Raw genomic sequence first — 112369 nt, 5'->3', positions numbered from 1 at the left:
CACGATCTTAGTGGGTAAGAAAACGACAATGTGTCTGTACTGAAGGGACAACCTGTCATGTATGGAAAGCATTGATAAGCTGTTTGCATAGGCAGTCCCCTTTCTGAGGTCACTGCTGTCCTCTCAGTAACAGCAGATCAGTTTTTCAACAGCATACAGAGATTAATTTGCAGTTTTCCTTGGGAGAGAAAGGAATATTCAGTGTGGATGAAAGGAGCAGAGTTCTGTAAGTGGGGTGATATAAGCAGGAGTGTTGTGTTAATGAGGGTGTTCCTACAGTGAGATATGGCTATGCCTCTTAGACATTCAATGATCTCTTTGAGAAAAAAATGCAGCTAGGTTAGGAGCATGTACATTTGGTGCCACTGACCGCTATGATTTTGGTGGTGCTCAGTAAAAATAATGTATTTGCTAAAAGCCATGTGACTTTGAGAGTACAACTGGCTTTTAGGTTACCTGGTAAGGTTTTATTTGGCTTTGGTGTCCCCATCCCCACCCATGTGTTCTTGTTCTTTTTAAAGTAAGAGGCTGAATTATTGCAGGAGTTATTTATGGGCCGGAGAAAATGAGCCCTCTTGTTACACTGGGATTAACGCTGCTAATCTCTGTCTTGGCATCCTGGAGAACACAGAGGTCTCCTCCTGGGCATAGCTGGCAAATGAGTGTGTCAGCAGTACACACTGAGCTGCACTGCTGAGCCTGTAGTGGCTGCAGGGCTGGCTGGTCTCCTGGCAGGAATCTCCAGGAATCTCTGCTGCCTCACAGTGTTCCACAGCACCTTTCGCCTCAGCCTTAGCACCAAATGGGTTTTTCCTGTGAGATGCCAGCATGTCTTCATGTTAAGGGGTCCCTTTTATTTAAGTATAGAGCAAGGAAGTTCAATAATAGGGAGGATTTTGACAACTCACTTAAAAATACAGGCCCTTAAAGCAGGTAACTGAGTGATAATTTTACATATGTGAATAGGCCCCCTCTCTTTTGTTTAAATCCTCACCTGAGCAGAGCAACATGGTGACATTTCTAGAAGCTATATTAATGTCCAGCAAGGAGGAGTTGTGAGTTGTCTTTCACTGAAGGTATGAAACCCAAAGTAAACTTTGCTCCCTCTGTACTGAGGTGAAACCTCTCCTTTGGTTCAGTCACAGCAGGGATGCTTTGGCCTCCTGCATCTGCAAAGTGTGCAGCAAACCCCACCTATTTCAAGCAACACGTTTGGCAGTATGACAAACAGATCAGAAAGGTGTTTGCACTACTTAAAAAACAAACAAAACAAGTTTTAATACCTTGAAAGCACTCACAAGCAGATATTTTCTGGTTGGTGTAAAACAGTAGATGGTCTGAAGAAAAATCTGCTGATAAAGAACAAAAATCAGAAATACAAATCCTGAATTAGGAGAGATCATTTGGGGGGTGGGGGCAGGGGATGATGGCCTGTGTAATTTTTTTTTTTTCTTAAACTGTCAACTTGATGAATCGTGAAATTGTAGGAGGTACTCAGATTTCATTAAAAAAACCCCAAAACAATATGACAGTGGAGCCAATACTGAACTTTCACTGTAAGAAAACAAAGTGCTGGTCACCTGCTGTGTATGCCTCCACCACAATATTGGAAAGTTTTGCTTCTTCCTTCCTTTTACTGCTTGGGGTCTAAAATGTAGATACATTCCTTCACTTTCAGTAGTTGTGTAGTGGCAGATCTGTGTGGCATATAAATGACTCACTTCCTGGCCCTGTTTGGCACAAAGGTTCTGTCCCACTTAGTGACACAGGAGCAGGTCTGGAGGGGATTTTAGTACAGCAGTAACTGCTCTCCATGTGCAGACTGCGAGAGGCACTGCTTGTGTCAGAGAGCATATCCATAACTTTATTTATTTCCCGGCTCTGGAAACCTCAGTTCCGCAGCCTTCGGCACCTGCCTCGCCTCAGAGCTCGGGCAGCTGTCCTGTCCCTGGGAGCACGGTGAGGCAGCTTGGAGCAGAGGGACTCGCCTCTATGTGTGAGCACTTTGCCATCTATAAAACAGTGCTGTGTTTAGCTAGACCGCTGTAAAACCTTTAAGGGTTTGTGGAGGAAAGCTCTAGCTGAGAACACTGTGTGAACATGAAACACCAGATATTTCACGTGCGCTTGGAGTGTGAAACGTGATGGTTTAATCCTCTTTAAACTGAATAGTTCAAATGCTGGCACCTTGACTACTGTTTATCGAGCATTTCTTTCCTCATATCTCTCCCTTCTCATAACTCTTTCCTCTGTACAGTACATGAATTTGTTTTAAATCAATCCCATGAGGATAAAACAACTTCCTGCAAAAATATTGAAAATCCATTACAGAAAGCATTTATTAAGGCAAAAGAGAAGTAGAAAACTTCCTTTGTGTGGGTGTTGTTTTGGAAATGTCTCTTGCTGCTTCTGGATAAACTATTTTCATTCTAATTACCCAAACTGAGTGTCAGAAACAAATGGAAAAAAAAATCTAATTTTATAGAAATATGTCCTTTATATATTAAAACTTTGAAAGAAATCGGTAATAGAGGATCTCAAGTGTTCAGCAATTACTGCAGCAAATTGGCTTTTTGTCTTATGTGGGTATGTGAGGGTTGTTTTCTATTTTGTAATAACTCAGTCAGTGCAAGCAAAACACTGTCAGAGAGTGGGTTTGCCCAATAAGCTCTTCTAATTCATTTTCCTCTCTTTCTGCTTCATTGTTCTGCTGTTTTGCTTCTGGTCCCCTGACAGCCGTGAGAAACATCATTTTACACATTTAAGTAGCTGTGCAAACTTTATCTCAGTAAATCCTGTGTCTTAGTTTTGTACTGCTGACCCTCATGCAATCTGGTTTAGGCACAGTTACTGAAACCACACAAAATGTTTATGATGAGCTAAAAGCTAAGAAAACCCCAGGAGACAACTGGTTTGGGTTTGGGTTAGCATTTTTTCTAGGATGAAGTCATATCCCAGCTCCACATCTTAAAGCCAGGAGTAGTAATGAAAGGCTCTTTTGCTTTATTATATTTATAAAATTATATATACAAAATTGCAGAAGGAGTTTGGCACGTTGTGAAATATCTTGGCATGGAAAATATGGATGTGGGGGGGAATAAAAAGCAAAGAAAAGGAGCAGAATCACTTGGAGCAGAGGGGTGGCACAAATCAGTCAGAAAGCAAGTGCATCGTCTGAAGGCAGCTTTGGTTCAGAAGGTCTGAGCAGCCCTGGAGGCTTTGCGGTGACCTTGTGAAGAGAGACAAATTTTCATTCCTTTCAGTTTCTATCATCTCTTCTAATCAGGACAGAAACAAATGGAGCTGTGGAAAAAACTAAGCTGCTGATTTCCGTCTTTAAAATGGAAACAAACTGAGGAGCCAGCTGGTGAAAATATTCAAGGTGCAAATAGCTGACATCAGCTGTGGTGAGTGACACCCAGCACAGCTCTCATTGACACTGAGGTCAAGAGTCTTTTATTGCAACATGAGATTCAGTCATCTGTACTGCAGCCAGCGTTGGTACCAAACAAAATATAAATTCCTTGTTGAGATGACAACCCCTGGCCCATTCACTGAGGCAAAGTGGGGAAAACAAAGGCAAATGTGCTGGTAAGAGTCTTTGGTAGAAATCTGAAGGGAAGGAATTGCAAAGAGCTTCTGAGGAGCTCAGAATGTTTGCATCTGACCTGGTAAATTGCTTTACATTAATAATAGTCTGTTTCCTTTCTGGAACAGAGCAGTCTCCTGTGTTTGTGCTGATGACCAGGCCTCTGGCTTCATTTGATAGGGTAACATGTTCCTGCTCACTGTGTGAGAGCCTTCTGAGATCCCTGGATTTGGCCTCCTGCAGTTGAGCTCTTTGCCTTCTATTGTCCAGGTTCCTGGTCATTCCCAGCTCACCATCAGCCTCGTTACTTTCATTCTTACTTAGAAGCAAGACCTGATCTTCCCCTTGTTGTGACTACTTACTTTTGCAGTCCTTAAAATGTCTAAGGAGTTTATTTTATAGAAATGCAGTGTGGCCTGTGCAGCCTTTTTAAGGAAGGCTGCCATCCCAGCTTATTTAATGAGTAAGTCTTACAAAGTTGTTCTCTTCCTTGAAAAAGTTACTCACGTGACTAAAACACGTGGCCTTTCTCAGCAGTTTCTAATCGTGGTATACACTTCATACAAGGCCTGCTGACAGTACTCAGAGATCTGGGGGGGGGGGGCAGAGTGTTCCCTTCCTGAAAACTAAACTTCGTTACAAGAAAACTAAAGTGCCCAAATTCCAGCACTAATACTGCTTTGCTGCTTCTACAACTGCTTTTGAGATAAAAAGGACAAAAGGTGAAGGTCAAGCACAAGTGATTAGCCTGAATGGTATCCTACTTCCAGCAGCATACAAATTTCACTGTAGCATCCTTTGTCTAAGTACTTTTGAGAACTAAATGCATTATTTCCTAAAAAGTATACAAGTGTCACTGAAAACCCCCAGAGGCATTGATACATCCCAGAATTACTTGTAGCAGTGAAAAGTCTTGGAAGAGCCACGGGCATTGAGGTTCAAGAAATAATTTTATTTCAAATCCTTTTACTGTTTGCAGAGGTAGATTTTACTGTTGAGAATTGTTCTATAAAATGAACAATGGTCTTTTCCCTCCCTCCCTCCATGTATTTTTTGAGTTGTAGAGAACTGCAGTAATATCTCTGGTCATTAGTCCTTATGCTAAAAATTCTTAGTTCTTGATGTAGTCTTACAAGCTACCAGAAAGGGGAAAAAGCTCGCTGGAACTGAGAGCCTGGGAAGAAAGAATGGCTTTTGGGTCACAAGTGAACACTGTGTGCTGCTGCGCGTGAAACCACACTGACTACAGATGTCACTGCTGGCTGACTCCTACCTTTAAAGTCCCATTTATTAATACAGTTATAAATACTTGGGCCCAAGTGCACATTAAATGGCACGAGGGAGTCTCGGGCACAAGATGGAAGTAATTTTCTGTCCTGGATAGGAGAGATGGTCCTGAGGGGAAGAACTGTGTTGGATGTCCATTTCCTTTGATGTAAGGGCTGTCACATAGGAGAAATTGGTCAGTGTTTGTCAGTGTTTACTACTAGGAAGACAGGAATAATTAGTCTTAATCTATAGGAGAGAAAATTTAAACTAGACAGTGAGAAAACCTTTCCTGTAATTAGAGTGTAAGGAATCAATAGAAGAGAACTCATTAAATGCAGTATCCCCATCAAAAAGGTGGTGAAAGCTTTAAATTTTTCCGTGTTCTATTGATTCTCTTTAAAGGCTTAATAGATAAGTGTTTGTTCAGAGAAGGTTGAAGTTGAAGTGTAGGTACACATAGTGGAGCTGAGTATCTTCATCTGAACTCAGTATTTATACATATGCATTCATGACAAGGAAATGCTGTGACTCAGTGGAACTTGATGTGACCTGTAACAGACATGTTATGAGCTTTAGACTTAATGGTTCCACCATGTGCTGGCTGCTTTCTTTTACTCTCCTGTTCATCTGTGCTTGATTGGAATGGGCCTTCAAGCTGCTATAATATGGAATTTACTGTAGACATTATTTTGAGTTTTGTTGCAAAGTCAATAAAACAGTATAGGTTAGCTTACAAAGCACACGAAAACTAGATTTAACAGTAAAAGAAAAAACTACTTGTGTGGCAAGTACCTGCATAGGGCCATTAATCTGTATTTGTGACAGGATATATTTGGGAAAAGGGACTGTGAGCTAAACCCAGCAAGATTGTAAAATGTTTTTCAAGTTCACTTTTTAAGTAGACTGGGAAGTTGAAAGATGATTGAAACAATCTGACAAGCCTTCAAGACATACTTTTTTTTCAGAGCATGCATTGGCTTTCCAACTGTATTGGTTTTGCCTATAAAATTGTGTAATCAGTTTTAAAAAGATCCTTTCTGCATTTTTCCTGGTTTTTTTCTTAGTTTGCAATTGCAGTAACAATTTCCCTGCAGAACTCTGGCTTATCACTTCCTTCTAGCCTCTGATTAGTCTCTAGGAAATCCCTATACCTAGTCACTATTGTTTAAACAGAGCTGTCACAAACCATAGTAATGCTCATAATCTTTACGAATTCAGACTTGCAGTGTCCTTGAGAGGAGATGAGTAAAAGCAAACCAGTGAGCCTTGAACAAAACCTGGGCACTGCCCCTGTAAATGCAGTTGCTGCTGACAAGGCAGGAGCACTTGATGCTGCATGCAGCAGGCCTGGCTGTCCAGGGTGAGGGATTCATCATTCATGAGTGATTCCTACAGACTCCCAATCCATGTGCACCACCAGAGGGACATCAGCACAGACAGAAGGGATGGAGAGAGTCGGTGGAGGTTTGGTAGAACTGATTGTCCTGTGGGAGCAAGGGCACGGTTTGAGGGACAGCCCAGCTGTGCACCGTGCCAAGTCCAGGTTTGGCAGTGAGATCCAGCCCAGCTGTGCACCGTGCCAAGGTTTGGCAATGAGATCTGGCAGAGATGAGAACACGGTACACATCAGCTGATGCCTCAGACATTTGCCACTGCCTGTAGTGATTAAACTCTGGGGGCTCACATTCACTCCAGCGTAGCAGGACCGGTTCAGATGTAGCTTAATTAAATCACTGCTGTGTGCACACAGCTTAAGCAGTTTCTAAACTGATGTAATTAAATCCATCAGGGCAGAGTCTTCATTCAAACTGTTGCTCAAGTGCTTCATCTGTGATCAAAGAGATCATTTCTCCCTGCTGCCTGTGTGCCCTGGGTATCCCTGGAGTGTAGCAGGGCATTCATGTTTATTTGTTACTCTCCTGCCCTGTATCAGACTTGCCTGTTTAGAAAATAAATCAGCCAAGTCCCACTTACAGATCTAAGGCAGCCTTATCTGTTAAGCTACTCTCTGTTAGCATTGCTATATGAAACCCCAGTAAAAGGCTGGAGGAGGAAATCTGGTAAAGATTGGACTGGACAATGTTGATAGGCCATGACCCTGATATTGACATGTAAAACGTAAATAAGATAAAATTATTTATTTAGTCTGCTCTGTATTTTTATTAAAAAAAAAGATGGCTAATTAAACCCAAAAGACAATTTGAACTGCCTCTGGGAAAAAGATATAACTATACAACAGCAGATAGACATAAATATACATAGGAACAGTTTTATCTATGTATGTAATACTAGACTAACCTGTAGAACCCTTTTCCACTAAGGTCATGGAGCTTAATAGCTCAGGTAGATGCAAAGGAGACATCTACTTTGATAACAACAAGACTCACAATTACCTCAAGCAGGCTGATTAATTATTCAGTCATTAAAGCGCAGTATTAACTTTAGTGCTTCATTCCAGGTGATGGAAAAGGTATCCTTATTATTTCAATATCTGCTGTATACTTTTTCCTTTTTGGCATCTGGTGTGATGCACGTTCAAAGCCTGGATGAGTCAGTGTCAGTTACCAAATTATACTTCACATGGCAGTATAGTCTGATATTGTTATGTAAATCCTGTGGTTTACCTAAGAGCTCATCTGTCTGCAGAACACATATCCGTGTGTGCTAGAATTTTTAAGCAGTATTAAGATGTAAACATTAAAAAAAAAAAACCAGTCCATTTATTTAAAAGCAAAACCTGTTGTCATCTGTTGAGGGAAATAATGTTGTTTTTTTCTTAGCTTTCTCATGTTTGATACACTTTGGGAAATGAGAAAAAATGTCTCAGTTGTGCTTCATTTAGTTTGAATTTGTTGATTCAGTAAATGTCATTTCCAAAAGCGTTTTCAAGCCTCACTGTCATAATGAAGCCAGACACTTTGCAGTTAATAACTCTCTGCTTTGCACATAAAATGCTTTAAGACATGGGAGAATACAGAGCCTAGATTATCTTAATGTAGGTTTGCTATAGAAGGCACCTCTGTCTACCAGAAAATGTCTACTACATTATAATGCACTTGCTTTAACAACTGTGTGGCTAAAGTCACAGCTTCCTGGGGAAAAAGAAAATTAGAGGTCATGCTTCTAACTCCTGATGCTGGCCAGAAGGCCTGCTTGTACCACAGAATAGCAGAACTATGTTTAAGTGTGGCTTGAAAACACAAATAGAGGATCCAAGAGATGTGAGGTAACCCTTCCATTCCATACCCAAAGGAGTGCTGTGTTTGAGGGGCACACTGCCCTTCAAAATGAGGTGGTATCAGTGAGAACCAGATGTCTGGAAACCGCATGGCCTGTGAGTGAACATGAAGTGGGTGGGAGGAGTTGTTTGTCCCAGAAAAGAGTCAGCCTATTAGTGACAAAAAATAGCAAATGGGAAGTCTGCCAGTCACCTTCCCTTTAACCAGGGCAGAGATAGGGGTACCTGAATCATTCCAAATGAAATTTAGGTTAAACATCATGGACAAATTGTGTAGCTGTAAGGGCAATTAAGCATTGAATGAGTGGCCAGGGCAGATGGTGGTGTTTCCTGCACAATGAGCAACAGCCTAGACAAAAGGTGCTCAAGAGCAAGCGTATTAGTTTTTAGTTATTCTCCAACTGCTTTGTCAGCACCCCACCTACGCTAGCTACCTTCAGAGGGCCTGACAGGTTACATATCCTTCTGGGCAACTTGCTTGGGTTTGGAATTCGCTGCTTCTGTGTAGGACTGGAACACAACCTTTTGTGCCTTACCACTGAAATATTACCTGTCCACTGATACTAGTTCACCTAATAAAGGTGCAGCTTGCTCCACATCACGTGGCTTGCCTAGAACCTAGACCAGCAACACTGGCGCTGTCCTCCCGCTCCCACCTGATTTGATCAGGACAAGTGCACGCAGCATTCTTCAAGGGCTGAAAACCAGACTAGAATCCCAGCTCGCCAGCCAGAGCCTGAGTACACAGCCTTGCCCAAGGACAGCTTCCTCTTTGCTAAGTGAGTAGTGCTGACAGTCTGTTGGTGGTTTTCAGTGTGTCTGTTTCCTGCCCTGGAAGCTGCCCCTTTTTAGTGTTCTGTGGTCCGGCTGTGTCCAGTGCCTGATGATGGCTTTACTGACAGCTGCTACCAAACGCAGTGGGAAGCACAAAAGAAAAAATGGGTGCATGTTCCAACAGCTGCTATCCAAAAAGCCTACTGGAGCTTAATGCACAGCAAGCACTTTGTACCCAGCTAGAGACAGTCTTTTTTCAACCACGTTGCCTGACAAAACAAAAATCATCCCCTCTCCACGTAGTCCAACTGTTTCATAACAGCGGATGTTTCAGCAAAACCCCCATCCCTCCAATTGGTAACAGACCCTTGTTAGTAATGCAAGGTGTAACACTGCTGCTCAGCTCCTGGGGCCTGTTTGACCAAGGCCTTCTGACCCATTCCAGGATGGGTGAGAAGCTAACCAGTTGCAGTCCTCTCCACTCACCAAGACAGGGAGAGCCAGATTAGCCATGATTCCTTACTGACATGGCATTTCTGTTCATGCTTCCATTCACACACGGAGGATTATGATAATTTATAGCTAAAGCTCATGCCAGGTCTGCCTGGCTCTGCCCCCAGAATATATGGAAGTTTTTCTTGAAGCTAATGTTGGTGATGGATTATCAGTGACTGACCATTCAAATAGCCCAGTCCCACAGGGTTCTTCTACTTCCTCTAGTCTCTCATTTGTCATTTGTTTCTCCTGAAGGTCCCATGTACCTCGAGCTCTAATCCTCTAGGAAAATCTATTTAAGTTGTCCCTGTAATCAGGTGTACAATAGTGTATAATCTTTAAGGCAGACAGCATACTCCCCATGCAAAGAAAGCACTTGCATTTACTATGTGAAGCCTGCAAGACCTGATAAGTAGAGAGCTTTAGCACGGCTGTCAGAATTCCCTAAAGCAGAGGCTATAAAGAAGTAGTATTTGGCAAGAGCTGCTGTCATCTGCGAGACTGCCTCTTTGATCCTCTTTGATCCTCCTTACACTTGTGTAATCGTGCCAACATCTCTGCAAAACAGAGCAACAGAGCTGTTGCGTAAAGGTGATCTCTCTCACTTGCTTTTTTCCTCTGATGGAATTTTTGCTTGGTGACTTCTATTTCAGTACAGTGAGAAAAGCCCTGCACCTCCTTCTCTACAGTCTCTACCTTTGTATTGCAGCAATTACCCATGTTACAGGTATTTCCTTGATTTCTCACTAAATTTCCAGTACCGTATTGTACTGTTCAATAACTGAAAAATAATTAATGAAGTCAGGTAGGAAATCTGGTCCTGAGGAGTCATCCATTGCCAAGAGCTGACTTGGCAATGCCAAAAGCTGTGGCAAAACTCCAGGCTGTCTCTTCCAGGGACTGGTATTAATGTACTGCCAGTACATTCATGTACCTTTTGGAACATTATCATTGAAGACATTGGTCAGACAACATTAATCAAAATTCTGGAGTGTTTCCTATGTGTCACGATTAACAGTATAAAAGTACAGGTGGAATACAGAATCGAACAAAAATTACTGTTTTACTTGAGACCCTCTGTACATCGGATGAAAGCTGAGGGAGATAAAAATATAGGTACAGCTAGCATGCAAGCTTTTGCTTCCAATTATGATCAAACTACCAAAGCATTTTGCTGTTTATGCTTCACTAGACTGCCTCTGTTTCTGAAAGGAACAAGCTGTGTCCAAGCTGCTGAACTGAACTTATCTAGAAAGCATGAAATCAGAGCTTCCTGACATGTGCCTTTACAGTTAACATCCACCACAAAATTAGTACTTTCTTTAAGAACATGTGTTTTAAAGTGGGAGCATTTTTGGAACCTTTGATTAGGTATTTATAGAACCAAAACCAAACAGAAATTGGACACTCAAAGCACTGCCTGTATTCCGTGTTAGTGTAGCAGCCGGTAGAACAGGTCTTGGTTGACAACCAGAGCTCCTGTAAACTGACATGATGTTTGTCTTTTAAAGAAAACCAACTCCTGCGCTGTCATCTACTGCTGTGGGAATTATTCTGCAGAGGATCCTGCATTTTACACAACTCTGGATTATGTCCTTTTTAGGGGCAGATGGAACCCTTGCATTACCAGTACTTTAGATAAAAGGTGCCATTTAGAAAAGACCCATTGCTGGGCTCCCTTTCCTTTGGGACCTGCAACACAGCTCCATGTTTCTATGAAGCAGTTGCTGGAGTATTCTGGAAGAGAATTGGAATGTGGGAGCAAGTCCAGTGTTAATTGTAAACATGGCATGAATTCAGTGGCCAGGGGCAGCAGACCAGGTCAAAAAGTTATCGGTTTGCATTTGACCTTAAATATTGGGCTTCCACAAGTATGTCTATTTAACAGGTTTGTCCCCTAGTGGTGTATCTTATTCTTTGTACAGTCATTTGTCCCAGCGCACAGAGACAAGAAGGTTTATCCAGATCAAAGTGGTAACATGCACTCACTTAACCCTTCTGTCCTACATAGTCATCAGTCCTTTTCCTTCTCTTGTTCTCAGTTTACATCTAAGATGATATTTCAGACAAGAGAGCTGAAGAAAAGATCATTATTCTCTGCAGCACAAGGGCCAGATTTTCCATTGCTTTCCACCATGCCAGGGAAAGACAGTTGTCTTCACTGTGGCTCAAGAGGAGCACAGAGCAGCCCAAGTGCTTTGTGCCCCCTCTTTGAGCCAGCTACAAGGACAGCAGGAGATGGGGTGGCAGGTCAGATGTATGTAACCTAAACAAATGCCATCAGCTCTGGGCTGTATCATGTACGTGTGCCCTCTGAATGCCAAAAATCAGTAAACACACAGAAATTTTCTCAGGACACCTGAGCTGTAGGATAGTTTTCCCTCAGCCATTCACAGAAAGGGACACAGCCTTAAGTTGATCTGTTTGGTTCAGCAGCATTAGCAGGCTCCCACACTACACAAGAGCTCATCTCATTTTCCAAGAGCTCATCTCTCTCAGAACCAACAAGAAAATTCCTTGAATGCCAGAAAAACTAACTCTTGCTCTTTCTTGCCCAAGCAGTGCCTAACAGTGTCTTTGGATCCAAATACAGTTTTAGCAAAGTAATTGAAGTGATAAATCAGGTAAACTCTACAGCAGAGTGACATGGGGATCATATTGGTTGTTACTGAACTGCATTGCAGCAAACAGGAAAGCAGCAAGCAGACCTGCTCTTTCACCCCACGCTGCAGGTAAAGAACAGCCCAAGCCATATTTGACTAGCAGGAACCTCTACAGCAAAATTTAAAACTTAATGTAATTGTATTGTTGGGATGCTCTTCACACCAGTGTTGCAGTGCCAGAGGGAGGAAAAGAGAAGTTTTCCATTTGTTTTTGAAACTATGGAAAACCTCCACCAACATTAAGGGTGAGATTTGAAGTGTTTAAAGAATATAGGCTTTGTATGCAGTGCTGCTTCCCAGTGATGTTTGACATCCCAGATGGAAGTCCTAAGGCTTAGGCAGGATCAGTCAAGTTGCTTCTCCTGACAAAACAGGTCCAAAACTCTGTTTCCATTTTTCTGGCGTGTTCTCATGTAATGATAATTTGCAAGCTGTGGATATTCAGCTTTACTGAAGGGACAAACAAAAATCTTTCTGCTGCAAAACAGTTAAAGCAGTTGGGAGGGAGAGCTCAGGCCTCATCTCTTCTCTGCAGACCACAGCCTTACTAATAATACTTTTTATTTAGAGCCATTTCAGCATCAGTATATGCTTTGGTTTTGACCTATTAAGGGAGGATAATACACATGGTCTGTGCACTCAACATATTTCACCACTTTAATGAGCTAATACACATTGTTATCAACAGCATATTTCTTGTTTTAATACCTTGATCCTGACAGTCTGAAGTATGTCTTTAATAGCACAGAAACAGTCCTGCTGTGAGGGGAATGAGGCAGTGCAAAGCAAGCCTGAAACACTAAAGCCTGCTCCAGCTCACCAGCACCTTGTGCCAGCAGAGGACTGCAAGCTGAGTGACACACAGGGCTTGGTTTCAGACAGGTGGTAGAGCTGGGAAGGCAGAAATCTTCCCGGCAAAACTCCCATTAACCTCTGTACCCGTTTCCAAAGGGAACTGTCATTTCCCTGTTGGTAAGTTTTCATCTGGGCTGTTGCTGACAAGCCATCAAAGCATTTAGCCAATCCTGCTCACACAACCAGTTGTACAGTCACAGGGGCGAGGACAGGAGCTAGACCTGAGAAGGCTTTTGGCCTCCTGCTGTGCTTAGATTATGATTTAATGATAAAAAGTTGGCATGGCAACTAAATGCTTGGCAACAAAAGGCCAAGGAATGGGTCCAGAAGAGGGCCAAGCAAAAAGAACTGCCCAGCTCTTCCACGGGCAGATCTGTGCCCTGCATACCCATCTTGTCAGCGCTTCTGTAGCAGCCAGGGTTACAGCAGAAGAAGGCATTATTAATAAGCTAGGCAGGTCTGCAATAAGTGAATAGCAAATTTCTCCAAAACACTTGAAATGGACCCTGGCGCCTCATTCAGGCTCCTTTTGCTCCATCCACCAATTGCCACACGTTGCCAGGAGACAGTATTGCTCCACAGGAGGACTCGCCACTGGCTGCCATTGTGCTGTCTCTTTGTGTCCCCCTCCTCCCCTGTCCTGCTCTTGCTCTCTCCAATAACAGAAGCCTGGCAGTGCTCTGTTTCTCAGTTCTGACACAATAACTTATTTTAATTTGAAAGTTTTCAAAAGCTTTTTGGTTTCTCTGCAGTGATTAACTGAGCAAAATCCCCAGTCTGCACAACTCCAGGCTTGTGACACGCAGGCTGGAAAAGGGACATGACTGCCTTAGAGGGTAGGGCTGATCTAAAGGGGGATTTGCATGGTGAAGACCACTTGTTTGCTGCATGAGCACCTTGGTATTAAGTCCAGGGTATTAAGTTTGGGTGCCTGGTTAGGGTACACAAGTTCTGTTTAGTCTCACTTGTGCTGGGAACTTTCTGTAGTCCATTAAAGCATGCCCTTGGCTATTTAAATGTTCCCAGACTGTTTTTGGTCATATAGGGCCTCAGAAACCTCTCTTGCCTTTGGATACTGGCAACCTTAGTCCCATGCACATCAGAAAAGAAGCCATTCATTCTTCAGCCTTCCTGAGGCACTTCCCTTACACCCCTAAGGAAACCTTTTGAGTATAGACTCAGTAAGGGCCAATACAGCGTCACCTTCCCAAGTCTGCTGCTGCCAGTGCCAGTCTCTTGCTTCAGAGAGCCGGGCTGCTAAGCAGATAAGTGAAGTTAAAGGTTAATCAGTTCCAGGGTTGGTTTGCCAAATACTGTGAGCCAAGGATCAGTTTATGCTGCCATTTGGCATCATCTTCCATGGTCAGAACAAACTGAAAGGTGGCAGCTGAGGAGGAGACTGCTGCTCTGACAGAGACCTCGGCACTGAAAGGCTCCAACACAGCAGTGTGGCCAGGGTGTAACTAGAGAATGCAGTATTTCAGCTTCCTTGAGGACCTTGGAAAGCAGACAGAAAATGAGCAGGGATTTTAATGTGCTCTTTGCGAGGACTTAATGACACAGCCTGTCCCTGTGCCTGTGGGGAGGGCAATTCCTTTGCCTGGTATTCTCAGTGCTGCATCCAGACTGAAGCATCATCCTTTCTCTACGTGGATGAGAAATCCTTCACTGTCTGCAAGTAAATTAAACTGAGTGTCCAATCCCTATCAATCCAATACTTTTTCTAATTCCAGCATTCCTTTTCTCTGTCTGATACTTCACCATCCCACCTCTTTTCCCTTCTAATGTCAGAGATTTCCAGATGCTCTTAAACAGACACACATTAGCTCTCCCCCTCCATATCATTTAACACAGACAAACTGACACAAAGAAAATAATTTTAATTAAGTGGACTGGCTAATTAGACTAATGTATTTCATTTCACCAGAATTTTGCTGTTCCATTTCCAATTCACTCTGGCACCATGGGACACATTCCCCTCATTTTTCCTTCCCATCGCTAGGAGCAGTGACAAATGAGTTACATCTTGTTGCTCTTCTGAGACTCCACAGTTGAAAAGGACATTGGAAAATAAAGCATCAACCTCACTGTTTCCAGCTTTCACAATCTGAACAGAGGAGCTGTCTTGTGATCCAAGAGCACAGGAGTGGATTGCCTATCAGCAATCCCAGCTCCATGCCTTGCTAGCTGAAGATAAATAGTTGAGAGGTTCCCTTGTACAAAATGGAAGGGGAATTTCAGAGTACTGGGGCAGCAGGGTGACTCTCCAGGGTGCCAGGTGACACAGTGCAGCTGACCAGTGTTGCAGTGCACTTAAGCTGCGTGGGGAGCACCAAGCTGCTCATTTCACCCTCTCTTAGCAAGCAGTCCTAATGACCATATTAGTAAACCAAATTAGCTGTGCTTATAAGCCTCACTTGTAGATGTTTTGTTTGGAGAGCTCCATGAAGTAATTGTAGCTTGTCCTGGTTGATGTGAACTTGCTTTCCAACTCTGCTTTTGTGAACATGTGGAACTACAGGCTGAGACCTTTCAGATACACCAGAGACAGACCATAGGCCTGGCACAAACAAACTGCAGATCCCTCGGTGTATGGAAGGGTTATGTTTTCCTGTCGCTGCCTGCCCATCCCTCTCCTTTTGTCCTTGATTAAAGGTACAAGCCACACACTGACTGACCAGCACGTGGACAGCCAGCAAAGTAAGTGCAAAGAGGTTAACAAGCACACACACATACAGCTGAGGCTTTGTTCCGGTCCTGTTTACTCACAGGACGAACAGTTGAGCATTGTTTCTGTTTGACAAATTGTAACTGTCCAGCTGGGAGAGATCTAGTTCCAGCTGGTTAGAGCTGTTTGCATGTCTTACCTCCTCCCCCTCCCTCTCCCATAACTCACAAATCCATCTTACCTAGGGACAGAAAGAACAAGTGCTAAGCTCCTTGTTAGATTCCTTCCCACTTTGAATTGACACTGGCCTCCTCAGGGTTCCTTCTCCGACTGGCAGCAGAGGTAAGGTCCTTATGAAACATGGCTCAAAAGGTGAACTCACACCTCCAGGTGTCCCAAAGACCTTAGGTCCTGCACTTGTGTTACAGTTAAGAGCAGTGAAGAGTGACCCTTTCACCCAAGCACCGAGTGCTCTCAGCTTGCCAGACACTGGAGAACAGCAGACACTTGATAGTGTTGGAGCACAGCCACAGGAATCTCAAAGCTATTTACTACCTAATTACTTTTTTGCCTTGTGTAGCACCTGAGGCAGCAGAGACTGATTGTCCACTGCACAACAGCAATGCTATGTACAACTCTTGATCCCAGAAAATGAGTATCAGAGCACTCTATTGCCAGAACAAAGCCACTCATTTTCTGTTAGACAGACAAAGTGAGGCCAGAATGCCACTAAGTGCTGGATTTAAATCCTCTTTCCATCAAGTAAATTATGTTACCTTTTTCAAGACAACTTATACTACTACTTTAGAAGGACATTGAGGCTCTAGCACAGCAGAAGAAACAGCTGTCTCAAGGACTGTCATCTCAAGTCTTCACAGGGTAGCAGAATCAGTTTGCTGCTTTGACATAAGATAGATTAAAGATCTGCAAAGAGAACACAGTGATTCTAGAAATACAGAACCAAACTGAAATTCCTGGCTTAGTGAGGCCTAAAGTCTTACTCCTAAAGACATCAGTGTCATATGAACTCCACATGAACAGGTGCTTGCTAGCTTCACTGTTCAGTCAGAAAAGTGGATTCAGAAACTCTCTAATCCATTTTCCAATTTATCCTACTTATGTAGCATTTCAAAACTGGTTTCCATTTCAGTTTTTTCCTTTCTGAGGGAAGGGAAAAAGGCCAGTGTTCTTTACCTAGTGCTGAAATGCCTCTGAATAGACACACACACAGAGGAAAGTCTTTGAGAGCATAATTTAAAGCTAAATTTGTCCCATCATGCAGAACCCTGATCTTTGACTCCTGACCAAAGAGTGGGCCTGGATACTGAGTGCACAGTTTATGTGTATGTAGTTTGTATATGTAGTTAAAGTAATGCAGTTCAAGTACAATACAATGTGTCACAAAATTCAAATGTAATAAGCAGAACATAAGCCCCAAAGTTCTTTATTTGTTTATCCCACCATCAGAACACAAGCCAAGGCTGAGTGCCCTGTTAACATTTGTGCTGTATTGCATTTAATGCGCTGCTTTAAGCTCCTTTGCATGCCAGCCTTGTGTGCTAGGACACTGATTTGCCATTCAGAAGGGGAAATTGTTCTTGTGGGCCCTGTGAAGGAAGGCATGCTCAGCTTCCTATCAGCGGATCTCATGATTGCCCCTCTGCTTGTTCCTCCAGTTGCTAAGAATTCTGTAGATAAACTTCACATTATCTGAAGAGAGGAAGTTGCTGCTGGATGCAGTCAGGAAGGCCAGCAGCCTGTTGCACACAGCAATAGCTTTAGAGGAACAGTCGTTTTCCCCTGCAGATGGGAAAACAAGTCAGTTAACCACCCATGTGCCAGGCCACCCATTCGGCCTGTACCGCTCCAGCGAACTGGAAGGAAAGGCCTTTTCCCTTATCATTTAAAGGGGTGAAATTAAATTAGTGAAGCTCATTGGTAGCCTGAGCTGACAGAAATCTTGAAAGTAGAGGCTGTGAGGCAGGGACTCCGTACCTTGCACTGCAACAGGAATCGAGCCTTTCCCTCTGCTCTCAGCTCCCCATATAACCATAACTGGTTGGGCTTAGTGATTTGCCAAGAACACAGTGCCCAGGAGAACTGATAGCTGCCAGTCCAGTTCAGCTGCCAAGGGTCAAGGAAGCTGGAGAAAGCACTGTATACTCTCAGGACTTGATCACACAGCTGTTTTAAGAGTCACTTGGGCTATCTTTGCAGGGCACTTGGAAGATTAAGGTGATCTGAAAGAATGCAGACAACCAGGACATTCTCTTTTCACATGTGCTCTGCTCAGTCATCCTTTCTTTTCCTCAAGTAGGCAGTCTGAGAGCAAGTGATAGCACCTTGCACATGAGGCTGCCAAACCCTCAATATTTGTCAATATTATACTTTTGGCAGATGGCTTCTGTGGCAGTAAATCTCACAATGCCCATCTCTGGGCTCAGATTAAGTGGCAACATCTCCAAGCTACAAAGGTAGATAGTACCTCCTCGTTTCAGCTGCTAAGCAGATAATTTAGAGGGAATGAAAAAAATAGAGTAAAGCCTTCAAGCCTTCCAGTGGTTATCTCCCCATTAAACACTTCTTCCTGGGAGGGCTGAAACAAGCAAATAGATGCAAGGGCTCATGCCTCCTGACACCACAAGACAAGACTCCCTGTACTGCAAAAGTGCTTTGCTGAATTCCAGCATAGTATAATGCAGGCAAGCAGCCCCAGAGCTGGCTCTCCCATAGGAACTGAAGCAAGTGGATCAGGATCTTGTTTGCAAAGAGCAGCCACTTGAGTTTGGAAACAGTGACATTGAACCTCAGAAGCTGGGAGGACTTGAAATATCCCCAAGGATGCAACATGTGTGTATCCCAAGCCTTGGTCCCCTCTGCTTGTGTCAGCTGCTTTATGGGGGAGTTCGTTAAGAGTTCATCGTTTGAAATGTCATTTTAATTTTTTATTGCTATAGGATTAAAGTCCTCCAGGACTTGCTCACCTTAAGGAACCAATACCCATCGACTCAGTGTTTACACAACCAAAAATTTACCACTTGGCCAGCCTCTCAGAGGCCTTATATCTGCATATCCTGATAAGATAAGGATACATCAAAGGTGTGATTAACTCTCCAAAATTGCCTCTCTGAGCTCCTTTAGCTTTGTCCCTGAAGCATTGTTACTCTGAAGTGCTAGTCATTTGCTCCCCACTTACATAAGTCCTTCAGGGAAATCTCTACCTCATGTGTTAGGTGCAGTCTGGCTGTCCCTCTGCCTGAGAAAAGTTACAGCTAAATCCTGCCTGGAGCCTGGAGGGAACAGCATGCCATAATCTCTTCTAAGCATGAACAGCCACCCTGCTGGGAAGTACAAGTCACCCAGCCCATGGCTGGGGTGTCACCTCACTAGTCTCGAGGGGCAGTGCTCCCCCAAATGAGTTCTTCTCTGGAGAATAGCATTCTTTTTAATGATTTAGAACAGATCTGAACTTATCACATCACTGAGCCCCCCTAGTGCAACACACTTGTATAACTGGTAGTCCCAGCTGCTCTCATTCCTGGAGCTCTTGGCTCTCAGTACAAAATCCTTATCTTTCATCCCTCCATAACAGTTTGTTGGATGTCCCAAGTGCTGTTGTGTAGAGGTTACTGGGTGTAGGGTGCTTGGACTAAAGAACAGGCATCTGTAGCCAAAGTTAAGTGATTCCTCCCCAGAACTGGGGCTCCATCCCATAGGGAGCCACCTTTCTTGAGCCATAGCGTGGATTGGAGCAGCAAAGCTTTCTTTGTAACTGTGATACAATCTTCACTTCTAAGGTCTTGATATGTTTTCTGGACAGGACATGGCTAAACAAAGTGTCTAGCACAACCTCACTGGCAGTCTTCTGGTTACACAGGTTAGCATGTTATGTCTCATCCAGTGGTGTTTTAACTTACTCTGAAAGCAGAGTTTCCCAGTTAAGCATGGGTGAAGGATGTTTCATGCTTTCTGAACTCAGAGTCTCTCTGTACACGTGCACTGAGAGACACAAACATCTGCTTATCTCAGTAAATCCTCTTCATATTGATACATAATCTAATTAAATATCTGGGAAAAATGGCTTGACAACAAAATCTTAAAATCTGCTGGAAGCTACAGAAAATTTTTATTTTCATCCTTTGAAACCACCTTGATATTTAACCATGCAGAGAATTCAGTGTTTAAGAGAGGCTTTTTTTGGGGGATGACAGAGAGGAAGTTGCATTTCCCTTCATGCACTGAGCACATGGGCACCAGAGGTGCAAAAAGCAAGATCCATTCCAGACAGGGAAGGGAAAGCAGGGGACAGTGAGAAGCATGGAGACAGACCATGTAGGCAAAACAGGAAGTTCCTGCTGAAGAGGAAATGCTTCAATGCTATCTTAAAAACATTTTGCTATGAACCTCCATGCAGCTGTAGAGAGGTGAAAGAAAAGCAGCTTTCTGCAGATTCAGCAGTCTGAAGCTCACACGCTGCCACACACAGGCTGTTGTCCCTGTCCCTATACGAGCAGTTGGAGAGAGGAACCAGGCTCCCAAGGAGCAGCCTGAACACAGACACTTCCATTTCATGTGTGCAGGCTGCTTGTGTCCTTTCAGGTGGTTTCTAGAAGTAGATGAGGCATGCTCATAATCCTTCAGTAGCACGTGCTCTTCTACTTTAGAAGCAGCTTATCTGGTGACCAGACAGCTACATCATGCAGCATCATTCCCAGTCTGGTTTTGGCTGTCAGGATCCCATACAAGGGAATGTGGTTCAGCAGCAGCCTCAAAAGCCTCAGCAACACTTCACTTCATTAGCATGTTAGTTTCCCCAGGACTCTCAGAAAGTCTTCTGATGTATAGGTTTTAAGAGAAAACGGATCAATGGGATCACATGAACCTCTCTGAACAGTCCCAATTAGAAGTAATGTACTGCTCATCTGCTTTACCTCATTTTAGAGCCTGTGAAACTAGAGAGGAAGCAGACTCCTTTTTAAGGGCTAGGAGATGGAAAGTGTGAGCAGTAAGAAAAGGCCAAAAGTGGAAAGTGTCTAGAGACAAAACAATGCTTGTGTATCAGGTTGTGGTGTCAGGTAAGTCACAGATACCACTAATGCCCTGCATGGTGGCAGCCACACAGCTCCTTCCTTCTGTGAATAACAATCTTTATGCCCTCAGACAGCCTTTTTCCGACCATTTGAGGGTACTCCCCAGGAATGACAGGATGAGAATCAATGAGCACTCTTCCTCCTAATTCTGACATCTCAAGAAATAATTGAAACCTCATGGACCTCAGTTGTAACTTCCCACTTAGTTTGTTAAATGCCAGGACGCCTCTTGTGCAAAAGCAAGTCAGCCTCTTAAAGCCAATTTAGATAATCCCATGATCCATGGCACAACAAACAGGCAGAATTTCTGAGTACAAAGATAGCCCTGTAGTCAACATCTCTGCAGCTGAAAGACTCTTTGTGTTGTGCACCCAGCATCATCTCTGAGTTGTCTCAGAAGCCAGTGTAAAGAGGCTCCCTCCAGCCTCCGTTCTGTAGAGGGTAAAGCTTTCTTCCCTCCTGTGCAGGCTCCTCCAGCACAGAGGGCAGATGCTGCAAGGCTCACACATGCCCAGACACACACGTACACACACACATCATCTACCCAAACTGCTTTTGTTGCTCTGGGGCTTCAGCAAAGCCTGTTATCCATTTTGCTGAGTAGTCTTCTTTTTCTTTCTAATAATGGTGAAAGGCAGTTTTCAGTTCGCTGTCAGTGGTGATCTCAAAATGACAGGCCAGCGAAACATTGCGTAGACCACAAAGGAGTGTTTTCCTTGGCAGAATGCCCAACTCTGTCATATTAATGCTCAGCCAAGAGCTATTGTCCTTGACAAGTGACTCTGCACTGGCAGAACAGGATCCACTGCTAAAGGGTTCTTCCCATGTGCTACACTGCTGGTGACTTCCGAGCTTTTAGCAAGGCTGAAATATCTGACAGTGCTGGAAAGCTCACATCCCCTAAACCCAGTTTTTATTTCCCACAGCTACGGGCAACGATTTGGTATTGGAGAAGAGAACCACTGCCACAAGTTAGCTACAGAATGGCACTAAAGGCACCCAGTAAGACACCCAGGCCAAACAGAACCAAGCAGGCTGGGGGTCAGTGAGGAAAGGGCATTCACACTGTGCAAAAGTAGACAGCCAAGGGAGCAGGGCAGGCAGTGCACAGCTGGCTCCTTTAGCAGCTGGCTTAGGGCAGGGGGTAGAAAGCACTTTGAAGACTTCTAAAACCCCATGTTTTATCAACACTGAAATATCCTGACCACACTCTGCTTTTTTAATACCCTCTCATTTGTGAAAAAAGAAAGTGCAGGTTCCCAAATACAAGATGGAAACATTTTCTTCTGGTGATGAACAAATCCTTCTTGTCACAGAAACTCTCCCGCACAAAATTTTCCTTCCATTAATCTGTGACTTCCAATTAATAAATGCTTTGTTGTAAAGTTGTCAGCCCTCCTGAGTGGAGCAGAGTGCTATCAAACTGCTTAAACACTGACAGTAAGGATTTCCTTTAGAAAAAAGGAAATGAAAGAACACGATGTGAGTCATAGAAAACTTCCCCTGTGTAAGAACAGATCTGAAGGGGATTCTGGGGAGCCAGTGAGACCCAAGAGCACAGCACTGGCACGCTGGGCACTTCAGATAGCTTATATCTTCTGTCCAGGGCCTGCATGTCAGCAAGGCCTAGAGGAACTCTATGCACACTAACTTTCACCTAGGAACAGAACTACCTGAGTGTGCCCAGCTTGTGTGTAAGAGAGATGATTTTCCCCAGCAAAAGGTACAGCTGCTGTCTAAGCCCAAAAGGGAGGTGCAGCCAGCATGGTGCACAGAACCCCACTCACCTTGGGTGGCCTTGTAGGCAGTTTCTGGAGCCACCTGGAAGGTGTTCCCATGCTCAAGGAGATATTTGTGTTCCCTATTACTGAGAATGTGGTTAGCTTGAGGTCATGGCATGTTCTAGTCAGATAAATGCAGGAGCTAAAAGGACATCCATCCCTGCATGTTGGCTGCTTCTGAGGAGAGAGATCTCAGGGCCTGAAAAGTGAAATGATTCCAGCTTCCACTTATTTATCTTTCTGGTGCCTTGTCTCATTCACAGGGGAATCTCACCCCTGTCACTTTCATTTTGCTTTTAAGACAGAAGAGGAAAGGACACACTCTTTTCATCCTTTTTCATTCTGTAAATCTTGGAACAGAACACTGAGTGTCTGTTTTATTTAATTGTTGATGTTATTATCACTTTCTTATTTGGGATATTAGGCAAACCTTCCTTTCCCTGGTGAAAAAGCAAGAACACCCACTGCATGTCTAAAGCAAGAATATAAAAGAGCAGCTCCATAACTGGTTTTGCTCTGGTTTTGAGACGGAATCTGAAGAGGAGGTTCATGAATGAAGTCTGAGCTGTATGGAAATGCATTACACTTGTGGATTTTAAAGAGAAATCTGTGATTGCTGTGCTCTGCCACTTGTAGCTTTTTGGTGTTCTTTACATAGACCTTTTCTCTTTTCATACTTAGACAAGGTTGTGCTTCCTTTCTCATCCCAGGGGATTGCTGGTGAGGTTTGAATAGAGTAATTTCTTTTCCTAAATTCAGAAAGTGTTACATTTCTTTAGCTGAGTCACCTATGCATGATCGGAGCTTTAAAGACACAATTTTGAAAGGTGGCTGGGGATTTGACTACTCAATTAAACCAAGAGAAACTGAATCTCCCAATTCTCTGAGGTGCTTTGGGAAAATCTCTTGCTAAATGTAGCAGCTTAATGATGATATAAAGATACATAAAGACGTTTTCATCTCTTTTTAGTGAAAAATCAAGGGCTACTTCCACACAGTGAAAACTTGACAGGCATTAAAGAACATCACAAACTCCACAGAGGCAAATATTACTCCATTCTTCTGGACTGCTGCTCAGTAGCCCTGTTGTTTCTTTCCTGAAGCATGGCTAAATTATGGGGCTAGGGCAGTATATCTGCTGTACTTTGGGGCTGCCTTCCCACAGGAAGCATGGAGAATGGCACATCAGAGTTCTGCAGCACACTGTTAGGGTACAGGAAGCGTTTGTCTGGGTCAGGTGCTTTGATTCAAGTTCACATCTCTGTATTTCCATTGCTATTCATAAGTAAAATAACAATTGGCATTAGAACACTGACATGAAAGCTCTCAGAGCACTGAGGGCACCAGGTACCCCTGGTTCCCTAACCACCCTCTGCCCATAGGCCCAGCAGTCCTACTTTAGTTCAGGCATTGGCTTTTCCTGTAGGTGCTGTGCAGTCGGTTCAGTGTTTTTAGTCCTTGTCCTGGCTGTACCTCAGGGTCTGTCTGACTGCTGTGGAATGGCCTGGCGCAGTTTGAGTGCCACAGCTGCCTTCACAAGGCTGCTGTGCCCTGGGCCCAGGGCTCTCTGGCACCTTGTGGGCTGTGCCCATGCCTGGGGTACGGCCATGCCTGCGGATGGGGAGCTGGACATCCCAGCTCCCCTGCTGCTGCTGCTCCTTTGGGCAGGCGTGCTGAGTGCTGACCTGCCACCCTCCCTGGAAGGGCTAACAGCAGAGGGCTTCAGTAAAACCCTGAGAGCCAGGGTGTCCTGGGCACCAAGTGCCAGGTACCACTGTATGTACCAACATACTGCACGCCTAGGTTCAGCTCCAAGGCAGGTTTTGATTGCTCTGTAAATTGTCATCACACTTTGGTGACTGCTACATCCAACATGAGTCTGTAATCACTGCAGAGGACTTAGCTGTCCTGTTGCTTCTTACATATTGAAAGCTTTTTAGTTCACAGTTCTGTTTGGTGCAATACATTTTTTTCACTTAGTCCCTTGATTTATTTCATTTAAAGCTGTACACATGAGCCTGATGAGTCATGTGATTGAGCAACATGGTGAGAATCAGAGCAATAGCTGATGGGTTGTTCTGTTTATTGATAGGCTGTATGTCCCTTAGCGTGAGCTATAAACAGCAGATGACTTATGGAAAGAAAATTTGTGGAAATTGATGGATATTATCTATGTAAAGGTTGTCTGTGACATTCAGAAAATATGATTTGCACAAATTCTGAAGCTGACACCATAGCAGAGGATTGCAAAACACATCCATCTGGTAGCTCCCTTATGTTTTTCTAGGCCTAATCTGTGAAGTGGTTTGGCTTCAGTGATAATACAATCCAGATGTTGGGCAACAGGGAGCAAAAGCATTTACTAAGCAGAATAATTCTCCTTTTTTTTTTTTTCCTGTGATAAATTCACTAGATTCCCCTCACCTTGTGAGAACGGAACACACTATGCTGAACAGTAGCAGGAAGTTCTGCATCTTATTAAAGGGCTCACTTGTACAAGTTGCTGACAGGCACCCAGTAATGGCATCAAGCTTTGTTTTTGCCAATTATTCGAAAGGAGAAATTTGGATTCATTTTACCTCACAGGCCAAAGTTTCTTGAAATCTGGTGTATTCACTAAGCAGGACACAAGCTGCGGTGATTTGCTGTGAGAGAGCATTTGCTGTGAGAGGCTGTCAGCAGTCAAGTGCTTAAGAAATTGGGGAAGATTTGGGATTTATTTGCTTGGAAAATATTGGAAAATTTATTTGCTTGGAGAATATCACATCTAATTGTTAAGGAAAGTCCTTTTAACCCTGAAGCAGGCTAGGCTACAGATGATTCTTCATCTGTAATCTTTCTACAGCACTTGGTTTTCACTCTAGATCATTCCATGAGTGCATTCTGCTGATGTTTACACAGTTGTAAATGCTGTAACACTGAGTCTGTCCAGGAGTGAAATTGGGTGCTGTATCCTGGTGCCCTGATAATCCAGGTAACTGCTTCTTTGACAGTGCATTGCTGCTGGTTCTAAGTGGAGTTTGCTACAGAAAATATGGAAGTATATAGACCTGTGTTGCTGGAACAACACTGCTCAAAAGACAGCTGTTGGTGAACATTTAGGGGCATAGGCAATAAAGCAGCAGTCTGAGACTTGCTGTAGACCTCTTGGTTTCTGTGCAGCTCCGTGCATACTGCCTTTCATGGTTCTTTTATGAGCATTGTTATCTTGAGTTCTGTGAGCTGAAGTGAATTGACAATACTGGTAGCCAAAGCTATTGCCTCAACAGGGAATGCACATAGGGAGAAATCCAAATCACACTCAAACTGTGAAAAGTTTTGCACTACAACCAACAAGTTGCCCCAGGAAAATGCAGGCAGTGTGTTAATTTATCTTCCCACCTGTTGTCTATAGATATCAGCCAATTTCTACCCAGTGGTTACTTTTAATCTATTCCCTGTATGGAAGGATTTTTGTCAAGGAAGCCAGACCAGTCACTGATTTTTCAAGAGACTTATTTTGTTCTATTAAATCTTGTGTAGAGTTAAATACAGGAGCCCTTGCTACAAGGGAAGGTAATAGTTTTACAGACCTGGTCTGTAGGGAACTTAGTGGAGATGGCTTTTAATAAAAAGCATCTGGAAGGATGCCACGATTTAATTGAAAGGCCACCCCATGGAGCAAGGCGAATGCTGTAACAGGAGGGTGTGGATTGAGCCCTGCACTGGCCAGTGTGGCCATTAATGTGTCATCCTGTGACAGCAGTTTTCTGGCCCAAACAGGTACCTGCCCCACCAAGGCTTCCTGGCTCCTGCTGGGAATATTTTATGGAATGCTGTGAGGGGCTTCCCAGCTGTGTGCCTGCAGGCAGGCCTGCACTTGTAAGGGCTCCAAGTGTCCAAAATGTCATGGCTGGTGCCCTGCTGCTCTTTATGTTTCAAGAGCAGCTTACAGGACCTGCCAGCAGCACTCTAGAGACACATCAGAATAACCCGAGTAACATCTGTGCAACCCTGAGCACCCCAGCTCTGCTGGAAAACCACCAGAACCAGGAAAACTCTGCTGCCTAGGTGGAGCTGGGAAAGTGATGGAAGTTCCCTAAGCAGCCTTTCATTGAGAAAATGGCTAGACAAGCTTCTACTGCCTGTGTTTCTAGGTAAGTGCTTTGGTTTGGCGTTGATTTAGGAGTCACATCAGTGCTGATCCCTTTCCTTATCTGATGTGGTAGGCATGAGCTCTGTAACTGGCTTCTATGGTCCAGGGTGGGCACATGTTGGTGGCAGCAGCTCCCCTGGGAGAGAAACTGGAGCCTGGATCTAGGAGTATTGTGGAGCTTGGCAGGCAGCTGTTTGTCCCATTCAATGCAGTGCCTCATGTTCCATTCCTAGCACGTTTCTGCTGGGAGGTGACACCACCTGGTGCCAGCCTGCAAAGCTGCCTCCTTCTCTCCCTGGATACAGGCACCTGCTGAGAGCCTGCGCTGGCAGTGCACTAAAGCTGGGACAGGGAAATTCAGGCCTCAAGGACTCGAGTTCTCTTAGCAGTGGGCCCATGGCTGGGTGGCAAGGTTGCACACAGAGTATGGGTTTATGTAGGTGTGCTGAGTGCCTTCAGGAAATCCTGACCAGATTTGGCAACTGGGAGATGAGAAAGCAAGTACTCCTCTGCTCTGCACCTGGCCTGGTACTTTGTAGAAGGTCATAAGGTCACCAGCAAATGGGAGACCACTGTCTCCTAATCCCAGAGATATAAAATCATGCCAAGGGGTGGGGAGAAAGTGGGAAGGGGTGGAAGACTTCATGACTTCTTATTGCAGCTGTAAAAGATTAAAAAAAACAAAACCCAAACAACCAAACATAAAAGCCCACTAACAAAAGCAAAACAAAACAAACAAAACAACAAAAAACCCAAACAAAAACCCATAACAAAACAAAACAACACAACAACGACAACAGAAAAACCCCACAACTCTTTTGCCCTCCCACCACAGTAACAGGTATTTCCCTTTTGTGGTAGCCTGGTAGATTTAGAGGTTTTCTGGAACACATTATTGGAAAGGGCTCCTTTACAGGCTACATCCTTAACTGCTAGTGAAAACAATCAGTGTAGCAACAACTTAAATAACAGTGAGGCATAAAATCAGGAACAGACACTCAAGCTTGCTATAAAAACAGGCAATGAAGAAGCTCTGAAAACTATTGTTATTTCTAGAGAATTTTTGTGAGCATAAACACCCAAGCTGGAGTGGAAGTGACCATGCAGAATCTTCAGCCATGAGAGGACAGGTCCACATGAGAGAAACAAAAACCTGCCTTCATCATCAGCTGGGTCCTGGGGAGCTGCTCTGTGAACAAAGACAGAATTGCAGGCAGTTTTACTACATTTCCATGGTCTTTGATTTATGTTGGATAGAGCAATGCATTGCCATTTGCTTGCCAGTTTGTTATGACTTCTACCTGCAGTTTCACAATCGCTCTGTAAGGTTTGGCATCTCTTTTTGCTCCGATAATAGATATTGGGACAATCCCGAAACTTGTCTTTAAATGTCCAACTGGGTCTCCAGGACTGGTGAAATGTGACTGGCACTTCCTAGCATGAAGCAAACATATAAGCAAGCAGAAACAAAATGTCATACTCAGATATCAGTGGATTTCTTGGAGAAGAATCCAAGGGCTAGGCTGTTTGCTGGCAAAACTCAGCTAGAAAATTGGGATTGGAGGCAACTGTACCATTTCAGTGGCTCCAAAGTTATGTCACATTTCTTTACTGCTATACAGCTGCTGTAGGGCTGGTGGTGCTTTCAGAGATGCTTTTACCTTGCAGGCAGCCACAGCCTGCATTTGGCAGAATCAGCCTCTGATAAATTTAAGCACAGACCACAGCATGTGGCAAAAGAACTGTTAGCAACTGCCTGAAGAAAGCCATTAAAATAAGCAGCTGTTTATTCGGATGCTTAATGAGATAGCGGTCAGAGGGTTGCAATTTTACACTTACTGAAACATTTAAGCACTCTTCAAGGCAAATGACAGCAAACTGGGGTAATGTAAGTCTTGTGTTTATTTAGCTTGCCTTCAGGTGCCTCCTTAGAGCTTGTCAGCACTGGGGCCATGTGCAGCTCAGAAGTGTGAGACTGCCCCAGAGGGAGAACAAGTGGAACCACCAGACAGTAAAGCCTGGGGGGCATTTCTGTCAGGTACTGCAACAACAGCTGTTGTTCTAAACATCAGTTTTTGCTGCTGTTAACCTGGAACCCCTTGGTTTTTGGATTTTTTGACCAAAAAATTGATGCGTGGAGGTAGAGATACTTGCTTTTAAAAAAAACAGCAAAGTTCTTGGATTTGGGGGATGAGAGTTGGGTAGATGATGATTACAATTAGTTCAGTGGAATTCATAATAATGAAAGATGGTGCTCTAGAATGAACCTGCTCAGACTCACCTATTGGAGGGTGGTTTTTTTTTGTTTTGGTTTTTTTTTTGGGGGGGGGTTGGGTTTTTTTTTTTTTGTTTAGGGGTTGGGGGTTTTCTTTGTTGTTTTGGGGGGGGTTGTTTTGTTTTGGTGGATTTTTTTCTAATTTACTAAAGGACTAAATTTTTAGGAAGCATGCTAGAGTTAATTGCTTGTTAGAAACTTAAGGTCAGTGGCCCCTGTTATGGTTTAACTGGCAGTGGTTTAAACATATCATAGCAAAATGAAGCAGTTCTTTAATTGTGGCTGACGCTTTTAAGTTTAAATGAAGCTTTGTTCCTAAGGTCATTATGGTACCAAGTGCAATTTCTCTTCTAAGGAAGCTGGGTCCAGGGATATTTTAGATTATCCTGAAAAGATTCTCATTTAGACTACAGGAATAAAAACACATATCTGCCAAAGGGTTTGCCCCAGGCCATCTGAATTTAGCTTCATTATTTTAGCAGAGCCACCTTCCTTAAGGAAATGTGATTCATGATGGAGAGTTTCATTGGAGGATATTTGTAGCTAACATAAAAGCTGCTTCTGTACACATGTACATATAATTTGCAGAATATCCAAATGAATCCTGATGTGAGCGTACAGCACTTGGAATAAATGCAGTGATGCCAAACTCTTGAGGGAAGAAGGGGACTTGAATACTTCATCAGTGTCTGAAGTGGGTCTGCAGCATCTGTGCATCATGGGCTTCCTTAAAGAAATTGATGTGGTGTCATCCATGTCATAAGTAATGGTCAAAATTTTAGGACTTAATATGCAGGGGCTTGAAATCTTCAAAAACTCAGACAGTGATGACAGAACAGTGTTCCTGCCTTTATCAGCTCATCTCTAAATTCAACATGTCGCAAGAATGTGTGCAGAAACATCTCAACAAAAATTTCACAAAGCAGTCTGAGTAAAAGTGTGCTTCATTTCAGATGTGCATCAGCCCCGTTCCTGCTGGCCTCTGTAGTGGATTGGAAAGCAGCTAACATTCCTTCTGGGAACGTGCTGACATCTGCTCAGGATGAAGCTGATACACCTAACTTACTGCCTGAAGTAAAAAATACTACGCAGAGTAATTACCCCAACAAGCGTGTCAGAAATAGATACTTGGAAATAATACTGTCATGCCAGTGTTTCATTACTTTGAATATTCTGTCACTCCCCCCAGACTTCTCCTAGCAAGGTAGGCCAGCCCAGGCCCTGCAGTGATTGTGTTTAACAGCAGCATAAGGAGGAGTGACAGCCACCGTTCTCTCCCACGTTATTCAGTACAGCAACACACCCAAACTGAGCTGGAATATATATTTATATCCACTGGATGATGTCTGTATCGCATTAACAAGCTTTAACACTAATGCTAATGCTTCACTAGAAGAAACATGACAAGTAGGCTGGTTCAGTGTGCATTTAGCACTGGAAGATTTCTAGCACACACAGTGAGACTTCTGTTGCTGCCTGTCAGCTTTGGCTATCTCAAATCTCTGCTCAGTCATAGGGGAGGTGCAGCCAGCAGTGCTGCCTTCCCTCCCTTGGCTGCACGGGGGTCCTGGTGCAGAGACTGATTATTTGTGTACAGGCATCGACATTTAATCCTCAGGACTGTTTCCTTCGGAGTCTCCTTCGGCAGACGCTGCAGAGGAGAGCAGAAACGGGGGCTGTGGCTTTGCCGCGCGGTCGAACGGGGCAACAAAGCCAACACTCCTGACGCTGCAGAGCTTGCAGAGAGCTTGGAGCGGGGGAAATCGTTGCCGTCTCGTACATGGCAACCCGACCTAATCACCGCAACTTAGCATCACCGAGATGAAGCGGCGAAAGCATCGGTTTTAACAGGAGTAAAACCCGCCCGAGCCGGGGTGTCTCGGAGCGGTGCCATCTCGGGCGGGAGGGCGCGCCAAAGCCGGACGGGCCCCTCCCACCGGGAGCAGGTGCTCGGCAGCGAGCCGGCCGGGATGGACGGGAGCCGGGAGCGAAGAACGGGAGCCAGGAGAGAAGGAAGGAAGCCGGCGGCGAAGGAAAGGAGCCGGGAGCGAAGGAAGGGAGCCGGGAACGAAAGAAAGGAGCCAGCAGCGAAGGAAGGGAGTGAGCCGGCAGCGGACACGTGTCCTTGGGCGGCAAAGCGGGGCTGCACGGGACAGGGACCGCTCGGGTCAGACAGCGGCTCCCCGGGCGCGGCGTGCGGCGTGGCTAGCGGGACGGTCCTGCTGCGCTCCGGGGACTGAAATAAAGCTCAGGCTCGTGTCAGTCAGGGAGCCCTCGGTCACAGGCACCTTTGTGTTTGCAGAGCTTGGGGGAGCTGATGCAGACCTGGCTGACAGCTTACGGCACGCCCGGCCAGAAGATGCTTCTCAGCTCTCCGCCAGGCTGGGAGAGGGGGAAACAGACACCGCACACGGCCACTGGGCCCTGGCAGCTCCTTTACAGCCTGCGCTTTCTGACTGCCAGAGATTTTAGGGACTGCCTGTCTCAGAGAATGGTCAGAGAAACAGAGGTTTCCTGTGACTGGTTGCAACGCACCACCTCGGCAAGATGGTAAAATCGCCCTGGTTTCAGGTAACCGTGCCCAATTTCATATTGAGGTTTTTTTAACGTCAATGGCAGCTTCTTGCCAACAAGTTCTTTATATCCCCCAGCACCATATCCATCAGCCCAAACTGGTCCACAGGTACATTAGAGGGGTGAATTTCTGCTTTGTAGTGCGCTGCAGTGAGCAGTGAGGAGGCTGATGCTCCAGCTGATGCTCAGGCATAGGCCTCCTTACCCGTGGCAGGGATGTGGCCCCGCTACCAGCTGGACTTTGGGGCTGAGCCAGAGAGAAACACCCAGGTCTAAGCTACACCGAATACTAAATGTGCACAGCTGGAATTAAAGCACTTGCACCCTCCAGGACTAAGTGGCTGTTCCTCAGTCACGTGACTGAATTTCCTTTCTTTTGGAAGGGCTGGAATTGTGATATGTTCTTTTTTGTTTCTGATTTCTTTGCAGGCTGTGGAGATGCACATACAACCCTGGCACAGCCACGCTGAGTTCCTTTCTGCTGCGCTGGCTGGGAAGCTGTCCCACAGAGTCACGGGTGCTCCGGCAGCTGGCGAGTGGCTTCCTGGAGATGTGCAGGGCACACAGTCCTTCCCACAGGACTTTTTCCCTTGGGCTCTGAGCTTCCACTCTCAGTTGTTGCAGTGTGCCGTGGGCAGCTGCTGTGGACAGCAGGGCTTTGTCAGCCACATTTGTACCTCTGTCTGTGACACTGCCACTGCCAGGACAAACCCGTGACCGAGGCAGGAGCTGACACACACACACACTTCCCACTTGTTCCCCATCTCCTGGTGGGTGCCCACTCCTCCTTATCTCCTGGAGGAACGGATTTCTCTGGATTACCTCCATTTTTTCCAGAGAACCTTTGATCCTCCAGGAGAAAGATTTTGCCCAGCTCATAACTATTGCCTGGTGGGGCCTGGCTTCCCATATCTCCACGATGCCAGGTGCCCTGCCTGGCCCTCTGTCCTGGTGCCCGCTGCAGAAGGCTCCTTGCAGGCAGCCCTGGCATGCTGCCCTCCCTGTGAAGCTGGGGAAGCTGGCACAGCCCGGGGCACTGTGATGAGGGAAACTCTGACCTGTCAGTTTGGTCTGTGCTTGCCGGAACATTTGCGTTTTCCTCCAGCCTTTTTTAATTTTGGTTGGGGTTTGTCTGTTTGCTTGTATTTCTAGGTTTGTTAGTGTTAGCTTGGTGATTGCTTTAGTTCCTGTTGCAGTTTCTGCAGTGCAGGTCCCTAGGGGGTCCCCATTCTGGGAGTTTAGGGGGGAGGTCCATCCATGTGTCCCCAGACGTGCTGTGGTCAAGCTCCTTCACCCCCGGGGCATGACGGTGAAGCTTTGCCTGGGGTAACTCTTGTCCCCACAAGATGTAACCACCCTGCTGTGGTGGTTCTTGCTCCCAGCACCCGATGACCGTCTCAGGGGGACACTTGTTCCTGAGGCTTTTTCCAAGGCTTGTGCCCGGCATTCCCAGAGCAGCAGGGAAGAGCAGTGATTCCTCTCATATGGAATGGTGAGTGAACCGAGAACGGCAGAACCGAACCAAATTCAGCCGAACCAAGCTTGGCCGAACCCGGTAAGTGGCACCGAGTTCGGCCGAACCCGGCCTGCTGCTCTCGTGCCCATTAATTAGCGCGAGTGCGGTCACAGCCTAATGAGCTCCTGCCCGACCCCGCGCTCCCGGTCGTGTCCGTGCGATGGCCGGGCCGCCCGCAGGAGGCGGCAGCAGGAGAGCCCCGAGCCGGGCGAGTTTAACGTGAGGCGGCGCCGCTTTCCCGCCCTCAGGGAGCCGAGCCGAACCGAGCTGCGCCGAACACACGGAGCGGTTCCGAGTTCAGCCGAGCCGAGCCGAGTTCTGCCGAAGGCACGAGCAGCTCCGAATTGGGCCGAACCGAGCCGAGTTGGGCCGAACCAAAACGAGCCGCTCCGAAGGCAGCGAGCGGCTCCGACTTCAGCCGAACCGAGCCGAATCTAACCGAAACCAAAGCTTACGGGTGAGGGATGGTTTGTTAAGTTAAGGAATGCAGTAAAGAGAGGGACGTGAGAGAAGTAGGGAAGATGGGATTTACTGGAGGGTAAAGGGGAGCTAATGCAGTTTTGGGGTAAGAAGTTCAGCGGGCTGAGACAGCATAGGGAAGGCAAGAGGGAAACAGAGGCAGGGAAATCAACAGGGAAAATGCTTTGATCCAAAAGTCCATCACAGGCGCTCATTAAAGGACACGAGAGCAGGAGGCTGGGTTCGGCCCAGCTCGATTCGGTTCGGCACAGTTCGGCTGAGCAGGGCTCGATTCGGCTCGATTCGGTTCGGTCCCAGTTCGTGTGAAATGCGACCCGGCTGCCTCTGACAGCAGCGGCCGTTCGGGAACGGGGAAGAGCTGGGATCGCTTCTCACCGGGAATGATCAGGGACCAAGCCTGGCTGCCACTGTGGGTGACACGGGTCCCGTTCCGGGAGCGGGCAGGGCTCTACAGGGACACAGGGAGCCGGCGCTCGGGAAGTGCCGCCGTGAGGCCGCAGCACCGGCTCGGCTGCGGCGGGATGCGCTCGGGGAGCGCTGCCTGCAGTACCGGTGCGCGTCCTGCAGGGGACGCCTCGGCGGGGGCTGCGCCGAGCGCCGGGGGCGGAGCGCCGGGGGCGGAGCGCCGGGGGCGGAGCGCCGGGGGCGGAGCGCCGGGGGCGGAGCGCCGGGGGCGGAGCGCCGGGGGCGGAGCGCCGGGGGCGGAGCGCCGGGGGCGGAGCGCCGGGGGCGGAGCGCCGGGGGCGGAGCGCCGGGGGCGGAGCGCCGGGGGCGGAGCGCCGGGGGCGGAGCGCCGGGGGCGGAGCGCCGGGGGCGGAGCGCCGGGGGCGGAGCGCCGGGGGCGGAGCGCCGGGGGCGGAGCGCCGGGGGCGGAGCGCCGGGGGCGGAGCGCCGGGGGCGGAGCGCCGGGGGCGGAGCGCCGGGGGCGGAGCGCCGGGGGCGAGCCCCGCCCGGGGCTGGAGCCGTGCGCGTCCCGCGGCCTTTTCTGGGTGGGCGGCGAGGCCCGCTCCTCGGGGCGAAGGGCACGGTCCTCGCGGCGGTGACTGGGCTGTAACGGGGAGCCGGACGCTGCCCGGCCGTGTGGTCGGGGCTGGCTGCTGGCAAAGGGGCCGGGGCCCCCGCCCTTTCCAGGCTGCACTGTGCGCTTGGGGAGACCTTTGGGTGTCTGCGGGCATGGACGAGGCGTTCCGGAGCTCGGGCTCAGGGTGAGTACGTGCTCTCCCACCTCGGGGCTATCCCGAACTGCGGTTCCCAGCCGGGGGCAGGAGCAGTCGTGCCGGGAGCTCAGGGGCTGCCCCGGCCTGGGGCCTATCCCGCGGGAAAGTGTGGCATGGCAGAGAAGGGAGTCAAGGGTGCTCTGGAACTTGGAACCTATACAAGTGTTTTCCAAACATATTCGCAGGGATTCAGCCGCGGGGAAGCTGCAGAGAAGGCTGCCCGGCACTGCTCCCCAAAATGGACCCTCCCCGAATGGGGTCTCGCAGAGGATGGAGCAATTGCAGCCACCGCGTCATTCCTGTGAAATTCGGTAAGTCTGGGGAAGGCTTTCCTCACTGTCCCTGTCTCCGAGCCAGCTGTGTCTTGTCCAGCGGCCCTGCCTGGGCAGCCCGGCTCGGCACAGCTGGGTCCCTGCTCCCAGGCTCACCGGAGGGAGGCAGAGCCACCAAAGAAAGGGGCAGGTGGGGCCTGCAGCCACGGCAGGGGGAGGGAGAGGAGGCAAAGCCTCTACACCAGCCCTGGGCCCCCTGGGCTCTGAGAGGCACCGGGGGCTCGTGTTTGTCCAGAAAGCTCAGGAGCTCCAGGGAGGCTCAGGGGGGTGCCCCGGCCTCTGCAGCCCTGTGACAAAAGGAGCAGGTGAGGGTCAGCTGCAGTCCTTAGAAGCAGGGTCTGCTTTCACCACTGCATTTTGCTGCCTGCAGAGACCTGTGGTGTGCATTGGGAGCTCCTGCTGGGGCAAAAGCTTTGTCTTCCAAGAAGCAAAGCTGCAGCCTCTTCCTCACCAGGGACTGCCTCCATGCAGGAAACAGCACAGGGGACTGGCCGAGGGGCTCAGCCTGGGACACGGCCCCAGCAGGAGCAGCCCTGGGCACACTGGCACGGGAGGATGAACCCAGGTGAGGAGCATGGCCCCAGCGTGGCACCAAGAGAGGCTGGCACAGGAGGATGAGCCCAGGTGAGTGCTCTGACCTGGGCAGCTTTGGGGAAGGTTGCGGGATCAGGCAGAAAGGAAGGAATGCCCCGATGCACATGACCTGAGGAAGTCGTGCCAGGCTATGGCTGAGGGGAACACACTGTGCTGGTTCTGGTGCTGGCCCTGCTGTGGGCCACTTTGGGGCTGGCAGCAGGCTGCAGCAGGGCCAGGGTCATGGCTGTGCCTCTGCATTGTCCTTGGCTGTTCCTTGGGAAGAACGTGGTTGTGCTTGTGGTTTCTGGTTGTGTGGCCTGTCCTGTCCTGGCGTGGTTTGGGGCTGCAGTGGCCATGCTCCTGGACAGGGGGGTTAGGACAGGAACTGGGGCTGGGATTCAGCTGTGCCTGACAGTTGTGGGAGCTGTCACTGTGAAGGGAGCTGGGAGAAGGGGCTGCACCAGAGCTGCCCGGGGGTGGCTTCTCCCCACACCATCAGCAACCATCCAGGGCTGCTGCTGCTTTGGCTTCTGGTCACAGACGGGCTGGGGACAATCCTGCCCTGCTCCCCCCCCCGGGGGGCTTCTGGACATTCTGGGCCCTTCGTGGCCGGTGTCATTTGCTCCTTAGTGTTGGGCTTGGCTCAGTGTTGTTTGAGGGATGTGCCCTGTGGCGTGTTCAGGCTGGGATCAGGGTTGTGCTGTGCCTGGCTCAGTGATGTTTATCAGGATGAGCAGCACAGTCTGTGGCTCCCCAGTCCTGCTCTGGAGCAGGGTGAGGGTGGCTGGGGGAAGGTGCTGGGCCAGGCCAAGCTCAGCCCCAGTGTTGTTTGGTGGCTGGTTCCCACAGTGCCCCTCACCGAGCAGAGGGCTTGCAGCAATCTGTGCCTCCTCCTCTGCTCTTCTGGGCAGAAACGTGCGTTTTCTGGGCTGAGCCCTGAGCTCTCCCATTGAGATTTCTGCCTCCCTGTCCTCGGTGCACAGTCTGTGCCCAAAGCAGGGGCAGCAGGGAGGGAAGGGCTGCCCCTGCCTGGGAGGGGGGACAGGCATCTCCTGTGGGGCTGTGCTGTGCACCCTGGGGATGCTGACTGACCCCCTTTCTGCAGAGACAGAGGAGACGCTGCTGCACCACATCCCCAGGAGAGCCCCTGCCTCCATTCTGCTCTCAGGGGTGGGACTGGGAGCCACCTCCATGCAGACAGAGAGGGACACCTGGCCTGGCTTCACTCCCCGAGGGAAGAGGCTGCTCAGAGCTCCTGATTAGGGACATCCACGCCTGGGCCTGGCTGGGAATCCAGGGTGCACCAGTTCCAGATCCAGCCAGGAGACGTTCCTGCTGCAGCTGCAGGTGAGCTCAGCTCTCCCTCAGGGATGCCTGTGCCTGTTACAGCTCCAGCTGATGGACACTGGACAAGAGCTGTTCCTGATGCTCACAGCTCCTGCTGATGGACCCCTGCTGACTTATTGCTCAGGATATCTGAGGGCCCAGGTGATGTCTGTTCCTTCTGCTTGTTTCACTTGCAGGTGTTACCCAGTCCAGCTTGCTGAACCTCCAGCTCTGGCTGTGGCGTGTTCTTCATTCCAGCTCTGGAACTGAGATGCTCCAGTTGATGGCTGCTCCAGTTCCTTCCAGCTCTGGCTTAGCAACTGCGGCTTTTTGTTACAAGCCACTTTAAAGCTCCAGCTAATTTCAGTTATCTGGGCTTTTGGCCAAGTTGTACATGACTCACTGTCATCAATTACATATAACTATTAACTTGGTTATAACTATTAACTATTTATTGTCATAGTTATTGTTTAAATAGAAGTCATAACTGTTGTAGTGGTTGTGCACAATAAACAGTTGGATGTGGAAAAGGGGCTGAAAAGTGCTTTTCTTTCCTGAGACTATCTCAGACCCTTGAAAGAGCCTGGGGCATGCTGGTGTCCCTACCTTTGGGGACCAAGGTGACCGGACCCCCTCCTCCAGAGAGGGTCCTCATCCCCAGCCCTCCCACCCAAAGGCTCTCCCCCAGCCTCTGCTTTGGGGGCTGAAAGCAGGCACCTGAGCTGCTGTTTCCAGGTCTCTGGGAAGTGCCACTTGGTCATTTTTCTGAGTTCCAGAAACACTGGACTAGACCTGCATTTTCAAGAAAAGAAAATGCAGGACTTTACTTTTTCTGAGCTTCACAAACATCGGGCTGTGCTTCTGGACCCAAAATCATCCCCCAGAGCTTGGTTTCAAGGCCCCAAAAATGCTCTATTTAGTCTCTGTTCTCAAAAGGTGAAAGCAAGACTAAATTTTTGCCTTTAGACCCAAACCCACTGGATTTAGTCTCTGTTTCCCACTGTGAAAAATGCAGGACTTTGTCCCTTTCTGAGCTCCAAACCTGATCCCCTCAGGATGTTCCAAGCCCCCAAAACACAGCACGTGGCAGTTAAGAGCCAGCACTGCAGCTCTGATTGTGACCCCGTGTGTGATGTAGCAGTGGGCAGCTGGAAGGGTATTGCCCACCCCTACCCCATATCCAGTTTATGGGAAGTGCTTGGGACCTGGGATGGAGGCACCCTTCGTGCCCGGTCCTGTGTGTCTGTGGGGCAGTACTGGCAGATGTGGGGAATCGCTGTATTCAGGTTTATTTCAGCTGCAGCACCTCCCACCCCGCCTGGAAACACAGCCCGGCCGGGTACACCCGCTTCCAGGGGAGCATCCCTCCCTCACAGCCCGCACTCCTCCAGGCCTACCATGGCCCCGACGCCCCAAAAACTCACCCACGAGGAGCCTCCCGCCTGTCCCCCACCCTCCGCCAGAGAAAACCGCCGGGAGCGTCGGGGCCCGAGCACCGGGATGGGACTGTCCCCGCTGCCCCTCGGCCCCGGAACTCCCTGCCCGACCTGTGGCAGCTTCTGTCCCCACCGGCCCGGGGAGGCTCGGGCCGTGGAGTGTCTCGGCTGTCAGTCGGGACCCCCGGCCGATACCAACAGGAGCTGAACCAGAACCCCAACCCCAGCCCCCCCCCCCCTCCCTCCCCCCGGGCCCCGGTTCGGAGGATGGGGTCCCCGCGAGGGGGACGGGGCGGGACCCCGGCCGTAGGAGGGGGACGGGGCGGGACCCCGGCCGTAGGAGGGGGACGGGGAAGGGGGCGAGGCCTGGAAGGAGAATTAGCCCCCAAGCCCCCACCCCTCCCCGGACCCCCTCCGAAGGAGGGGGCCCTCCCCGAACCCCACCCCCCGGGACCACCTCCTAATAAGGGGGCCCCTGGAACTCGGACCCCCCTCCCCAGGACCCCCCCAGTGTGATACTGGGAAAGCCGGAGCCCCGGCGGTGTGGGGCGGTGCGTTGGACTGCAATGGGGGCACCCGCAGAGCGGATCCGGCCCCGTGTGGGGACCCCAGCCAGGGCGGGGGCGCCGAGCTCCGACCCTCAAGGCTTTATTATTGCTCGGCACCCCGAGCCCCGCGGCTGCGAGGAAAGGAGGAGAGCGGGGAATAGAGAACGAGAATAGGGGAGGGGAGGGGTAGGTGAGGGCAGGTGGAGAGAGGTTGGGGTGTGCAGAGCAGCAGGGGGATAGGGCTGGGGGGAAGGCAGGGTGGTGGAAGGAGCAGGATTGAGGACGGGTGGGGAGCGACTGGGCGGGGGGCCGGAAGCGGAGCAGGGGGGAGCCCGGTTGGGGAGGGAAGGAAGGAGAGGACTGAGGAGTAAGATAGGGGAATAGAGAGGGAGAGCGGCCGTAGAGGGTGGGGGGGGAAGGAGAGGGCTAGGGGGGAGAGGGAGGGGTGGAAGGGAGGGTTGAAAGGAGAGGTATAGAGAAAAATAAATACAAAAGAAAACAAACGCAGAAGAAAATTATACAGGAAATGAGATATAAGGCCCCGGCCGGCAGGAACCTCCCTCACCGAACGCCAGAGAGCGAAAAACTCCTACCGCTCCTCCCCGCGCCTTAAATCCCCCAAGGCCCCGCCCCGCGCAGCCGCACTGGGGTCCCTCGCACCTGTGCACGCCCCGCCCCTCACACGTGTGCCGGCCCCGCCCCCGGGGCCCCGCCTCCCCCCCGCCCGCCGATAAATCCCGGCGGATCCGTACCTATCCCGCTTTCTGCTGGGGATGCTTATCTCGGGATGCGGCGGGAGCGTCGGTCTGAGTGCTGTGCGGGGATCCTGATTGGGGGCTACTACTGGTGCTGCGCAGGGTCCAAGGCGCTCAGGTGGGACCGGGATTTGGGTCCAGGGATTCTGGTCCTGGTCCTGCCGGTATTTCCTGTAGGAGTTGGGCTAAGCCGCTTCTTTCTCGGCAGGTAGGATGTGGGTGCTGGGCCCAGAGGATCGAGGGGGGATTGAGGCTGGGATCAGGACCGGCATCACTGCGGTCGGGAAGAGCCGTGCCGGGACAGGTGCTGCCACTTCGGCTGCGGCGGCAGAGAGCCGCTACTGTGCCACTGCCATGCCCGCCAGGTGGATGACGCTTCCCGGGAGTAACCTCTGGATCGTGGCAGGAAGCAGGAAGGACACGGAGACCGCCCGTACCGGCCCCAGGACCCCATCGGCATCGCCGCTCGCTCAGCGCCACTGCCCGCCCCGCGGGGCGCCCCCTGGCGGACACGGCGCCGCCCCGCAGCCCCCCCGGTCCGGTAACCCCACGAGCACCGCGCTCCCCTACGAGCCACAGCGCCCGCAGCCCCTGCTCCGTGTCCGCACCCCCGGGGGCTGCAGCGCCCCGACCGGGAGCAGCCGCTCTGGGACGGCCGCTGGGGCCGAGGTGTTGCTGCTCCTGCTCTGATTGTGCCTGGTGTGGGACTGGAGCCCCAGGGAAACACAAGGGAAAAACCCCCACATATTAAAAAAACAGTGAAAATTATTTGTTCTTTATTTCCAGAGCCATGAAGATCATCGAGTCAAATGCTGAGAAGTGACTGGCCCAGCTGCACATGGAATACAGAATTTTGGTCTTCTCAGTACCCTGCTCCAAACACCTGAGCCAATCCCAGGGTTGTTCTAAAGGTCCTGTGAGGGATGGGAATGACTGCTGCCAGTAAGAGAACTCCTCTACAAATGCAGCTCCTTCCCTCCTGCTAATGCTGCTTTACACACCAGCCCCTGCAATGGCTGTAGGGCAGAACTGGCTGGCACTCAACATGTCAGCACCAAACTCTTCCCCATAACCCTGGTTTTTCTGCCCTTTCCAGGGTTTACCCAGCAGCTGTAAATGTGCTCACACAATGTCCCTTTGTTTCCCCAGGAACAAGACAAGTCCTGAGGGTTACCTTGCTCTGTGGCAGGGGGTGTTTCCTGCAGGTGAGTGTTGCTAGGTCAAAATGATGCTGGCTGCTGAGTCCAGGGCTCTTTTTCTAGCCCAGAGACCTTGGTGTCTCTCCTGCTTGCTGCCAGCAATGCTCCTTGGTGTTCCCTCAGTGTGTCCCAGCTGGCTGGGAGCGCAGGGCAGGAGGAGGCCAGAAGCTCCTGAAAGGCAAGCAGCACCTCGTGTCTTTGGGATCTGCAGGGGAGGAGCTGTGCCTGCACCGTGGCTCCTCAGCCAGGGGCTGCTCTGACCAGGCACATGGAAATGCTTCAGCCTGGACAGAGACCACCAACAGCCCAGAAGGACCCCAAGGAGCAGCTGGCATTACTGGGAATGGAGGCAAGGGCCCTTTGCAGAGGGGCTCACACAGCAATTCCTGGTTCAGAGCTCCCACACAGCTGCCAGCTATGTCCCAGCCACCCCAAATCCCTTCCCTCCTCCCCAGCCTGAGGCCATCATCCATCAGCAGCATTAAAGCCAAGGCAATCTTCCCCCACAGATATTAAATCCCAGGCAGTAGCCCTCAGAGATACCTGAAAATCAGTGGGATGGAGTTTGGAGTTTTCCAGGGATCCAGCTGGAAGTGCAGATGTCATGGAAAGCTTTCCCAGGTAGGTCCCACTGGAGTGTGCTGAAGACAGAGATGCACATCCCTTTCCTGAGAGAAAAGAATTTGTAGAGGCCACTGCTGAGGCTCTGAAAGGAGCTGAGCTTCTGCAGGGAGAGATGTCCCCACCTGGGCACAGGGGCTGCCTCAGCACAGGCTGGGAGCACATCTGGCCACTGCCTTCTCCTGCTTTAAAACACCAACTGCATCTTCTCCATCCTGGAGCTCAGGGGGGTGAAATCAGCTCCATTCCAGGCAGCTCTGTCCAGTGAGCCCAGGGACACCATTGGGGTGAGGGTTCTAAATAGCTAGTTCTATGGAATAGAACCCTGTCCTTGTCCCTGTGCTGCTGAGCTTCCTTGGAAGCTCTGCTGGCTCCTGACACAGCTGCTGTCCAAGGCAGCAGCTCTGCATGGGAATACCCACACTCCATGGGGCACTGTGAGGTTACTGCAGTGGCAATGGAGCAGGGAAGTTGGGGCTATGGGTATAATTCATCAGATCTAGCACAGCTGACAGGGAACCCCAAATCTGGGCACCACACAGAGAACAATCTTTGTCCTGCCCTGTCAGCTCAAACCCCTGGGCTGGGATGTTTTGGGAATTAAATGTATGGAATTATACAAACCACAGCAAGTGGCATCACCCAGAGGGACAATCCAGGTCCCAGACACTTCCTCCACAATCCACTATGGGGGAAAGCATCCCTGTGCCTGCCAGGAGCTCTGACTCTGCTTTTCCTACCAGCTCCTGAGCAGTGTCAGGGCCACCATGAGAGCTTTAAAATCCAAATAAACTCCATATCCCACACAGTGAATAATTCAAATAAAGAAATACATTCTTGTCATCAAAGCTCAAAACTGTGTTAGGAGTTCTGACAACAAGTTAATGGGATTCCCAGGATTCTCATTAATGCTCTTGGTTTCATTTTTATGTATTTTTAATCCCTCAGTGGGCAGCCTGTACAACTTATCCTGGGATTTAGAGGCTGAGCAGGGCTGGCTTTGGATTGACCTTCACCTCTGGCCCCAGCCTGTGCAAACACACCTTGTGCCAGGCTGGGTGAACTCATCACCTCAGCTTTTCCCTCCTAAATATCCCCTACTTATCTCTCTGGAGATTAACTCACATTTTGCCCCAAACCATCCACTCCTCACCTCCATGTGGCCTCCAAGTGTCCATTCTGTTCCTCACAGGTGCCCTGGTGACACCATGTTGGTCCCTTTGCCTTTCTCCAGCCCGAGGATGCTCCTCTGCTCACTCTCTCCAGTCTTATCCCACAGGGATCCTCTTCTCCCTTCCCTGCTGGCTGCTGCCAAGGAAGGAGGACACAGTGAGTCTCCAGTGCTGACCCCTTAGCCCTGGAGAGTCCTGGCTGTGGGCCCCAGGGGCCTCAGATTTCCAAGGGAAATTGTCTGCTGGTCTCCCTTCAATTACCTCAGCAATTCCCTCCAAAATGCCACCTCACTCCCCCTGACATCCCCTCACATTTTCCCACACAAACAGTTCTTGTATCCCCTCTAGATTATACCAGGTTTTCAGCTACATGAATGGCATCATCTATGCCCACTGCTCGTTATTCACACAACCAAAATCAAGAGCAAATGTTGGTTAGGCTTTAATAACAACTTGAAATAACTTTAGAGCAAAATAAAACACCTTTTTCTTCTGTTTTCTTAAGGTTTTTTGCTCCTTCAGTTGCTGGACTTACCTCTGAGGATGTGTGCTGAGCTCTGGGTGGAGGGGACTGTCAGGCTGAATGGCTGTGAGTTTGTGTTCTTCTCACTGGGGCATCAGCAATTCCCCCAGTCCCTTTTCCAGGCTGTTCCATGTGGCTGTGGTCAGGCTGTGGCAGCACAGGCAGACGCAGCTCTCAGCACTCCCTGCTCCAAACACAACTCTGGCCTCCATTGCAATCTGTCTCTGCTGGGAGGTTTTCTCCTAGAGAAATCCAAGAATTGCTCGTGGCAATTTAGAGAAGAAATTTCCACAAAGGGAAGTAAGGAATAAAATCCTGCTCTAGGAGCCCTTGGGATCTGCAGGGCTGGTTAGGGAAGGGGACATTCGCTCCCTGCAGTGCACACACACCCACCTGCAGCACCCAGCCCAGCCTGCCAGCTGGGCTCTGCCAGCCCCTCTCTGAGCACCCTCCCTGTGCTGCTCCCTCTCAGGGCCTTTGGCAATCCAACCCTGAGCCTGAGCAGCCCAAAGCTCTGTCTGGCAGCCCAGGGACAAAGGGACACTCCCAGGGATGGGGCACATTCCCAGCAAACGCTCCCAACAGAGCACAGAGGCACCCCTGGAGCTCCTGTGTGGGGCTGGCAGGAGGGCACAGCCCCCAGCTGGGGTGGCAGTGGCAGTGACAGCAGCAAAGTGCCACGGTCTGATGGCACAACACAAGACAGCAAGGCCAGCAATGCCCGTGGGAGGTGCACAATTAATTCTGCTCCCTGTGCTGCCCCATCCCAGCAGGAAAGCTCCAGGGGGGATGGAAACTCCTCCCCCTTCCCCCCAGCCCCAGATAAGCACTCCTCAGTTTCAAGCACCCAGTTCTCACCTCCAGCCTGCTCCCGGGGCTGCTGCCACATTCCTGACAAGGTGCCAAAGGCCACTTGGGACAGGGCTCCCTCTGTGTCTCAGGGCTTGGGGATGGCAGGGACCAGGCTGCTCCAGCAAGGACAGCCTGAAACCAGAGCTGATGTCCCAGGGTTAGCAACAGGCTGGGGACAGGAGTTCTGAAACCCAGAGTTCTGAAAACAGCCCCCAAAATGTTCTATGATCATACCTTTAAAATGGCTCCAAAGGGCAGCAGCTCTGGTGCCAGACCAGTACCTGCACAATTCCCTGTGCCAGCCCTGGCTCACTGAAAAACAAAACAAATCAACAATCACCCAGGCCTTGTTTGCAGAATTCCTGATCCAAACCCTCACCTTTCCTGCCCAGCACTGAGGGAAATCTGACACAGCATTAATAAGTGACCTTTGCTGAGAGCAGCCATCATCCCAGTCCTCCAGCCTTGGCAAGATTTTGCAGTGAATGGACCTAAGTTCTAATCCTAAACCTAAATTTCTGTCAGGTTTTGTTAGAAAGATACTGGACAGTAAATCATGCAACAGAATTGAAAAATGGCACAAGGAATAACAAGGCCCAGAGCAAACCCAACCACCCCCATCACTGCTGCACCCCAATGTTGGGAGAAATGCTGATATCATTTCTAAATACTCCCCTTCCCTCCCACTCAGTCCTTCACTGCACATCCCTGGAGAGGATTGATTCCATCTTTTGTTGCCAACAGCACCTCTCCAGCCCAAAGCCCACTTCTCACAGACACAAACTAAGCAAGCCTAAGGCATTGTTCCCAGCAGCAGATGCAATTCCTGAACTCCCTTTTCCCTGGATTCTAAGCACTTGCAGGAAACTCACCTCAGCCCAGAGACTGTTCTGCTTTCCCAGAGGGAAATACAGCCTGATGGGATGGGCCACAGCTCTGGCACCACATTGCCCTTGTTCCTGCTGACCTGGAAAGCCACAGGTAAACCCAGTCCCTCAGAGCCCATCCCTGGGCACCAGGAGAGCTGGAGCTGTTCCCAGATGCCAGGGCCCTGCAGGGCTGTGCTGACACGAGCACAGGCTGACCACTGTGCCCAGCACATCCCTCATTCTCCTCCCATTGCTCCCAAATCCTCCCAGCCCTGCCCCTGCATCTGTGCCAGGGCCAGTGCCTGCCCCCAGCCCGAGCAGAGGCTGTCACCCAGCCCTGCACCGGCTGCCAGCCCTGGCAGAGCTGGGAATGCACTGAGAGCTCCCGAACCCCCAGAGCAGTCCTTGGGTGCACAGATAATGCCCAACCTGCCCCTCAGGGCACAGCCAACACCACAGCTCCAGCATCCCCAGGGAACTCTGGCATTTGTCTCTTCACCTCTGCCCTTCTCCAGCAGACACAGCTGGGGCTGGGCTGTCAGCAATGGCATTCCCATGGCAGTTAATCCCAGCAGAGAGGAAAAGAGGAGCCCTGTGTCCCTCTGACTCACCCCACAGCATGGGCAGGACCAGAGCCCTCCAGTGCAGACCCCTGGTGCTGAGGCCTCTTGCCTTTGGCTGCTTAAACACCAAAGCTTTTGGCAAAGATGGGAGGAGTTTGATGATTTTTCCTGCCCTGAAAGAGAGGAGAAAAAGAAAATTAAGTCCACTGTGGAAGTCAAAGGATCCCAGCTCTCATACTTGTGCTCTGATTGCTCACTATGGGGTTTTATCCATGAGAGGTGACACCAATTCAAACATAAACGTGTCCTTTTCCAGCACTTTTATTCCTGACTATTTCAGACATTGAAACGATGCTCATTTTTCTTATTGCATTCTTTGCCCAATTTTAACAGAACCATTTTTATCCCAGACCCCACGTGTCAGCCATTCCATCCTTTACCATTGGACTTTGCACAAAGGAAGGGACACCCAGGATGCTGCATCACAAGAAATCCCAAAGAGAATCCCCTCCAAAACCTCACAGAGAAAGGGTTTTTGCTTTTGGGACACAAGAAAGGCCTTTGACCATTTGCATCCACATGGAAAGCCCACACTGAGCACTTGGTTTTAAAGATGTTGCACTTGAAGTTACAGACATGGAATTGCCTTGGGATTTGGCATTTCCTGCACCCACACAAACACATTCAAGGAATTAAGTGCAGAGTCCTGAAGTTTGGTTATTCCAATGCTGTTTTGGTAGTGCCACTTGACACACCAAAATCCACAGCAACACCTCAAAAAATGAAAAGCAACTTTCACCCGCACATCCCCCTTCCTTTCAATTTTGCAGTTTTGGGATCCTCTTAAGAACAGGTTAAAGAAAAGAAGAAGAAAAGCCCAGGACCTACTACCAGCTAGTGCACCAACCACCTGTTTTCCATAGATTCTCCTTACAGCTGATGGCTTTTCTAAGAAAGCTTCAGCTCAACCTTATCACAATCACCTGGCAGCACTCACTATTAGCCCCAAAGGCCAGTGCACATCTGTGTGCTACCTCAGGAAGCTCAGTCACTCTCTGTGGGACAAAACCTGGTTTGGGCCCAAGAGCTGACTCTGCTCCCTGCGAGCTGAACTATGCAGCTGTAGGATGCAGCTGGATGCTGAAGGGCAGAGTGTGTAACCCTCTGTGAAAGCCAGGCTCCAAAGGCAGCCCTTGATGCCCCAGCAGTGCTGCTGGAAGCGCTGGCAGCACTTGGTACAGATGGGATGGAGCCTCCCCACAGCTCTGTCCCCTGGCACCGAGGGTGGCACAGCACAGAGGCTGATGAAGTAAAACAAACGCTGGATTTCAATGGACGCTGATGGGACTGAAAGCCCCAGGCCAGAGCTGCTCCCTGCCCAGCACAGGAGCTCCCAGTGCTGCTGCAGGGCACAGGCTCTGAGGGAACCCTGCAGCTGGGACAGGAACGCAGCAACAACAATTCCCAGGCACAAAGAGATCCCCAGCTGCTCCAACAACTGAACCTCTGTGGCTCAGCCTCACGGGGTGTCCCTGCTCCAGGCAGGATGAGCCACACAGCCCCCGAGGCTGGGCTCACACCCTGCCCTACCAGCAGAAAACAAGGGGTTAATGAAGCTTTGGGGACACCTTCTGTCCCCAGAGTGCTCTGACACAACATCCAGCAGTGTGGATCTTTAATAAAGACAGCTTGTACCTATCCTTGCAACAGACTCACCGATGTTATTTCCTCAAAGTCTCTGTTTTAAAATATTTTGCTATTGCAAGGGTTTAAACAAGACTGACCATGAGCCCTGCACCCTTGCCATGCTCCAAGCCCTAAGGAAGCGCTGGATATCCTCACACTCATCCAAGCTGAGGGAGCTGCTGCAGCATTTAAAACATTTCAAAACCACCCCTGCCCTGAGGGTGTCCAGACCTGGGAGGTGCCTGGGTGCCAGCCCAGCATCAGAGATGGGACATCGGGAGACCGAGCAGACAACACCCACTGCAGCCTCTGCACTCTCAGCACTCCAGCTGCACCATCCTCATTGCTCAGGGACTCTCAGCTCTGTTTCCAGGACTCCCATCAGGTAACTGAGGGCCCTTTCCAGATGCAAATCCCCAAAGAGCCACTGCTCTCCTCTCCACCCACCCTCCTGCTCCAACTTTTACCCCTTTGATAGCCACCACCCCACCCAGGACACAGAAGGAGGCTCTCAGGTGCCAACTGAGACCCAAATCGTCCCAGGTGGCTCAGGAAATAAACACAAACAAACTCATCCCTTCTAGGCTAACAAAATGTCTTGGTGCCCAGTTCCTGTTTCCTAAGGCAAAACACACGGATCAGGGGAAAATGGCAAGTCCAAAACCCAACAAAACCTGGTTTTGCATCGGTTTCCATCAGGACTGTTCAGGTTTCCCACTGCCCCTCAGCTGCAGCCACAGGAGCAGCTTCTCTCTGGAACCCAGGGGGGTGGGCACAAGGACACCCATCCCACTGCTTCCCGGAAAACAGAGCTCAGCCCACCCCAGAAATATAAATAACAAATGCAGTTATTGCCTTTGCCATTTATCTATTAGCTCTGGCACGGTATTATTGACCACAAAAATCCTGAGAGAGTACAATCTGTAACTACTGCTCTTGATAAAGTATAATCTGTCAGTTCATGTATGCCCTGCATAGCTTTTATAAATAGCAGTGTAATAGATACTATTTTAGACTGTAGCATAATAGAGAGTGTGAAATGTTAAAATGCTTTTACATGTAAGGAACTCAGAAAATGGTGTCAGATAATTAGGTGATTTCCCACATTTGGGGACAATCTTATCTGAAACACAAGATAACAGAAACAGAAACCAGAGCACCGAAAAAAAAGGAAAAATTTATTGACCCTCGTTATCAAATAACGAGGGAGTGAAAATAAAACAGGATGGCACCACAGGAAGAAATAAAATATATTGGTTTAATCCACAAGATGGCATGAAGGTTAAAATCAAGCAAAAGAACATCTAAACTCAAAGGACTGTTTGAATATGTATAAACTGTAATGAATATGCTCACACCACTGCAATGTAACACAAAATAGAGAATACGGTTTAAGGTAACCGGATGCTCCTGGCAAACAGCCAAGCACCCCAGCGCTGCCTTTTATCCCTTAACAAACGTGTAAAAATTCTAAAGAGTGAACTTTGTTTCTCACACAATAAAGCGCTGTCCCCGCAGCTGGGACGAGCCCCAGCTTTATTCCACGGAACACGATCCCAGAGAGCCGCAAGGCCCGGGACAGACCCGTCCCACCCACAGCGGGTCCCACGCAGCAGCGCCCGAAGCAGCCCCGGCCCCCTGTGGGTGCCCCGGCCCCGGTGCCCCCGGCCCAGCTCCCTCCCCTCCGGCCGCTCACCTGAGGGCACCGCCCGCTGTCTCCCGGCGCTGCTGCCGAGCCAAGGGCATTGTCCCCGCTCCTGGCCCAAAGGCCGCGTTCTGCGCCGCAGGGCGCGCTCCGGGGGACGCGGGGCCGGGCAGGGACAGGGTGACCCGGGCTGAGGCGGCTGTCCCAGCGCTCTGTCCCCTCACGGGGCTCAGGCCGGGGAGCGGGGCCCCGCCACCGACCGCCACTGCACCGCGGAGCAGAGTCAGGTAGGGCCGAAGAGCCGAGTGTGGCCGAGTGGAGCCGCCGACAGCCGAGTGTGGCCGAGAACAGCCGAGCGTACCCGAAGGGCCGACTCTGGCCGCGATTTGCCGAATCGATCCGAGTTTAGCTGAGGTGAACTGAACGGAACGGGACGGAACCGCGTTCAGCCCAACCGAACTAGATAAGCCCAACCGAACTGGATAAGCCGAACCAACGCGAGATCAGCCGAACCAACCTGAACATTACGGGGTCGGTCGAACCGAACCGAGCTGAGCTCCGAATGCAGCGAGCGGCTCCGAGCTCAGCCCAACCGAGCCGAGATCGGCCGAACCCGGCCTGCTGCTCTCTTGCCCATTAATTAGCGCAGTCACAGCCTAATGAGCACTGAACGTGTCACAGACACATCAGCCACCCTCCTGACACTGACGCTCCCAGGGATTTTCCTTTTGCCAGGGTCCAGAACTCATCCGAAGGAGTGAGAAAATGCTGTCGGCGTAAGGAGCTGCACAGTTCATGGGAAGGTCCTCGCTGGACAAATGACACAAAGGGCACAGGGAGCATTTAAAGCAAACCAAGTGACAAAAAGCCACCTTTAGGTCAGAGAGAGGCTGAATCCCCATAAGGAAATCCACTGAAACAATAAGTTAAGTGATGGAAATTCAGAGTTTGGCTGTGGCCACCACCTTCCAGTGTGAAATGTTATCATATTATCCCAAATAGTCACAGAACAAAACAAATAAAGGCATTTTAAATACTAAGCTTATGAAGTGTAAGTGCAAATGAGATCAAATGCACAAATTCAGGTAAGATATGGACTGTAATCACTGTTTCTGTGATTAATGGCTTCATGTTCGAACCTGAGTGACCCCCCCTCTCCTCTGTCACCTGTGTGTCCTTGCTGTGTTTCCCTGAGTGTCCCAGAATACCTTGGAAGAGATTCTTCCCCTGCTCCTGTCTGTATTTGTCAGAAATGGTTCATTTAGACAGCACAGCACTCACAAAGAACCAGCCCCACAGGAGTCACGGCACCATTGCACTCACCCTGAAATCCTGGCCAACAGCACCAGCTCTGTGCCCTATCTCCAAACTTCTGTCTGCCCAAAGTTTTCAGTCCCAATTCAGCAAGACAAGAGAATTGAAAAGGATTCAAGTCTTGAACATCAGATGGTGACAAAAATGGCCTATTTAATTCCTACCTCTTAACCATGAATTATTGTTATTTCTGCCCTCTGTGCTCCCTTGTCCCTACCCATTCTCCTGGGCAGGATTATAAACTATACTTTGAAATAATACACTTGCTGCAGCCTGAGGAGCTTCAATATCAGCACCTTGACCTTTACTTTCTGAATTCCCATCCCAGTAACAGGATTTCGGGCAGTGTAAAATTTTACAATTTGATTTACTCCATACAATTTCTAGGCCACATGTTCTGCACATCCCTTTCCTCCCTCACAAGCATTTGTTACCTGCATGAGACAAAGCAGCTGAGGTAAGGCACAGACACCAGGTAGAAACAACCAGCTAGTGCAGGAGGACAAGGAGCTGTGCACAGATCTATTTTATTTACATCTCTGTAACTGGAGCTCTAAGATGGAACACAGCTCAGCCAGGAAGGACCTGACAGGGGCTGCAGTGCCCTGCGTGGGGCTGGGCTGGAGCCAAACTGCATCCCTGGGGAGGCCGTGGGCCCAGCCCTCCCTGGCTGTGACACGCAGCCTCTCACTGAGCACCTCCATTCCTCGTCAAACAGAACACTCAGGAAGGAACGCAATCAACAATTCCAACTACAGAAACCACTGAGGTGCCTTTCAGGACCCCACAGTGTTCAGTCAGTTCTTACTTTGCAGTGCACGAGGTATTTCAGCAATAAATTCCCTGTCATTGCTAAGAGCTGAGCAGCTCCTAAGTGGGAGGGTTTCCAGTTATGTTTTTCTAACAGCAGCTCAAAGCTTAAGCAGTTTCGGCATCCACCAGCCTGAAGCCCGTGGATTTCAGGCATCTTGCATGGATGTTTTATAACTTAAATGGAAATCCTACCTGCAGTCTTAAATACATAAATATCTTCTGCCACTTGGCTCTACTGAAAAGCTTTCTGCTAATATAACACAACATTTCTTTAACAGAAGGATAACCATATTCCTAGTTTGCACATTTTCTATCAGCACATTGGTTATTGCAGCATTTTTCTACGCCAGCCTCTTGGTGCCAGGTGACACATCAGCAGGATTTAAAGCCTTGGGCTTTTCAGGGGAGTTTTTGCCCAAGTTCCAAGTCAGATCCAGCATCTGCAGTTTGGGCAACGTGCATCTCCGTGGGTGCTTGCAGCCCACACCCCAGCGCTGCAGGGGTTAATGGTGAGGGGAGACTTCTCCCACGGGGCACTCTCACTGCTCAGCTCCACCCCAGAAGGCAGCAGGACTGTCCTTCAGCAGCCCAGGCGTTCCCAGGGGCATTCCCAGTGCTCTCCAGGGCCGCCCCATCACACCGTGGTCTCTGTTTTCTGAATGCTTCGACTGCGCAGGTGCTGCAGGATCAGCCTCTTCTCTCGTGTGTACCTGAGAGGGAGAAGGCATTGAAATAACCTCTGCAAACCTTCAGCCCAAATTCCAACCAGCTGCTCACATATAGGTGCATTCCCAACCTTTGTGGCCATGTCCCACTTTCCCAATGCAGGCAAGTCTAGTATTTTCTAAATGTTTCCTGACACTTGGATTCAACGTGGTTATCAGCCCATCATGCAGTAACAGATCTGTGGCTGCTGCAGCCTCTCAGTGCTCCTGGACTCAGGAGAGGCTCACAAATATGGCAGCTCCTCTGGCTTGTACCTGTGGGACAATCCCCCTTTTTGCTGGGGGGATTTCCATCACTCACCTCAAGTTTTAAGGGAACATCAGGCACTGATGTGGCTGAAATGCTACAGAACCAAAATGGTATCACGTGTGGTACTGCATTTACCCTTTCCAAGGGAACAGCAGCAAGTACCAACCGAGCCAGTCAAAGGCCCAGAAAGCAGACAGCAAACAAAATAAAGAGAAGTTACCCTGAGGGTCCAAATTTTCTGAAGACCCCACTCTGTGTGTAGTCACCTGCACTCTGCTACATCCATATGTTCTCCTCATGAGCCAATTCTACAGATTGCCCTGGACTCTGTGACACCTCATTTTGTGTCTGTTTACCTTGCAGTTGTCTGTCGAATCTCCCGCTCCTCCTCTTCATTTATTCTGTGCAGAATGGATTCCAAGAAGGGAAGATGGAATGAAATGTACTGAGCCACCTACCAAGGAGAAGACAAGAAAGGCACTACTGACTGTGGTCACTGAGGAAAACCCCACGAGCTATGAGAAGTGAGGATATACATACATCACTGCTGATCTCTTCCATGTCCCCATCCATGAGAAAGAACTTGGCAACCTTCTCAGAGGGCCCCTGCAGCAGCCTGTGCAATAAGGGAACATCCCTACTCCTCAGCTGCTTCTTTTCTGGAATGTATAAGCAGTGTCACAAAACACAGAACATCCCACAGGGGCTCCATCTACCACCTGCAGTCATGAGCCTTTTTCCCTGACAAGGATCCCATACTGACTCGAGTGCAATGACCAGATACCTAACAGGTCCCTAACGTTGTGCCATTTGAAATACCTTCTCCCCCAGTTCCCTCCTATTCTCTCAGGTGTTCCCTTTAATAAAGATCAAATCTCCCTTTTCCTGGAAAAGTAAACTGCTATGGAAGTAACTGGAAAGTAAACTGCTATGGAAGTAACCTGTTTCCACTGACCAGTGAGTACTTTGAACTCAGCATATGCAATGCAAAGCTGTCAGCTGAAATACACACAATTATTCAGCTTTTCCTCTCCAGAGGAGACATCTCTGAAGGGTGCCTGAGAAGGCAAAATGCCACAGCACACACACAGTGCACAAACAAGGACAGAGGCCTGGCACAAGTCCTGTTACTCCAAGGGACACATTCCACACACACACAGAATGATCAGAGCTGAAGTGCTCAGGCAGCAGTGGCTGGCTTACCTCCAGACGCATGGATAACGTAAAGTGCAAAATCATGGGGGCTGTTTTCTATCTGTGAAAAAAAAAGAAATTCCATTCAGACTCACAGATATTCCCAGAACTTCCCTCTCAGCACATTTTCCCTGTGTGTCTCAGTTCAGAGATTTGGATCAAAGCCTGAGACAGGGATCCTGTCTGTACAAGAGTTAAAGATAGTGGCTCTGGACAAGACAGAAAGCTGTGCTGCCATGTTCACTGTCCTGTGCCAGGGACAGTGAAAACAGCACAGCTTTTGAACACTTACTTTGCAATGTATTCCCTACAACTCTACTCCCTGCTCTGTAATTCCCTTCCTTGTTACTCCTAGAAGTTGTTTTCCTTTCAAGACACTCACAAGCCTTACTAACCACACAAAGTAATTCTGCAGTAGTGAAGTCTCCAGACAAGTTAAATGGGAAGTTTAAGACCATTAAAGTATAAATTAAACACTAAGCAGCCATGGAAAATCAAGATATTTGAGAAATATGCAGCAGTAAGGGCAAAGCTACTTCTGACTATGTACGACATTGTTGGGGGAGATGGTTCCAAGGAAATTAAAAAAAAAAAAGTAGTTTCAGACAGCATGGCACTGGCCTTGAGCAGTACTTGTAGCTGTAACCTTCCCATCTTTCCACACGCCTGGCTCTCAGAGAAAGCCCGTCCCAGACAGGCGCTGGGATAATTGCTGCTGTTTTAGGCCAGCTGCAGTTCCCGGGGCTGTCTGTGGGAGGGCAGCACCGCCAGGATTAAAATTGTCCATCTGGGTTTTTTTACACTCCGCTCCACGCACTGTCCTCACCCAGCTATTCCACATCTTTCCCACAGTGCTGGAGGGAGTGCACATGGGAATGAACGCTTCCAGAACACGGCCACGCTTCCTCCTGCCAGCAGACTTACCTTAAACTTCCAAAGCAACTGCTCTATCACTTGTCTGGTCCTCATCTGGCTGTTGATTCTTATTTTGGTTTCTGACCCAAAAGCCGGAGTGAAAACTGATGTCTGGGAACAAGAACAGCCACACCACGGCCTGAGCCTGAGGCACACCTCACTGGGCAGGGCTCCCTGCCCCTCAGGTGACAAAGCCAAGCCTAAAATTTCCTACCTCGTGGTTGTAGAAGTGGCCATTGATGGAGAACCTGTGAGTTTCTACTTCTGTCCTGGTGATGGTGGGGAGCTTGGTCCTCCTGCGCACGGCCGTGGCATCGCTGCTGCTGCGGGGCAGGGTGGCACAGTCGAGCTCCTGCTCCCTCCTGGACCTGAGAGTGTGACTTTCATAGCATGGATAACCTGGACAGAAGAGAACCACACGTCCTGTGCAGCTGCCAGCACCCCCAGAGGAGGGAGGCTCTCAGTGAAGGGCTTCATTTACTGTTTACTATTTATTATTTTTGGGGTGGTGGAGGAGGAAAGGAACAAGGCAGAGGCATACGATGAGGAATAGGCTGCTTGCAGGGCTTGCAGTTTGCTGATTTGCTCCCTTGGGGATGATTTCTTGGATGAAAGCACAGCTCATTGCCACTGGCTGTTCACCAAGTCACCTGCACAGCCCTAAGCAGCCCTAGGTGGGTGTTTCCCCAGCTTGCAGGGACATGTGACACACAGCAAAGAGATTTCCCTTGGCTGGCAGGGAAGGGCTGATGTGTGAGAAGCCTCTTGCACTGTCACAGAACACAGAATTTTTGGTTAACCTGAGAGCACCAACACTAACTTTGCTCGAGGTCTGGCTGCTCCTCAGCAGATTTCAGTGCATCCCCGCTGATGTGATGGAGGTCATCAAACTCTCCCCAGCGAGTCATTCCCCTGAAAGACAAACACGGAGTTACCATTGACTGCTCCTCAGTAACTCCTCAGTGACTGCAGTTTATCCTGTGGCCAGGGGTTATGTCATACATTCCTATCCCTGCTCAACATACAGACTTCAGCATGGTCATTTTAGTTTAAGTCATAACAACTTCATATTAAAATACAGTATGACCAGGGATCCTAAATGTAACACATCCAATGTAAAACCTGTTGAACATCAACCAGGACACAACCTAAACAACTTGCAGTAATTCCTGATCTGTTTTACAGCAACATCCTAGATTAATCACACTCAGACTACCAGGCAGGCACACAAAACACACATATTGTTTTTTAATAGTTACAGAACAGAGTTACACAGGTTACACTTGTGCTGTCCAAACCAGCTGTGTATGAGAGCAGGAAGTTCCATCCAGCCTTTCAGATGTCAATATTTCCATAAATCATATTAACTCAAACTTATGCCCAAACTCTTCAGCATAAGGTCTTCCAGTTACTGCTCTGACTGTGAATAAACCAATTTGTAGTGCAATATTAAAAATGAATTTCATATGTATATGTATATATATATATATATATATATATATATATATATATATATATATATATATGTATTCCCAACAATATTCAGCTACCCTCAATTTACATGCCAAACAAGATCTTGGTTGTATTGTACACATTTACCAAGTTCCTTTAAGATCAGACAGCCAAGCTGCCCTGCATACCTTAAAGCATGTCAGGGCAGCCCCACGTTTCTGGGATCATGAGTGAATGTTTACTTTAGCATACAGATTTCCACCAGCCAGAAGTTTTTTAAGAAGTGCCCTACAGGCCACGTGCACCCCACACCAGCAGACCTGGTCAAGGTAAACTGAGAGCCAGATTTGCCTAAAACTCAGGTTCTTTCCTAGTTACTCCTGTCAAAATTCATCCCTGAATTTCAGCAGCCAGAGATGGGGAAGAAGACTTTACTGGAACTCCACAGCTGCAAAGGTGGCAGAATTAAATCCCCAGTTCAGTTCCAACATGCCTCACATGCAAGCTAGGACATTAAGTCATTAGAAAAATAAACTCTGCAATACTCAATTTATCAGGGAGTCATTCAGGGTGAACATGGGCTCTGCCTCTGTATTACAAGATTCAGAATCAGCTCATCAAATTCACCAAGGCTGGGGAAACAGTGTTCAAAACAAAGGAAAAGTACACTGAGTACTTGTATCAGCTGAGCACAACACACTGGGGTATAAAATGTCATTTTATGGAACAGCTGGTCTGTAAGTATTTTAAGGGGTTTTTAGACCAAATTTTGCACAGACAAAGCCAGTATCTATTGCCTGACTTGAACTTCACCTGAGCAGCAATGGTTGCAGACCTCACATACCTGTAAGCTGGGACAGACAATCCCTCAGCACTTACCCACCAGATTCTGGCTTCATGCTCCAGTGTGTGCACCAACACGAGACCTCTCAGGGGCTACCAGTATCAGGTGCACATGGAAACACAGGGGGATTGTTTGGCTCTTTTCCTATACATTTATATACATCAATTTCCCAGTCCTTGTATAGGAATTGTCAGTTCCCATGAAAAGAGCAGCCTCCTTCCAGCTCCTCAGCCTGAGGGCCAAACAAAGGTGCTACAAACACACACCTTCCTGCCCAGCAGAGACTGTTCAAAGGCTCTGCTGTCCAGCAACCACCACGGCCTTTGGGGAATCTGGGATATCCAGGGCAGCCAGCCACAGCCACTCACTGAAGGCACAACACGAGCCATCTTGCAATGCTAGCCTCCCTAGGGAAGTCCATCCATTACCTTTTACTGGGGAAAAAGCCCACATTCTCTGTTGACTTCAGGGTTACAAAAGAGAGTATCTGCTTCTCATCCTGAATCTTTAATCTGATAGGATGCCGCACGCCCCAGAATATTGACAGGATTCCTTCAATGAAGGGGGTGCTTCCTTCTTGCTGGAGAAAAACAGGGAAATAGTCAGTGCTGCATAATAATGGAGTAAAAATAATCAACTAATAATAATCTGTCTCCCCTCAAAGTAACAGGACTACAATGAAATTACTGAGGCTGACACAGCCCTGGAACAGATTACCTGGAGAATGTGTAACCTCAGTTTTGAGCAATTTCCAAAACAGCCAAAGCTGCAGGCTGACCTGATCAGTTCAGGAAACCAGTTCTGGTTTATTACATTAGATGGAACCTGTCGTGCAATAACAACACCACAGCGAGTGGAGCTGGAGTCCAGTGCTGTGAGGAGAAGAGAGCACTAATTTGTGATGTCCAGATTAGTGGAGTTTCTCACCCCTAAATCCTTACCTGATTACATGTCAGTTGCAGATTCTCTTGATCTGAATAGTAAGAGTTATAATTCTTCAGAAGAGAATTGAGCTGCTCTCTAGAATGAAGATCACAATGAAAAAGAAATGTTTTTAACATCTCTGTAAAATGCAGGTGGTATGTGGCAGGGTAACACCCTGTAACTGTGCTACCCACTGCACCCTTGTATAGGTTTATTAATGATCCATACATCATTTTCTGAGAGAAAAGTTTTGCCAGGCTACTGGGTTGCTCATAAGTTGCTCCTTTAAAGACCCAGAGGAAATTAATTAGTCAGCCTCACATGATGTTAATAACACTGCCCCAGCATAGCTCGTACTTTGCACCTCTGTAGCAGTCATGAGGGGGAAGCAAACAGAACAACATCCACATGCACCAGTGCTGCAGGTTGCTTTAACTAGGCTGCACTTGGTTTTCCCTGCATGCTGGCTTCCATTTAGTCCTCATATTGCTGCAGATACTTTTCCTGTCTCCAAACATCTGCAGGATGTCTAACATTTCTATTTCCCTCTGCCTGAAACAAAACAGCTTTGCACCATGTCTTTGCTGAGAGGAGAAAGGAAGGAGATGAGGAGAACCTCTGCCAAGAACGAGGAGCCACGGAGACAAAGCCAGCTGCAGCTCAGGCTATGGAGGGCTGAGCAATGACAGAATTATTGAAATGCATTTAGAGGCCATGAGAATGAAACACTGTTCCCCACACCATTTAAAGATGGCTCAGACTGTAATTCAAGCAAGCAATTCCCAGCAGCAGAGGTGGTTAACCATGGGGAACAACTGCATGGAAGTGTACAAATCCTTCCTTGTGGACTAAGGACTACAATGGTTTCATGTCCTGCCTCGCAGTGAGGTGTGAGGACACTGAGTTTGTTTCCAAATACTGCCTGTTATTTCCATGTTGTGGGAGCTGTTGGAACAGCAGGCCCACAGGTGGAACACACAGCACCTGCAAACTCTGCAGCACACATTCCTCAGAGAGCTGCTGGAGCTGTTCACAACTCATGTACCTTCAGAAATACTATTACAACTCCTCCACCAGTTTAAAATGAAGAAGTGCCTCAGAGAACTGGCAGCCCAGCATGGGGACAGGCCCCAGGAATGTGGCTTTCCCCTGGGCCCAGGTGTGCACACACCAGAGAGGAACCAGGGACAGCCAGGGGGGCAGGTACACATCCAGGCTGTGCCTGGCGGAGAGGGCCGTGCAGAGATGAACATGGAGAGCTTTCCCTGGCACACCTATCCCTCTCTCTCCACTTAATAAACAGGACAGTGTCCTGTTGCTTCAGAGAGCCTTTTCCCATGGTGAGAAGGGAAGAGATCAACTGGGCTTTTACCTAGCAGGTAACATGAGGACAGGGGCTGCAGCACTAAACTCAGGGTTCATTGCATTCCCTGCTAATTCTGTGGATGTAAATTATTTATTTTACATTATTGCAATCCCACACACAAAAAATATTTTTAACTAGCTTTATCAACTGGATTCTAAACAAGGATTCTCAACATTAACTTACTTTGTTCTTTAATCCTCAGAATACTGAGGTGGCAAAAGCCCTTCCTTGCACTGGGTTGAGACAGCTCATTCCAGGTTCTTTGTGTCTCTGTGAGGGACCACATTCAGGCCATCCCACCAAAAGGGAATGCAAGGAGGTTTGGATGTGAATCAGAAGCAAGCCCAGCTCTGATCACAGAACTGGCTACAGACAAGCAAGATGAAGCACGCCTTGGCCTCGTACACAGGCAAGCTCCAGATGCAGCTCAGGATTACCAGGCAAGTAGGAGATAGATCTGCAGTTCTGTCTGACAGATGTTGTGACAGACCTGCTGATCCTGCTCCAGAGGTGCTTCAAACTCAAGTCTCTGCACTTCACAGCATTTGGCAATCACTTTATTGACAGCTGTTATCTCACAGGTTTTTTCCAAGTAGGAAGTTGGGAAGGTGAGCTTCCTGAAGATGGATTAGAAATACTTAAGGACTTGGGGCACACTCTGAGACTCACCTATTACTCTTAGTCTATGTTGACTGCAAAGGCAAATAAAATCATAGACTAACAGCAGTTAGTGGTCTGGTAAGGGTCATCTCTGAAGCAGATTCTGTTTCTCAGACCAAGCCCTCAAGATTTCCACAGAGTTTCTTGCCTTGTCTAGAAAAACTTGCCATTACCTTCCTCAGAAGTTTGCATAAGTAGATCTTTCAGGTTTCAGCCTTGCATTAGTGCAACCAACAGTGACAAACCACACAAGCAATTAGAAAAGCCCTGAGGGAGAGATTACCAGCAGCTCACTCTGACTTGTTTGTCCTTTGTAGTAGAAACATAAGAGAAAAAAAACCATTTTCCTTCTTTTTGCCCCAGAAGGGAATACGTGCACCAGCCTAGTTCCAGGAGTGGCCTTACTCTAACACATCTTCCTCCTGCTCTAAACTAGAGACAGATGCCATCTCTGCTGAGTTTGGTGTCTGGAAAATCAGCAGCTGTTGTGACAACAGCCAAACACAGCCATTAACAGAAACCAAAGCCAAGTAACTGGCAGAACAACTCAGCCCAAAAACATAACATGCTCTGCAGATTCACCACTTTATCCAGTAGCAAAAGCAGGATACAAAGGAGCTGCAAGGTCAGGTGCCCCAGTGGTGAACCACAACAGAGCCCAGGCTGCTCTCTGGAAACACCAACCCAGGACAGCTCACCTGTGCTCTCTCCTGCCCAAGCCCTACACACAATCCCTGAATATTTATGGCAGTTTTGCTGGAGAGGCAGCAGTTCAGCCAGCCAAATCATCCCACAACCTTTGGTCAGCCTTTTGATCCAGCCATTGTGCAATTCTCAAACAGCAAGCTTGCCCCATCAGCAAGATTGCAGGATAGAACTGGAAGAGAAGCAGTGTAACAGCAGATTCAAGGTAGAGATGAGGGATGACAGTCTGGAAATTGCATTGGAAGCAAGCCTGAGTGCATATGGAATGTCAGTTGTTCTTGAAACACTTATTTCCCTTGATGCAAGGTGAAGAAAATTTAAACCATGGCTGTCATGCAGAAAGGTCTCAACTGGGATGCACATTTCACCACATGAACAGGCAAGTACATAGAGGAATAAAGCCCCAGAGACTCTGGTTCACCTGGTACATTTCCAAAGGCTTCTGCATGCCAAGTTCACACACATGAATTACCTCTGACACAAAAGCACTGCATCCCAAATTAACAGCAGCATAAAGGGAACAACTCTTGAAGAGAAAGGGAATGATGCATCTGCTGCCTGTGTGCCCTGGGCAAAGCCCTGACAGCCTTCCTTGGAAAGGGAGAAACCAGCATTGCCTAGGCCACACAGGAAAGCATCAGGAGTCAGAACAAATCTCTCCTGCAGCACAATAAATTCCATTGCAGACCCATCCCTGGCTGAGTCCACAGGCAGTTTCTTTCCCATGGGAGGACTAAGAGCCATGGAAATGAAGAGAGAAGAGAGAAGAGAGGCTCCTTCCAGCTCCTGCACTCTTGTCACCAGACAAAAACAATTCCCTAAGAAAGGGGATGGAGCTAAAGGCCAGGTGGCTCAGAGTTTGGGGCAGCAGTAGGAAAAATTCCTCCCAGGGAGACTGAACTGTGGAAAAGCATCCCACAAATGACAGTTAGGCTGCAATTCTGAGCTTTTTCTACAAGTAGGTGAAAGAGACACTTCCTCTGACCACAGCAGAGAGCTAGCAGCCTAAAAGTCTTTCTGCACAGACACCCTGCCATCCAGGGCTGCCAAACCCCAGGCTGCAGACAAGCTGAGCTCAACTCTGGAACTTAGGGTCAATTCCAACAGATCTCCAGGACAAGAAGGCCTTCTTCCCTAACTTGTAATTTTATTTCAGAATCCTCTAGAAGGGCTGCTCTCCTTAAGGAACAAATCCCACAGACTCTAAGGCTTAATGCTCTGTTCTTTTGATTCCATGTGAAGGCCAGCTCTGCTCTGTAGACAGCTTAAGCTAAGTGGTAGGGATTGCTGTGGCTACAGACTCAGCTGTCTACAGGATCCCCTGTCAAGGAATACATGTGGAATCACTTGAAAGAAAGCAGCAAACTCATTAAATATTCAGGGCTTTAATAATTTACCTGGTTATGAACTTCTCTTCATTGATGAAAACAGAAGGCAGATGCTGTGCCTTCATAGTCACTTTCTTCATTTACTCAGAAGAGATGAATCTAATCAAAAGGGGAAAAAAAAGTAAATACATCCACTACTGCTACTACAAAAGATGGAATAGTAATCAAGCACAAAGCTTTACTTGGCTAAGTGACACAGGCTGGGACAATCAAGCTGAGGGCTCACTACATCATATTTTGACTACTTCATACTTAGCCTTAATACCCAAGTATTTCCCACTCCTAGTAAAAAAAGCCATAAGCCATTCCCATCAAGTTTATAACAGCACCTTAAATCCCAAGCACTACATCTACCAGGACTTTCTCAAGCAGTTTTAGGATTTGTTCAACTCCAGGATTATGCTTGAGTTGTTAGCAGTCTGAGATACTGGCCAGGATCCATGTGTCTACTATGGACAGAGCATGACCCAGGGACAGCAAAACACACTGTGACTCTGACAACCACCCCATCCAGATTCCTAAAACTAGGCAAGGGAAGGAGTGGTGATGGTTAGCAGTGTCCTGCAGCACACAAAGAAAGCAAAGAGAGAACAAGACAGTCATTTCAGGGAGGTAGCAGTACAATTTACAGGTTTCCACACTGGGATTCAAGCCTGTTATGCAGGCAACGAGCCAGAGCCATGAGACTTCAACAATGCATTCCTCAATAAACTTAATTATGGAGTCTAGGCTCTTTCCTTCACCCTCAGGTACTAGGATAAAAGGAAGACTGAGGAGTTAACTGAACAAGTGGCATCACACATGGCTGGGGAAAAAAACCTCAGAGAATCCCATGAAAAGCAGTAACACCTCCAAAGACTGCACTGGAAATTCATCATTCCACTTCCATTTCTCTCATTTGGGTATGATGACAAAGGAATTTGACTCACAGCACTCGATGTCCATTGTCCCTTATGCCAGGGGATTGACTTGAATCTGATTTCAGACTGCAATGGATAGGGCCTGGTCAAAGATGTCTGAAAAGTGGTAGATTGTCTATAGTCCCCATGACAAGCAGCCTTCCAAAAACGGATTTAGGGAACATTCAACCTTGAACAGATCATGACTGGGCGAAGAGTAAACACCTCACCTCTGTGTACTGCACTACTGAGCTGCTTTTTTAGATGCCACCTATTTTCCAAAATCATAGATAAATAGTTTCTAAAAAACAACATATGTGGACAAGTGAGAAGTTTTGCATATAAAACACATGACCTTCACCCTACAAAATATATAGGAAGTAATTTCATAACCCCTAAAACCAGGGTGCACTACCAAAATGAGCTTTACCTGAGCAGCTGGTGTTTATAGCAGTGCTTTGTCAGGAGCTCACTGAAAGGAGGAGCAGTCCCTTTGTCCTTTGGGTGACATCCATCAAGACAAAAACATACCTGCAAGCCAAAAAAGCCCAGGAACTTCTGTACAGACATGAGTTTGTGTGTGAGGAATACACTGCTGTATACCACTGCTTGGGTTTTTCCTCCGAAATGACTTCAGTAACCACTGGCCACACCTTGAAATCTGATTTTATGGGATTTACCAAAGACCTCTAAGTGAAGCAGCTGCCTGTGTCAGTGTAATTTCAAGACTTTTTTACAGGATGCAGAGGAGTTTATGTACTTTGGCACCTGAATAACTGAATGTACACCTCAGCTTCCTGGCACTCGTCAGGAAACAACATGTTAAGAGTAGTGGATGGCCAAGTCACCTCTATTAACTGTAGAGCAGTGACACTGGAGAGCTCCAGCACTGCTTCACTGCTTGTAGCTGCACTCTTTTCTACACTGTTTGGCCTTAAAATGATTCATCTGAAGGAAAAAGCTGATCTCTGCACATAGAGAGAAGTGACCTTTACACACATACACAAGAGAGATGAACACTGTGTTTTGCTACGCACTGGATGGCTAGTAAATTATTTGCCTATTAAATTATTTGCCTTAAGCACCCCAAACAGATTTTAAATCAGCCAGGTGCCATTAAAATGCTGAAAATAAAGCTAACTGGAAGAGTGGGTAGTGATGGGGACAATTCTTCACCAAAGCCTTTCTCTCCCTCACAGCTGCAATATCCAGGACAGAGCCTTCTCTGCTGTTGCTGGGGGAGAAGCACAACTCTCACTGTTCTCCTCAGTTATGTGACTTGCTGTGCTTATCAGCCTTGCACCAAACACTTCCACAGCACCAGCTCACTGCAGAGGTGAACCTCCTCTCCCTGGACCCTTCCCATGGGCACATTCTGGCTTATTTTTAGCCAAGACCCAAACCTGTGGGCTGCCATGGCGCAGTGCCTTCCCCAGCATCAGTACGTGACACGACAGATGCCAGGATGTTTGCACTGGCACTCCCTAAACCCACAAAGCTGGGACATTTCCCATCACCTCCTGCTATCCTGCTGCTTTCCATGCCACTTCCCTGCAGTCCTTTTGAGGAAGCAAACAGAAGTGAAATGCCTTTTCCACTGCTCCCTTTGATTTGAACTAACCAAACCATGCTGATTTTCCAGCCACTCCAGCCATATCTGCCTGTGCCATTTATCCAAAGCCATCACTTGACTTACTTGGTATCACACAGGTGTCTTTACCATTATGTTAAACTGGATTAGAAGGGTAGAATTTCCTCAGGTAGGTTAGGAAAGTGGGATCTTGGCTGGACTAAACTGCTGGCCTGAGACTTAGCCAAGTAGAAACCTAATGCTTGGAGGAAGACTGACTGAAGCCTGAAATATGTAGTGAAGGAAAGAAAGGAAAGCAAAGGGAAAGTCAGGAGGACATGAAAACTGGGGGAGCTGCAAACTGAGCATCTCTTGAAGAGGACTGCAACTATTGGAGGAGTCTAGGAAAAGCAAAGGGAAAACAGACCAGTGCACATTTCAAAGCTGCAAGAGCATCAGCACATCAGGGCACAAGACAAATCTCACAAAGGTAATGAGCTGTACTTGCCTGTAAGTTTCATATCTTACCTGAAATGGGTTTTTTCCCCCCCAAAGAAAAAGTCCAGGTGTCCGTGCAGAGGCAGATAAGAGGACTTACTCCCTTTTATTCAATACAGTGATATTTAAGTCATTTACTTAAGGGGACAGACCAGGGACAGTAGAGTGCAGGAATGACAAAGCAGAAGTTAAGAGCAAATGGCTTCACAGATTTTTAGACAAGGATAAAAAAAGGCAGCAGCAGAGGAGGACAGGAAGGAGAGGGACACCCAGGATCCAGAACTGAGCCAAGCAGGACAGCAAGGCAGCAGCTCAGTTTGTGGAAGAGCCTGGATGTGCTTTCTGGTGCATCCATATCTGAAGACAGGGCCCGCAGAGTGCATTGCACTGTGCAGAGCCTCTGCCCCTGCTAGAGAAACTGAAACCCCAAAGCTCAGCAAAGATCCCTAGGTATTTTAACCCAGCGCTCCCCAAAGCTCTTCCAAACCCACAGGAAGTCAGGATAGGGCGAACCTCTTCCATTTCTTTGACAGAAACCACGAGGCTCAGCTGCCTGTTAACTCAGCTATCCACTACACGCACATAGAATATTTTGTACATAGGCAGAACACCATGTCCAGCTGAGTCATCTTCTAAACTCACAAGTGGCTGGTATTTAGCAAATTTTTCGATCCTGATTGGTTTCTATAAAGATGAATTTAAGATTTGTTCCAATAGATAAACTCAGTATCAGCAGAATAATTTTACCAGTCACATACACTAGTTGTGGGACTTCACGTTCACCTTTTTTGTTCTTTTTGTTTACGTTAGATGTCCCTACCACCAAAGAAAAAGGTGGTAATTTTTAAAAAGTACTTATTCTGAGCAACAATGTTTTCCCCACTAAAAAAAGGGGGCTTTGTTTTTTTTCTCGGGCTTTCAGATTTCTTCACACCTTATTTTAATAATTAGCTGTTCAGTACAGAGCATTAAGGGCACTCCTTGAGTACAAATCACAGCATAAGCCCTCTGCTTAGGCAGGCTCGGAATGGGATTTGACAAAACCAGCAGTAAATTGGATTATGTGAATATGGCCCCATAACTTTCCCAGGCACACCGCAGGACGCGCACACGCTCCCTCCCCTCGGGCATTGCCAGAGCGGGGCTCGCACACATCCCCTTCAAACACTGTGTTCCCCCATTTTAGGAGAAGCTATTTTGTGCCCGCACCCGAGCGGCACGGGCCGTTTCCAGCCGCCGAAAAGAGCGCACAAGGTCACCGGCGTCGCTCCCCGGTCACTCCCGGAGCGAATGAAGGGCACGGCGGGCTCCTGGCCGCGGGCACAGGAGGAGCGGCACTACCTGTGACCGCCCGCCCAGCCTCAGCTGGCTCTCACACAGCCTTTGGGAACTCCTGTCGGGCATTTCTCCTTCCCCCGGCACCCCCATGCCCCAGAGGAGTGTGCCCAGAGTTCGGGTGGCTGCAAGCACACCTCGCTTCCCCCGAGAGCGCAGCAGAACTGCCCTAGCCGCCCTTGGCACTCACCTGGCCGGGCGATCCGAGCAGGAGAAGCGCAGCAGGAGTCTCACACGCCTTTCCTTGAGCCGCGAAAGGGGCATGGCAGCATGGCCAGCGCGGACAGCCGCCTCCGCTGCTGCTGCTCGGGACCCACCGGGCTGGTAATTATTGTTTTGCTTAACAAACTGGGAATGCTGGAAGTCCAGGACACTCCCCGCACCTCGGTGCACGTCGGGAATATTTACCTACCACTTTCTCCAAGCGCTGACAGGAGCCCGCCCTTAGTCACGGTTCCACCTCCAGGAGGCTCCGGTTAACGCTTTAATCACTAACTTGACCAAGGGAGGCAACCTGCCGGCTCCTTGGAATCGTCTGGTGACACGCCGTGAAACATCCTGTGCCCAAAGCACTTGTTAGGCTTCTTCTGTTTCCTAATCCATCGGATAAAGCAGGCTTTCCCTCAGGTACATACATGCCCATCCTCAGTGTTTGGGGGAATAACTGGTACAACCCATCAGATCATGCCCCAGTGTAGATACACAGATTTAGAACGTTATGACAAATTGTGACAGCACAGCTTGATCCCTTAACCCCACACAGTTCTTTTTGCTGAACTGTGTAATACCTTTATGAACATTACTGGGGAAGAGCTGCATCTGTAAGAAGGAAGGCATGGCCTCTTACTTTAATTGCTCAGCAGTAAATTGCATAAGCAGATGCTTAAGCTAGAAAAAAGTATTGAACCAAGACACACCTTCACCATTCCTACTGTTTGCCCATCTGTTTCTAGCAAATAATTCACTCACCAGATCAACCCCAAAAGCAGAAGTTACTGGGCCACAGAGAGGAGCATGAAAACCGCCAGACCTGACTTTGTCTTCACACCCATCTTATTGCACTGATTCATACCAAGTTCCTTTTGCTTTATATAATTTGATGTTAGGGAGAGGCAGACCAGACTCAAATACTGAAATGTTTGATTCCTGATCGCATCCTGTCCTGTGGCATACTTCTGTCCAGAGACGGACACACTGCCAAACACACACCACAGCAATCCTGGTGTTTGGGATTAAAGTTTGTGCTGCAGTTTCTGGCTTTGCACCTTGAAAATATTGACACAAGGATTTAATTGCTATTTACAACATTGAGAATCACTGAAAACAGGAGGGAGGCAGCACACAAGGTTTTTTAACTCAGTTCACAAGAGCATAGAAGCTCTGTGCTGGGGCTTGCAGCTTTGTGCCAAGCTCAGTCTCTGGAGCTGCTCCATCTCAAATGGGACAGTTTAGCACAAACACACACAGTTTCCCAACTGCTGTAAAACCAAAGGTTTGGTTTTTCCTTTCCCAGCTTCAGGTACTTGAGTGTGCTGCCTGATGCTCTGGGATCAGAGAGCTGGAGCAGAGAGCAATAGCAGCCTAACTCCTTCAAGTCTCTAACCCAAGATAATGTCAAATACCTGTTTTTGACAAGTCTGACACCCTGCTGGACACTCACACTGTGAAGCTGTTGGGCACCAGGAGGTACCTGGGTATTTTTATGATGGAAGACCAGACAATTGGCTTACAACAGCAAAATGTGATGTTAACCCTCCCCTTCCCCCAAGGATAAATCAGGCTTCATCCTGACCCCAAACTTTTCAACTTAAAAAGCAAACAAAACCTCAGGTTTCTAGGGATAGCTTTTTTCTTTTTCCTTTTTTTTTTGTAAGTTTATAGCCAAGTTTTGAAAACCCAATGCTTAAAGTACTTAGATTCATGCAAAGATGTCTCAGTAAGAAACTAATACTATAAAGCAAAGAAACCTCTAATTGTAATAAAAAACTGCGGTTCCCATTTCCAGTAACACCAGGTGTGTTGGTCCTTACCTTGGCCTGGGCAACGTGGCTCTGCCTTGTTTCTAGCTCTCTCTCACCCTTGAACTCTTCCTACCACTGGGCAAGTTCTGACCTCATCTGAGTCACACAAAATTACCTGGTGAATACTTGGGAAGGACTGGTCAGTGCAGGCTGGGAGCAGGTATGGGGAGGGGAAACAAGTCCTCAGGGCCACAGAGCAGGAACTACTTTACTGTCACCTCCAAGAAACAGAAGGCTTTGGTCCCTTTCATAGAAATTCAATCATCAATGCACAGAGACAATTATTTTTTCGTCTTTCATAATCAGCATGGTTTGCATTCCCTGAAAATCTATGAACAAGTCACAGCTTGGTAATACTGTTTCACCTCTTGAGTGAAAGGGTAACAATAATTTCTTTAGAGCAGGCAGGGAATGTCATAATCCTGGAGTCTTTACAGACTTTGTTAAACTTCTGCTCCTTGCATGATTAATAACTAAGTTATTTTAGGTTAATAAGTAATTGGAAGTTGGAGTTGAGCTACTTCATGACTTGGCGTCCAACCATCAACACACTGCTGAAGATAGAAGAGAACCTCTAACAGGAAAAACAGAGATTTCTGTTCTATTTTTGTAGTAGCAAATCACAATAAGCAGGCTGCCATGGCAGCATCACACACACGTGCTGCACTTCAGTGGAAGGACTTTGATAAGCACAAAGTATTCCTTTGTTTCACAGTGAGAAGGAAAATCCCTAATCCTGTTTGCAAACACCTCTTTCTACACAATTCATTAGCTTCAAGCACAGAAAATTCTTCCAGGATTTTCTGAGCTACCTACTCTAATGCAAAAGGAGAGCCTCATCTGAAAAGACATGAATTTAACTCAAAAAACAAGTGATCAATCCTTTCATTCTCATTACAAATGCTACCAGAGGGGTGGCATGATCATAGGAACAAATCAAGGAATTAAAACCTGAATTTAGGCTACAGAGGGCCTCCCACTCCTTAGCAAGATTATTTTCTGTCATCAGAACCAAGTGCCAACAGCAGTACTTGTGTGCCAGGACATGTTCTGGAGCCACAATTGATAAGCACAGAAAGCAGAAAGTAGGTAACAGATACTAGCTCAGATACTGAAATATATCACAGAAATTAAAATCACACAAAGGCTTGTGCTCTGCCATAGGCCATAATTCCTCACACACACCATTTGGTGGATTTGAGGGCCATGAGCTTTTAACGAACAGAAAAGAAGCAGAGCTGAAACTGGCAGCAGCACACCTACTAAAGTCTATGTTTTTAAATATCACATCAAGAGCTGAAGCTTACCAAACACTGACCTTTGCCTGCATGGAGAGCAGCTTGCAGGTGTCACTGTTATTATCCTCATGAGGCACTGCTGGATGGGCAGGTCTGACCTAAGCACCTGCAGCACCTTTAGTCATGCCTCGTGGCTGTCACTGCCTACCCACACCCATGAAGTCACCCATTTAATAGTACAGGACTTCATAGAGGTACACCCAGATTTTTACTGCCTGGAGCTACAAAATATCCTAGAGGGCAGACCCAGAGGGGACTGTCCTGTCCCAAAGAGCTACAGTAATACAGCTTGTCACTCCCACTAGAGCTCAGGCAGGAGTAAAATCACCATATCACACCCAGCCACCTTGCACAGCCCTTAAAAACTGTGACTTGGCCACAATCAAGGTTTTCAGATGTGCATTTTTCTTAAGTCCATAAAACATAATTTGTCCATTTTCTTTTTCTGTAGGTCATGCTATATATATGGATTTTTCTGTCTTCAAAATACAAAACCCTTGGTCTCCCTTATTTTGACGACTGCTATCAACACCCTCCCAATCCCCACAAAACAGCCACCCACCAATGCATTACTGGATCCTTTTATGCTCAGTGACTCCTCTGACCAGTTGAGGCCATAGGACTGTATCCCCTGGCTCCCTTTTCCCATTTACAATGACTTTTCTTCAATTTTTCCTTAAGGCAGGTGAGTCATGATATGGACTGTCTTCTATTTTTTATTTCTTTTAAAAATGTCTGTCCAGAGCTCCCCTCAATTGAGCAGTCACTTCCTAGACTTCTGGGGAATTCAGATCTTAATCCTGAACTGAAATTGTTACCATCATTCCTGGAAGGGCAGACTCACCTGCTACAGCTGGGACATCCTTCCAAAACAGCCTGTCATTTTTCCTGATACTTCCATTCAGATGAGGTATAAATATGCATTTTCAATGTGAAAGGTGTTACACATCAAAGCTTCTCCTGTACAGACAAGAGGACAGTTTGTCCCTGCAGCAAAACACGCTGAAATAAGCATCAGTAATCCTTAAATTTGTACCAATTAGTGCAATAAAAGGGTGAGAAACAGCTGTCTCTTGTTGTAGCTCTGCCTGAGCAGCAGGGGATCAGAGGCTGGTGCCACTGGGCAATGGCAGCAGTGGCAGTGTGCCTGAGCAGCCCACGCTCCTGCCCTCGCAGCCCCTGTGCTCTGTGGGCATTCTTCACATCTCTGCAGAGCACACAGCTCTGAGTGCTGCTGAGCACAAATCCTCCCACTGACACCTCAGACTGCTGGGAAGCTGTGAAACCAGCCACATCTGACACCTGAAAATGTCCCTGCGGTGAATATTGGCAAGCAACAGCTCTGAAGCATTAGAAAAATTGTTCATGGAGACAACTATGTAATATGTGTGCATTAGAGATCTATACAGACAGTAGAGCAGATGACTCAGAAGCATCCATGGCACTTATTTATTAATTTGGTCTTGAAAACATGAGCCCAGAGGGCACTGGGGAAGAGAAAGTGCAAAGCAGAACAGATCAGGCTGACTCACTGAGGTCCTGCCCTGAGCTGGGTGTGTTGAGGGGACCACTGTGACTCCTCTCTGAGCAAGTTCATGCTCTGACACAGACACTCCTTGACTCAGCTCAGTCTTCTCACTGGAAATCACCCCGCAGACACTGCAGTTGCCTGCTCTGTGTCACTCCTGGCCTTCCATAATGCTGCTTTTCCCTTACAGTATCAAATAACCCCTTGAAGCATTGTGCTGTTGAGCACATTTCACCAAGAATAAATTCATTTATATACTTACTGCATCAAATTGATATCCTTCTCCTAAGTGTCTGATTGTATGGATCACATTTTTCTTCTCATTCAGATATTCAAGGCCCAAATTCTTAGGCTCCTGGAGCTTATGGTGGCATTTATATGTCCCCTCCAGGGCAGAGGCGGTGGCATTTCAGCAGCATTGGAGGAAACAATAGAGTCTCTAATTTGAAGGGCCAAACCCTCTTTCATTCTTGGGTCACACATTTACCAAACTATGCTAGGCTTTATGGGAATTAAGGAGGCTAAACTTTCATTTGATTGTCGAGGACATCTGAATGTCCTTCTGGCATAGAGGGGCTTTGGAAAAACAAATCCAGATGAGAAGGCCATGGAACGTGGTGGAGTATCAAACCACTATCTGATTTGGAGTACGAGCTCTGCCTGTGCCTGTGTAAGGCAATATAAACATGTCAATAGCTGTTTGGGAGATGCTGAAATTCTGGAAAGATTCTTCCCTGTGCAGGTTTTTGGAGGGTGTGTCTTCTAATTTGGAATTTGATCCCTCTGAAACTGTCATTCTCAGCCCCATGGGCAAAACCTTGATCCTAGCCAGTACACATGTCCTTACAAGTGAAGAATCTGAACGCACTGGGAATGCAGTCAGCCTCTGAGTTGATGCTGCCCTAGCTTTTAAGAAGTGCGCAGGAAACCACAGGATGCTGGCTGACAGAGCCCATGTCCAACAAGAGGATGGTCAGTCAGCTAAAAAGCTGCAGAGTGTCTGTAGGACTGTTACCTGGAAGCTGTACTCGCCCAGGTCTGTGCACAGTGCACAGGTTCTAACCAGTGCAGGAACGGACACAGTTTCAGGCATGAAATGTTATGCCTAAGTTGTTGCAGAAACACGAACTGCATTGAGCAGTAAATGTCAGTGGTAGCTCCCAGGTGAGGGCAAAACCTTCTCGTACGTACACAGCTCGGGTGGCGTGAACTCGGTGTGCGTGACCGGGTCCAGCCAGACAGGCAGATTTTGGCTCTGCTATTGGACTGCCTGTACCACGGCGGGGCGCGGTGCCGTGCCCGGCCGCGGCCGCGAGGGGGTGCTGCTCGCCCGCGGATCGCGCTGCGGAGCGGTCCCCCTGCGCCCGCTGGATGTGCCTTGGTGCTTCTGGGAGCAGCGTGCTCCGAGCGTGGATAGCTCTGGTACGAGGGGGTGCTGCTCACCCGCCTAACTCTCCGGGGCTCTGGACCGTTCCCGCTGTGCCCGCAGGATGAACCTCGGTGCTCCCGGGAGCAGCGTGTTCCGAGGATGGATACCACTGCCTCTCAGCTCTGTCGTACACCTCCTCGCTCAAACACGCACGGGGACAACTTGCCTTCCCAACTAGCCCGCCCTAAGAAGCGCTGCTGTTACATTTTATTGTGCTGCGCTTTATGCAGTGACCCGCGGCAGAAGAGAGAAAGAAAGACGGACGTGCAGCTGCCCTCCGCACGCTGCGTGGCACATGCTGAACACCCACACCAGGGTTTCCCTGCCAAGGGCTGCCCCTATAGGCTCTGGGGCTGCAGGAGTGGATGTGGAACTTAAAAAAGGAATCCATCCTCAATGATACTGGGACATGAAAGATTCAGTTTTGGTTACAAACTTGACAGTGTGCCAATGACAGGAAAGATAATCTGGTCCTGGACAACACAGTACTACAGGCTCCTGCTTGGATCAAGGTGTTAAAGAAGCACTTGAAAGAGAAATCCCAATATTCCTAGAAAAGCCAAATACTATTAAAGGAAAAAATCTGCACCAAAAGTGCTGAGTCCTGGACAAAACAAGAAATGGACATGGCCAGTGTAGCCTGTTCTGTCCTAAGGGTAAGATGCTGCTTCTGCCCTTGTGAACTGGAAAATATTCTTTCTTTTAGCTTGCAGATTTGTGAGTTCCTAGACAGGAAACAGTGTCTCCTCCCATCAAACACTGCAATCACATAAATAGGGATCCTGTCAACTGGATCTAAAATGTTTGAGATACTGGTATTGGGAGGTGTACCAGCATTGGGTCACCTGCAGGAAGTGTGGGAACTGCTTTTTATCCCAGCTGCTGCTCTGCCTGTCTGTTGGACACTGTTTGTATTGGCTGCTGAATGGCACCTCGTTAAATATTGTAAGCTTCTGACTAGTTATGACCCATCGGGATAACCTGACAATTTCTGGGTTCAGGCTGATGTGTCTGAAACTGACACAGTAAAATGTTACGACCACAAAACTCAAAACAGACTAACAACACAATGCAGCACTTGTCTTCAAGAGAAAAGGCCCACTTGGGCAGTCAGCAGCTTGCTATTTCCTGGGTGGTTTGTGTGTGCACGCAGGGACTTGCTGCTGCAGGTTACTTCCAGGGTAGCTTCAGAAATTAATCTGCTTCTCATAAAATAAAACATGAGTATCTCTTTGTCATCATTTCTGAAAGTCATGTGGGCATCAGTTTGTTCTATTTCTGGAAAACGCAATCCTCAAGAACACAATTCAAGTCCATGTTTGGACACTGTTGGAGCAGAACCCGAAAATATATAAGAAAGCTTTTAAATATGCAGTTCAAAGCCTTTACAAGATGCAACCATTTCATTTTGGGTGTTTTTATACATGTCTCATGCATTTCACTGACAACCCTTCTGGTGGTTATCAATGTGCCCTGCTATTGTGCTGTACTTTGTTCAAAATAAAAGCCAGACCAAAATGTATGGGAAAACATTTAATCTCATTGTGTGTGATGTCAGGAGGAACTACTTCTTCATTCTTTTTTTGCTAGAGTAGAAAAAGCAATTTCCCAGGGTAAGAATGTGCAGTAGCTATTAATAGTAAAGAGCTGCAGTTACGTAACACCTCTCACCTGGGAACATGAAGAAATTTAGTCTAAAACTTCCCAATTAGTGACTGAAGTATTATTATTAAAAACCTAAAAAATAGTGAAATCCATGGACAAGGATTTTTCCAAATGCTGACACGACTTTGAGTAACCCAGATTCAAATATACCTGGTTTACAAAAAGAAGAGAAGGCTCACTCTGAAAATCACCCCACATCCAGGCTTTCAGAAAAACCAAAAGCATTTGCAGCCAACAACTGGACCAGGAAGCACACTAGGTAATTTCTGCCACCACTGCCAAGGAACAGAAGATCCAGCCTAGAGCAAGCACATGTGATTTAAAGTTGTTCAGTTTCTCACTGAGCAAGGAACCTCACATAGGAAAGTAGTAGAGGCCGGTTTCCATTGAGGCATGTATTCAAGACAATTTAAAAAAAATAAAAATCAGAGATATGTGTCTGAAAGTCAGCTGTCATTTAAAGATGGAAGGCCAGGAGATCCAGAAAAGGAGTTTCTGGTGTGCTGTAACTTGAAGGAAAGCTTCTGTATTTTACCTTTGCTGTTTCAGAAATGATTAAGATTTGAGTTTTATTTATGGTCAGAGGACTTAGGAAAAAATCAGGCATGCAGAAAGGTCACAGAAGGTACCACAAGCTGAAGCTTGTTTGCAGTCTGTAGCTGAAGGAAGTTGAAGGACAAAAGTCCATTGAGTCTTTTCTTCCTTCAGTATTTCCAGCTAAATCCTTTCATGACCCGTCAAACTCCTCTAGCAATTTACCTTCAAAGTCCTGGGACCTCTCCATGCATCCTCTTTTGCCCACAGGCCCAGAGGCTCATTTAAGCTTGGGCTTTGGCAATTTTCCTGCGTTTGAACTTTGTTGGAGGAGTGCTTGTGCTGGGCTCAGCCTCAGCTTCGAGTTTTCCTGGCCGTGGATGGCACTGATCCGGGTGCCTGCCCTGTCACTTGGGTTTCTGGCTTCACCTGGGACTGGCCTCATTGCCCTGAACTTTGCTGCTGCTGTGGGCTCTTGGTTGGACCCAGAACTGCTGAGATCTTGCTCAGGCTCTGTGGGAAGGAGCAGGGCCAGTGAGGTGCCTGCCCAGCCTGCTGGGTTTGGGTGCTTGGCCCCTGGTGCCTTAGGGAGCTGCTGGTCCCTCCTGGGCCCCAATATCCACCTGCCAGAACTTGCTCACTTGCTGCAAACCTCAGCACTGACTGCTGGTAGTATTTTCTGGGTGCTCTCTCACTGAAGGTGTAAAATCAATTGAAAATAAATGTGGAAAAATTTAAGTATTGTGATTCATGTAAGAGCAGGGGAGACAACACATAAAGATGCTTTCAAGTGGATGCTCTGAGTTCAGTTCTGCTGCAAGTAGCAACATTCTCAGTTGGTACCCTGCAATAGCATCCCCTTTGTACTGGTGTCTGGCCATCTAACGCTTCATCCTGGACCTTTTGAAGTGAAATATTAAATGATCAGATGCTTATTATATTCACCTCTTTCAAACATTCTGAAACAGAGCCATTAAACCTTTGAAGCCAAAGAGTGGTGAAGGATGCCCACAAGAAAGGAATGCCTCACATGCCAACAGGAAGTCTTGGCATTGTTTTTTATTTCAGGGATCTTGTTAATGCATGTGAGATGGGAGGAAAATTATCAGATTACAGAAGAGGAAAGTGGGACAGGGAAATCACCTCAGTGACTTCAGTGGGGTGAATAAGACCCTTGCAATCCCCAACAATGTGTTAGGACAAATAATGCAGAAGAGAAGAGAAATAAATCATGCAAATCCTTCATTAAAGGATTGATACCTGTGTCAGCTACAAGCAGGAAGTTCAGCTTTCAGGTGGTATCTGTAACAGGCACTACAGGAAAACAAAATGGGCTGCGTTGAAACCAGTGTGTCACTGGTGGCTGAATTTCCTGGCTCTGAGGTGTGGAACGAAATGATAATCCACCTTAAATCCTTTATCCTGTGATAGTTTATTTGTTTATGAAACGTGTTGAGGGTGAAATATATTGCTTGAGTCCTTCCCAAAGGATTATAAGGCAGATTATAAGGCAGAAACAAAGAAAGCAAGACACTATATTTCTGAGTCACAGATTTACATGATTTCTTTTCAAAGGGTTAAAGTGCCTGAAACATTAAAGATAAGATTATGTACCCATGATTTGTATTGTTTCACACAAAACATACAGAATAAAGTTGATGTTTCTTTCAGAGGTGTTCTAAGTCCATACTTCCAAGTATGCTTGGTAACTCCCATCCCTACTTTTGAAAGAAAGAAAGCCCAGTATCTCTTACATTGTCCGAGGTCTGTACTACTTGTGTTTGAGAATTGTGCCAATTCCTTATCCATGGCAATCCTCTACTCCTGTTTTTTAAGATGCATATATATGTATATAAATATTAAAATACTAATCATGAAATTCTCAAGGCCACTAACTTTTCTCCATACTGTATATTTTAGTGTTTCTTTTTCTGAACCTCTAGAAATTATTCTGAAAGCCTCAGCAACTCAAATTCATCTCCTGGTAGACAAGCACCTTCAATCTGTGCAGCCATGTAATTGTGTTGAGGAGAAGTCAGGCACAAAGAAATAAAACTTTGATCTTCAGCCGTAATTAATTTGCTCTGGCAGTACCTTTGAGGATGACAGTCTCATCTTTGATGAGGACTTGGCAAATCCTGGCTTAATCAACTATCCCAGAGTCACAAACCTCTGCTCCAAAGCCAAGAGCTGCACTGAAATCTCTGCAGTTCCAGGTTAACACTTTTGGAACGTGGTTGTCTTTTCTCTGAATCTATCCATCTTCCAAATCATGTGCATGCAATAAATATAATTTATTTGCTGAATTTGTCTTGGATAGTCCTTATAATTTTCTTTCACAACAGAGTTGCCTAAAGCTGAAAATTCCTAATGGGTCCATGGAGTACATTACATTGCAAGGACTGCATCCACTGCAGTGTCCTTTCACAGGTGCACTTGGAAAGCAAAATACTGAAGTTCTCTTGATTATTGCTTTCCCAGATACCCAAAGACTTCAACTGTAATTAAAAATGTGAAAACCAGGCCTTTTATTCAATGGTACAGCTTTAAACGTGAAAGGCCAGCGCCTGTTAACTTGCCTGAGCTAAGTTAGCCTCCCATTCCACACATCCAGAAAACAGACACATCACAAAGTGATTTCATATCCTTGGCTTGAGCCTTAGGGAAAATTCCTGCTCCCGGCAGGATAGTGCCCTGCTCTCCTGAGAGCGGGACCACCATACCTCTTCCAAAATGGCACTGTCCTCGTGTGCGTGCCACCAGGGCAGAGGTGACGCCGCACACAGGGCTCCCAGGATGACACTGCAGTACCAGGACATTGCAACATGATGTGGGGAGGATTTGATTGTCTTGCTGGAACTCATTACCAAGTTCCTGCCTCCAAGAACAGGAATGACATGAAAATGGCCTTTGGATGTCCCAGCAATGAATCACTTTGAAATGGGTGATGCCTGTCTCAGAGGTTTGAGGATGAGACCCTGAAAAGCAGCAAAGGTGCAATGTAGTGGCCTTTTGCAATTCCCCTGGGCAACAACTGCTCCTGTGCCTCCAGCCTGCTTGTTCTCCCTCTGTCCCATCACAGTCACATGCAGCACCATGTTCCAGCTGCAGTGCTCCAGCTGGTATAGAAGATGTGCACTGCAAGTCATCCCAGTATGGTCTGACTGCTTCCTGAGCAGCACTGAGTGCTCCATACCCTCACTGGCTGCTGCTAAGGCTCAGGGATCCAGCATGCTGTCAGAGATATCCGGCACTTCTTTAATTTACACCCACTGCTCCAAGCAGGAAGAGCAAACGTGACTCAACTTGTCATGAAATGAAGTGACCTATATGTTAGTAAGGCTAGTTCTGTGATAAAAATGGCACTATGCCTTGAAGTTCCATTGTGGTGTATAATTTAAATTCATGGTGCCTTGGTTCATAAGGGCTGTAGAGCCATTGCCACTAATCCTTCAGGTATTTTCTCCCAGCTAATGCAGTGTCTAGTGTCTCTGGCGCTTCATACAATGGATCACAGTAAATAATTTTCCAGGCTGTGCTGTTACACTGAGACACACAGTTTTGAGGAAGCCACTCAGACGTTTTTATTTCTTTTTCAGTCCTGGCCTCTTCTTTCCACCTTTGCAGTGCAGCTTTTGCACCACCTCCTCAGTTATTTCACCACCGGTGTCCTAGAGTCAGATTATAAAATGGACCCCCTCAAAAGAAGAAGAATCACACTAAAAGAAAAATGACCAGCCCTGAAATGAAGGAAATCTGTCTACAATGACAAGCACCCCAGAAATCTCAGCACATCCTATTCCCAGGTCTCAAAGTCAGTTCCAAAAGTCCTCCACTGAAAATCCACTGTGACTGCATATTAAGGAGAACCACTATTCCTTTCTGGATTAATCTGTTGAAAACATAGTAAAACAGCACAATAGATGTAGATTGGGAACTATCTTTGATTCAGAGAAGAAATAAAGACAAGCAAATAAAGGAGGACTCCAAGGAGCTCTCAATGTGTAACATAATTTCCCTTAATGCTCTGCTTAAAGAATAAAATGTGATTTTTGGTATCTTCAGAAGGGAGGCAATTAGTTGTCTGAACTTCTGCCACTTGGCTTATGTTTCCTACTGTCAAAAAAATCACATAAGTACTCAAAAAATGTGTTTAAAAATCAAATTGCTTTGCTCTTATGCCTTCTGCCCCAAACACATGCTTTTCATCTGCAATTTCTTTTGGTAAATGATTACCATTATGTTTGGCATTTCCTTTTGGAATAGGCTGTGAAAAGGATAGGACATGCAGTGGCTTATAAAGGATTGCAAGGATTACTTTCAGAGTGCTCTGGGATGAGTTCAGACCATGACACACAACTTTGTAAACAGGGATCACAAAACACCCAATCAAGAAAGTGCATGATAAAAAATTTTACTGTGACAGAGAGCATTTGATAGGATCTGACTGTCCATCATGGCAAGATTGTTTACACCAGAGCAACAAAGAATACAGCAACTTTTTCATTCTGAGTGTGCATTTCAGGGTTTTGAAGGTCAATAAATGGAGCCTATCTTGAAAGCGGACAACATAAACATTAATGAGGCTGCACAAATACTCCAGAACTAATTTTCTGCTTCCTGTCCAATTCTGTACCTTGAAACTGAAGCTTTATTACTTGAAGTTTATAATAAGGAGGACTGCAAGCTGAAGTGTGATCTGTAGCTATTTCCCATACCTCTATAATGTACTTCAGGAACTTGTGCGAAAGGTGAACAGTGACGTTCAAGCCAACAAGTGAACATCCTGCTCATCTTGCAACATAAGCTGGAAGGAAATTGTTTTCAAACTTTAGTTAAGTAACTGTTCTTTGATCAAAACCACTGTCACATAGCTCTCACTAAAGTGCAAACCAAATCCTGATGTACCAATAATTATGCACCACCATTGCTACAGGCCTGGTAATTGCTGTTTATGACACTATTGCCTGAAAACTCTTTGTGTCCCAGCTGTAGGAGCTTCCTAGGCCTGCTGTGCTCATGCAGGCTTTTGTCACTTGTCATACTCCACATGCAATCAGCAACCAAGGTGCACCCACCTATTTTTACAAGAGTAACAATAAAGCTCCTGTGCAGCAGGAGAAGAGTTGGAGCCACTGTGTCAATGTGCTGTGAGAGTCTTAGTGGATTTGGTGGGACAGAACTTGGCCAAACGGCTCAAGTAGAACAGTAAAACTAGAATACATGGGGATAACCTTCTCAGGAGAGAATCTTTAAAACCTTACATAAGCCAAAAAGTAGATGAAGCATGAAGTCTAACCAAGAAGAACTGCTCCTAGGTGTTATGAATTTCATATTTACTCTCTGACAGTCTGTGAGAAACTCTTCTGGAGGACATCTTACCAGCCAAGGAGTTTCTGTCCTCTAAAGCTGCTGAAATAATGGGGTTTTTCAGGAGATACGAAAACATCCTCTGAAGAATATGTGTGATTGGTGGCACGAACCTTATGAAAGGCTGCCAGCTGGCATGCAGTCACACATGCCACTTCAGAAATGAAAATGATAAAACAGTGGCTGGCATCAAAGCCCATAATGACTCCTAGCAGTTTCCAAGCTCTCTGGTGGTTATTGCACTTCAGAGGAATGGGGAAGGGATATGGTTTTCTGTGGGTGATTAAACATTCGGCTTCGTGCCCTGTGCTCATAGTGGATAGTTTCCTGATTAATTGTGCTGGGATTGGATACCTCAGCTGGTTGGACCTAACAAACAGGTATTGTCAGACCTCTGGGAAAAAGGTGCTGGGGAAAATCAAACTGCCTGCTGCGGGTGTATATCCGTGATCTACATTAGATATTCATTTGTCTGAGTTTGGTATCAACCACTGATGTTCTGTGTCATACAGCAATGCAGGTCTTCATGCTAAATAAAAGTGGGTCAATTCCTGACTTCTAATCACATTCCTTCATCTAAGGAAATTAACTCTGTGCTGAAAGTAGGGGAAACAGTGGCATACAAGAGTAATTTCCACATTTCATTGAATCCAAATGACAAATACTTTTCCTCAAATGAAGAGGAGGATATGCCTTTAGTGCAAAGATAATCCAAGCCCAGAAATAACAAACACTGAGCCCCAATACTGAAGAGAGGGTAGGGTGGGAATAGGAGAAGGAGAGTAGAACTTTTCCAAGTTCAGAACGCACCTTAGGAATTGCTAAAGGTATAAACACACTTAGAGTTCTAACAGTGACTGTCCAAGCCAGCTGAGATCTTGGCTGATGGTGGTCTGGTAAACATCAGGTCCAGGGACATGAGTCAGACATACAGAGAAAGGATCTTCCTCTGAGGAAGAAGATTGATCTGGGTGGGAAGTGATTACAAATCACTACTTCAAAATGTCCAGTCACTTTCATCTGAAGAGTTAAAGATTAGCTTCATCCTTTTCTCCCAAAGCACCAGGGTGAATTGCAAGTGCACTAGGAAGTTAGTGTGCAGAGGAGATATGATTCAGTGTATAAATACCAAGAGAGTTAGGCAGAGATTTACACTCCTGAACAATGGTATTTTAAATGTTAAGTTCACAAAATCCAAGATGCTTTATACCCGTATAGTGTTGCTTTCCAAAAGTGCTGTAATTCTTTAGGCAAGCTACAGAGGCTTAAAACAATATGAATTCTGTCTTTGTACCACTGGGCCTTTAAAAATTTAGAGAGCTAAAAATTTAGAGTGCTTGGAAAAATCCAAGGTGCAAGTTCCCAAACTCTCCCTGTCACACAAGTATTCTGGTTTGCTGTTACATATCTCTGAGGAATGGGAGAGGGCAAACAGGTCATACCTGAAGCATTTGTTTGACCAGCTGCTAACTCATGATCAGTGTTACAAAATTCACTGGAGTTAAAGGAAGTTCTCTATGGCAGGAATTCCCAACAAATCAACGTAATGTAAATTATTCCCTTTCCATTTCACATGGGAATGAAACAACATGAAATGAAGGAAAGAAGAGGAAAATCCAGTGACAAGAAAAATCAGTTTGATTTCCCTATAAATCGTTACCTTCCAGCACAGTGTTCCCAAGCAGGGAAAGTACATGCTGGAATTTGAGGCCAATGCACCCTCTTTGTCTCCTCATAGCTGTTGTGCATTGCATCATCTCAGTGCCTCTGAGTTCAGGACCTTGTTCTCTTTGGATCTACATTCAGTGCTGAGGTGTGACTCCATTGATTTTAATTTATTCCTGATTTACACCAGTAGGGGGGTGATTAGAACTGCAATGCCCATGGAATGTGCCATAGGGTTGCTAATTCTTCTTCGCTTAAATTCTTGAAAAGATTATATCTTTGGAAAAGCTGTCATTATTTTATCCTTCTCTCCCAAGCAGGTAAACCCTAGAACACAGGCTTCTAGATTTGGGACAGCTGAGGGGATAGAGGCTGCCAAAGAGGAGGCTGGGGGGTAAGGAAGGGAGCATAAGCAAGTGCTACTCCCAAAGATCTTCTCCAGTCCTTTCCCTATTCTCAACTACTCTTCCTGCTCAGTCCTGGAAGTCTTGGCTTTGTCACACTAAATAAAATATTTTTCTGAGTAACTCTTTTGTTCATGCATTGTAATAGGTTTTCAGTTACATATGATGATTAATGAAAAAAGGTATCTATCTAATAGGAAAGACAATACATGGTAATACCATGTATTGCAATACTGCAATACTGGAAAGTCCCTGAGTAATCCTACTGCAATTAGTTTTTTCCTTAAAAATGCAATTAATGCAATTAAAATGGTCTCTTCTGTTCTTTGAAAAAGTTGCTGAGTAGCCTGAATACCCTGACAGTGTTTCAGGCAGCATCCTGTCCATTTCTTCTTTTTCTTTTTTTTTTCCCCCAATACTACTTCCCCTTCTGGAGATGATTTCATTTCCTGTGCAGTTACTACATACATGGGGAAAACCCAGGAATACACAAAGACAGATATTTTCCATCAAACTTGATCAGTAAATGGCTTTTGTTGTATTGTGAATCTGCCAAAGGGCACAGAAAGGAAGAACTGCAATTCTGGAGTCCTTCAAAGTGCTAAAAATGTGAATCAAGTTCTGAGTCAACCACAAATATTCTGCTGGAAGCTCAGGGAGTGCTGAAGCAAGGCTCAGCATCTCCATTAGTGAATTTCAGATGTGCAGCTGCAAGCGTGGAGTATTAAATGCACAGCACCAGGACCTAGAAGAGCCAGCAGGATGAACACTGGGAAATCAAGCTGGCTGACAGAAAATTCAGGAGAGAGAGAGAGAGAAGTGCTCGCAATGACTTTAGGTGTGTGATATGATTGTGTATTCCTGGAGCAGCTGCTTTTGCAGCAGGGACATCCACGTTCCGTGTGCTCTTGAGACAGAGCTCCAAGGTGCCTCACCTGCCTCTGAACCAGAGATCTCATCAGCAGGGCAGGTGGAAAAAACCGTTCACCAGCTGAGATGTTGCAACTGTGCTTCTCTGCAGCAAGAATCATGGGCTGCACGGAAAATACAGGAATAGGGATCATCATCTCCTGTGCTCTGAGGAAATAATGCTGTGGTCCAGCAGAGCTCTGCCTCTCATCCTTGTTCTCAGAAGACTGTGCAATTTTATGACTAATTAATACTCCTTCCTTAAACCACTTGCATAGTGACCTTTGTAACACCTGCCCAGTGCAGGACTGATTTGGCAAAGACCCTTCACTCCATACCCAGCACTTCTAGAAGTAAACAATTGCTATTTCCATTTTTTAAAAATGAAGGTAAATATCAAACACAAGCAGTTTCAGGAAGTGGGGAGGCAGCCACGCAAATTTCAGTGAGCTTCTTCTGAGATGGAGGGCTCAGCAAAACAAGTTGGGCTTGCAGAATTGCACATTAACTAAACAAAAGAGAATTAATATTTTTGCACAGGACTGATCAGACATTGCAGAAGCTCATAGAAGACAGATAATAAAAGTGAATATCATGGTTACATTTCTAATTAGCCCTTTATTCTATATTTTTCATGTAAAAGTCATTCAGTGAGAAAGATGGCAAACTTAAAATCTTGTGGAGTTTGCTGATATCTAATTAAGGAATAGTAGTGGGGAAAGACATAGAGTTATGGCATTTGTAACTATAATTAATTCTTTGTTTGGCCCTCTCAAGTCTATCAAGGAAAGGTTCACAGTAGAGACTATCTCACTGCTAAAACACAGATGAAACTAAAGATCCCAAATGCCAGGGAAAAACCCACAAAGATGTTGAAGTATTTTCCTATTGCAGATCAAAAATATGAAGAGATTTTGCTTACAGGGTCCCAGAAGCATAAGAAATTAAGAGGAAGAGTTTGCCTAAAGGAAATGTAAAGCAAAAGAGGACTACCCTTTCCTGTGGAACCTAACACTCTTTCAAAAAACCCCATCAGGTCACAGGGACTGACTCAGCTGCTCAGCAATTTTAAAATCATCTTTTACATGTTTGGATGTAAAATTCCAGGCATGAGGCAGAATTACTAAAGATAGTAGTGAACAGTCATTAAGGGAAACAAGGACAGGGCACTGCAAGGATCCCCCCCAGGGGAAAGAAATTCCTCACTGTTTATGTGGGCATAAGGAAATGTAAATTTCCTGGGCATTTGAGTCGTAGAAGGGCAGAGGCACACAGAAAATTGTCTGAGAGCTGCAGTATTTTCACTTGGGTACCTCAGCCTCTCTCCTGCCCTTTGTTTTCTATAGTATAACTGATGTGGAAGCCTTGATAAGTGGAATTACTGAATCCTATGCCTACTGTAGCACCTCCAGGTTGATCTGAACTAACCCTATATGTACCAGTTTGCCATGTGATTTGGACAGGGACTGTTGGACCACATACCAGTGTCAGAAGTTGACACAGGAGAGCCTGTGTGTCATATACTGCTGATAAGCATCAGTACTCAGAAATCTTATCACTTGGTAGCTGTTAAGGCACTCTCCTGCCAAGAAAGTGGAAGCTTCTCAATAACTGTATTCATGACATTTATGACAAAAAGGTGTTTATACAGCTGGAGGACATCAGATATCATTTATGACACCCATATTTAAGGCTTAGTAATGGCTCTCTTCAGTCAGAGTGTGCGTGAACTAGATTCCAGCAGCTCTTAATTCACCCACCTCACGTCTCCAAAACAAGATCCTTTTAAATCAATTGGAACAGCAGCCGCTTTCTTTGGCCCAAATCACACAGTTTACAATAAAACATGTGACCTTTTCATTCAGAGTTCACCTCTTCTGACTTCTCTCTGTAATCACAGGAGATATTTTATCTTTGTGGACTGTAAGTTTTTGCAGGCCACTCCTGAGCACTCTGCTCCCTACATCATAGCTTACAAGTAAAAAGAACAGCCTCCAGTGCTCAGTTGTCCACTGCTCCGTATCAAGATTTGTTATGCTGTAATCATGATGTTGTCTCTGATAGACGTAAAACACCTAAGCCCTTTCTTTATATTTGAGTAAAATGCACAGACCCACAAACATCTGCTCTGTCTGCACCAAGAAAGCAGAAATGGCATTTCCTTAAAACCAAACAGGCAGAAGGTTTTTCACAAAGAGGACGAAGGATAAAAGCTTCATTGCATATAGAGTCCAGAAAGAATATCTTCTTACTTGGGATACAGAAAATAATTTGTGAAATTAAAGAGGAATAACAGTTTGTTGGAAATATTTGGGAAAAAAAAATCCACACTCCTTAGGCCCTGCAATTCATCCTTCCGTTTTCTCCTTGTATGCAGGCTAGAAGACTTTTTCATTCATGCAATAGTTTGCATTTCTGTAAACAGCTTGCTCTGCATGGAAATGGAGTGTGAGAGGAAAATAAAAAGTCCAGAGATAGGAACAAATGATCCAGTCTGTTGGACAGGACAACACTTGATAAAAAGAGGTTAACCTCTTTTTAAGGTTAAAAAGGGTTTTTTTTTTAAGGTTTAAAGAGAGGTTAACCTGGAGACATGATAAAGCCTACAGAAGCTAGTGGAAATCAAGGATAAGGATCAATATCTACTTCTTGTAATCCTGTAAAAGAATCAGGAGGCAGCAAATGAAACCAGAATCAGACTGCTAGGGATAAGTCTCAAAGACACTTAGTCTTTTCTTACACATTCCTAGACACCTGCTGATTGCCATGGTAGAAGAGGACAATCCCCAGGCAGATCTCAGGTCAGACAAGCAAGGGCTGTGATGAGGGGTTTTTCTCTTTATCTCTTAGCTAATCCAGCTGTATTTACTGCATGCTGTAAAGTGACAGGGAAACCAGGTGCTTAATTCCATAACTTCTGGAATAGCTACTGCTCAGATCATGCGCTCTAAGGCAATTTATAAACTACAGACAATGATAGATATGGTGATAGGAACTGGAATTCAGTCTGGCATATGTAAATCTCTGAGACCTCCATGATCAGTCAGAGAAAAATAACCTGCATTCATTCATATTTGGCCCTATGTTTTGTTCCTTTGACTTCTCCATTACCTGGCAGAGGAACAGTAATGAGAGTTCTTAATGTTTAACCCAAATAAGGCCTAGTTGTATTATAGTATTTGTCTGTACTGTTGAAAGAAATGGTTGAACACCTCTGACATTGTCAGAATAATCCTTCTTCATGATCCCATCTTCAGTTTTCTTTATTTCCATCATAATCAGAAGAAATCTTCTCACTTTATTTCAGAAGCAGAATCCTACAGCAGCTTTTAGAATTTTCCTTTGCCCAAATTCAAAGCAGCAAATAACTAAGAAGTTTCTGCTTCAGAAGAAGCAGTCATCCTCAAAAAACAAAATCCACCTTAGGTTAGACAAAGGAATTCATCGTATCATATTTACATATTCTGTGTGTGTTCTCAATAGTTCTACAGAGTCTCAGTGGTACTATTGGTTATTTAATTGAAACTAGATTTGAATTAATCAAAAGAATACTGTAAATATTTCTGGTAAAGTTATCTCAGCATATAAAACAGTTTTTAAAATGTACATGAATATAAGGACATGGAGAGCTAGTATCTATAATTTCTAGAATTATTGGCTCCTGCTTCTGTCATGTCTTACAACAGAAAAAAATAAATTGAAAAAATAAAATTGAAGTCCAAAGACACAGAGATAGAAAATCACAGAGCAAATGCCTTTGAGCTGTGGTAGAAAGTCACAAGGAGGACACAAGTACGCATAAAAATTATTCCAAGAAATTACAAACTCTCTACAGACTCCACACAGGTCACTGCAGGGCGATTCTACATGTCTTTACTTCATAAAGTGCTTTCTATGAGTGAGAAGCAGCTTTGTGGTCACCAAGGGAAAGGGGCTTACCCACTCACCTGTGACTCAGAGCTCAGCAGCATCTCGCAGGTTCGGAGTTTCCCGGGTATGACCCCCCTGTGATGCTGGAGTGCCCCGGCTGGCCAGGCAGGATATAAACACAGCCTGCCCCGGAGCACAGGCACTTGTCAGCTGGGATCTCCCAGAGCTCACTCCACCACACAACCAGGCCCAGGCCAAACCAGGAAGACACTGTCTTACATCATGATTGGCAAGACTGTGGCTGCTGTGCTGATCCTGCTCCTGATCTCAGCACTTGGAACACAAGGTAAAGAAACTTTTCCTCGAGCTCTGCTGACTAATGGCCAGAGCAAATGCTGGTGGGGAGACACTGTGCTGTCCTACCAGTGCAGCAAAGGGCTCTCCCAGTGCTGTCAGCAAAAACCCCCATCTTGTGCTTCCTGTGAAAATACTGAACCACTCCACTGCTTTTGTTTTCCAGGTGAGGCGGTGCCACGCTCGGCCATTGAACTCCGGTGCCAGTGCATAAGCACCCATTCCAAGTTCATCCATCCCAAGTTCATCCAAAACGTGAACCTCACCCCCAGCGGACCTCACTGCAAAAATGTTGAAGTCATGTGAGTGTTTTGCAAAACCTTCCTGATTACTTAACAAGAAGGAAGCAGATTTTGCTCTTGATAGTGTGCAAGTGTTCTGTGAGCAGTGTGAGCAGCCTGTAGAAGCAGCTGCTCAGAAAACAGGACAGCAACATTCCCTGCTCCTACAGATGATGTGCTACGTGTTGGGAACTGAGTGTTGTTTTGCCAATCTCTACTTGTTGAACACATGCAATATTTTGACCTAAATTCTCAGTCATCAGGCAGCAAATAACTTTCTAAAACTCTGAATTCCACTGGCTTGTGAAAATGCATGGAGCCATGCTGAGCAAGAGATAAAAACCATTCTTTTTAAGGGCTAGGTCAAAAAAATGATCACACTTCTGCTCAAGTCAACGATAAAAACTACCAGTAGCATACAAATTGTTCCAGTTACATTCCAGAACTTTTTCTGTAAGTAACCAAGTTCCTATGGACTGGTAGTTCCTCTGGACTGGGCAGTACAATTTCTGAATCAAGATGGAAAGATTTAACTCTTCAGTGAAAGACTGATACCAAGCCAGTTCGGGAAAAAAAGCAGTTTTGAAGAGAGGGAGAGTCCTGCAGATGGCTTAATGCATCAAATAGATATGAGAAGATACTAAACCAGTGAAAATGATCCCTTTATGTTAGGCTATAGCCTCAGTTTATGCAGCTTAAAGTGGAACATGTCAGTGTATGGGTAGAATGATGTTATTATGAGAGAAAGGAGACATTGCCTTGGATTTCACTGAACAGCCCTTTTCCCTTCCTTTCTTCCCTGTTGCAGAGCTACCCTGAAAAATGGCAGAGAAGTGTGCCTGGAGCCCAGTGCTCCCTGGGTGAAGCTGATCATCAAGGCAATTCTGGACAAGTGAGTAACTTCTCCTCAATAAGCACAGCTTATTGAAAACCAGTATTTTAATCGAACTACCAAACACAGACGGGTGTGAAGAGCTCAAAAATTCTGTCTCCTCAGGCAGTTATTACCTTTGTGTTCACTAATTGTGACAAACACTGTGATTGCTTTGAGCCTTAATTACAGCATTAGCTATTGAAGCCTTACTGTGCCACACATCTCTGGGAAGGTTACCTTCCTCTCCCTTAAGGCAGAAGCATTTTGGAAACCTCCAGCGCAAGTGCTCAGAGAATCTGAGCATTAACTGACAGGTTTTCTCCTGCTTGCAGTGGCAGAAAGCAGCAATCAGTTTTTCAAACTACTGGCACATAGATAAGTGGGGGGAAAAACAGGCTCCAGTTGTCAAGTGAAGCATCAAATGATGGAAATGCACTGCTGTTGAATCATTTTGGGAATGTTATGACGTACCAGTGTCCATTGGGTTCTGTCACAGCTTTTCAGGGTCTCGGGTACAGAAGCAGAGAGCGGTGGATTTCAGCTGACACCAGCAAATCTTACCTGTTGTATGGTTGATTTTTAATAGCTTCCTTTTCCATCTTCTTTCTTTCTAGGGCCAACACCAAACCTGAGACAGAGTCCTAAAATAAAGAAGAAAAATGTCCTGACTTCTCCAGCAAGGCAAAAATAGGGAAGACATTCACCCAGCTTCTGACAGTTCACCTCCTCCTGCCTCCTACATTCACAATGTCACATCATTTAGAATATGGATTCTCTGGTTTGTAGTTAGTTGAGAACAATACTTTTAGTCTTTTAAACTGGTCTCATTGTGCAGGAAAGAAACCACTGCCACCTCAACAAGAAGGCAGGAGAAATGGCTTGTGAAGGAATATGGAGATGATTCTGGAATAATTTTTGCTAAACACAGCTGGAACAGTGCAGTGCATGTCCAGTGGAACTTCCACTAAATGATTCATTCCCTTTGTGCTAACAGTTTAGGAAATGACCAGCAACAATTTCTCCCCAGCAAAGCATGGACAAGTAACTTCAACTGCACCTGGGTCACTGGCACTCACAGTGGGGTACTGGCTGAAGAGGGGAGTTCCACAATTAACACGTCAAAATTCTTGTACACCGGGTTTTGTGTCATAATTTTCAAGATATTATTTATTGTGAGTGAGTGTTGTGAAGGTATAAACATATATTTTAATGCCATCTTTTGGCTAGAAAAAAAAATTATTTATTTATTTATAGAATAATATTTATTTATTTATTGAAGATTTTTATGTTTACCTACCTAATAAATACTTGTTGAAATGTTTTCCCTTTGATATTGTTTGTTATTAATTTCCTCGTTGGAACAGAGAACTGAAAAAAAGAGGAAGCCTTTTCTCTCAGTTTGTATCACATAAGGGGTTCCAAGAAGGGCAAGGGGAGGATCTGATTTGTGGGAGCCAGCAAATTGAAGCAGCATATTGCTGCCTCTGTAAAATGTAGATAATGAGAGGAATTATGAAAGTTATCTACTGTCTTCCTCTTTCTTGTCAGTGTTTTCAGAAGTCTGGACAATAAAATTCCCAGATAGTAATGACCACATACTGGTTAGTCACAGAAATCACAAGGCCATAGCAGTGTGGTGCTCTGACAGCACAGCACCTGAGAACATGGCAGTGAACAAGGGGTTTCATTAGCTTAAAGAAACAGGGAAATCTGATAAACATTAAGGAAGTCACTGAGCATCCTCCCTAACTCCTGTTAGGAGGGAGGACTACATCAGGGGAAATCCTAAGAAACAGAGCTCCAATTATATGGCCTTATATCTACCTGTAACAGAGCAATTTACAGATGAATGTTGAAATTCAAGCAGCAAACACTTGTGAAATGGGAAAGCTGAGCAAATATTTTGATATTTGTTTAGGTTTGGTCTTTTCCAACAAGGAGCCACTCCATATTCTGCACAATCATCTCATGTTTGCTCATGGTGCAAGACATAAAAGGAGTTTTTGGCAGTGTTTGAGCGAGTTCTTGTGCAAGAGGACAACTATTCTGACCACATTTTCCTCCCTGTCCCCATATTTGCCCCTGTCCCACTGCACAGCATTGTACAGGCTGCTAGTCCTCAGAATGCGAAGGAGTCAAGGTTTCTCAAGGAGACAGGTTTTGTTCAGACTTGTCTTACAAGTCTAAGTCTTCCTGTAAATAATCCTGAGGGATTTTTATAAGATATCTCCTTTCAGAGATGTAATTTGGAGATAAGGATGTTGCAAGTATCAGACAAGAATGGGGAGAGGTTGGGAAAGACCTCTTGATCTGCACAGCCGTAAAAATCTGGGTGTATCCTAAAGGACTGACATCACTTTTAGTGTAATACAGATAGGCATAACCTCTGCCACCAGCAAAATCCCAGTCAGGTTACTGGGAGCTGAACCACAGCTGAGAAAGGGCTTTTCTCATCAGTTCTTCTGTCCAAAATGTCAGCAATGGCTGCACTTGTAGGACCCTGGGCAGAGCATCTGAACCTTCCTCCGTAGGCTCATTGGTACCTCAAGGGTAAAAATTCTAGCATATCACATCTCTGTTCTGTGTGCAGTCACAGAATACCTTCCTTAGAAGCACAACAACCACTCTCATGCTTCCAAAAATGTGTTTTTCTGCTCTTGGAGACTGCTAAGTGAAGCACTGTGGCTCTTCTGACTTGGTATCTACCTTCACCAGACTGGGCTGCTCTTCCTTGTCTGTAGAAGTCACTTATGACATGTGTTTATCTGCTGTCTTAAACACCTGTGATTATTCTAAATGCATGAGGTTAGAAAGAAAAACAAGCAACTTCCTAAGTGTTTATTTTAACCAAGTATCCTTACAGCCCTTACTGCCAGATACTTTCTCCTTTCATATTATGAACAGATTAGAGTTTCAGAAGAGCTTAAGTGACTTTGGTGATGATGCCTCAGTCATTTTAAGCTCATCATTTCCTGCTTAATGACTAGAGAGACTTCTCAGTACAGAATAAAGCATCTAAATCCCATTAGCCAAACTGAAAAAGACAACATCCTTTCAGAGAGCAGGAGAAACTAGTTGAGTTTTGTCTTCATAACACACTGACCAAATAACTTCAACCAATTTGTATCAAAATATAGTGTGCAAGATTGAGATGAAAAGTTCTTGTAATTATGCTGGGTAAATGTTTGTGCACAAGGCACTTCAGCATGATGCAAAGAGCTGAACAGAAGTTCTATATGCACAGAGGAGGGAAAAAGTCTCTTTATTTTGGCTCGGAGAGATGTCTGGTAATGTTGTATTGATTTCCAAGTGCAAGCTTAGCATTGTTGGCTAATACCAGTACTCCATGAAGAAGTGCAAACAGAAAGTGACGGATAACAAGAACAATTTAAAGAATAATTGAAAATATACAGCAGCAAAAGGCAGGAAAGTTTGAAGTGCCACTGAATGGACTGTACAGAGGTTTGGGTTTCTTATGCAATGCTCTCCTGTGTTAGGAAACCTGCATGTGCAGATCCCACCTCTCAGCACTCAGGCTGCTGGGAGTGCACCTTTCAGGTATAAAACCTGATGGGAAACAGCACCAGAGCAGGACCTCTGTCAAGAAGAAAATCTGCACAGCAATGGATGGCAAATCTGTTGCTGTCACTTTGTTTCTCTACTTGGTCTCAATGGCAGGGTCAGAAGGTAAGAAAATTATTTATTAAAAATCATGTAAGCAATTAATCAGTATACACATGCAAATGCAAGTGGGCTTACGCTATGTCCATGATGACTTTTTGCAAGAGAAGTGCATCCTCAGTAAACTGTCATTCAGAAGTAAAAAGGATCATTTGTACCTGTTAGGATGCTGTGCATGTTTCCAGGAGTAAAATATGCTTCTGTCTGCAAATGAATTTATTCCTATGCCACAATATATATGCTTGTCTCTAGATTTTAATAAGTGCTTGAATTAAAATAGGACCTTTTTCCCTAAATATGTCAATAAAGATCTTCTTTTACAAATGACAATTTTATCCTTTTTGCAATTTTATTCTTAGTAGGCAGGTTGATGACAGAGCAAGAATTATCCTGTTTGCAAGAAAGAATAAGGAATATCTTATTTTTATCTGCCATGATCAGATGATCATGGCAGAACCTTAGCAATCCAAGTTTAAATTCAAATGCACCAGCACATCAACAGCTCTGAAAACGCAGATGCTGTGTTGTGCAGATGCAATTACTTTTATCTTAGCATGCAGCAAATCAGAGTGTCTGAGAAACAAGAATGAGGCTACAGGAGAGAATGCAGTTTGCTTTACAGGGGGGCAAATAAAAACACTGTTCATGTACCCCGAGATAACAGAATTTTGTTCCACAGGTAAGGCCCTGGAGAACACAGATAAAAGAGGCTCCCAATGCCAGTGCGTAAGCACTCATTCCAAGTTCATCCCTCCCAGGACTATTCAGGATGTGAGATTAAGCCAAAGAGGACCTCACTGCAAACATGTGGAGATCATGTGAGCACTTTTCCTCAACAGCACCTTGCTTCCTACAGGAGGAACCAACCCAGCATTTCTCATCCTTTTTACTCAAGTACTTTGAGTGGCAGGATGTTTCCCTAGCAAGCCTCAGAGACATCAAGTATCAGGAATGAGGCCTTATGTCTAAAGGAATAAGCTATTTCCCAGCCAGTGTTACAAGCAGCTTCCAGACAGTATTTTAATTCTCTTTCTGTCATCTTACTTATGAACAACATCGGAGGGCAGAATCAGATTCCCACAACACAGAGCACAATTAATAACTTAGACATTGAAGAATCAATCAAAGACACAAGCTTTATCCTCTTGACATGAATTAAAACTCTGCATGTGGCAAAGTTTGAAAGGCCCCAAGTTATTCCTTGTGTCAGAATTTCACATGGAGCATTTCCCTGTTTGAGGAGTGGGGAATTTGGATTATATTCCATGTGGGTACGAAACAAAAGCTACAGTAAGCTTCATTCAATACCACTCCTGGAGCTATTTACAGGAACCAGGGCAGTGCAGTCAGTAAACAGAAAGGCTCTGTCAGGCTTTTATGCTTTCACTATGGTTTCTTAAGCAAATAATGGTTATACAATTATACCCTCTGTGCAGCACTGCATGGCATCCTGTTCCACCTCACTGGGTATTGGTAATTTAAGCCCGGCTTGGTTAAAAGAAATACTTTTAAAGATAATTAAGTTCCCAAAAGATCTGCTAAAGAGTGGCCAGATAGAGAACTGAAACCAAATAGAAAATTCATTAGGTTCATCATAAGATTATAGCATAAACACCTGTACTGACATCATTCATAAAAACCCCCAAACACATAAGACAAAACCAAACAAGTCCTTCATCTAGTGGCTAAGAGAAATTTGCAGCCATTAGCAGAAGTGTGAGGGACACACCTGGCCCTAACTCCTGTGCTCCTTTCCTGGCAGAGCTACGCTGAGAGATGGCAGGGAAGTGTGCATGGAGCCCGCTGCGCCCTGGTCCAGCTCACTGTAAAGACTCTGCTATCCAGGTGAGCTGTTCCCTTTCCTGGAACACCTGCACCTAAAAGCTAATTTTAGAAGGCTACTTAAATTCTTGGCATGCAAATGTTCACCCTCTTCAGGCATAGGTAATTCTTTCTATCAGTTCTCTCTAAAGCAATATTTCTACATGCCTGAGGAGTGAAACAGTTTCCTTTGATATCTTCCTGGTGTGTTAAACAACGCAAAAGGCCATGGCTATGATGCCCCTAAACCTCTGCTGACAGACAGCACATTTTGTGTGTTTGACACCTCCAAAAATCAAGATCTCAAAAACTCACTTCCTCTTTCTGGGTATAATTCAGACAGGCAGCTGGCATTTCCAAGATCTTTCACTGCTGAAGACAGGGACAATCAAATCCCTACTTTGCACACAGGCAGATGAAAGTTCTTTCTGTGGGAGCAGTTCATGCATGAACAGTTTTGGTTTTGGTTTTTTTTTCTTTGCACAAATGTCCATTGGTTGGTACAGTAAAAATAAGTAATTAATGATTGGTGAGCACTTACTGCTCTCCCTTAGCTTGTATTAATAGTAATTGTTTCTTTATTTCTGAATTTACTTTATACTTAATCTAATCACAGGGCCAGGGACAATGTTGAGTCACCAGTCAAAGAAAAGTCAAGGAAGAATAAACGTTGGATTTCTGCAAGGATATGAAATGAGAGAAAACATTGCTGCTGAGAATGCCATAATTTCTGATGAGAATGCCCCTTCTGCTACATCACTACAGTTGATTATTTTTCTTTCCCTGAGATGGTTGCTGATTCATGCTATTTTCTTTGCTGTCACTCTCTCTTAACTTCTGTCTGTGATAGATCAAGAAGCTCAAGGTTAATGAAAGTGTTTAAGTGTTGTAAGGATGAGAATAAGCAAGATGAAGTTAGTTACCCCTAAATGGCCTGACTGAAACAGAAAGAGAATGGATACAATTAGCAAACACATGAATAAACACATAATAAAGAAGCATCTGTGTAGCTTTGAAGGAAGTCATCTCTCACACACTTGTTGCAGTTGTTTGAAGATGAAAACAAGACAGTATGGACAGATGTGGCAGGTCTCACAGGCAGAGCCAAACTGCCTTTCTGAAATGCTTTCACAGCCCTCACTAAACATTGGAAATAATGAGGCAAAGAAACATGTCTTGGAAATGGATAAGTAACAGGTGAATACATGGAGATGAAGGGCAGAATGAAAAGATCAATTTATCAATTTTCATTGATGAAGGGACATCACCCATGGATTCTTACACTACCTTGTGTGAGGTCCTGCTAGGTTTGGCCATCCCACAGAGGATCTGGGAAGGTCATTTGCCATGAGCTGAAGTACTCTGGTGATGCTAAATGATGATGTGAAAACAAGGCTTATCTATGAAGAACTGCAGAAGGACCTTGGAAGAGTCGCTGATTATGCAACAAACTGTGGAGAGCTTTTTGGATAATTGGCTAGCTGAGAAAGGCCACTTCGATGTGATACCGTTGGATAAGGATAGGGGAAACAAGCTGGGGATTAAGCAACCAGTGTCCAATCACTGACAAAAGTCATAGTGACCTTCGCTGAAACAGGAAGATGGGGGAGAAAATCGCTTGCCAGAAAATGAAGATAGCCTAGGTAGAGTAGCTATAAGAACGTAAACATAGAAACAAAATAATCATTAGAGCATAGAAGTATGTGTGGTTGATCTAAGTGTGCTTTAACCAATAATGAGCTCAGCTTTTGCAATATGTATAAGCTTCATTAACACCAATATAAATATGTGTGAGCTATCAATAAACTTTGGGATTTGCTGTTCACGCATATTGTGTGAGGCAATTCCTCCGCCGATCATGACAACAAACTACTAGGTGAAATTCCCTGCAGGAAGTAGCCAAAGTGATTGACACAGGAAAAAAATTAGAGCTCCTACAGAAGTAAAACATTCTAGGCTGACCTTTGTTGTGGTTTGTGTTTGGTTTGTTCCGTTCCCCCCTCTCCTAGCTTGGCAAGTTGGTCTGGCTCAAACCCCCAGTTATGTCAATCACGGTTTTCCCCTCCTCATTTTCCCTCATTATCCCTTATTTGTCCTTGTATCCCCTCCCCAGGCCTTCTGCCAATCACCGGCACCCCGCCCCAAGTTCCAGAATCTTCCAGCTAGGGTGTCGAGTGATTGGCTGGTAGGCCTGGGCTCCTCCCCTGACCTATCCCCATTGATCCACACCACCCATCAGTCTTCAATGTATGCAAATTTTCGTTCTGTGATTGGTTTCTTGTGTACCCACCCCTTCCCTGTAAAACCTGGTCCCCGGAGGGGCCCGGGGCTCCTCCTCCGCTCGCCACCTTTGGGTGGCCGCCCTGTACTTCCCCTACCCTGGATTAAACCAAGTTACTTCACCCAGCAGAGGAGGGCCGTCTCTTTTCTTCACTCCTGCGGCGTGGTTGCTTCAATATCGGTGACTGTTTCCTCTCGCCCCACCCACGGTCGGCACATGCCACTGGCTTCGTGCCAGGAGAGTGCCGGTGTAACTGAAGGTGGCTGGACTCTCTGAATCCCTTCAGCCGGGCCCCCCTTAAAAACAGCCACAGCTTCAGACCTTCAGCACACAGGAGAGAGATCTCAGGATGATGCTGGGTGCACGATAGGAATACCAGATCAGGAATGAAGAGTGTTTGTAAGTGACAAAATGGGATTTGACTGGGTGTAAGGAAGGTGCAAGCAAGCATGGGCTGATACCTGAAATACCTCCTGTCTCATCAACAGTTCCAAGTCACTGTAAGCCTCAGGGTAAAGACTGGGAGATCAGGGCTTTCAGAAGGGAGCAGCTAAAAATAGAGACACTACATCACCCTTGTTACTTCTGTTTGTTGTGCTGCAGTTTCCACTCACAGACAGGAAGATGCAGGCAGAAAGACACACATACACGTATATACCAAGAGAAGTTTAGAAGTCATCTTTCCAAAGAAAAAAACCACATTATTTACTTCAATATAACAAAAAATATTAGGTCAATATTTTTCTCTCCTGTTAATTCACAGATTAGTCTGAGTTGGAAGGGACCCAGAAGGATCATCAAGTCAACTCTTAAGTGAAAGTCCAATATGGGGATTGAACCTGTGACCTTGGCATTATGAGCACCATGTTCTATCTGACACCCTAACAGACCACATTTTTTGTTATATAAAAGGACTTTGCAGCTTACATATTTATTCTGTGTTGTTTTTCCAGGGTCATGGTGAATGGTTACATGGCTTAACACTACTGTTGATATGTCAATTCCCATTGATTTATTGTTAATTTCTTTCTACAGTCAAAAAGATGTTTTGTCTTAGTGACTTGATTCACACTGTTTATGGCTGACCATATAAATCTGATTTCTGAGGTAGAAAGTGCTGAAGTGCAGATTCTAGCAGCATTCATCAGACTAGGCACACATGGTGAGAGTGATGGAGGACTCAAAAATGCCATGAGTGCCCTGTGGGGGTCAGTTTTGTGAGCCCCAGGGTGGGCAGTGGGGTTTGGAGTTTGACCCCCAGCAGCCCCCTCGTGGAAGCAGCTCAGGACTCAGATGTGAATCCATGAGCTGACTGAAAACCTCCACTGTTCCTTCCTGCAGCTGCACCACCAGGCTTTGGTAAGCAGCAAGGTTTTACCTGTCCATCAACCTGAGATCCATTGGATCATCAAATTTACATATTACAGCTTTTACACCAAACAGATCTCAGTTATGAGAGTGAGATGAGGGTGTGATGTGTGTTATGGCCACTGACCGCCTCTAATTTAATCAAAAGTTCCTGGCACAAACTTCTTCAAACTCACCATGTGTTTCCTCCTGCCACTTCCAGGTCCTACTTGCATAGTCAGAAAATGCCTCTGGCCCAGCTGATGAGAGGCAGATGCAAGATAAGCGATAAATGCAGCCTTATAGGGCAGGTAAAGCCCAAGTGCTGGTGCCTAACAATTCTCTAGGTGGACTTAGTATCTCTTCTGTTCATAGCACATAGATAAATTTTATTTGTAGTAGGTATATTTGTTAATATTTTCTAGTATTTTATGTTAACACTGCAGGTGATACTAATGCATCCTTTTCTTGTATTACTTTACACCTTATATTAATATTTTCAATGCATTTTCATGTTGAGTTAGAGCAAATGAAGCATTTCATGGAATCCACAACAAATTTTTAAATGGAAGCTACAATACAGAATTGAATCTTTTCAAGCAGAGCTGAAATACGTACCAAAAATGAATATGCAGTAACATACTACTGTTTTTATAAATACATACATTAAAAGGCAAATCAACCTAAAAGCTGCTACTTTGTGATTCCAGAGGGATTCAGGAAAGTCCAGCACTTGCTGTGATCTGACTAAGGCTACATAACCATCTATATTTAAACACTGAAGTTTGAAAAACCCCACAAGCTGACCTAATCCTTTCTCCTTTCCTTACTATCACTTCCCCCTATAGCAATTCTTATGTCTAGCAGATATTTTGCTTTTTGCGTGTCTGTTCCCTAACGTTTGCCTCATTGCAGACTTCCACAAGTGTTTGCACAACACTGGGCATAGCTTCTGAGCAGCGGAAGCGATTGTTTCCCAGCTCCTGTATTTGTTCCTTCAGCCCTCTGCAGCTCAAGTAGAATGGCAGCTGAATGCCAAGGCCCTTGTGGGCAAAAGGAGGTGGTTTCAGAGGCCAGAGTGAGATTTTCCCTGGGTACAAGAGTAGCTGGAACAGAGGACACACAGGAGGCAGGAGTTGACAGACTAGCTGAAACCTCATTCCAGCAAAAGCTTGGCCTCCTGGGCGGTCTGTTTGCACAACTTCCCAAGGGAGAGGATGGAATTTGCCTAAAACAAGACAGACTCTTAATTTTCTCAGGGTAAATTTATCAGCTCAGGAGCTGGAGCATTCCTCTGGACCTGGAGCGACTCAAACAGTTATGGACTGAAGCTCAGCCTCAGTAAACCGTAATCCCCCTTAGTGTGTCCCTTGTGCAGGGGCATCCTTTGCTACATGCAAAGATTAACGGATCCCAGTCAAGATCCTAAAGATGCCCTTTTGACTGTTGTGCTTATTAGACAAGCTGATGAGTCACAACAAGCCACTAGTTTCCATCCTGCAACATGGGGAACACAAGTTATATCCTGCCTTAGAACATAGGCACGGGAGGTATTTGCTTCCTTTTCAGCAGTCTTTCAGTAGTCAGACTGTTGTGTAAGTGCTGTTTTGTTCCCTGCCAGCGTGGTTTTTACAGGGTTTAGCATGGAAGGAAGGTCTCTGCTCGCGGCAGTATCAGCTCACTCAGTGACGCCATCCTTCCAAAGGAGCAGCAATTCCATTTGCACAAGTCATCTCTGATGGCTGGCAGGGAAACAAGCTGCCACAATCCCATAATGGATTTGCAGTTGCCATGACAAAAGCCTGGATGAGATCCTGGGCACAGTGCTGAAGGGATGTAGGGAGAGCTTGGGCAAAACATGGCATGCCCAGAAACACAACCCAGGAGTGCCTGGCCTTTGGGCTTGATCTCATGCCTCAACATTTTCACACCTCAAATTGTCTCTCTTACTCCCCCTTCACACAGTCCCAATGAAACTGCAACTTTGGTGAAGAAGTGCAGGGATTTATATTCCATTACAAACATCCTGCTCTTTTAGACAGATACTCACTCTTAGTTCAGGGCAGGGCTCATCATAGGTAGAGCAGGCTCTTGGCTTCACTTTTGCCCTGGGGATTTCTGCAGATCTGTTACTGCCACACGCAGGAAATAGCTGAGCCTGGCGATCAGGAGCACAAGCACTCACTGATTTCACTTGGGGATTTGAAGGGGAATTCTCTTTTATTTCCTCAATATTAATAACATTTCAGCACACATCAAAATTATATAATAAGGCTGCAAGTAGTAACCAAGAAAAGTGTGATCTCTAATCAAATGTTAATTTAACCTCTGTGTGTGTGCATACATATGTGGAGACACAGAGAGAACTCAAAAGAAAAAAAAAAAAAAGCAAAACCTTCCAAGTAAACTGGTTAAAACTCCAACATCTACAATCTGGCACCAGTGAAACCACACAACATATACATCATAATAGAACAGTAGCAATAAAATATAACCCTAAGTTCCTAGCAAAACCCTCTCCTGATTCACATCTTCAGAGAAGTAAATGTATTTTTCATTGAAGTTGTCTAAGAGACACAGCTAAGGAGCAGCACTATCAGGAGTCAGTGTCTTTTGTCAACTTAATAGTCAGCAAGAGTTAGAAGAGACAAAGCTGCTGGATCTTTTCCTGGGATAGTCCATGCAGCAATAGGAAACAAATTAATTTTTATCACAAAGTTCCTCTTATCAATTTAATGATAAGTGGTACACCGGAAACTACAATAAATTATGGGCAAACAAACATTCTTACTGTAAATAAACTGCAATGCTTTACATGCTAAAGATGATTGAGTTTCTATGAAGGCCCCAGATTTGGGGAGAAGTACCTCATTCAATCCACAGATCCCAAAACCACAAAGCTTTGGGTCTGAAGACTAAAAGCAGCAAAAGTCACCATGTCAAAAGGACGGTGTTTTTACTGCACTGAAACAGGAGGCTTTCTCCCAATCACACACATTCCAGCTGGGTTTGAAAATACAGATCTTAATTCGAGCAAAAGTTCAGCATTTGACCCCATCCTCCCTTGGAATTGTCTCCCTTGCAAGCTATTATCCCCAGCCACAGCAAATAGAAGCTCAGCATTCGTACAACAAGGATCCCTAACAGAAAACTCTGTACAGTGCCATAGCTCTCACTCTTGTGTCCCTTTGCTAGGACCTAGGGTTGCTGTCACTGAAAAGATTTCGGAAAATACTTGTTAAAAATGTCTGGAATTACGGAGGAAACAAAATCAGCTGGGTTCAGCAGGTCATGCTGTTTCACTTGCATATAAAGCTTCCTCTGTTTATCATCCATTAACACGTGTAACATGAAAAGTACAGGCATGATTTTCAAATCCATTCAGAATTCAGCATCTGCTTCCTTCAGAAAGCTTTGAATACTGCAGCGTTTATTAGATACAAAGAATTAGTGATGAATTTACTTTGAACCATGCCCCTTGAACAGAGGAAGAAAATAACTAAAATGAAAATATTTTATGTCAAAATAATGCTGAGGTAAAATCATGACCCAGTAAAGAGCTTCTCAGTAATTTCAGCACTGCCTGAATTCCACTCTGATGGCTTGTATCAGGTAAGCAGAAGCTGTCACCATAAGTGGGAATAAGAAATTCAGTATCTCAAGTATAGACCTGATACATCTACAAAGAACAGTTATAACCCTGAAGAAAATAATAAGTGACAATCTATTATTATTATATTATATATTAACTTATTATATTATTTTAATAAATGTAACTGAAACCATTCTAAAGTTGCATTATTAAATAAGGATATGCTTTAGAAAAAGCAGAAAGTTTACAAGTCTACCAAAATAATCAGAATGTGTGACTATCATAGACATATTTTAACAAATTAATGCATTGTATTAATTGCATTTGCAGAATAATTCCTCGTCATCTAGGAAGAAGTTTCACAATAGTCATGTGACTCATTTTTACTGCATCTGGGAAATTCCTGTAACGCAATCTCTGTGCCAGCAGAGTACAGAGGCTGGGCACAAAACGGTATATAAGCAAGAATCAACAGTCCTCACACACAGCAGGAATCAACAATCCTTTGGGACTCCAGCTCACAGAACCAGACCTAAACAGGCCAGCGAAAAACTCCTGTTCAACCATGAACGGCAAACTCGTAGCTGTCCTGGCTCTTTTCCTGATCTCAGCAGCTGTGTCTCAAGGTAAGTAAAGCTTCCCAAAGTCCCCCTGGCTGCAGTTTTGCCGAGGCATCAATTGAGATGCTTGTCCTTGCAGGGTAGCTTTCTATTTGTCTCCCTAAGTTAGTCTCTTTTGAGAGATTTTCAGCACCTCTCTTCAGTCAGAAATCTACCATGTAGACCTCAGACTGAAGAGTTACTGACATCTTGTGGGAAATATTTTAAGGGTGCAACTTGCATTTGCTTTATTTTTGTTTCTATTGAAGTGTATGTGGCTAGAGACAGGTTCTTCTGTGGCTAGAGACAGATTTTTGTTCTGGAGTGCTTTAATGTTTCTCTCCCTTCCCACACAAATAACAGTTTATCATCTCATATTTGTTGCTTAGTGACCACGCTGCCTCAAGCAAGTAATACATAGTTGAAAGGGAGAGCAAACGATTTGAACATAGAACATGGGAAAACCTGCAATTAATGAACAAATCTAGGGCTCTGTCTTCTGCAGAGTGGCCAAGTTTTTTTATCCAGATATTAAAACAATGCAATTAACCATACTGTGTAGTCAGTATGGTTAGTAACTGCAAAATATGTGGGTTCATTTTTAAAAGATTTATTAATTTAGTTTCCAATGTAGTTGGGCATCAGTTCCCCTGGAACCCAAGTAACCCTGCCCATAAGATGAGGATTTAGGCAGCTTGGACAAATGCAGTGTTTTAACTGAGAATCTTGTTACAATAGAGCAGCTGTGCTTTATGTCTGATACATGGACCATAACAGCACCTGCCAAACCCCAATGTGCCTTTTGTGCTCACAGGCAGGACCCTGGCAAGGATGGGAACCGAGCTGCGGTGCCAGTGCATAGCCACTCATTCTGGGTTCATTCCCCCGAAATCCATTCAGGATGTGAAGCTGACACAGAGCGGCCCCCACTGCAAGAACGTTGAAGTCATGTAAGTAGCTCTGCAAAAGGTTCCCTGCCCTTCCCCTGCACTGCTGCCACCACTGCTGGGCTTTCAGGCTTCACAAGCACCACAGTCAGCATGCTGACCTCATGCAGCCAGACTTGGCTTTTATTTTGGGAGGGATAGTTTTAAGTGAAACACCCTGTTTTTCAACATCCCTATGACCTTACATATTCCTGAACTGACCATTGTTCAGCTGTCAAGGGACATATGAAATATTTCTAGTAGTGGAATGTGAATTTCATGGACTTGTCAGCTCTTAGTACACAAGGTAACGATGTAGTTTGAATCCTGCATTTATTAGGCAGGCAGACTCAAGGAGAAAAACTAAGTTCCAGTAAGCACATTTAGGGAAACAGTGAACCAACCTAACCTGGTCTGAACAGCACAAAGGAACTAAAATGTTAAAATTTTTATTCTGCTCAAACAAAACTTTTCACCACTGGAGGTTTCAATAATTGTGTAAGAAAGCTTTAGTAACATAAATACATCCGAAACAGGTATTCATAAATAGAGGGAAAGATTTTTGGGAATATGTGTCTGCTTTGAGAGCAGACACAGAGACTCAGAGTTCAGGATGGTTCTGGTGTCTTCAGCTGTATAAAGCAAAACAGCCAAGTCTAACCTGGAGTAGCTGGGATTAATTGATACTATCTGACCTAAAAATGCAAGATTACATTCTGTGAGTAAAACAAATCCATGTAGTAATTTCCTGACTTTTCTTTATTCCCTGTTTTGCAGAGCTACTCTGAAGAATGGCAAAGAGGTGTGCTTGGAGCCCACTGCTCCCTGGGTACAGCTGATTGTAAAGGCAATTATGGCCAGGTAAGTCCCATTACCTTTCTCTCTGGGCAGCTGAGTGGCAAACCTCCCAGAAAAAGCCAGTTATAGGATTCTATGGTGATACTTCCCATTCTTTCTTAACCAGATTTAAAGAACAGGGAAGCTTCCTGCTTAACTATAGAATCAGTCTTAGTTTTTCTGGCTGTGCTTCAGGGTCCTTGCTCAAGCTGATATGTCAGTACTAAACCTCTATCAGCAACTCTGTCTGCAGAGAAGCACAGAAGTGTTTTTCTCCCTTTGAAAAATAAGGCTTTAAAAAAGTCATCTTCCCCTTACTTAGTTGCTATTTTTGAGCTAGTGAGGTTCTTGCTGTGAGGAACTGCAGAAGCTTGTGCTGGCAGACCTTTCCCAGCTGGACACCAGGCATGCACACAGTGGGATTTCAGCAGTTGCTTTCGAAACATCAACTTTTTTCTCCCTGTGTTTCAAGATGGCACAAAGAATGGGAAAGAGACCCCACACTCTAAACTGTTTGTGATATGCTAAGCAGTGGTAACGTGAACCTTCTTTTAAGTTATCCTCTTCTCTCACCTCTTAACAGGGCTCAAAAAAATTCTGACTCTCCACTCTAAGAAACACCAGGACAGAAGAAATCTGGGAACTGCTTCTGCTCCTCTGTCAAGAGAAATATTTGGGAAGAGCTTCATTCAAGCAGTGCACAATCTTCCACATGCTGCATGAGCGTTATGATGTTAATGCTGGATGGTTTTATTTATTTATCTATTTATTTAACTATGTGTATTTAAGGAAGTCTCACTTTGGTCAGTGTTGTCCATGGGACATGCTGCCCTGACACTGAAGGAAAAGTGGTTTGCTGAAGGACATGGAGAACCCTCGGCAGCCACTTGAGCCAAACATATGCAGTGAGGTGCAATGCACCTGCAGCACAGCTTACTCACACTAAGCCTGATCATTTTGCTATTTCACCAGCAAACTGATGAATCCTCCTGCTCCCCTGGAGCGCACCAGTATGTTGTGTCAACAACAGCTTCCTGAACCACAGTCAGCCTGTGGCCAGACTGTGAACTGTAATGCCTCACTTGGAGAACCTAACCTACAGAATGTGTAATGCTCTATTTGGTATTTATGGTTTGTGATTTCTGTGGTATTTATAAATGTATTTATTGAGCAGTTTCTATGTAAGAAAGAAAACAGTTATAATTTATTTAATTTTTACTGGATTTTTCATTCCTGCTATCTGTTTGTGGAGAAATATTCACAATCTCATTACTCTGTACTTGATTGTATGTCTAATTAACTACTCCATCAGCTAATGGAAAAAACTGTATTTTACATACCTAGAGTTTGATTATGAGAGTGTAATTATTCCTAAAAATGTACTATTAAAAGTTTTAAATTAAAAAAAAATTGGTTTTCTGCTTGATCTTTTAAATCTTCTTTAGCTTTATTTGAAAATTCTACTTTATTTTTGCCAGCCTGATTTCTGGAACTGAAATGAAAATTTTTAAGTCCATGGTGCCATAACTTTCCCTGTTATGGTAGCCTGGCACTCTTGACTACACTAACACAGACTCTTAAGGTGGACTAAGTAGCTCACTCTCCTGTCTTCAGGCTGTTCCAAATCCATGGGGACTGGTGGGGTCTAGGGCAAGGCCCCTTCTTTAATTCCCTTGCAGACAAAAGAGTTTTACTCCCAGATGCCTAAACACCATTAAGTGTCCACTTCAGCCTCACACTTGTAACTACTACAACAAAAGACCACTATCTGACCATCAAAACACGAATTTGCCACCTTTACTTTGATACCCAAAGAGCAAGCACTTATCCTGGTGTAACAACTGCTTCCTATTCTGGTCCCTGATATGCAATGTGCTGAACACATGATTCCTCCTTCTCTTAAAAACTTCCCAGAAGGAAACAGGGAATAAGAGAGAAAGGGCATAAGTTTAAAGACTATTGTTTATAACTAGAGTATAACTGTTTTTTTTGAGGGATGCACACTCTTATTTCACTTTAATCTACAATCTAGATAGTAATAAAACAGCAGAGAGATTTTTGCTGGGTAACTTTGTGATCATAAAATAAGACAGCTGTCTCTGGCTTGTTTTTTCTTGAAGACCCTTCTCAGTAAGCTTGATGCCCGTCCTCTCCTTCACCATTGTTATTTTGGCATCAGCTAGAAGAGTTCTACCGCTTTAAACAACGTGTCCTGTGGTCCTCCAGCTATCAGGCCATGCAGAAGCCACGGGGGAGAAGTGCACACTTTGGAGACATGCAGAGCCTGCAGTCAGTGTCTGTCTGGGTACATATGCACGTCTGTGTAACACAGCAGGCAGCTGGCCAGCGGGTGATTAAGGGTCAGATGTTTGCACCACAGGGAAAGGATGGACCCTGAGATTTCACTGCAGCTAACTACATGCTGTTGTCCATCTTCTCCTTTTCCCAATCCAATGAAAGTTTCTTCTCCCCTCAGTCACTTCATTTAGCATCTAAACTGTCTTTCTACAAGACTGTCAGAAGACCATTCCACTTTACAGCTGCTGTGTGCATTCACCACCTCGCTTTCATTTCAGTGCCTTCCACATCATGAAATGCAGCAGAGGTGTTTACATATCCTTTCTGTCCTCTGGTATTCTCTTTGCCCCTTTACTTCACCTTCCCTTCAAACCACTTTTATTTTCTTCTTGCACCAATAGGTTAATTTGGGGGGCAAGAGAAGTGGCAACTATCAACTGACCAAGCGAGGACCTCCTGTCATTTCCCTTTCCTCAAACTCCCCTTCCCATGCCTGGTTGCTGGAGCTCTGCTCTTGTATGGAGAACTGCAATTGTCTCCTCAAGTGTCTATGATTGCTGTCCTTGCAATATTGAAAGTATATTTCTCTCAAATGTATAAACACTGCAAACTATAGAGGAAGTCATGGGGAGAAATACTGGAAAGTCCCTGAAAAATACTCCTAACTCTTCCTTAGAAGTACAGAGAATGCAAACATGAGTTTCTTGGCCTCAATTTCTCTGTCTGTGCTGAATATTGGCTAACATAAACATAATGTTGGCTAACATAAACATCCTGGTTTTGTGTTAGGTGACAAACGTGCTTAACTTGCTTTTGATTATGGACTGCTTCCCATTCTAAAATGATTGTTTTTCTTATGCTCTTATCACATAACAAGGGAAAACCCCATTTTTCCAGGAAAATTATGCATACAATGGACTTAAATTGCAGATTTGTTTCAGGAATTTATTCTTGTTTATAACAAGATATCATGAGCAACTCTACAGGAAATGGATCCTTTGGAAATTACACCAACTGCCATGGAAACTTTGGGGTCAGCAAACAGGCATTTTGTTTCTGACTGCACAGGTGAAACAAGAATTTTGCCACCTATAAAAATAAGCCTGAGATCTCTGCTGTTGGAAAATGTTATGAAAATTGACTTTTATATTACCTGCAGTTAAATTACTTATAGTAACAATCATTGGTATCAGTCAGTGCAAAGACTACTTCACAATCCCTGTGGAATTCTGGAGAGGGAGATTCTGTGGAAGAATCTGGAAGGTTATAGGTATAACCAGGCTCACTGCCCTTTCATGAAACAGGCAGCAGTGTGACGTCTCTACAAGCTTCTGTGGGCAGATTTCAACATAGCTATGCTGAATAACTTTTCATCACTAACAAATATCATTTATTTTAACAAGCATCAACCTCTGATACACCCAATTATTTTATTCCATGGAAGTTCAAATTCATGAGGAATGTGATCAACATTTTTTTGAAAGAAAAGGCTTGCACTAGGTTTCCCAGAACCCATCTCCACTGACTCAGCCAATAACACTAGCAGAAAAGTGAAGCTAAGACTGCACCACCCAAAATGCACATTGGCAACTTCAGTATCAGTTTGTCCATTTCACCTATTCCTTACTAGGGGACAGGTGAACTGGGGAAAATTCTAATATTTTTATCTTTTGCAGAAAACTTTTTGATACATAGACACCTTATAAAAATCTGTGGAAATAAGAAGTCGTTGGGCAAGTGGCTTGAGAGCATATTTGAATCAACTTACCTCCAGTGAATCAACTTACCTCCAAAAAAGCCTTCAGTTTTTGAGAAGGAGAGTTAAGCAGCTTTTCTGACTCAGCTAAATACAAAAATAATTTTTAAGCATGAAGTAACATTCTTGCTGCACTCCTAAGATTCACAATTTCTAGCTTTTTCCTTGAAATAATTATCCAGAATGATGAAAGTTTCATAGCTCATAAGAGAAGCAAATTAATAAGTCCACTCTCTTAGCCTCATTGTTTTATTAAAGACATATATAATGTTTGCACTGAAATGAGGAGACTTCCAAAATACTGACAATTCTTCTTTTCCTCTTCTGTTTTCAAGGTCACACTTTTTACAAGTTTGCAAGCAGACAGGAGAATCAGAATTCAGCTGTTGTGCTAAAGCCAAAATGTCAATAAAATTGCAAAAACTTAAAACACCATTTCTGTATGAAGTGTGTCTAAAGCATCAGTGGCAGATTTCATGAAGAATGAGACAGGACATGTGAATGAGAGCATGGACCACATGGGCTTTTTCACTTGATGCAGAACTTCTTGAAGGAATGAGAATGTGTGTAAAATGTACAGGAGAAGCAAGATATACTAAGCCCAGAAAAGGACCAAAGAGCTGAACTTGGAACACCCCCTGCATTTTCTTGCTATTACTGAAAAGTAAGAGTTGGTCCATGCAGGTGTCAGACCTCTGTGTGAAAGGAACTTAGTCACTCAATACAAACAGTGAAGAGCAAGTGACTTGTCAAAAATCCTGACTCTTTGAAAGCTTTGTGTTTGACTTATCAATAACCAATGAAGGAATGCACAGCCACCCAGCTCATTCATTGCTGAGCCAGACATTGCCAGCAGCAGACCAGTAATAAAGCAAATAAATCTAGATTTGCTGACTTACTGCACCCCTGTAGTCAAAAATTCCATCAGTCCTCATTTTCTGCTTTCTTCTCTGTTTGGTGCTTCACCTCTGAGAGCAAAGCTTGTGATCCTGCAAAAGAGAAGCAATTGACGTAAGCGCTGCTCACCCTGAGCACAATCTCAACGAGAAGAGCCAAAGAAAACAGGCTCTGCTGTAGCTGGTTCGTGTTGAACACTGCAGCTTCACCCACTCCTTCTTACCACCAAGGAAAACCCAAGAGGTTTTCGCATACACCAATCTTTCACCAAGGTCAGCAGAGACTCAGCTGAGGAAGGAATACGGGAAAGAGCTGTCAATCCACATGCTCACACCTGACCTGTTGGCAGGCCAAATGGTGGAGTCATTTCCATGTTGAAAAGTTCCACAATACTATTCCTGCTTAGAGGAAAGGATGAGGGAGAGCATGCAAGGTCTTCTGATACTAAAATGACCATTAAAAAAAGAAGAAAATGCATGAAAAGTACTCTGTGCAGTTTGTTTCAAATGGTGTGTACCAGGAATACAAGCCAGGGCCATCCAGATGGAAAGCACTGTTCCACTGCTGGTGGAACAGTGCTCCCCTAGAAAAATGAGGATTTGAACAAACCAAAAAAATCTCATTAGAAAGCAATGATTTTGTTAAATTCAAGCTTGTTTTCAAGAGCTAAGGGCAAAGTTCATCTAAATTAAACTAATCTTAGCTCACAGCAAAATAGTATTTGGAGCTAAGTGAAATTAGTATTTTCAGTCAATGTCCTGATCAATTTCATTTTATGGGGGCTTTCACTGTCTAGAAGAAAACCGAAGGTAAAAATGCTGCATTTCAATGAAATCAAATGTTGCTTTTTTTCACTAGCCAGTTTTCCATGGAATGTTCCTAGCTTGCTGTTTCTCTTGCCACCTCAGTTTACTCCTGACAGCAGTACTCACTAGCAATTTTAATTTCTTAGTTCTTAAGAAAGAAAAAATGCTTTGCTCATGTTTGTTGCCACAGCTTTTAGCACAATGTCTTGGTATAGTCCTGTATCCTGCATGTACTGAAGAAATTTGGAGTCACACTATCTGGAAATTTTATAAAAGGAAGGGAAAAAATAAAGAAAGACAAGATAATGGGGAAGAAAACCATTGACAGTAAACTCAGTGGTGATCACATTTACCAAAAATGTTACCAGTGTGTTTCCTCCAAACACCTCCTTCTCTAAACACCTCCCTATAACAAGCTGGAAGGTTGCATGTCCCTCTTGCTGCTTTGTAGGCTATTTTGGATAATTCAGTAACAATTAAGCAAATTCACTGGTATTATTTTTCCTTCCTTCCAACATATAGCAGCCATTTTTTGTTGCCAGGAACAGTCTAATTCATTTTACCACAGACTCCAAGTACTCTGGAGACTAAACCTGCACATGGCACCCAAAGGGCTGTAAGGAAGCATTCCCTGAGATGGCAGCTTCAGTGTCTCCTAGGGTGTAAGGCAAGTATGATTTCTTCATTTTTCCTTCATTGCAACACAAGCAATGAAAGTAACAGACAGGACTGAAGTCTGGGTGTCATGAGAGAAGACTTCAAACATTTTGTGATTATTCCAAAGAGTGTTCCCATTTTCTTGTGATCAGATATCTCATGTCACTGTTTTCCCAAGTGATGCCATCACTTTAACCAAAAGACCACAACTATTCAAAGCATATTCCCAAAAATTACTCAGCTCCACTGAGTCCGAAAACTGAAATTGCCTTAAGCCATGTTGGGGGGGAATGTTGATTCTGGGACCTTGGATTGGGGATTTTTTGGGTTGAATAGCTCATTTTTTCAGCGACTCATACTTTCTTTACTTGCAACTCTCTGCAGATGGAACAAATTTTATTGTATTTATTTCTAAACAGATCATTTCTAAGTTGACTAAAATCTTTGTTATGAAGTTCGCACAGATCCAAGGACAAAAGCCTGCAGGCAATTTGTAGGATGAAGAGCATTTTCTGCTCCTGGTAAGGCCAAGAGGAGCTCTTTCTGCCTTTCAGAAGCTGTGATGACCTCAAAGGCTTATCAATTGAACAACTCTGTGGGAGTGGAAGGAGTCACACAGTTGTAATCTTTGTCCAGGATCATGCCTGCCACTAAAAAGCCAGGAGATTTTTCCCCCTCAGCAGAGGTAAGATCAAATTGCTTAAAGAGTTGGGTCCCAAACTCAAAATAAAGCCCCTCCTGTCTCCTTATATGTTAGGTGTAAAATACCAGAACCACTGAATCCACCACCAGTCACTCACTTTTTGGGAATTGTTGTGTGTCCAGGAGTCCCACTTAGTAAGGTGACAGTGAAACCACAGTCTCTGCAGTCCCACCAATGATCACAGAAAAGGTCAGCTGGCACCTGAAACTGAAAAACAGAAATGATGGCCAAACACATGGATTTCAGAGCCAACAGGTTCTATTTGCCAAGGTAATGCCTGAGTAATACAAACACATTCCTTTCAGCTATCAACAGTGTGTGTGTGTATGCTCACGCTCTGATTCCCAGCAGTGGGCGTGGTGAAAAACCTCTAACTCTGGGGAAGGGAAAAAAAAAACCTGAGGGCTCCTGAATGTTAAATTTAGGTGAAGATGCAGGAAGGCAGGCAGGAAAATACTGAGCATCATTTGCTATAGATCATTATTTTAAATGTGAATTTTCACATCTCAAAAGGTATTACAGAAAGGAGCACACAACAATATGTGATGTGTGCCACAATGCAGCTGGCAAAATGGAGTTGGGATTCTCCATGACACAAGGTGAACACTAGGACACTTCTATCTCTTACAGCTTCTGGTATTATTTTCAAGGGCATATGGACTGGAAACATTTTAAAACTTGAGAAACACACAGGGAAATTGAAGGAAATAAAACATCTGACAGATAGAAAACTTAACTTGCACAAAACTGCAGCTTGAAATTTGGTTTCTGCCTCCAGCAAATGTGTTTGTACTTCATGACAGAGCTGGATCCACAGGAGGATTTATAGGTGCTAGGGAGCAGCACCTCATATAGACAGGGAATACTATGAAGCATGCTGGTATAGGTAAAAAAGGTAACATAATGAAGATGAGAGAATATCAGCAGTCCATATCCTCTGACTTCAGTCTGTACTAGGTAGCAGTGACTCGACATTTTACAGATCAGAACATAAACCATTCCTAATAAAAACCCTGGGGGAAATAAGACTGCTCCTTCAGAGATTGGCCATGTTAAATGATTTCTAGGTCATGATCAAAGTTCACCTTACTCTTGTATCTGGGACACATCCTCCAAGGTAATTCTCGTGCACTTAGGAGAAGTCCTCACTTGTTGAAGTGAGACATCTCTTGTTTAATTGTCTTGTAGCTCTCCTGGGCCTGCTGCCAGTGAATGGCTCACACTACAGGTGCCAAGCCAAATAAATACCTGTTGTGGAAAGGCACACAGCCGAACTCTGAAACAAAGGAGCCAAATAATTTCCTGCATGTAATGAATTAAGGACTGGATAATGTGAAGGTAATTGAGACATAAGGTTTACTGTCTTTATGTACCTATTCAGGGCCTGCCTGGGCTGGGAGTGCTTTCTGTGTCCCAGTAACCCTGAGACCCAGGCTAAGGACACGGAGAGATTTCACAGAATCACAGAATCCTGGCCTATCTTCACACAGCAGCTTCTGCTAAAGAGCTGGGTGAGTTGAACAGGAACTTCAGTGAGGCAAATACAAATCTTGTGGTGAGCTCTGTCCCAGCTACACTGACACCACAACTTAAAATAACTAATTTAAACTTAATTCAAAATTACCTTCAAGGTCTCTTTCAATCCAAGCCATTTCATGATTCTATTAGTTCCACCTGCACTCGGTGCATGGCAAACATTTATAATGAAAGAGGGCAGCAGGCAGGGGAAAACTCAGCTTTCTAAAGTGGTGCTGTCTGTTCCCTATCTTTTCTGTACTTGCTAAAGGCATTTTGTCAAAGATGGTGAAGGGAAACAGGGCAAAGGTTACAATTGAAGAGAATTACTCTGCAGCTCAGCCTTGTTGCTGCTGTCATCTAGACTGAAGAGACCTTACTCACATTTCCACAGAAGGGAACTAGAAGCAATCTGAAGTCTACAGGTACAAAGCCTTGCTCAGGCAGATGGTCTTGCATGTTGAAATAGCCCCAGAGACACGCATTTCCCTTGTTCCAGGCCTGTTTGTGCAAGCCCTGACTCAGAGGACCAGGCTCTGTGCCATCTGCTGCACCGCAGCACGTCCATGACTTGACTGCTGCTCTGAGGGACAGCTGGCTGCAGAGTTTCACACATTGCTGCTCCATGTCTAAAAACAGCTTCACACTCCAGACCCCAGGAGACATCTGGAATTTCCTCAGCAGTAACCACTGTGGAATGAGTCTGATGGGTCAGTTCTTGTGAGCAGTCATGCAAGCATAAAGCCAAGTGCTGTCATGTAAGCTGTCCTTACTCATGTGTACTGTCTAAGAGCAGTGTGTAATCTGACTGCGCACGAGTGACAATGAGGGATCTGCTCCCCACATCACTCTGAGCTGGATCTGCCAACTATAATTG

General features: G+C 45.9%; 4 protein-coding genes and 4 long non-coding RNA genes across 18 annotated transcripts; 6 read left to right on the top strand and 2 right to left on the bottom strand.

Moving 5' to 3' along the window:
• Nucleotides 1–30380: 30380 nt before the first annotated feature.
• LOC118686754 (uncharacterized) lies at nt 30381–34012 on the top strand. The gene is made up of 3 exons (XR_004980231.1): nt 30381–30932; nt 31135–31403; nt 31836–34012. It is a non-coding gene; the product is annotated as an uncharacterized LOC118686754 (long non-coding RNA).
• A 329-nt stretch (nt 34013–34341) lies between these two features.
• On the top strand, nt 34342–37383 carry LOC118686742 (uncharacterized). 2 transcript variants are annotated; one of them, XR_004980228.1, is made up of 5 exons: nt 34342–34607; nt 34805–34930; nt 35423–35575; nt 36633–36874; nt 37051–37383. It is a non-coding gene; the product is annotated as an uncharacterized LOC118686742 (long non-coding RNA). The 2 variants fall into 2 exon arrangements; XR_004980229.1 differs by having other exon boundaries at nt 35406–35575.
• A 2954-nt stretch (nt 37384–40337) lies between these two features.
• On the bottom strand, nt 40338–49308 carry LOC118686378 (uncharacterized). 8 transcript variants are annotated; one of them, XR_008508342.1, is made up of 8 exons: nt 48774–49297; nt 44194–45564; nt 43966–44103; nt 43120–43349; nt 42566–42720; nt 41335–41459; nt 40767–40962; nt 40338–40506 (listed from the first exon to the last, which is right to left on the bottom strand). It is a non-coding gene; the product is annotated as an uncharacterized LOC118686378 (long non-coding RNA). The 8 variants fall into 8 exon arrangements; XR_008508340.1 differs by having other exon boundaries at nt 40338–40962; nt 44194–44271; nt 44832–45564; nt 48774–49199; XR_004980154.2 differs by having other exon boundaries at nt 40338–40962; nt 44194–44926; nt 45440–45564; nt 48774–49198.
• Nucleotides 40449–43088, top strand: LOC118686379 (uncharacterized). 2 transcript variants are annotated; one of them, XR_008508345.1, is made up of 3 exons: nt 40449–40534; nt 40742–40797; nt 40915–43088. It is a non-coding gene; the product is annotated as an uncharacterized LOC118686379 (long non-coding RNA). The 2 variants fall into 2 exon arrangements; XR_008508344.1 differs by lacking the exon at nt 40449–40534 and having other exon boundaries at nt 40915–41412; nt 42605–43088.
• A 1239-nt stretch (nt 49309–50547) lies between the features above and the next one.
• LOC118686377 (ras association domain-containing protein 6-like) lies at nt 50548–110173 on the bottom strand. Of its 2 annotated transcripts, XM_054514670.1 has the most exons (13): nt 110075–110173; nt 107814–107903; nt 88338–88417; nt 61282–61371; nt 57171–57249; nt 56658–56809; nt 54754–54845; nt 54148–54332; nt 53943–54044; nt 53028–53079; nt 52365–52483; nt 52181–52278; nt 50548–51559 (listed from the first exon to the last, which is right to left on the bottom strand). In XM_054514670.1, exons 4-13 carry the CDS (start codon nt 61350–61352, stop codon nt 51484–51486), a joined length of 1026 nt encoding a protein of 341 aa, XP_054370645.1. In that variant the 5' UTR covers nt 61353–61371; nt 88338–88417; nt 107814–107903; nt 110075–110173; the 3' UTR covers nt 50548–51483. The 2 variants fall into 2 exon arrangements, with proteins under 2 accessions (XP_054370645.1, XP_036238474.1); XM_036382581.1 differs by lacking the exons at nt 88338–88417; nt 107814–107903; nt 110075–110173 and having other exon boundaries at nt 61282–61666.
• Nucleotides 86550–88421, top strand: LOC118686208 (interleukin-8-like). Its single transcript, XM_036382276.1, has 4 exons — nt 86550–86613; nt 86788–86923; nt 87711–87794; nt 88391–88421. The coding sequence occupies exons 1-4, from the start codon at nt 86550–86552 to the stop codon at nt 88419–88421; spliced, it is 315 nt and encodes a 104-aa protein (XP_036238169.1).
• On the top strand, nt 91400–93970 carry LOC129046676 (interleukin-8-like). The gene is given in 5 exon segments (XM_054514671.1): nt 91400–91463; nt 92137–92275; nt 93220–93269; nt 93272–93302; nt 93895–93970. Coding segments are annotated over 5 exon segments (360 nt in total).
• On the top strand, nt 101064–103474 carry LOC118686206 (interleukin-8-like). Its single transcript, XM_036382274.1, has 4 exons — nt 101064–101124; nt 101912–102047; nt 102801–102884; nt 103444–103474. Exons 1-4 carry the CDS (start codon nt 101064–101066, stop codon nt 103472–103474), a joined length of 312 nt encoding a protein of 103 aa, XP_036238167.1.
• Nucleotides 110174–112369: the final 2196 nt, after the last annotated feature.

This window comes from Molothrus ater, chromosome 4 (genome assembly GCF_012460135.2).
Source record: "Molothrus ater isolate BHLD 08-10-18 breed brown headed cowbird chromosome 4, BPBGC_Mater_1.1, whole genome shotgun sequence".
NCBI lineage: Eukaryota > Metazoa > Chordata > Aves > Passeriformes > Icteridae > Molothrus > Molothrus ater.
The sequence above is the reverse complement of the archived record's forward strand: the minus strand, read 5'-3'. Positions and strand labels throughout refer to the sequence as shown.

What these genes read in the sequence shown, in the direction of transcription:
- LOC118686206 (XM_036382274.1), top strand. Translation starts at nt 101,064, where the DNA reads ATGAACGGCAAACTCGTAGCTGTCCTGGCTCTTTTCCTGATCTCAGCA. An exon ending in TGCAAGAACGTTGAAGTCAT is followed by an intron (nt 102,048 to 102,800) that starts GTAAGTAGCTCT and finishes CCTGTTTTGCAG; the next exon opens with AGCTACTCTGAAGAATGGCA. An exon ending in GTAAAGGCAATTATGGCCAG is followed by an intron (nt 102,885 to 103,443) that starts GTAAGTCCCATT and finishes ACCTCTTAACAG; the next exon opens with GGCTCAAAAAAATTCTGACT.
- LOC118686377 (XM_054514670.1), bottom strand. Translation starts at nt 61,352, where the DNA reads ATGAAGAAAGTGACTATGAAGGCACAGCATCTGCCTTCTGTTTTCATC. An exon ending in GCAGCCAGACCTCGAGCAAA is followed by an intron (nt 54,333 to 54,753) that starts GTTAGTGTTGGT and finishes TCTTCTGTCCAG; the next exon opens with GTTATCCATGCTATGAAAGT. An exon ending in GCCACTTCTACAACCACGAG is followed by an intron (nt 54,045 to 54,147) that starts GTAGGAAATTTT and finishes TCTTGTTCCCAG; the next exon opens with ACATCAGTTTTCACTCCGGC.
- LOC118686208 (XM_036382276.1), top strand. Translation starts at nt 86,550, where the DNA reads ATGATTGGCAAGACTGTGGCTGCTGTGCTGATCCTGCTCCTGATCTCA. An exon ending in TGCAAAAATGTTGAAGTCAT is followed by an intron (nt 86,924 to 87,710) that starts GTGAGTGTTTTG and finishes TCCCTGTTGCAG; the next exon opens with AGCTACCCTGAAAAATGGCA. An exon ending in ATCAAGGCAATTCTGGACAA is followed by an intron (nt 87,795 to 88,390) that starts GTGAGTAACTTC and finishes CTTTCTTTCTAG; the next exon opens with GGCCAACACCAAACCTGAGA.